Raw genomic sequence first — 136,808 nt, 5'->3', positions numbered from 1 at the left:
CCATTTCCAGTCCCCCCAGCCCATTCCCAGTTCCCCCATTCCCATTCCCAGTCCCCTCTATCCATTCCCAGTTCCCCCATTCCCATTCCCAGTCCCCCATTCCCATTACCAGTTTCCACAGTCCATTCCCAGTCCCCCATTCCCACTCCCCCCAGTCCATTCCCAGTCCCCCATTCCCATCCCAGTCCCCCCATTCCCATTCCTAGTCCCCCATTCCCATTCCCAGTCCCCCCAGGCCATTCCCAGTCCCCCCAGTCCATTCCGAATCCCCCCATTCCCCGCGTTCCCATTCCCAGTCCCCCCAGTCCGTTCCCATTCCCCTCACCCCTTTCCCAGTCCCCCAGTACATTCCCAGTCCCCCCATTCCCATTCCCAGTCCACCATTCCCAGTCCCCCATTCCCATTCCCCCCATTCCCATTCCCATTCCCCTCATTCCCATTCCCAGTCCCCCATTCCCATTCCCAGTTCCCCCATTCCCATTCCCCCCATTCCCATTCCCATTCCCCTCATTCCCATTCCCAGTCCCCCATTCCCATTCCCAGTCCCCCCATTCCCAGTCCCCCATTCCCATTCCCAGTCCCCCATTCCCATTCCCCCCATTCCCATTCCCAGTCCCTCATTCCCAGTCCCCCCAGTCAGTCCCACCCTGCGTGCGCGCTCTTTCAGCAGCAGGACGTGTCCGTAGAGCGCGGCCGCGCCCGCCCGGTCCCCGCTGTCCGCCAGGAGCGTCGCCAGGCCCGGCAGGAGCCCCGCGGCCACCGGGGCCACCGCAGGGGCTGCAGGAGGGGACACCGAGCGTCCCTGTCCCCGCTGCCAGCGCCCCCCACCGCGGCCCACCCACCCCCGCCGGCCCAGGAGCGCCCGGATCCCAAACACGGGATCCCAAAAACAGGATCCCAAACACAGGATCCCAAACACGGGATCCCAAACACGGGATCACAAAAACAAGATCCCAAGACCAGGATCCCAAACACGGCATCCCAAACACGGGATCCCAAACACGGGATCCCAAAAACAGGATCCCAAGACCAGGATCCCAAACACGGGATCCCAAACACGGGATCCCAAAAACAGGATCCCAAACACGGGATCCCAAACATGGGATCCCAAACACGGCATCCCAAACACGGCATCCCAAAAACAGGATCCCAAACACAGGATCCCAAACACAGGGGATCCAAAAAAGGGGATCCCAAAAGCGAGGAATCCCAAAACCGAAGGATCCCAAAAACGGGATCCCAAAAACGAGATCCCAAAACTGGGGGATCCCAAAAACAGGATCCCAAAACCGAGATCCCAAAACTGGGGGATCCCAAAAACGGGATCCCAAAACCAGGATCCCAAAACCAGGATCCCAAAACCAATATCCCAAAACTGGGGGATCCCAAAAACAGGATCCCAAAAATGGGATCCCAGAAATTACATCCCAAAAATGGGATCCCAAAAATGACATCCCAAAGATGGGGAATACCAAAAATAGGATACAAAAACGGGATCCCAAAAATGACATCCCAAAAATGGGATCCCAAACACAGGATCCCAAAAACAGGATCCCAAAAATGGGGGATCACAAAACCAGGATCCTAAAACCCAGGGATCCCAAACACGGGATCCCAGAAACGGGATCACAAAAATGGGGAATCCCAAAAATTACATCCCAAAAATGGGGATCCCAAAAATGGGATCTGAAAAACCGGAGATCCCAAAAATGGGATCCCAAAAATGGGGTCCCAAAAACAGGGGATCCCAAACATGGGGGATCCCAAAAATGGAATCCAAAAATGAGGGATCCCAAAAACAAAGGATCCGAAAAACAGGATCCCAAAAATGGGATCCTAAAAACGGGGAATCCCAAAAACGTGGGATCCCAAAAACGGGGGGCCCTGCAGGGCTGAGCCTCACGCCGCCTGCTGATGTCGGCTGTCCCCAGCAGCGTCCCCAGGGCTGTCCCCCAGTGTCCCCACACCCAGCAGTGTCCCTGTCCCCAGCAGTGTCCCCAGCGCTGTCCCTGTCCCCAGCAGTGTCTCCAGCGGTGTCCTCATACCCAGAGATGTCCCTGTTCCTTGCAGTGTCCCCATACCCAGCAGTGTCCCCAGTGCTGTCCCTGTCCCCAGTGCTGTCCCCATCCCTAGCAGGGTCCCCAGCACTGTCCCTGTCCCCAGCAGTGTCCCTGTCCCCAGCAGTGTCCCCAGTGCTGTCCCCATCCCTGGCAGGGTCCCCAGCGCTGTCCCTGTCCCCAGCAGTGTCTCCAGTGGTGTCCTCATACCCAGCGATCTCCCTGTCCCCAGCGCCGTCCCCGTCCCTGGCAGTGTCCCTGTCCCCAGCGATGTCTCCATACCCAGCAGTGCCCCTGTCCCTGGCAGTGTCCTCAGTGCTGTCCCCCGCGGTGTCTCCTTACCCTGCGGTGTCCCCAGCGCTATCCCTGTCTGTGGCAGTGTCCCCAGCAGTGTCCTTGTCCCCAGCACTGTCCCTGTCCCCAGCAGTGTCCTTGTCCCCAGTGCTGTCCCTGTCCCCCGCGGTGTCTCCTTACCCAGCGGTGTCCCCAGCGCTATCCCTGTCTGTGGCAGTGTCCCCAGCAGTGTCCTTGTCCCCAGTGCTGTCCCTGTCTGTGGCAGTGTCCCCAGCAGTGTCCCCAGCACTGTCCCTGTCTGTGGCAGTGTCCCTAGCAGTGTCCCCAGCGCTGTCCCTGTCTGTGGCAGTGTCCCCAGCAGTGTCCCCAGCACTGTCCCTGTCCCCCACGGTGTCTCCTTACCCAGCGGTGTCCCCAACGCTGTCCCTGTCTGTGGCAGTGTCCCTGGCAGTGTCCCCAGCGCTGTCCCTGTCCCCAGGCCGGGGCCCAGCTCCTCCTGGAGCTCCCGGAGCTGCTCCCGCTGCTGCTCCAGGCTCCGCCGCTCCTGCGGGAACGGGAACGGGAATGGGAACATGGGAATGGGAATAGGAACGGGAATGGGGGAATGGGAACGGGAAACGTGGGAATGGGAACAGGAAAATCCACAGACACAGTGGGGGCTGGGCTGCGGCCTCACAAAAGGCTTTAAAATGTTCAAATAAAATATGTCAATATTAAAAAATGATAAATATTAATATTCATAAAAATATAAATTCATAAAAACGATAAATTAAAGCGGAGATAGCAGGAAGGAAGGGGGATTTGACCAGGAAGGAAGGGGGGATTTTCCGGGGGGATTATCCGGGAGGATTTTCCAGGGGGATTTTCCGGGGGGATTCTCCGGGGGGATTCTCCGGGGGGATTTTCCGGGGGATTTGCCTGGTGCAGGCGCTGCTCCTGCTGCCGCAGCCGCTCCCGCTGCTCCTGCAGCCGCTGCAGCCGCTGCCGCTGCTCCTCCTGCACCCTGCGCGCCTCCCGCAGCGCCCACTGCCCGTCCTGCTGCTGCCGCGCCGCGCGCTGCGGGAACGGGAACAGACCGGGAACGGGAATGGGAATGGGAACGGGAATGGGAACAGCACCAGGAATGGGAACAGGAACTGGAACGGGAATGGGAATGGGAATGGGAATGGGAACGGGAATGGGAACGGGACCGGGAATGGGAACAGGAATGGGAACGGACCAGGTATGGGAACAGGAACGGACCGGGAATGGGAATGGGAACGGGAATGGGAAGAGGAACGGGAATGGGAACGGGAACAGAAACGTGAATGGGAACAGGAATGGGAATGGGAACGGGAACGGGAATGGGAATGGGAAGAGGAATGGGAATGGGAACGGGAACAGGAACGGGAATGGGAATGGCACCAGGAATGGGAACAGGAACGGGAACGGACCAGGTATGGGAACAGGAACGGACCGGGAATGGGAATGGGAACGGGAACGGGAACAGGAACGGGAATGGGAACGGGAATGGGAATGGGAACGGCACCAAGAATGGGAACAGGAGTGGGAACGGACCAGGTATGGGAACGGGAATGGGAATGGGAACAGGAACAGGAACGGGAATGGGAACAGCACCAGGAATGGGAACAGGAACGGAAACGGACCAGGTATGGGAACAGGAACGGACCTGGAATGGGACTGGGAACTGCAACGGGACAGGGAACAGGACAAGGAACGGGACTGGGATGGGGAATGGGAACGGCACCGGGACTGGGACAGGGAACAGGATGGGGAATGGGGACAGGAATGGGACCGGGAATGGGGAATGGGACTGGGAAAGGGATCGGGACGGGGAACGGGACCAAGACAGGGAATGGGACTGTGACAGGGAATGGGATAGGGAATGGGAATGGGACAGGGAATGGGAATGGGACAGGGAATGGGCACAGCACTGGGGCAGGGAACTGGACTGGGACAGGGAACGGGATGGGGAATGGGGACAGGAATGGGACTGGGAATGGGGAACAGGACTGGGAACAGGACCAGGACTGGGAATGGGACTGGGAATGGGGAATGGGACCAGGAACAGCAGTGGGACAGGGAATGGGAACGGCACCGGGAATGGGATCAGGCTGGGGAAATAGGATCAGGGAATGGGACTGGGACAGGGAATGGCACCAGGATGGGGAATGGGACTGGGATAGAGGAACAGGACTGAGACAGGAAACAGTACCGGGACCGGGACCAGGACCAGGACTGGAACAAGGATTGGGGGACAGCACTGGGGCTGGGACAGGGAACAGCACCGAGATGGGGGAACAGGACTGGGATGGGAATGGCGCCGGGCATGGCTCAGGGGGATGTGGAGCCCCAGCTCCAGGGGATGGGGAGCCCCAGCTGGGGAAGTGGAGCCCCAACTCAGGGGATGTGGAACCCCAGTTCCAGGGGATGGGGAGCCCCAGCTGGGGAAGTGGAGCCCCAACTCAGGGGATGTGGAACCCCAGTTCCAGGGGATGGGGAGCCCCAGCTCGGGGAAGTGGAGCCCCAGCTCCAGGGGACGTGGAGCCCCAATTCAGGGGATGTGGAGTCCCAGCTCCAGGGGATGGGGAGCCCCACCTCAGGGTAAGTGGAGCCCCAACTCAGGGGGATGTGGAGCCCCAGCTCCAGGGGATGGGGAGCCCCACCTCAGGGAAGTGGAGCCCCAGCTCAGGGAATGTGGAGCCCCAGCTCGGGGAAGTGGAGCCCCAGCTCAGGGAATGTGGAGCCCCAGCTCAGGGGGATGCGGAGCCCCAGCCTGGATGCTCCGTTTACCTCAGCCAGGTCACGGATCTCCTCCTCCCGCTCCTGCAGGCGCTGCTCGGCACGGAGAACCTTCTCCTTCTCCAGCCTCAGCTCCCGCCAGGCCTCGTCCAGCTCCTCCCTGTCCCTGACCAGCTGCTCCTCCTTGGATCTCAGCTCCCGGCTCCGGAACTTCAGCTCTGCCTGATCCTGGCCCAGGGGACAGCGAGCGTCACCCGTCCTGTCCTTTGGAGCAGGGGGAGGTGGTTTGGGACCCCGGCCAGGGCATCGGGGACCTTGGCCAGGCTCCTGAGTGCCGAGTCCACAGCCAGGGCGCGCTCCTTGTCCTGCTCCTCCCGCTCCCGGCTCAGCCGCTCCCGGCTGTGGAACTCGGCCCAGGCGGCCGCCAGCCGCCGCCGCTCCTCGGAGCGATCCCGCAGCTCCGCCCGCTGCTCCTCCAGCCACGCGCCCTGCGGGCCCGGGGACAGCTCCAGGCGCCACTTCCCGCAGGGTTTGCCCTCCTTTAGCCCGGCCCTGCCGCTTCCAGAGGCAAATTCCAGAGGCTGCTTCCAGCCGGGGAGCTGTGGCTCCGTGTGGGCACCCAGCGGGCTCCACCTGGCCTGTTCCGAGCCCCTTGCAGCCCCGAGCCCTGCTCCCACCCAGCTGGTTCCGAGCCCTTTTTCCAGCCCTGCTCCCATCCCAGCTGGTCCTGAGCCCCTTTCCCAGTCCTGATTCCCATCCTGGCTGGTTCTGAGCCCTACTCCCAGTCCCACTCCCACCCAGGTGGTTCTGAGCCCCTTCCAGTTCCCATCCTGGCTGGTTTTGAGCCCCTTTCCCAGCCCTGCTCCCATCCTGACTGATTTTGTGCCCTTTTCCCAGTCCTACTCCCACCCAGCTGGTTCTGAGCACCTTCTAGTTCCCACCCAGCTGGCTTCTCCCAGTCCCACTCCCACCCTGGCTGGTTCCGAGCCCATTTCCCAATCCTGGCTGGTTCCAAGCCCCTTTCCCATCCCAGCCTCCCAGGCCCAGCCAGCTCCCAGCCCCATCCCAGTCACTCCAATCACTCCCAGAGCAGCTCCAGGCCCTGCCCCGGCATTCCCCAGCGGCTCCCCGGGGAAGCTGCAGCTCCTCCCCGCTCCGGGCTCACCTGGGGCTCACCTGGGGCCGTGACCCCCCGCTCACCTTGGCCTCGTCCAGCTCCGCCCTGTCCATGGCCCGCAGCTGTGCCGAGAGCCGCCGCTGCTCCTCCAGTGCCTCCCGCAGCGAATCCGCCCGGCAGCGCTCGGCAGCGGCGCGGCGGCGCTCCTGGAGTGGCAGTGGGAACGGGATCAGGAGGGGCCGGGCACGGATCGGGACAGGGACAGGGACGGGGACGGGGACCGGGACAGGGACAGAGATGGGGACCGGGACAGGGACCGGGATGGGGACCGGGAGAGGGACAGGGACAGGGACGGGGACAGGGACGGGGGCAGGGACAGGAACGGGGACGGGGACAGGGTGGGGACAGGGACAGGGACGGGGACAGGGACACAGTCAGGGACAGGGATGGGGACAAGGACAGGGACAGGGAACACGGGACAGGGACGGGGACAGGGACAGAGGGGACAAGGACAGAGGTGACAGGGACAGGGATGAGGACAGGGACAGAGGGGACAGGGATAGGGACAGGGACAGGGGACAGGAGACGGGGATAGGGACACGGGACATGGGACAAGGACATGGGACACAGGGACAGGGATGGGGACGGAGACAGAGGGACATAGGACAGGGACATGGACAGGGAACATGGATAGGGACACAGGCAAGGACATGGGACATGGACACAGGCAGGGACAGGGACACAGGCAGGGACATGGACATGGACACAGCTCCAGGAGGGGATCCCAGCAGGAAGCTCCTCCAGCCAGGCACAGACACGGACACAAACACAGGCAGGGACACGGACACAGGACACGAGACACAGACATGGGCAGGGACACAGCTGTGGCCACGGCCACAGCTTCAGGACAGCCACAGCTCTGGGATGGAGCCTCACCTGCTCCAGGAGCTGCTCCTGCTCTCCCAGCCTGGCCTCCAAGTCGGCCACGGCCTCCTGGAGCCGGCTCTGCTCCCGCTCCGCGTCCTGCTGCTGCCGGCACAACCTGGCCTGGAGCGCTGTGAGGGGCACGGGGCAGCCCGGGATGCAGGAGGTGGGATCCACCCTCCATCCACAGGGAAATCCCACATGGAAAAAAGCCCCTGTGCCCCTGCTCCATCCCATCCCAGGTCAGGGAGATCCCACATGAAAACCCCCAGGCTCGAGCTCCTTCCCATCCCAGGACAAGGAGATCCCACAGGGAAAACCCCGTGTCCTGCCTCATCCCATCCCATCCCATCCCATCCCATCCCATCCCATCCCATCCCATCCCATCCCATCCCATCCCATCCCATCCCATCCCATCCCAGGGAGATCCCACTGTGGGATCTGCCCACGGAGGGCAGGACTCTGCTAGCCTTGGCTCCCAGTCTCTGGCTCACCAGGGACAACTTGAATTCTGTGAATTCAGCAAATTCCGTGAATCTGCGAATTCTGTGAATTCCATTAATTCTGAGAATTCTGCGAATTCTGAGAATTTGGCAAATTCTGTGAATTCTGAGAATTCTGTGAATTCTGAGAATTTCATTAATACTGTGAATTCTGAGATTCCTGCAAATTCCGTGAATTCCATGAATTCCATGAACTCTGTGAACTTTTCCCGTTTTCTGACAATCCGGTGGGATCCCGGACAGAGCCGAGCCCCTGTTCGGGCGCCACTGGGCACTTGGAGCAGCAGAGCCTCTGGCCAGGAATTCCCCCAGGAGGGCTGGCACAGGGATCTACAGGCCATGGGGTCCTTCAGGACACCAGGATTTGTCCCAGGACCGCCTGGATTCCGTGGGATCAGCTCCGAGACGTTGGGATGCAGCACAGGGTCCCACTGGAATGATGCACTTGGAGGGAATTTACCTGTGAGCTGCTCATGCTGCTCCTGGGATCCGGGGTGATCCTGGGGTCTGGGGTGATCCAGGGATCTGGGGTGATCCAGGGGTCTGGAGTGATCATGGGATGTGGGGGTGATCCAGGGATCTGGGGTGATCCTGGGATCTGGGGTGATCCTGTGCCCCAGGGTGATCCTGGGATGTGGAGTGATCCCAGGATCTGGGGTGATCCAGGGATCTGGGGTGATCCAGGGATCCAGAGCAGGGAACTGGGAGCCCAGGTGAGACCCTGTTACCTGTGGCAGCTCTCCGGGAGGCCCTGCAGGACCGGTCCCCGCCGTGCCCGCTCCTGCTCCAGCGTCCGCACCTGGCGGGAGCGGGACAGGCTCCAGGTGCCACCCTGGAGTGGCTGTGCCCCCAGGTGACCCCCCCAGGTGACACCCTCAGCCCCCACCTGGTTTTCCAGCTCCTCCAGCCGGGCCTGGAGGCTGCACAGGGCGACCCCACAGCCGGGATGCTCCAGGCACGGGTAGGATTGGAGAGTTTGGGAATCCTGGTGGGGCTGGGAAGGGAGAGCTCCTGGATCCCCCTGGCGCTGCTGGAATGGGACAGCTCCTGGACCTTCCTGGTGGGGCCGGATTGGGAGAGTTCCCAGATCCTCCTGGTGGGGCTGGGATGGGAGAATTCCTGGACCCTCCTGGCTCATCTGGGCCGGGAAAGCTGCAGGATGCTCCAGGCAGAGCCAGGACGGGAGAGCTCGGGGTTTCTCCGGGTGGGGCGGGGCTGGAGGAGCCGCCGGATCCTCCTGTGGGGAGACAGGGATGCTCCAGGAGAGGCCTGGGAAGGGCAGCTCCCCTCTCCTGGGAATGCTGATCCATGCCCAGCCCCCCCCAGATCCCAGGGGATCCCCAGGGATCCTTTCCTGCTCCAGCACCCACCTGAGCGGGTGTGGCAGGACCCGGCATCTCCTGCATGGCTGGGGTGGAAAATGGGACAAATCCATCACTGGGACACTTGGAAGGAAGGGAACCATCCCATCCCATGGATCCCATTATCCCATCCCATCCTATCCCATTATCTCATCTATCCCATCCCATTGATTCCATTGATCCCGTGGATCGCATCCCATGGATCCCATCCCATTGATTCCATGGATCCCATCCCATCCTATGGATCCCATCCCATCCCATGGACCTCATCCCATGGATCCCATTATCCCATTCCATCCCATCCTATGGATCCCATTATCCCAATCCATCCCATCCCATCGATCCCATTCATCCCATGGATCCCATCCCATCCAATTGATCCCATCCCATCCCATTATCCTATTATCCCATCCTGTCTCATTATCCCACTATCCCGTTATCTCATTATCCTGTTATCCCATTATCCTGATATCCCATTATCCCACTCTCCCATTATCCCATCCCCTGGCACAGCTCCCCTGGTTCCCAGGGTCCCCAGGTGTCCCCTGCCCAGGCCAGGTGACCTCCAAGGACACCTGGGGGGTGACAGGGGCCTCACCTGCTGCCACCTGCCCACGGCGCCGTGTCCCGACGGGGAGCTCCAGCCTGGACCAGGAACAAATCCCACAGGGAGTGAGGGGGGCCAGGACCCGCCCCAGCCCGGCCTCTCCTTGGCTACCTGTGCTACCTGTACCACCAGTGCCACCTGTGCCACCCGAGTCACCTGTGCCACCTGAATCACCTGTGCCACCTGTGCTATGTCACCTGTGCCATGTAACCTCTGCCACCTGAATCACCTGTGCCCTCTGGGTCACCTGTGTCACCTGTCCCACCTGTGTCACCTGTCCCCCCCCACCTGCCCAGCATCTGGGATCTCACCTTTGGGATTCAGACAGAACGGGGACACCCCAAACCTCCATCCTGGGGTGCCCTCCCTGACACTGGTCACCTGAACCCTCCCAGGTGACACCTGAGCCCTCCCAAGTGACACCTGTGTCCTTCCAGGTGACACCTGTATCCTCCCAGGTGACACCTGAGCCCTCCCAGGTGACACCTGTGTCCCAGGTGAGCTGAGCCAGGGGATCCTTGGCCAGGAGCTGGGAGGAGCTCAGGTGGGGGAATTCCAGAACAGGGACATCCCTGGGGACACCTGGAGGAGACCCTGGGGGACAGTGATGTCACCTGGCACACCTGGAGAACACCTGGGACAGGGACATCCCCTGGCACACCTGGAGCAGGGATGTCACCTGGGACACCTGGAGGACACCTAGGACAGTGACGTCACCTGGGGCAGGGACATCCCCTGGCACACCTGAAGGACATCTGGGCTAGGATCCCCGATCCAGGAGATCTCCTGGATCCCAGGTGGGAGTTCCCGGGAGCTCCCGTTACCTGCCGGGTTCGGGGGGCTCCGGGACCCTCCGGGGGTGGGAATTCCACTCCGGAGGCTCCGCCTGGCACTGCTTCGGGGCCGGGGCAGCGCCGAGCCAGCCCCGGTCCCACGGGGATCCCGGGGCACCGGGGCCCGGGGGATCCTCGTCCTTCTGGAAATCCTTGTTCTTCGATCCCAGTCCTGGGAAATCCGTGTCCTTCGATCCCAATCCCGGGAAATCCTTGTTTTTCGATCCCAGTCCTGGGGGATCCTTGTCCTTCTGTCCCAGTCTCTGGAAATCCATGTCCTTCAATCCCAATCCCACGAAATCCTTGTTCTTCTGTCCCAATCCCGGGGGATTCTCGTCCTTCGGTCCCAGTCCCAGGGGATCCTCATCCTTCTGTCCCAATTTCTGGAAATCCGTGTCCTTCAATCCCAGTCCCAGGAAATCCTTGTTCTTCAATCCCAGTCCCAGGAAATCCGCGTCCTTCGATCCCAAACCTAGAAAATCCTTGTTCTTTGATCCCAATCCCGGAAAATCCTTGTTCTTCGATCCCAGTCCCGGGGGATTCTCGTCCTTCGATCCCAATCCCGGGAAATCCTTGTCCTTCGATCCCAATCCCAGGGGATTCTCGTCCTTTGGTCCCAGTCCGAGGGGATCCTTGTCCTCCTGTCCCAATCCCGGGAAATCCTCATCCTTCAATCCCAATCCTGCGGGATCCTCGTCCTTCAATCCCAGTCCTGGGGGATCCTTGTTCTTCTGTCCCAGAGGATCCTTGTTCTTTGATCCCAATCCCAGGAAATCCTCATCCTTCTGTCCCAATCCCGGGAAATCCTCGTCCCCTAATTCCAGGAAATCCTCGTCCTTCAGCCCCAGCCAGGCGGCCCCGGAGGGACGTCGGGAACTGCTCCCAGCCGGACACCTGGGGGGGGAGAGGGACACTGGGGACACTGGGAGACATTGGGGACACTGGGAGACACTGGGAGACACTGGGGACACTGGGAGACATTGGGGACTGGGCAGGGGACACTGGGGACATTGGGAATACAGTGGACAACAGCGACTCTGAGGACACTGGGGACATTGGGGACATTTGGGACACTGAGGACAATGGGGACATGGGGACACTGGGGATATGGGGACAATGGGGATATTGGGGACACTGGGGACACAGTGGACATTGGGGACAATGGGGACACTGGGGACATTGAGGACATTGGGGACATTGGGGATATGGGGGAAAGGGGGGACAATGGGCACACCAGGGGCACTGGGGACATTGGGAGACAATGGGGACATGGGAGACACTGGGGACAATGGGGACATTTAGGACAATGGGGACACTGGGGACACTGGGGACATTGAGGACTGAGCAGAGGACACTGGGGATACAGTGGACATTGGGGACAACAGCAACACTGAAGACACTGGGGACAATGGGAACACTGAGGACACTGGGGACACCAGGGGACAACGGGGGACAATGGGGGGCATTCAGGACAATGGGGACAACGGGGACTTTGGGGGACACTGGGGGACATTGGGGGACACGGCTGGGTGGGGCCATCCCCCCCTTCCCCGGTACCTCCGTCCCCGTCTCCGCGCTGTCCCCGAGGCCACCGAGGGCTCGTAGGATCCGAAGGGAAAACCTGGCTGGATCCGGTCCCCGCCTGGCCCTGCGGAACAACGGGACAGGAAATTCCCAGAATTCCCGAAATTCCCAACGGGATTGGCCTTGGGAAACCCTGGTGCTGCTCCTCCCTGGAATTCCCAATGGGATTGGCCTTGGGAAACCCCTGTACTGCTCCTCCCTGGAATTCCCAGTGGGATGAAACCTCTGGAAAACCCCTGTGCTGCCCCTCCCTGGAATTCCCAGTGGGATTAAATCTCTGGAAAACCCCTGTGCTGCCCCTCCCTGGAATTCCCAGTGGGATTTTGACCCTCTGGAACCCCTTCCCATGGATCTCCCACCCCGGCCTTGCTCACCTGGCTGCTCCTGCCCCTTGGGGTCCGGCTGGAATTCCGCCTTTCCTGGCTGCTCCTGGATCCCGGCGTGGCCCTTCCGGAGCCCCTGGCTGGGCACAGGTGGGTTGGCACCGGGGGTGGCACCGGGACCACCCTGTGCCCGTCCCTGTCCCCATCCCGGTGTCCCCTCACCCCCCCGGCGTTCCCGGCGCGCTCCCGGCTCCGTCGGCGCCGCTGCCGAGTCCCAGGGAATCCATCAGGTCATCGACGTCGTCCCCAAAGGTGACATCGGGACGGGGTGGGGCCGGGGCTGGGGGGATGGCACTGATGGCATCTGGGACAGCCCTGGTGCCACCAGCACTGGGACATCTCAGGGACGTCCCCGGGTGTCACCAGCTCTGAGACATCTCCAGTGTCACCAACACCGGGACATCTCCAGTGTCACCAGCTCTGAGGCATCTCCAGTGTCACCAATACTGGGACATCTCCGGGTGTCACCAGCTCTGAGACTTCTCCAGTGCCACCAACACCGGGACATCTCCAAGTGTCACCAATGCTAGGACATCTCTGGGTGTCACTGGCTCTGGGACATCTCTGGGACATCTAAGAAACATCTCCAGTGTCACCAACACTGGGACATCTCCGTGTGTCACCAATCGGCTCTGGAATGTCCCTGGGTGTCACCACCGGGCTCGAGAACATCCCTGGGTGTCACCAAAACTGGGACATCTCCAGCATCACCAAAACTGGGACAACTCCAGTGTCATCAGCACTGGGACTTCTCCAGGTGCCACCAGCACTGGGACATCCCTTGGTGTCACCTCCAGTGACACTGGGGACACCTCCAGTGTCACCAATGCTGGGGGACGCCTCCAGTGTCACCAGGTGGCTCTGGGGCACCCCTGGGTGTCCCCTGTTCTGGGAGTCTCCCTGTCCCCCCATGTCCCCGTGTTCCCCATCCCACAGCATGATCCCATCCCACAGCATGATCCCATGGAATGGGGTTTGATCCCTTGGAATGGGGTTTGATCCCATGGGATGGGGTTGATCCCATGGGAATGGGGTTTGATCCCACAGAATGGGGTCGATCCCATGGGATGGGGTTTGATCCCACAGCAATGGGGTTGATCCCACAGGAATAGGGTTTGGTATCGTGGAATGGGGTTGATCCCATGGGAATGGGGTTTGGTATCATGGAATGGGGTTGATCCCATGGGATGGGGTTTGATCCCATGGAATGGGGTTTGATCCCACAGGAATGGGGTCTGATCCCTTGGAATGGGGTTTGATCCCTTGGAATGGGGTTTGATCCCACAGGAATGGAGTCGATCCCATGGGAATAGGGTTGATCCCATGGGAATGGGGTTGATCCCATGGGATGGGGTTTGGTATCATGGAATGGGGTTTGGTATCATGGAATGGGGTTGATTCCATGGGAATGGGGTTTGGTATCATGGAATGGGGTTTGGTATCATGGAATGGGGTTGATCCCATGGGAATGGGGTTTGGTATCATGGAATGGGGTTGATCCCATGGGAATGGGGTTGATCCCACAGCACTGCAGTTGATCCCATGGGAATTCCCGGTACCTTTTTGGGGACCCGGCCCCTTCCCGTGTTTCCCCGGCCTGGACCCGGCTTTGGCCATTCCCAGGATTTCTGCATCCAGCTCGTCCAGCTCATCCAGGTGATCTATGGGATCCTGGTGATCCAGCTCCTGGGGGAGGGGGGGGGCAGCTCCTGCCCTCACCTGCAGCCCAGGTGGGATCCCAAATCCCTTGGGAATTCTGCCCCACCCACCTTCACCCCTTCCGTGCTCCCGTCGGGAATTTCCCATTCCCTGCTGGGAATTTCCCTTTTTTGTGCATTTCCCGTTTTTTGGGATTTTCCCGTTTTTTGGGATTTTCCCTCTGCAATCCCGATCCTGGCCCCACCCCAGGCACAGCCCAGGTGAGGGGGTGGGGCGGGACCCCAGGTGCTCCCAGGTGGGCACACCTGGGCTGAGCCCAGCCCGGGATGGGGGAGGGGCAGGGCTGGGCTCACCTGGGCCTCACCTGCAGGAAGGGGGTGCAGGAACCTCGGGAGGGCGGAGCCGGGGCCTCCTCTGGAAACAGGGGAGGGGTCAGGGATGGACACGGAGCCAGGTGGGAATGGGGAGGGCGGGGCATCCCCCCCCAGGTGATCCCGGGACAGGGTATTCCCTCCAGGCGACCCCAGGTGATTCCCCCCCATGACCCCTGGTGACCCCCCCATGACCCCAGGTGACCCCCCCCCAGGTGAGCCCAGGTGACCCCGCTGGGAGCTCTCACTTTACCATCGGATCCCAGGAGCTCCCCGAGCATGTCCTCGATGGGATCTGGAACAGGACAGAGCCCAGGTGGGTCCAGGCGAGCCCAGGTGAGCCCAGGTGGGTTCCCCATACCAAGCAGATGGAAAAAGCTCCTGGAACATCTCACCTGTCTCTGGGAACATCCCACCTGTCACAGCTCACCTGTCCCATCTCACCTGTCCCATCTCACCTGTCCCCATGGACATTCCCACCCCTCTCCATCCCAGCATTCCCAGGAACCCAAATCCCTGGAGAGCAGGTGGGGGCAGGTGGGGGCAGGTGAGGACAGGTGAGGACAGGTAAGGGCAGGGGAGGGCAGGGAGAGCACTCACCTGGTGTCCTGCTCCGGGCCCTGGCAGCCTGGGGAGAGACAAAATTCCCTCGGGAGAAATGGAAGCGCCGGAATCTCCCCACACAGCAAATGTGAGAGGGGAGGGGTTCCCACCTGGATCACAGCTGGATCCCACAGCTGGATCCCAGCCAATCCCACACCTGGATCCCACACCTGCCTCACCTGGACCCCACCCGGCTCCCTCAGCTGGCTCCCCCCGTTCTCTCCCCTCACTCACCCTGGCCCGGCCCGGCCCGGCCGCCATTCCCGGGCGATCCCAGCTCCGCCTGCCCGGTGCCGCCTGCGGCCCTGAGGGGAGAGGGAGGCGCCGCTCGGGTCCCGCTCCCGGCCCCGTTCCTGCTCCCGTTCCCGCTCCCCATTCCCGCTTCCGTTCCCGCTGCCGTTCCCGCTCCCTTTCCCGTTCCCGCTCCCGGAGCGTCCCGGGGCTCTCCCGCCTCCCTCACCCGGCCCCGCGCTCGCCATGGGCGCCGCCATATTGCACGGCCTCCTCATGGAAGGCCCCCGCTGCCATAGCAACTAGGCTGTCTGCGCGCCGCCCCCAAGGAAGGCCCCCCCGTTACCATGGCGACGGGCCCGCCCAGAGCAGCGCCGGATTGGAAAGCTGCCGTTACCATGGCGACGGGGCTGCCCCGCGCAGCGCCTGATCCCAGCCTCTGTCGCGATTCCCCCATGTCGCGGGGTTTATCCCTGTCGGGAGCTCTGCCTTCCCAGCCGGGATCCAGGCTCGGGTACTCCCGTGCAAAACATCGCGATATGCCGCCAGAAAATGGCGATATCGCGACACAACCCCCAAATGCCACCAGAAAATGGCGATATCGTGACACAACCCCCGAATGCCGCCAGAAAATGGTGATATCGCAACACAACCCCCAAATGCCGCCAGAAAATGGCGGTATCATGACACAACCCCTAAATGCCGCCAGAAAATGGTGGCATTGCAACACAACCCTTGGGCTGTGGCCTTGAAATCGCGATATCGCGACATAACACGTGGATGTCGCCATAAAATCCCAAAACTTGCCCGGAGGCCCCAAAATCGCTTTTATTCATAAACAAACAGAGCCGGACCGGAAATGGGGGGAAAATGGGGGAGGGGCACTGGGGTGTACTGGGAGCACTGGGATGGCTGCACTGGGAGCACTGGGAGGGCTGCACTGGTCTGTACTGGTCTGTACTGGGCGGGCTCTATTGGTAGTACAGCTCCAGGTTCATCCCGTCGTGGATCTCATCTGAGCCGGGGTCAAGGAAACAAATCTGAGCTTTGGGGGGGGCTGAAGGGTTTGGGGAGGGGTTTGGGGATTTTGGGGAGAGGTTTTTGGGTTTTGGGGAGGGGTTTTGGGGGTTTTTGGGTTTAAGGGTTTTGGGGAGAGGTTTTGGGGTCTAAGGGTTTGTGGAGAGAGGTTTTTGGGTTTTTGGGGAGGGGTTTTTGGGATTGAAGGGTTTTGGGGAGGAGCTCTGGGGGGTTTTTGGGGTTCTGGGGGTGTTTGGGGTCGGGTTTTTGGGGTTCTGGGGGTGTTTGGGGTTGGGTTTTTGGGGTTCTGGGGGTGTTTTGGGTCGAGTTTTTGGGGTTCTGGGGGTGTTTTGGGTCAGGTTTTTGGGGTTCTGGGGTGCTTGGGGTCGGGTTTTTGGGGTTCTGGGGGTGTTTGGGGTCGGGTTTTTGGGTGGATACAGTCCCCAAGCGTGACGTGGTCCTTGAAGATGGTGTACCTGGGGGGGGAGGGGAGGGATTGAGGGGCGTCACCCCCTCCCCAAAACCCCAGGGGGGGTGGCACTGCCCGCACGAGCCCCAAAACCCCCCCAAACCCCCCCCAAAACTCTGGGGCTCCCTCCTGACCCCCCCCCAAAACCCCCGGGCTCCTTCCTGCCCCCCCCAAAACCCCGGGGCTCCCTCCTGACCCCCCCTAAACCCCCCTGAGCCCCCTCAGACTCTCCCCAAAAAGCCCTCAGCTGCCCCCCAAACCCCTCAGATGCCCCCTGAGAACCCCCCAAAACCCCTCAAGACCCCCCCCAGCCTCCCAAACCCCCTGGGGTGCCCCCTTAGAGCCATCAGGTGCCCCTGAACCCCCCTGAGACCCTCCCCCAAAAACCCCTCAGGGGCCCCCAAACCCCCCAGGTGCCCCCCCAAACCCCCCAGACCATTTTTTGAGGACGATCTTGTCCCAGCGGGTGCCGGTCTGGGCCGCGATCAGCTTCTTCAGGTCGCGGATCGAGTCCTCGGGGCTGCGCCGCCGTCAAGGAAACGGGGATCCAGACACCCCAAAACCGTCCCAAACACACCCCAAATCTGCCCCAAACACACCCCAAAACCGCCCCAAACACACCCAAAACACACCCCCAAAATCTGCCCCAAACACACCCCCAAAACCTGCCCCAAAACATCCACAAAACATCCCCAAAACCTGCCCCAAACACACCCCAAAACTTGCCCCCAAACTGCCTGAAACACACCCCAAAACCTACCCCAAATCTGCCCCAAAAACACCCCAAAACTGCCCGAAACACACCCCAAAACCTGCCCCCAAAACACCCCAAAACCTGCCCCAAAACATCCACAAAACATCCCCAAAACCTGCCCCAAACACACCCCAAAACTTGCCCCAAAACTGCCTGAAACACACCCCAAAACCTACCCCAAATCTGCCCCAAAAACACCCCAAAACTGCCCGAAACACACCCAAAACCTGCCCCAAATCTGCCCCAAACACACCCCAAAATCTGCCTCAACACCGCCCCAAAAAACACCCCAAAACCTGCCCCAAACACACCCCAAAACCACCCCAAACAAACCCAAAACACACCCCCAAAACCTACCCCAAAACATCCCCAAAACCTGCCCCAAACACACCACAAACCACCACCAAAACCTTCCCAAAACAACCCCAAACACACCCCAAAACTGCCCGAAACACATCCCAAAACCTGCCCCAAAAACACCCCAAAACTGCCCCAAACACCCCCAAACCCTCCCCTGAAATATCCCAAAAACACCCCCAAAAAATCCAACACCCCCAAAACAGCCCCAAAACCTCCCCCAAACCTCAAAAACCCCCCAAACTCCCCTAAACACTCCCAAAACCATCCCAAACTATCCCAAAACATCAAATCCTTCCCAAAACCTCAAATACTCCCAAAACCCCCCAAAAAACCTCCCAAAACATCCACAAATCCCCCCGAAAACCTCTGCAAAACCTCAAATCCCCCCACAATGTCCCCAAAACTCAAATCCCCCCAAAACCACTACTAAACACCCACCAAAAACCTCCCTAAACCTCCAAAACTTTCCCCAAAATCTGCCCCAAATTCCCCAAAACAGCCCCAAATCCACAAAAATCCCCAAAATCCCCCAAATCCCCCGCCGGGCTGAAGGATATTTGCATTTCACACGGACCTTCTTCCCCAGGCGGTCGTTGCAGACGACCTCGATCATGGCTGGGAATGGGAAAATGGGGGAAAATGGGGAAAAATGGGGAAAAATTGGGGAAAATGGGGGGAAATGGGGGGAAAATTGGGGGAAATTGGGGAATGGGGAAAATGGGGAAAAAATGGGGGAAAATGGGGGAAAAGGGGAAAAATGGGGGAAAATGGGGGGGAAATGGGGGGGGAATGGGGGAAAATGGAGAAAAAATGGGAAAATGGGGAAATGGGGAAATGGGCAAAAATTGGGGAAAATGGGGGAATGGGGAAATGAGAGAAAACGGAGGAAAATGGGAAAATGGAGGGAAGTGGGAAAATGGGGAAAAGGGGAAAAATGGGGAAAATGGGGGAAAATTGGGAAATGAGGGAATGGGGGAAAAATGGGGAAATGGTGGAATATGGGAGGAAATGGGGAAAAATGGGGAAATGGGGGAAAAATGGGAGGAAATGGGGAAAAATTGGGACAAAGGAGGCAAAAATGGGCAACAATGGGGGGAAATGAGGAAAATGGGGGGAAAGGGGGGAAATCAGGGAAAAGGGGGAAAATGGGAGGGAATGGGGAAAATAGGGACAAAGGGGAGAAATGGGCAAAATGGGGGGAAATGTGGGGGAAATGGGAAAAAAGGGGAGGGGAAGAGAGAAAAAGGGGGGGGAGGGAAATGTAAATGGGGAAAAGGGAGGAAAAGGGGGAAAAAGGAGGGAAAATGTGGATGTGGAAAAGGGGGAAAAGGGGAATTGGAAATAAGGAAAAAAGGGGGAAAATAGGGAGAAAGGGGAATAAAGGGGAAAAGGGAATATGAGGAATGGGAAAGGGAAAAGGGGAAAGAAGGGAAAATGGAAATGAGGGAAAAAGAGGGGAAAGGAGGAAAAAAGGGGAAATGGGAAATATAGGAAAATTGAAAGAGGGGAAAAAAGAAAATGGGAAATGTGGAAAAGGGGGAAAAGGGGAAATGGAAATGAAGGAAAATGAGAAAAAGGGGGGAAATGGGAATAGGGGGAAAAGGAAAAAAGGGAGAAAAAGGGAAGAGGAAATGGCGGGAATGGGGACCAGGGAAAAGGAGGGAAAAATGGGCAAAAAATGAGGAAAAAAGGGGAAATGGGAATGAGGAAGAACGGGGGGAAAGGGGAAATGAGAAAAATGGGGAAAAATGGGGGAAAATAGGGAAAAATGGGAAAAAATGGGGGAAAATGGGGAAAAATGGGAAAAGGGGGAAAGGGGAAAAGGGGAAAATGAAGGAGAGAGGGGCAGGAAATGGGGAGGGAGGGAAAGGAAGGAGAAAAACGGGAGGAAAAGGGAGAAAGGAAATGAGAACGGGAAAAGGGAAAAAGGGGAGAAGGAAAAAAAGAAGGAAAGGGGAAAAACGGGAGAGAAAGGGAAAGGAAAATGAGAAAGGGAAAGGGGAAAAGGGAAAGGGGGGAAAGGGAGAAAGAGAAAGGAAAAAGGTGAAAAGGAGGAAAAAAACGGAAAAGGAGGAAAAAAGGAGAAAAAGAGGAAAAGGAGGAAAAAGATAAAAAGATAAAAAGGAGGGGGAAAAGGAGGAAAAAAAAGGAAAAAAGGGAAATCCGGGAGGCAAAGAGAGGGGAAAAGAGGGAGCAGGGAACGAGCGGGGCACGGGCAGGAAAACGGCAGCGGGGCCGGTAACGGAGCGGGTTAAAGGGAAAAACTCCCGGTGCCACCGCCGGGGCCTCCCCAGAACCGCTCCCGCCCGAGCCCTTCCGCGACCCCCAAATCCCCCCCGGGACCCCCAAATCCGCCCCGGTGCCCCCCGGTACCTCCCGGGCCTGCCTCGCTCCGCCACAGCCGCGCCGGAACCGGGCGTGACGTCACAGAGAGGCGCCGGAAGTGGCGTCAGCGGGACCGGCCAAGATTGCGGCGGGGCCTGAGGGGAACGGGCGTGAAATGGAGGAGGGGGAAAAGGGGGGAATGGAAAATAAAATAAACGGGAATAAAATAAAATAAACGGGGTTAAAAATAAAATAAAAGGGGAATAAAATAAACGGGGTTAAAAATAAAATAAATAGGGATTAAAAATAAAATAAATGGGGATTGAAAATAAAATAAATGGGAAATTAAAAATATTATTAATGGGAAATTAAAAATAAATGGGGATTGAAAATAAAGAGAGGAGGGGAGGCCAGGGTGGAATTGACGACGTTTGTAAATTGATGACGTTTATAAATTTATAAAAGTTTTCTTCCAAAATAGCTTTTTTTTTTTCTCTCTGTTCAAAAGCGGCTTCAGAGCCTCATCCCCACCCCGCGGGGGGGAATTCCCACCCCAAATCCCCCAAATTCCCCCAAATGCACACTAAACCCCCCAAATTGCCACAAATCCGCCCCACATCCCCCCAAATTGGCCCCAAATCTCCCCAAATCCTCCCAAATCCCCCAAATACCCCCCCAAATCCCCACTAAATCCACCCCAAATCCCCCCTAAATCACCCAAATTCCCACTAAATCACCCCAAATCCAGCACTGGGAGCACTGGGATTGAACTGGGAGTGAACTGGGAACGCTGGTTGGAACTGGGAGCACTGGGAGTGAACTGAGAGTGAACTGGGAGGGGCCACTGGGAGCACTGGTTGGAACTGGGAGCACTGGGATTGAACTGGGAGCACTGAGATCAGGCTGGGAGTGACACGGGGATGCCACTGGGAGCACTGGGTGGAACTGGGAGTGAACTGGGATTTAACTGGGAGTGCTGGGATTGAACTGGGAGCGCTGGGTGGAACTGGGAGTGAACTGGGATTGAATTGGGAGTGCTGGGAGTGAACTGGGATTGAACTGGGAGCACTGGAGTAAACTGGGAGTGAACTGGGATTGAACTGGGAGCGCTGGGAGTGAACTGGGATTGAACTGGGAGTGCTGGGAGTGAACTGGGATTGAACTGAGTTTGAACTGGGAGCGCTGGGAGTGAACTGGGAGCACTGGGTGGAACTGGGAGTGAACTGGGATTGAACTGGGAGCGGTGGGAGTGAACTGGGATTGAACTGGGTTTGAACTGGGAGCGCTGGGTGGAACTGGGAGTGAACTAGGATTGAACTGGGAGCATTGGGATTGAACTGGGATTGAATTGGGATTGAACTGGGAGCGCTGGGTGGAACTGGGAGCGCTGGGTGGAAGCGGGACTCGGGGTGCGCTGGGAACGGGAGCCGCCGGGAATGAGGGATCCCGGGAACGGGATGGACGGGGACTGAGGCTATCCAGGGGCGATCCCGGGGGGTCCCGGGGGAATTCCCAGGGATTCCCCGGCCCCGCTCCCGCCGCGTCCCTCCGTCACTTTCGCGCCTCCCAAGCGGCGCCTCCGCAATCTGCCCAGCGACCGATGACGTCACGGACACCGCCGGCTGCCATTGGCCAAACGCGAACAGGGGCGGGGCCGGGCGGAGCTGGGTCTGGGGGCGCTCCGGCGGCTCCTGGGGGACACCGAGGGGACAGAGGGACCCCCGGCACCGGGACCCCCCTGAATTCCCATTCCCGGGCACGGGGACCCTCCCGAACCCCCATTCCTGGGCACGGAGACCCCCTGCACTCCCTTCTCTGCCACCGGGACCCCCCTGTACCCCCTTATCCTGAACCGGGACCCCCTGACCCGCCCGTTCCCGGGCACGGGGACCCTCGGCAGCCGCTTTTCTCTGGCGCTGGGAGTCTCCTGCACACCCTGAACCCCCCTTATCTTCTCAGCAGGGACCCCCTGGAGCCTCCAGCCCTCTGTCACGGGACCCCTGGAACCTCCCGGTCGCCTCCCGTGGGACACCCTGCAGCCCCCAATGTGCTCCTCCCACCGAACCCCAAATCCTGGGGCTGCTTTGGCCGTTCCCAGCCCGGAGAGCGCCCGGAGCCCACCCGGAGCGCAGCGATGGGGGATGAAGCCAAGCCGCACCTTGAGGAGAGGCGTTTGGGGTTTTGTTCTCGGCACAGAGCAGGAGCCAGGGCTCCCCCAAAGGCCGGGGGTCCCCAAAGGCCGGGGGTTCCCCCAAAGGCGGGGTTCCCCCAAAGGCCGGGGGTCCCCAAAGGCCGGGGTTTCCCCCAAAGGCGGGGTTCCCCCAAAGGCCGGGGGTCCCCAAAGGCCGGGGGTTCCCCAAAGGCCGGGGGTTCCCCCAAAGGCGGGGTTCCCCAAAGGCCGGGGGTTCCCCCAAAGGCGGGGTTCCCCCAAATGCCGGGGGTCCCCAAAGACCACTCCCCGCTCCCCCATCAGCAAAGCTTTGCACAGTTGGGACATTTTAATGAGCGAAGGCGTCAGCGCCCTTTGCTTACGGACGGCAGAAGTTCTGATTAATTAATATCCCCGTCTGCCCGTTCTGTCTCCCCCCTGCCATGGGAATTACCCCGGGCTGCGGCTCTTCCCTCCCTGGAAAGCACTGCTGGGGTGAGGCCTGAGCAGCTGAGCGAGGACTCGGGGCTGGAGGAGCTCTGGCCGCCGTCTCCCGCTGCCGCAATTTCCTTTTCCCTCAGGAATTTCTCAGCCCGAGCGCTCAGAGCTGCCAATCACCGCCTGTCACCCAACAGTGACAGGGACAGCGACAGAGAGTGACAGTCACAGCGACAGGGACAGCGAGAGTGACAGCGACAGGGACAGCGAGAGTGACAGGGACAGCAAGAGTGACAGGGACAGTGACAGTGACAGTGACAGTGACAGTGAGAGTGACAGGGACAGTAACACCGACAGTGAGAGTGACAGGGACAGGGACAATGACAGGGACAGTGACAGCGACAGTGAGAGTGACAGTGACAGTGAGAGTGACAGGGACAGTAACACCGACAGTGAGAGTGACAGGGACAGGGACAATGACAGGGACAGTGACAGCGACAGTGAGAGTGAGAGTGACAGGGACAGGGACAGCGAGAGTGACAGTGACAGTGACAGTGACAGCGACAGTGAGAGTGACAGGGACAGGGACAGCGAGAGTGACAGTGACAGTGACAGGGACAGTGACAGCGACAGTGAGAGTAACAGGGACAGGGACAGGGACAGTGAGAGTGACAGAGACAGGGACAGCGAGAGTGACAGGGACAGGGACAGTGAGAGTGACAGGGACAGTGAGAGTGACAGGGACAGCGACAGTGACAGTGAGAGTGACAGGGACAGTGACAGGAACAGGGACAGGGACAGTGACAGTGACAGTGACAGTGACAGGGACAGGGACAGACCCAACCCACACCCCTCCCCCACACCCCAGCCTGGCCCAACGGGGTCCCCAAAACCCCCAGGTCCCTGTCACTCCCGGGGGCCTCTATCCCCACCAGTGCTCCCAGTGTGCCCCCAGTGCTCCCAGTGCCCCCCCCTCAGTGCTCCCAGTTTCCCATGTGTCTCTCCCAGTATCCCCAGTATGACCAGTTCGCCCCAGTACTCCCAGGATCCCTTCCCAGTGACCCCCCACAATACCCTCACATCCCTCCCAGTCCCCCCCAGTATCCCCTCCCAGTTCCCTCAAGATCCCCCCCAGTGCTCCCAGTGCTCCCCCAGTGCTCCCAGTTCCCCCCCCCAGTGCTCCCAGTGCGCCCCCAGTGCTCCCAGTTCCCCCCTGCCCCTCCAGTTCCCCCCTTCCAGTACTCCCAGTATCCCCCATGTCCCTCCCAGTATCCCCCATGTCCCTCCCAGTTCCCCCCAGTGCTCCCAGTATCCCTTTCCAGTCCCCCCAGTCCCCCCAGTACCTGGCCCCCCCCGGGCTGGGGGGCAGCGCTGGGGCCGGGGGGGGGCCGGGGGGCTGTGGGGGGGGAGGGGCAGAGATCAGGGGGGTCCCACCCCAAATTGGGGGGGTGGGGGAGGGGCTCGGAGGATTTTGGGGGGGTCTCGGTTAAATGGGAATTGGGGGGTGAATTTGGGGGTTAAGGGGGTTTGGGGATCCTGGGGTGTTGGGGGGGGCAAAGGGGGAGTTTTGGGGGGGGGGGTCCCAGCACTGGGGAGTCTGGGGGAGGGGCAGGGCCCAGGGATGGGGTTCGGGGGGGGATTTTGGGGAGGGGGATTCTTTGGAGGGCTGGGGATTATTTCGGGGGGATTCCTTTGGGATGGGGATTATTTTGGGATGGGGGTTAATTTGGGGGGTATTTGGGGGATTGGATCGTTTTAGGGAGGGGGATATCTTGGGGAGGGGAATTATTTGGGGTGGGGGATTGTTGGGGGGGTCTTTTGGGGGTTGGGGATGATTTGGGGAGGGGGATTTTGTTGAGGGGATTAATTTGGGGGGACAGGGATGATTCTGGGGGGCTCCCTCACCTGTCCGGCCGTGCACGAGCCAGAGCCCCCCCGCCAGCGCCGCCCCCACCACGAAGGCACCGAAGGAAACGGCGGCCACGGCCCCGGGGGGCACGGGGGGGGCTGGGGGGCAGCGTCAGCCCCCAAAATCCTGACCCCCCAGATTTGGGGGCCGAGACCGCCCAAATTCCCCCCTAAACCCCTGCAAAGGGACCCCGGGGTCCGGGACCCCCCCCCAAACGGGAAACCAGAGCCCCGAGACCCCCCCAGCCCCACAAAATCCCCCCAGGAAGGACCCAGGGCTCCGGGACCCCCCCCCCGTCCAAAGCCCCTCCATCGAAAGGGACCGAGCAGTTCGGGACCCCCCCGCAGCCCCCCAAACCCCCCCCAACGGGTCCGGGAACCCCCAGAATCCCCCCCTGCCCCAAAAGGGACCCAGGAGTTCGGGACCCCCCCAAATGAGCCGGGGGTCTCCTCCCCAGCCCCCCAAACTCCCCCAGGAAGGACCCAGGGCTCCGGGACCCCCCCCAGATTCCCCAATCCCGGGGGTCCCGATGCCCCCCCCATTCCCGTCACTCACCCGCGGGGGGGGCCCGGGGCCGCTCCCGGGGGGGGGCGGGGGGCGCAGGAAGGGCGGGGGCGGCGGGAACGGCAGCGGGGGGAGCCCCGGGGGGGCACCTGGGGGGGAGGGGCGGTTACTGGGGGGCATCGGGAGGGGGGGGCCCTTCTGCCCGCGGCGGGGGGATTGGGGGGCCCGGTTGTGGGGGGGGTCCCGGTTAGGGGGGGCTCCTTGTTGTGGGGGGAGTCCCGGAGCGGGGAGAGGGGGGGTCTCTGTCGGGGGTCCCGGGTTACGGGGGGTCCCAGGGGGGTCCCGGTTGGGGTTCCGGGGGGGTTTGGGGGGGGTGGGTCCCCGCCCGGGGGTCTCGGGGGGCGTGGTCCCAATGGGGGGGTCCCGGTCAGGGGGTGCCGGGGTTGGAGCGGAGTTTGGGGTCCGGGGGTCCCGGGGGTGTCCCAGCCCGGGGGTCCCGTACCGGGCGCGGGGGTCGCGGGTGTCCCCAGTGTCACCACGATCGGGCGGGTCACGGTGCGCAGCGCGCGCCCGGGGGCGGGGCCGGCGCGGGGGCGGGGTCTGGGGGCGTGGCCTGATCCGGAGGCTCCGCCCCCTCTGCGGGGACAGGGCTCGGCCCGGCACTGGGGGAGGGGCGGGATTAACGGGGGGCGTGGGGGGACCGAGGGGCGACAGCTCCCCGGTGCCACCGCCGTGTCCCCCTGTCCCAGTGTCCCTATTCCCGGTGCCACCCCCGTGTCCCCCTGTCCCAGTGTCCCTATTCCCGGTGCCACCCCCGTGTCCCCCTGTCCCAGTGTCCCTATTCCCGGTGCCACCGCCGTGTCCCCCTGTCCCAGTGTCCCTATTCCCGGTGCCACCCCCCGTGTCCCCCTGTCCCAGTGTCCCTATTCCCGGTGCCACCCCCGTGTCCCCCTGTCCCAGTGTCCCTATTCCTGGTGCCACCCCCCGTGTCCCCCTGTCCCAGTGTCCCTATTCCCGGTGCCACCCCCGTGTCCCCCTGTCCCAGTGTCCCTATTCCCGGTGCCACCCCCGTGTCCCCCTGTCCCAGTGTCCCTATTCCCGGTGCCACCCCCCGGTGTCCCCCTGTCCCAGTGTCCCTATTCCCGGTGCCACCCCCGTGTCCCCCTGTCCCGGTGCTGTCACGGCCCCGCTCCCGCTGTCCCCTGTTCCCGGTGCGTGTCCCCATCGTGTCCCACTCCCGGTTCAGGGCTGTCCCTGCTCCTGCTGTCCCCATTCCCGCTGTCCCCCATTTCCTCTGTATCCCTATTCCCGTTATCCCTATTCCTGTTATCCCGTTCCAGTTATCCCGTTGTTATCCCATTGTATCCTCATTCCCGTTATCCCCATTCCTGTTACCCCATTCTCCCGTTATCCCATTGTTATCCCAACCCCGTTATCCCGTTATCCCATCATTACCCCACCCCGTTATCCCATCGTTATCCCACCGTTATCCCACCCCATTATCCCGTTATCCCATCGTTATCCCAGCCCGTTATCCCGTTATCCCATCGTTATCCCATCGTTATCCCAGCCCGTTATCCCATCGTTATCTCATCGTTATCCCACCCGTTATCCCATCGTTATCCCATCGTTATCCCATCGTTATCCCACCCGTTATCCCGTTATCCCATCGTTATCCCACCCGTTATCCCGTTATCCCATTGTTATCCCATCGTTATCCCATCGTTATCCCAGCCCGTTATCCCGTTATCCCATCGTTATCTCATCGTTATCCCATCCGTTATCCCACCCGTTATCCCATCGTTATCCCAGCCCGTTATCCCATTATCCCATCGTTAGCCCATCGTTATCCCACCCGTTATCCCGTTATCCCATCGTTATCCCATCGTTATCCCATCGTTATCCCATCGTTATCCCATCGTTATCCCACCCCGTTGTCCCCCGTCCCGCCGAGCCGCAGCCGGGACGGTACCGTGGGCAGCCCCGGCGGGGCACCGCTGCCGCTGCCGGTGCCGGTGCCGGTGCCGAGGCCGGTGCCGGTGCCGGGGCCGCCGCGCTGGCGGCAGAGGCGCAGGCGGCAGTGCAGGAACTGCAGCGGCTCCGGGAACCGCGCCGGGAGCACGAACGAGCCCCGGAGCCGCCGCCGCGGCCCCCCCGCGCCGCAGCCCCCCCGCAGCACCACGAGCGGCCGCGGCACCGGGGGGGGACCCCGGGGCGGGCCCGGGGACGAGCGCGGGGACACGAAACAGCGGCGGAGGGAGAAACCGAGCCCGGGGGGAGCGCGGGACAGCGACACCTGCGGGGACACGGACACGGACACGGACAGGGACAGGGGGGTCACAGAGGGGACAGCGACACTGGGACACGGACAGGGACACGGACACGGACACGGACACGGACAGGGGGGTCACAGAGGGGACAGCGACACCGGGACACGGACAGGGACAGGGACAGCGACACCAGGATACGGACAGGGACACGGACACGGACACGGACAGGGACACCGGGACTGGGACAAGGACAGCGACACCTGCGGGGACACGGACACGGACATGGACAGGGACAGGGGGGTCACAGAGGGGACAGCGACACCGGGACACGGACACGGACAGGGACAGCGACACCGCGACAGGGACAGTGACACCGGGATACGGACAGGGACACCGGGACAGGGACGTCGGGATAGGAACAGGGACAGCGACAGGGATGGGGAAAGGGGGGGGGTCACAGGGGTGTCACGGGGGGTCACAGGGGGGTCACGGGGGGGTCACGGGGGACACACGGGGCTGATGGGGATCGGGACCCCCCCGTGCCCCCCTCACCTACAGGAACGCGCGTCCCCCTCCGTGTCTCCAGTGCTCCCCCCGCTGTGTCCCCCTGTGTCCCCTCCCCTGTCACCTGTCCCCGTCCCCTCACCTGCAGGAACACAGTCCCCCGTGTCCCCTCTGTCCCCTGTCCCCTGTGTCCCCTGTCACCTCACCTGTCCCCTGTCCCTGTCCCTGTCTGTGTCCCCTCTGTCCCCTGTCACCTCACCTGCAGGAACACGGTCCCCCCGTGTCCCCCCGTGTCCCTGTCCCTGTCCCCTCACCTGCAGGAACACGGTCCCCCCGTGTCCCCCCGTGTCCCCTCTGTCCCTGTCCCCTCACCTGCAGGAACACGGTCCCCCCGTGTCCCCTCTGTCCCTGTCCCTGTCCCCTCACCTGCAGGAACACGGTCCCCCCGTGTCCCCTCTGTCCTTGTCCCCTCACCTGCAGGAACACGGTCCCCCCGTGTCCCCTCTGTCCCTGTCCCCTCACCTGCAGGAACACGGTCCCCCCGTGTCCCCTCTGTCCCTGTCCCTGTCCCCTCACCTGCAGGAACACGCGTCCCCCCGCGCGCACGGCTCTCGGTCCCGGTGCCGGCCCGAACTCGGGGGAGGGGGCGACGTCCAGGCGGAGCCGGGGGGGGCGGGGCGGGCACCGGGGCTGCGGCGGCGGCGTCAGCGCGGGCTCCGCTCCCAGTGCCACCAGTAACATCCCAATGACCTCCCCATTGCCACCAGTAACGCCCCGGTGACCCCCCAGTAAGCCTCAATGACCTCCCAGTGCCACCAATGACCCCCAGTGCCCTCCCAGTGACCCCCCAGTGCCACCAGTAACCCCCAGTAACCCCCAGGGACTCCCCCAGTGCTCCCAGTAACCTCCCAGTGCTCCCAGTGACCTCCCAGTAACCTCCCAGTGCTCCCAATGACCTCCCAGTGCCAGCAGTAGCCTCCCCGTGTCCCCAGTGTTCCCTCCCAGTGCTCCCACCTTCAACCCAGTAACCCCCAGTGCCCTCCCAGTTCCCCCCAGTGCTCCCAGTGCCGCACTCACCCCGGGCCGGTCCCCGCTGCAGCGCGGCCTCGGGGCTCCCGGGGGGGACACGGGGGGTCCCGGGGTCGGGGCGGGGTCACCCCACGGCCAGCCCGGGGGGGGCCCTGGGGACGGTGACACCTCTGGGTGTCCCCTCGAGGCCACCCGGGCCCCTCTCCCCCTCCCGCCCTGGGTCCCCCCCAGTGTCCCCCCCGGCACACCCAGGACCCCTCCCCTGGGACCCCCCTGTCCCTCCGTCCCCCCCATGTCCCCTATGTCCCTGCCATGTCCCCTCTGTCCCCCCTGTCCCCCCCCACCTGCGGGGCCCCCTCCGGGCAGGAGGAGGATGAGGATGAGGAGGGGGAGGGGCCGGGGGGGACTCGGTGGCGCTGCCATGCTGTCCCCGCTGTCCCCAAGGTGTCCCCGCTGTCGCCAAGGTGTCCCCACTGTCCCCAAGGTGTCCCCGCGGCTCCCGCCCACGCCGGGGGGATGTCCCCGTGTCCCCCCCGCCCCGTCGCCCCGGTGACACCCTTGGGCCGCGGGGACGTCACGGGGGTGGCACCCGAGTGCCCCCGTGTGTCCCTGATGTGCCACCAGTGTCCCCGCCCCGATGTCCCCAGTGCCCTCCCCAGCCCCCCCGTGTCACCTGGATCCTCCAGCTGTCCCTCGGTGTCCCCACGTGTCCCCAACCCCTCCCCCCGTGGCTTCTGCCACCCTCCTGTGCCCGTGTCCCCCCCCGTCACTGGTGTTCCCTGTGCCACCCCTTCCCATGTCCCCAATGTCCCCATCCTGATGTCCCCGATGTCCCCACCCTCCTGTCCCTGTCCCCATCCCGATGGCCCCAAGGTCCCTCTGTGCCACCCTCATCCGTGTCCCCCCATCCGCATCCTAATGTCACTCATGTCCCCAATGTCCCATCTCTTGTCCCCAATGTCCCCAACATCCCATCTCATCCCCAACATCCCATCACTCATGTCCCCAATGTCCCATCTCTTGTCCCCAATGTCCCCAACATCCCACCTCTTGTGTCCCCAACATCCCCAATGTCCCACCTCTCATGTCCCCACCTTCCACTTTCCCGTCCCTGTTCTGTGTCCCCATCCCAGTGTCCCCATGTCCATGTCCCCATCTCCTCCTTCCCAATGTCCCTGTGTTTGCCCATGTCCCCAGTGTCCCCAATGTCCCCCTCCCCATCCCAGTGTCCCCAGTCCATCCCCATGTCCCCCCTGTGTCCCCACTGTCCTATGTCCATCCCAATGTCCCCGATGTCCCCAGAGCCTGACGCCGACACAGCCCCTTGGGTTCCACATGCGCATTTATAATAATAATAATTAATAATAATAATTAATAATAATAATTAATGAGGGGGACGGGGGGCGGCGCCGCCCGCGCCCCCAATGCACTAAAACTGCACCTGCTGGCCTTGGGGACAGTGGGGACACGGCGGGGACACGGCCCGGCCCTGATTGTCACCGTGCCACCCGGGGCCACCCCGGGCTGTGTCCCCAGTGTCACATCCTGCTGTCACATCCCCGGTGTCACAGCCCAGGGTCACATTGTGGTGTCACATCCCCGGGCTGTGTCCCCGGTGTCACATCCTGGTGCCACATCCCTGGTGTCACACCCTTGGTGTCACATCGCGGTGTCACATCCCAGTGTCACATCCTGGTGCCACATCCCTGGTGTCACACCCTTGGTGTCACATCCTTGGCGTCACATCCCCGGTGTCACATCCTTGGCGTCACATCCCCGGTGTCACATCCTTGGCGTCACATCGCGGTGTCACATCCCAGTGTCACATCCTTGGCGTCACATCGCGGTGTCACATCCTCGGTGTCCCATCCTTGGTGTCACATCCCCGGTGTCACATCCCAGTGTCACATCCTTGGTGTCACATCCCTGGTGTCACATCCTGATGCCACATCCCTGGTGTCCCATCCTTGGTGTCACATCCCCGGTGTCACATCCCAGTGTCACATCCTTGGTGTCACATCCTGGTGCCACATCCTTGGTGCCACATCCCTGGTGTCACACCCTTGGTGTCACATCCCAGTTTTACATCCTTGGTGTCACATCCTGGTGCCATATCCCTGGTGTCACACCCTTGGTGTCACATCCCAGTGTCACATCCCCGGGACTGGGCCCTGCAATGTCATATCCGTGACGTGTCTGTGTCCCCAGGCCACCACTCCGTGTCCTCCAGCGCCGTGTCCCCATTGTCACAGCCTGGGGACATCTCTGTCCTGTGCCATCCCCATGACACAGCCTGGGGATGTCTCTGTCCTGTGTCACTTCCTGGTGCCATCCCGGTGCCACCTCTGTTCTGTGTCCCTGTGTCACTTCCCGGTGCCATCCCTGTGCCACATCCCGGTGCCATCTCTGTCCTGGGTCACTTCCTGGTGCCATCCCTGTGTCCCCGTGTCACTTCCCGGTGCCATCTCCGTTCTGTGTCCTGTGTCACTTCCTGGTGCCATCTCCGTCCCGTGTCCCCGTGTCACGTCCCGGTGCCATTTCTGTGCCATCCTTCCGTGTCCCCACGCTGTCCCTCGCTGTCACATCCCCGTGCTGGCTCTCCACGCTGTCCCCTGTGCCACGTTCCTGCGCCATCTCCGTGTCCCCAAGTGCCATCTCCGTGTCACGTCCCCATGTCGTGGTGCCACCTCCGCGTCCCCTCAATGTCCCCTCAGGGCCGAGTGTCACATCCCCAGGCCCCGGCGTCACACCCGTGTCACATCCCCCAGCCATGTCCGTGTCCCTGGGCCACCTCCCCGTGTGTCACATCCCAGAGCGCCACATCCCAGTGTCACGCCCTCGGTGCCACCTCCCCATCCTGTCCCCAGCCCTGTCCCCACACGGGACCCTGTGGGAAACTGAGGCACGGCCAGGGGGACACAGAAGGGACAGAGGTGTCCCCTGGCCTTGGGAAGGTGGGGACAGCGGGAGGGCACAGCTGTGATGGCAGGGACACACTGGGACCGACTGGGACACGCTGGGGACACTCCAGGCCACGCCAGGGCTGTGGTGGCCGTGGCAGTGTCACTGTCACACTGGGTGGCATGGGAGGGGTGACAAGAGGGGGGTGGCACAGGTGTCACCTCCCCCAGTGGGTGTCACAGGTGGCCCTGTCCTGGGTGGCCCTGTCCCAGGGCTGTCGCAGCTGTCCCCAGCGTCCCTGTCCCCAGAGGTGGCCCAGCCGTCCCTGTGCCGGGTGCTGTCCCAGGGCCGTCCTGGCTGTCCCTGGAGGTGGCCCGGCTGTCCCCGGTGTCACAGGAGATGTCCCCGCTGTCCCCTGCCGGGCATGGTGGCACCAGGCAGTGTCCCAGGGCTGTCCCCGCTGTCCCTGTCCCCGGAGGTGGCCCGGCTGTCCCCGGTGTCCCCTGCCGGGTGTGGCGGCGCCGGGCGGGCGCTACCTGGTGAAGAAGGGCAGGTGGTGGCCCAGGCCACCCCCCGGGCGCGGGGACTCTGTCCGGGCCATCACGTCCTTGAACCACGTGGCCACGTCCACCTCGAGCGTCTCGTAGCGCTTGATGAAAGTGTGCTCCTGTGGGGACAGGGGACATGGGGACATGGGGACAGCAGGGGACACTGGGGACATCAGGGACGTTGGGGTCAACAGGGGACATGGGGACAGCAAGGGACATTGGGGACATGGGGGCTCTGGGGACAGCAGGGGACATGGGGATATTGGGGACATGGGGACAGCAGGGGACATGGGGATATTGGGGACATGGGACATTGGGGACAGCAGGGGACATTGGGGACACTGGGGACATGGGGACAGCCAGGACAGCTGGGGACACTGGGGACATCAGAGACATCAGGGACGTTGTGGACAACAGGGACATGGGGGACACGGGGACAACAGGGATGTGGGGACATGGGGACAGCAGGGACACTGGGGACATTGAGGACAGCAAGGACATGGGGACGTGACACAGGGACCGCAGTGGACATGGAGGACAAAGCTTGGGGACACAGGGATGGAGCACCGAGGGTGAGGGTTTGGGGACAAGGTGGGGACAGGGGCACGGGACATGGATGTGGCCTTGGGGACACAGGGACACAAAGACACAGACACAGGGACACAGGGGCACAGGGACATGGGGACAAAGGACACAGACACAGGGACACAGGGACACGGGGACACGTAGGGGAGGTGACAGGGACTTGGGAACCACCAGGGATGGTGGCATGGTGCGCGTGCCCCCACAGGTGATGCACACGGCTCTTGGTGTGGGGACATGGGGACACACAGAGGACAGGGAAGGGGTGGCCATGGCTCTGGTGACAGTCGTGATGGGGAGGTGGCCCCAGGGACACGAGTGACAGGAGACACGTGAAAACGATGAGTGACAAGCACGACAGTGACAGATGACAGGTGACAGGTGTGAAAGGTGTGACAATGACAGGTGACATTGACAGGTGTGACAAGGACAAGTGACAGGTGTGACAGTGACAATGACAGGTGACAAGTGTGACAGTGACAATGACAGGTGACAGGTGTGACAAGGACAAGCGACAGGTGTGACACCGACAAGTGTGACAGTGCCAAATGACAGGTGTGACAGATGTGACAATGAAAAGTGCCAGGTGACAGTGCCAGTGCCACTCACCAGTAACTTGTTGTACTTTGGTCTCTTCCTGTGGTCCTTGGTGAGGCTGGGGGAGGGGATGGGGGGTGAGCGCCTTTGGGACCCTCAGGCCACGTCCCCATGTCCCCCCCCCCATCCCCCCTCTGTCCCCCGTGTCCCTCCATGTCCCCAGTGTCCCCAAGCAGTCCCAGACGAAGGCCTGGAGCTCCCCAGGGAAGGGGGGGAGCACCTTGGGGACCCCCGGGGCTGTGTCCCATCATGTCCCCATGTCCCTGTGTGTCACCATGTCCTTGTGTCCCCCCCATTTTCCCTGTGTATCCCCACGTCCCCCCTCCGTGTCCCTCAATGTCCCTGTGTCCCTCCATGTCCCTGTGCATCACCATGTCCCCATGACCCTCCATGCCCCCGTGTCCCCATGTCCCTGTGTCCCCCCCATTTTCCCTGTGTGTCTCTGTGTCCCTATGTCCGCCCCATGTCCCTGTGTCCCCCCATTTCCCCCGATGCCTCCCCATGTCCCTGTGAGTCCCCTTGTCCCCCCAATGTCCCTGTGTCCCCCTGGTGTTCCCGTGTCCCCCTGTGTCCCCCGATGTCCCCATGTCCCCCCGATGTCCCCGTGTCCCCCCGATGTCCCTGTGTCCCCCTGGTGTTCCCGTGTCCCCCGATGTCCCCGTGTCCCCACCAGTCTCGGACGAAGGCCTGGAAGTCCCCGGAGAAGCCCATGGCCGGGGGTAGCAGGGGCGGGTCCTCCTGCAGCACCTTGGTCAGCACCTCGAAATCCGTCTTGCAGTTCTGGTAGGGGAACTGCCCTGTGGCCAGCTCCACCTGCACAGGTGTGACACACACAGGTGTGACACAGGTGTGACACAGGTGTGACACACAGGTGTGACACAGGTGTGACAGGGACAGCAGTTCTGGTAGGGGAACTGCCCCGTGGCCAGCTTCACCTGCGCAGGTGTGACAGGTGTGACACACAGGTGTGACACAGGTGTGACAGGGACAGCAGTTCTGGTACAGGAACTGCCCCGTGGCCAGCTCCACCTGCGCAGGTGTGACAGGTGTGACACAGGTGTGACAGGGACAGCTGTGACAAGTGTGAAACAGAGGTGTGACAGGTGTGAGAGGTGGGACAGGGGTGACACACACAGGTGTGACACCTGTGAGAGGGAGAGGTGACAGGTGTGACAGGTGTGACAAGGACAGGTGACTGGTGTGACACACAGGTGTGACACACAGGTGTGACAGGTGTGACACGTGTGACAGGGACAGGTGACAGGTGTGACAGGTGTGACAGGTGACAGGTGTGATAGGTGTGACAGCGACAGGTGACTGGTGTGACACAGGTGTGACAGGGACAGGTGACAGGTGTCGGCAGGGCCATGTGGCGCTGCACGGCTGAGGTGGCACCTTGGGGACACTCTGGGGACCCGGAGCTGGTCGAGGCCAGGCTGGGGACACTGGGGGGGGTCAGGGACACTTTGGGGACAGCTGGGTGATGTCTGGGGACCCTGGGTGACATTTGGGGACCCTGGGGTGATGTTTGGTGATGCAAGGGACACTGGGGTGACGTTTTGGGACACTGGGGTGACATGTGGGGATCCTGAGGACTCTGGGGACACTGAGGTGACATTTGGGGACACTGAGGTGGCGTGTGGGGACACTGAGGTGGCGCATGGGGATGCTGAGGTGGCACGTGGGGATGCTGAGGTGGCGTGTGGGGACACTGAGGTAGCGCTTGGGGACACTGAGGTGGTGTGTGGGGACACTGAGGTGGCGTTTGGGGACACTGAGGTGATGTTTAGGGACACTGAGGTGGCGTTTGGGGACACTGAGGTGGCGCATGGGGACGCTGAGGTGGTGCGTGGGGACACTGAGGTGGCGCATGGGGACACCGAGGTGGCGCGTGGGGACACTGAGGTGGCGTTTGGGGACTCTGGGGACACTGAGGTGGCGCGTGGGGACACTGAGGTGGCGCGTGGGGGCGGGACGGGCGCTCACCAGGGAGATGCCGAGGCTCCAGACGTCGGCGCGGATGTCGTAGTCGGGCTTGGTGGGGTCGGGGGGGTCGATGCGCTCGGGCTGGGGGAGGGGTGGGGTTGGGGGCACTGGGGGGGGGCAGGGCCCCAGAACCCCAAACCCCAAACACCCAGAACCCCAAACCCCAAACCTGGGAACCCCCAAACACCCAGAACCCCCAAAACCCCAAACATGGGAACCCCCAAACACCCAGAACCCCCAAACACCCCCAAACCTGGGAACCCCCAAAACCCCAAACACCCAGAACTCCAAATCCCAAACCTGGGAACCCCCAAAACCCCTAACCCCCAGAATCCCAAACCTGGCAACCCCCAAACACCCAGGACCCCAAACCTTGGAGAACCCCAAACACCCTCAAACCTGGGAACCCCCAAAACCTCAAAGACCCAGAACCCCAAACCTTGGAGGACCGCAAAAACCCCAAACCCAGGAACCCCCAGAATCCCAAATCTGGGAACCCCCAAACACCCAGAACCCCAAACCTGGGAACCCCCAAACACCCAGAACCCCCAAAACCCCAAACATGGGAACCCCCAAACACCCGGAACCCCCAAACACCCCCAAACCTGGGAACCCCCAAAACCCCAAACACCCAGAACTCCAAACCCCAAACCTGGGAACCCCCAAAACCCCTAACCCCCAGAATCCCAAACCTGGCAACCCCCAAACACCCAGGACCCCAAACCTTGGAGAACCCCAAACACCCTCAAACCTGGGAACCCCCAAAACCTCAAAGACCCAGAACCCCAAACCTTGGAGGACCGCAAAAACCCCAAACCCGGGAACCCCCAGAATCCCAAATCTGGGAACCCCCAAACACCCAGAACCCCAAACCTGCGAGCATCCTCAAAACCCCCAAAAAAGACAACCTAGGGGGACCCCAAAACTCCAAACCTGAGAACCTCCAGAACCCCAAACCCGGGAGGGACCCCAGAATCCCAAATCTGGGAACCCCCAAAACCCCAAACCTGGGAATCTCCAAACACCCAGAACCCCAAACCTGGGGATCCCCAAATTTCCAAAGCCCCAGACCTGGGGGACCCCTGGCACACCCAGACCTGGAGGAATCCTCCAGAACCTTAAAAACCCAAACCAGGGGAATTCCAAAAACCCCAAATCTGGGAGCCCCCAAACCTGGGAACCCCAAACATGCAAAACCCAAACCTGGGAACCCCAAAAACCCCCCAAACCCGGGAACCCCCAAAAAACTCCAAAACCCCAAACATCCAAAACCCAAATCTGGGAACCCCCAAAATCCCAAACCTGAGAGGACCTAGGGAAATCCCAAAACCCCCAAATCTGGGAGCCCCCAAACCTGGGAACCCCAAACATCCAAAACCCAAACCCGGGAACCCCCAAAAAACTCCAAAACCCCAAACATCCAAAACCCAAATCTGGGAACCCCCAAACACCCCCAAACATCCAAAACCCAAATCTGGGAACCCCAAAACACCCCCAAACCTGGAAACTCCCAAACATCCAAAATCCAAACCTGGGAACCCCCAAACACACAGAACCCCAGACCAGGGGAGATCCCCCAAACCCCAAACCCGAGGGGATCCCCAGGACCCCCCGAGCTGTGGGGGACCCCCTGACAGCCCCAGCCCCAAATCTGGGGTGCAGCCCCTTCCCCCCACCCTGGGGATCCCAACACCTCCAGCTCCCGGGCTGGCGCATGTCCCCAGTGTCCCCCCAGTGTTCCCCCCTATGTCTCCAATGTTCCCTGTGTCCCCCAGTGTCCCTTCAATGTCCCCCCAATGTCCCCAATGTCTCCAGTGTCCCCTCGCTGCCATGCAGGCCATGCACCCTGCACTCCGGGGGATGTCCCAGTGTCCCCAGTGTCCCAATGTCCCCGATGTCCCCAGTGTCCCAATGTCCTCAGTGTCCCCCCCAATGTCCCCAGTGTTCCCTCACTGCCATGTAGGCCACAATGACCACGCTGCAGAGGATGTCCTAGTGTCCCCAGTGTCCCCAATGTCCCCAGTGTCCCAATGTCCCCAGTGTTCCCTCACTGCCACGTAGGCCACAAAGACCACGCTGCAGAGGATGTCCTAGTGCCCCCAGTGTCCCCCCAGTGTCCCCTCACCGCCATGTAGGCCGCGCAGCCGGCGCTCCGGGTCTTGGCCTTGGAGTCCACCAGGCGGCCGCTGATGCCGAAGTCGCAGAGCTTGATCTGGCCCCGCTCGTCCAGCAGGATGTTGGAGGGTTTGACATCCCTGTGGATGACCCCGTGCTTCTCCTTCAGGTACAGCAGCGCCTTCACGATCTGCGGGACACAGATTGTCCCCGGTGTCACCTCAGTGTCACCTCTGTGCTCCCTCTGTGCCACCCCTGTGCCCTCTCTGTGCCACCATCACCCTGCCCAGAACCCCGAGACCCCCTGACTGTCCCCAGTGTCCCCTTATGGGCCATCTCGTGCTTCTCCTTCAGGTACAGCAGCACCCTCACGATCTGCGGGACACGGATTGTCCTCAGTGTCACCTCTGTGTCACCTCAGTGTCACCTCTGTGCCACCATCACCCTGCTCACTGTCACTGTCACCCAGCCCAGGACCCACTCGGGAATGGGGCACTGGATCCTGCCTGTCCCCAGCACTCTTGGTGTCCCCAGTGTCCCCAATGTCCCCAGTGTCCCCATTGTCCATCACCATCATCTTGCCGAGGATGCCAGGACCCCCCCCCCGCCTGTCCCCAGTGTCCCCAATGTCCCAACTGTCCCCACCGCCACTCGCTGCCACTGTCATCTTACCCACAATGCCAGAGCCACCCTGCATGTCCCCAGTGTCCCCAATGCTCCCGTTCTCCCCGTTGTCCCCAGGGTCCCCCCTGTCCCTGGTGTCCCCACTGTCCCCAGTGTCCCCAAGGCTCCAGGTGTCCCCAGGGTCCCCAATGCCCCCAGTGTCCCCAGTCCCCTGGATGTCCCCAATGCCCCCAGTGTCCCCAGTGCCTCCCCCGTCCCCAGTGTTCCCAATGACCCCAAAGTCCTGAGTGTCCCCAATCCCCTGGATGTCCACAATGCCACCAGTGTCCCCATTGTCTCCAAGTGTCCCTGGTTTCCCCAATGTCCCCAATCCCCTGGATGTCCCCAGTGTCCCCAAGGCTCCAGGTGTCCCCAGTGTCCCCAATGCCCCCAGTGTCGCTGGTTTCCCCAATGTCGCCAATCCCCTGGATGTCCCCAGTGTCCCCAAGGCTCCAGCTGTCCCCAATGCCCCCAGTGTCCCCGATGTCCCCGCTGTCACTCACTGCCACCGTCATCTTGCCCAGGATGCGCTCGGGGATGGGGCCCTGGATTCGCTTCTTGAGCTTCTCGGCGCAGGTGCCCATGAGCTCCATGGCGATGAACACGTCGGTCTGGGGACACAAACTGGGTGTACTGGGAGCACTGGGAGGGCACTGGGAGCACCGGGAGGGCACTGGGTGGAGTGGGAGCACTGGGAGGGCACCGGGATGTACTGGGAGGGCATTGGGAGCACTGGGTGTACTGAAATGTACTGGGAGCACTGGGTGTACTGGGAGCACTGGGAGGGGACTGGGAGCACTGGGTGGACTGGGACGACACTGGGAGAGCACTGGGAGCACTGAGTGTACTGGGAGCACACTGGGAGAGCACTGGGAGCAGCACTGGGGGGGCTGCTGGATGGATCCAGACACCCCCAACGCTCCAGGCCCCCCCAGGCGCTCACGTTGGTGATGAAGGTGCCGAAGCACTGCACTGTAGGGGGTACCCATAGTCCCAGGTGCCCCCAGGCCCCTCCAGGTGCCCCCCAGGTGCCCCAGGTGCTCACGTTGGTGATGAAGGTGCCGAAGCACTGCACGATGTAGGGGCAGTCGTGGCTCTTGAGCACCACGTCCAGATCCATCAGGATCCGCTTGTTCTCCTCGCGGTTCCCCGAGCGCCGCATTTGCTGGGGGGACACAGACACAGGTATCATGGGGGGGGCACAGGTGTCACTGGGGGGCACAGGTGTCACTGGGCGGTCACAGGTGTCACTGGTGGGTCACAGGTGTCACCGGGGGGGACACAGGTGTCATGGGAGGGGCACAGGTGTCACTGAGGAGACACAGGTGTCATGGGGGGGTCACAGGTGTCACTGGTGGGTCACAGGTGTCACCGGGGGGGACACAGGTGTCATGGGAGGGGCACAGGTGTCACTGGGGAGACACAGGTGTCATGGGGGGGTCACAGGTGTCACTGGTGGGTCACAGGTGTCATGGGAGGGGCACAGGTGTCATGGGGGGGCACAGGTGACACTGGGGCGGTCACAGGTGTCATGGGGGGGCACAGGTGTCATGGGGGGGCACAGGTGTCATGGGGGGGGCACAGGTGACACTGGGGCAGTCACAGGTGTCATGGGGGGGGCACAGGTGTCATGGGGGGGCACAGGTGTCATGGGAGGGTCACAGGTGTCACCAGAGGTCACAGGTGTCATTGGGGGGGGGGTCACAGGTGTCACCAGGGGTGTCATGGGTGTCACCAAGGGTCATAGGTGTCGTTGGGGGGGTCACAGGTGTCACCCGGGGACACAGATGTCACTGGGGGGGTCACAAGTGTCACTGGGGGTCACAGGTGTCACCGGGGGGGACACAGATGTCACCCGGGGTCACAGGTGTCATTGAGGGGGGTCACAGGTATCACCAGGTGTCAGAGGTGTCACCAAGGGTCACAGGTGTCACCGGGGTCCCCGCTGTCCCCCGGGCTGGGGGATGGGCTCGGTGCCCACCTTGACGGCGATGACGTGGCCGGTCTTGCGGAAGCGCATCTTCCACACCTGCCCGCAGGTGCCGCTGCCGATCTCGCCCAGGTTCTCCAGGTCATTGATCTCTGCCTGGTACCGCTAGGGGGGAGGGGGGGTCAGGGACCACCCGGGACAGCCCCGGGACCACCTGGGTCCCCACGGCCAGGTGAGCCCTCCCCCATCCTCACCTGTACCCCCACAGCCAGGTACCCCCTCCCCCATCCTCACCTGTACCCCCAGAGCGGGGTAACACCCCCCCCCGAACCAGGTAACCCCCCCAACTCACCTGCACCCCCACAGCCAGGTACCCCCTCCCATTCTCTCTCACCTGTCCCCTGCCCATGCCCACATGTCCCCCCAGTTCTCACCTGTCCCCCACCCCCAGGTGACCCCCCCCACTCACCTGTCCCCCCACGGTCAGGTACCCCGTCTGTTTCATGATCTCCTGCAGCTTCTGGTCGATCTCAATGCTGAGGGGGCAATGGCAGAGCTCAGCCAATCAGATCAGGGCGCAGGGAGAGCCTGGCCAATCAGCTCAGGGTGCGGGGAGAGCCCGGCCAATCAGCTCAGAGCACGAGGAGAGCCTGGCCAATCAACTCAGAGCATGGAGGATCCTAACCAATCACCTCAAGGCATGAGGCGAGCCCCCCCAATCAGCTCAGGGCATGGGGCAAGCCTGGCCAATCAGCACACAGGGAATTGCAGTTCTGGCCAATCGCAGGACAGGAAATCCTGCCTGCCTGGCCAATCAGCACCCAGGGGTCTCTCGCACTCCTGGCCAATGAGCACACACCTCTCCTGCCCACCTGGCCAATCACCAACTGGGATCCTCTGAACCATCAACCAATCAGCAGCTGCAATGTCTGCTCCAGCCAATCAGTGCCTGAGATCACCCCAAAGCTCTGGCCAATGAGAACACAGCACTCCCCAGAGCTCTGGCCAATCAGGGCCTGTGAGCTCTCAGAGCAGCAGCCAATCAGCAGCCACAGGCTCCTGAACATCCAACCAACCGCTGCGCAAAGCCTTCGGTCCAGCCAATCAGAACACACGGTCCCCTTAGATCTCCAATCAATCAGAGCACAAGAGCTCCCTGGGATCTCTGTCCAATCAGAGCACAGGATCTCTGGCCAATCACCACCTGCAGACTCCTGTCCATCCAACCAATCAGCACAAGCCTCCTGCTCGGCCAATCAGCTCGCATTATCACCCTGGAGTTCTACCCAATCAGAGCATGGAATCCTCCCTGATCTCTGCCAATCAGGGCACGTGACCCTCCCCTAGCCAATCAGCTTGTGACATTCTGTGGGCCAATCAGAGCACAGGATCTCTCCAGAACTCTGGCCAATCAGAGGACAGGATCTTCACAAACCTCTAGCCAATCAGGGTGCGTGACCTTCCTCTGGCCAATGCGAGCCTGGGACCCCTCCCAGGGGTTGCTCACGGCCAATCACGGAACAAGATTCCCCTGGAATTCCGTCCAATCAAGTTTTGATTCTCATGGACCTCTGGCCAATCAGGGCATAGGATCTCCCCAAGCTCTGGCTAATCTACTCCCAGGCCCTCCCACATCAGCCAATCAGCTCCCAGGCTCTCCCCCATTGGCCAATCAGCACCCAGGCTCTCCCACTCAGCCAATCAGCTCCCAGGCCCTCCCACATCAGCCAATCAGCTCCCAGGCTCTCCCCACTCAGCCAATCAGCTCCCAGGCTCTCCCCACTCAGCCAATCAGCACCCAGGCTCTCCCCCGTCAGCCAATCAGGGCTCGGGGGCGTGTCCTCACCTCTCCAGGCTGCGTGGCACCAGGTAGGGGGGCGGGGGCAGCCCCAGCATCTGCCGGGGCCGGGGCGGGGGCGCGGGCTGAGGGCTCTCGGGGGCCCCCCCCCGGCCCCCCTCGCTCACCAGGGGCAGCTGCAGGGCTGGGGGGGAGAGCAGAGTCAGGAGAACCCCAAAATGGGGAGACAACCCAAAAATGGAGGGAGAACCCAAAAATGGGGAGAGAACCCCAAAAACAGAGGGAGAACCCCAAAACAGGGGGAGAACCCCAAAAATGGGGAGAGACAGAACCCCAGAAACTGAGAACCTAAAGAAGGGGACAGAAACTTAAAAATGGGGAGAGACAGAACCTCAAAAATGGACAACCCAAAAAAAGGGGAGACAAACCTAAAAATGGGGAGAGAAACCTAAAAACAGGGGAGAACCCCAAAAATGGGGAGAGAGCCCCAAAAATGGGGAGAGACAGAACCCCAAAAATGAGGAGACAACTCCAAAAATAGAGAACCCAAAAAGGGGGAGAGAAACCTAAAAATGGGGGGAGAACTCCAAAAATGGGGAGAGACAGAACCTCAAAAACTGAGAACTCAAAAATGGGGAGAGAAACCTAAAAATGAGGAGAGACAGAACCCCAAAAACTGAGAACCCAAGAAAACGGGAGAGAACCTCAAAACTGGTGAGCAAATCCCAAAGATTGTGAACCCAAACAAAGGGGAGATAAAACTAAAAATGGGGAGAGAACCCCAAAAATGGAAACCCCCAAGAAATTAATGGGAAAAAAGAGAAACTCCAGAAAATAAATGGGGAAAAAAGGGAAACCCCCCCAAAAATAATGCAAAAAATGACAGAGAACCCCAAAAATACAGGAGAGACCCAAAAAAGAGCAGAACCTAAAATTTGGGAGAACCTCAAAATGGGGAGATAACCCTAAAAACAGGGAGAGAAGAATCAGAGACCCCAAAAATGGGGGGGGGAGACACAGCAAGGACCCCAAAATTGGGGTGGGGAGAGAGAGAAACCGACAGGAATCCCAAAATTGGGGTGGGGGGACATAAAAACCCATGAGGAACCCCAAAATTGGGGTGGGGGACATAAAAATCCATCAGGAACCCCAAAATTGGGGTGGTGGGAGAGGGAAACCGGCCAGAAACCCCAAAGCTGAGGAGAGGCTGGTCAGGAACATAAAAACGGGGAACAGACACCTCAAGAACCCCAAAAAGAGTTGGGGGGGGCCTGTCAGAACCCCAAAAGTGGGGGGGGGAAACATCAGGACCCCAAAAATAGGAGGAGAAAATCATCAAGACCCCAAAATGGGGGCGGAAACGTCAGAACCCCATAAACTGGGGGGGCACAGAGAGCCCCCCACAACCTCCCCCTTCCCACAGGGACTCAGCCCCAGTCTGGCCCCACTCCAGCCCCATTTTTCCCATTTCCCCCCTTTTTCTCCTCTTTTCGCACTTTCCTGCCCCGTTTCCCCAATTTTTGCCCCATTTTCCCGCAATTCCCCTCAATTTTCCTCATTTCTCCACCCGCCCCATTTTCCCCCATTCCTGCCCACCTTGTCCTCATTTTTCCCCCTCATTTTTCCCATCCCCCCCAATTCCCCCCCATTCCAGCCCCGTTTTCCCACTTTTCCTCCCATCCCCCCTCACGTTTCCCAATTTCCCCCATTCCTGCCCCATTTTTCCCCTTTCCCTTCTCCATTTCCCCATTTTCCCCCCATTCCTGCCCCATTTTTCTTCTCCCCCAATTTCCCCATTCCCAGTCCCTCCTCCCGCCCCATTTTCCCAATTCCCCCCATTTTTCCCCGTTTCCCCTCAATTTCTTCCCCGTTCCCCCCAATTTTTACTCATTCTCATCCTTTTTCATTCATTTTTTCCCAATTTTCCCCGATTTCCCCCCATTTTTCAACATTTCCCCCCAATTTCCCTCATTTGCCCCGTTTTTCACAATATTCCCCCAATTTTCCCCCACCTTTTCCCCGTTTTCCCCAATTCCCCCCTATTTCCCTCCAATTTTTTTTCCAATTTTCCCCATTTTCACCCTCCCCCCCTCAGGTTTCCCAATTTCCCTCTCCCTTTTCTTCTATTTTCTCCCATTTCTCTCCCTGTTTTTCCCCATTTCCCCCCCATTTTCCTGTTTTCCCCCAATTTTTCCCCATTTACCCCATTCACCTCCAGTTTTCCGTTTTCCCCCATTTCCCGTTTTCCCCCTATTTCCCATTGTTTCCCCCAGTTTCTCCCCATTTTTCCCATTTCCCCCCCAATTTTCCCCCCATTTTTCCCATTTCCCCCCATTTTTTCCCTATTTCCCCCTGGTTTCCCCCCCAATTTTCCCATATTTCCCCCTGGTTTTTTCCCTATTTCCCCTCCATTTTTTCCCCATTTCTTCCCTGTTTTTTCTCCAATTTCCCCATTTTCACCCCTTCCCCCATTTTTCTCACATTTCCCCATTTCCCCCCATTCTCCCCCGTTTTTCCCAATTTCCCCCCATTTTTCTCACATGTCCCCAGTTTTACCCCTTCCCCCCCATTTCCCCCCCGTTTTTTTCCCCATTCCCCCCCCCATTTTACCCAAATTTTCCAATTCCCCCCCCAGTTTTCCCCGTTTTTTCCCCAATTTTCCCATTTTTGCCCGTTTTTCCCCAGTTTCCCCTCCCGAGCGGCCGCATGCTCCACGGGGCCGGGGGGGCACTCCATGCCACAGCCGGGGGGGGGGAGGGGACACGGGGGGAGCATTCCGGGGGGGGAAGGGGCATTCCGGGGTGGGGAAGGGGCAGAGAAACTGCTGGGGGGGTTAAAGTGGGGGAGGGGTCTGTGAGTGGGGGGGGAGGGGTAAAACTGCCATGAGGGGGAAACTGAGGCACGGAGAGGGAGGGGTTAAATGGCAGGGAGGGGTAAAGCTGCCATGAGGGGAATCTGAGGCACGAAGGGGAGGGGATAAATGGGGAGGGGTCCCCAATTTGGGGGGGGGAGAGGTAAAGCTGCCACGAGGGGGAAACTGAGGCACGGAGAGGGAGGGGTTAAATGGGGGGAGTGGTCCCCAGTTTGGGGGGGGAGGGAGTAAAGCTGCCATGAGGGGGAAACTGAGGCACAGAGAGGGAGGGGTTAAATGGGGTGGGGTCCCCAATTTGGGGGGGGAGGAGTAAAGTTGCCACGGGGGGAAACTGAGGCACGGAGAGGGAGGAGTTAAATGGAGGGGAGGGGTAAAGCTGCCACGGGGGGGAAACTGAGGCACGGGGGGAGGGGTTAAATGGGGAGGGGTCCCAGTTTGGGGGGAGGGGCGGTACCTGCTCGCTGGGACGGAGCGGGGGCGGGGCTAAGGGTGATGACGATGACTGGAAAGGGGGGAGGGGCACGGGGGGAAAATAAAAAATGGGGGAAAAATAAAAAATAAAAACAAAACAGAAAGAAAAGAGAAAAATTAAAAAGGGAGGGACTGGGGGTGGGGCGAGCTCATTAAATTGGGGGGAATTAATTAAATTGGGGGAAATTCATTTAACTGGGGGAATTAATTAAACTGGGGGCAGGAATTCATTTAAGTTGAGGGAATAAATTAAATTGGGGGGGAAATTAATTTAAATTGGGGGAAATAAACTTAATTTGAGGTGAGAAATTAATTTAAATTCGGGGGAATTAATTAAATTGGGGGCAGAAATTAATTTAAATTGGGGGAAATAAACTGGGGGGCAGAACTTAAATTGGGAGGGGATTAATTAAATTGGGGGGAATTAATTTATATTGGGGGAAATTAATTACATTGGGAAAAATGAACTGAAATTGAGGGATAAAAATGAATTTAAATTGGGAAAAGATTAATTAAACTGGGGCCAAAAACGGATTTAAATAGGGAGAAGATTAAATTGGGGGCAAAAATGGATTTAAGTTGGGGCAAATTAATTAAATTGCAGAGAATTAATTAAATTGGGGGGATGTGCTTTAATTAGGGTGGGGCAGAAATGAATTTAAATTGGGCGAAAATGAAATTGAGCTGAAGTTGGAGGAACAGGAATGAAATAGGGGGACAAAAATGAGTTTAAATTGGGGAGGGGATAGAAACGTAAATAAGACTTAAATAAAATTTAAATAAAAATTAAAGAAAATGTAAATTAAATTAAATCAGGGGAGGGGACAGAGTTGAAACTGGGAGGGGCAGGAGTGAAATTCAGAGAAAAAAAGAAAATTTGGGGGGCACAAAAATGAATTTAAATTGGGGGAGAAATCACATTAAATTGGGAGGGACGGGAATGAAATTTGGAGAAGAAAATTTAAATTTGAGGGGGAAATTTTAAATTTGGGAGAATTAATTTAAAATTGGGGAATAAAAATGAGCTTAAATTTGAAAAGGTGGGAGGGGAAATGGGGAGGGGGAGGGGGCTGCTCCCCCCGGCCTGGAAAATCCAAAAAAATCCCCAAAAATCTGCTGGGAATGTCCCTGGGGGATCCTTGAGGTGACAACGGCGGGGGAACCCCCCAAAAAAATCCTGTTCCCAACCCCCCCCAGAGCCCCACAAACCCCCCTGGGAACCCCCAAATCCCCCCCAAAATCCCTTCCCAACCCCCCAAAAACCCCCTGCCCCCCTAACCCAGGCAGGATTGCCCCAAAGTGTCCCTAAAGAGCCCAAAACTGCCCCAAAATGTCCCAAAACTGCCCCAAAGTGTCCCTAAAGAGCCCCAAAATGTCCCAAAACTGCCCTAAAATGTCCCAAAAGAGCCCAAAAATGTCCCAAAATGTCCTAAAACTGCCCCAAAAGAGCCCCAAAATGTCCCAAAATTGCCTCAAATGTCCCTAAAGAGCCCCAAAATGTCCCAGAATGTCCCAAAACTGCCCCAAAATGTCCCTAAAGAGCCCCAAAATGTCCCAAAATGTCCTAAAACTGCCCCAAAATGTCCCAAAAGAGCCCAAAAATGTCCCAAAACTGCCCCAAAGTGTCCCTAAAGAGCCCCAAAATGTCCCAAAATTGTCCCTAAAGAGCCCAAAACTGCCCCAAAATGTCCCTAAACTGCCCCAAAAACGTTCCTAAAGAGCCCAAAAATGTCCCAGAACTGCCCCAAAACTCCCCCAAAAATGTCCCTAATCAGCCCCAAAACGTCCTAAACTGCCCCAAAAAGTGCAAAAACAACCCCAAAATGTCCCTAAACTGCCCCAAATGCCCCAAAATGACTCAAAAATGTTCCTAAATCCCCCTGAAAGTCCCTAAATTGTCCTCAAAACCTTAAAACAGCCTCGGGTCCCCCACAGAGCCCCCCCAAAACAACCCCCAGCAACCCCCAACCACCCAGAACTGCCCCAAAAACGTTCCTAAAGCCCCTAAAATGTCCTTAATACCCCAAAATGTCCCTAAAACCCTCCCCAGGCAACTCCCCCGGCCCCACAACCAACCCAGAACGGCCCCAAATTCCCCAGAACATCCCCGAGGAGCCAGAACAGCCCCCAAATGCTCCCAAACCCCCAAAACCGCCCCCAAATGATCCTAAACCCCCAAAACTTCTCCCATATGATCCCAAAACTGCCCCCAAATGATCCTAAACCTCCAAAACTGCCCCCAAATGATCCCAAACCCCCCAAACCACCCCAAAATTATCCTAAACCACCAAAACAACCCCAAAATGATCCTAAAGCTCCAAAACTGCCCCCAAATGATCCTAAACCTCCAAAACTGCCCCCAAATGATCCCAAACCCCCCAAACCGCTCCAAAATTATCCTAAACCACCAAAACAACCCCAAAATGATCCTAAAGCTCCAAAACTGCCCCCAAATGATCCTAAACCCCCAAAACTTCCCCCAAATGATCCCAAACCCCTGAAACTGCCCCAAATGACCCTAAACCCCCAAAACTTCTCCCATATGATCCTAAAACTGCCCCCAAATGATCCTAAACCCCCAAAACTTCCCCCAAATGATCCCAAACCCCTGAAACTGCCCCAAATGACCCTAAACCCCCAAAACTTCTCCCATATGATCCCAAAACTGCCCCCAAATGATCCTAAACCCCCAAAACTTCCCCCAAATGATCCCAAACCCCCCAAACTGCCCCAAAATTATCCTAAACCACCAAAACAACCCCAAAATGATCCTAAAGCCCCAAAACTTCCCCCAAATGATCCTAAACCCCCCAAACCACCCCAAAATGATCCTAAACCCCCAAAGCCCCAAAACTGTCCCCAAAATGATTCTAAAACTGCCCCCAAATGCTCCCAACTCTCCAAATCTGCCCCCAAAATGATCCTAAACCCTGAAAACTGCCCCAAACCCTCCTGAACATCCTCGAACCCCCCCAAAAAAAAACCCAAGCAAACCTGCACGGCCCCAAAATGGCCCAAAACTGCCCCAAAGACCCCAAACCTGCCCCAAACACCCCAAAAGGTCCTAAATCTGCCCCAAGCACCCCAAAACTTCCCCGAACACCCCAAAATGTCCCCGAACCCGCCCTAATCACCCCAAACCTTCCCCGAACGCCCCAAACCCCCCCAATCACCCCAAACCTGCCCCAAACCTGCCCCAATCACCCCAAATCCGCCCCGAACACCCCAAACCTGCCCCGAACACCCCAAAAGGGCCTCAATCACCCCAAACCCGCCTCGAAGACCCCAAACCCGCCCTGAACACCCCAAACCCGCCCTGAACACCCCAAACCTGCCCCAATCACCCCAAATCCGCCCCGAACACCCCAAAAGGGCCTCAATCACCCCAAACCCGCCTCGAAGACCCCAAACCCGCCCTGAACACCCCGAAATGTTCCCACACGGCCCCAAGCACCCCAAACCTGCCCCGAACACCCCAAAAGGGCCTCAATCACCCCAAACCCGCCTCGAACACCCCAAACCTGCCCCGAACACCCCAAACCCGCCCCAAACACCGCGAAATGTTCCCACACGGCCCCAAGCACCCCAAACCTGCCCCGAACACCCCGAAATGTTCCCACACGGCCCCAAGCACCCCCGGCCGCCCGGAGCCGCCTCCTCCCCTCCCCCCCCGGCCCCGCTCTCCCCTCACGGCCCCGCTCCCCTCCCCCCCCCCCAGCGCGGCCTCCCCGCGGCCGCCCCGCCCCCCCCGCGCCGTTCCCGCCGCCCCCCGGCCCCGCTCACTGGGGCGGGCGCGGGCGGGGCCGATGTCGAGGTTGAGGTCGATTCTCCGCCGCGCCTCGCGGTTCTCCTGCTTCAGCTTCGCCTCCAGCCGCGACAGCTTCTGCTCCAGCGAGGACGCCGCCATCTTCCCCGCCGCGCCGCGCATGCGCGGGGCCCGCGCGGGGCGGGGCTTGGAGCCTCCGCCGGCTGCCGTACGGAGGGAGAGCGCGGTAAGCGCCGCCATCTTCGCCCCGGATCGGGTAATGCGCATGCGCGAGCGCGGCGTTATAGATTCGCGCGGCGGGCGTAATGCGCATGCGCGCTGTACGGTGTTAGGGATTATGGGTCGCGCCGGCCGCCGTACGGAAGGAGAGCGCAGCGGGCGCTACCATCTTCCCCTGGAGCGAGTAATGCGCATGCGCAGAGAGTGATGCTGTTCAGGGCGGTGGGCGCCGCCGTCTTCCCGGAGCCGCCATTGCGCGTGCGTGGGGTGACGGGGACGGTTACGAGCCTCAACGGCTGCTGTAGCTTGGGGAGAGCTGAAGGGAGCACAAGGGCGGGTTTTGAGTGCTTTTGGCTACTGCAGGAACGCGGGATGAGAGAGTGAAGAGAGGGCACGGCGGCTTTTTGGCCCCGTTGGCCGCCGTACGGAAAGAAGGATCAGGACGCCGCCATATTCACCAGAGAAAGGCCACTGCGCATGCGCAAAGCTTATGGCCTTTGGGCCTGTCCGGCCGCCGTAGGGGGACACGGGGGGACGATCCTATAGAAACATTTATGGGGCCTTGCGGTCCTGTGGGGGCAACAAGGGCCCGTGTGGGGGTCCTGTGGGCCGGAAGGGCCGTGGGGGGGGGGGGGGCCGAGGATGTTGCAGAGCGGCTCGAAGCACACTGGGAGCGTTGGGGCGTTTCTGGCTTTAGCGGCGTCTGAGGCTGTTTAGGGGCAGTTATTGCTCTTCTAGTGAAGCCTGCGCCTGTTCTGGGGCTGTTTGGCACAGTTTAAGGGACCTGAGGCTGTTCTGGAGCAGTTTGGGGGTGTTTGGGGGAGCGGAGGCTGTTTTGGTTTTCGGGGCAGTTTAGGGGGGCTGTGGCTGTTTGTGAGGTTTGTTTATGGAGCGCGGCTTTTAGGCCCTGCCGGCCGCCGTAGGGGGCGGGATTGTGCTAGCTGCAGGAGGACGCATGCGCAGAGGAATGTTCTATACAGCGCATGCACGGGGCGGAAGGAGAGGCTCCGGTGGGGATTGGCGCCCCCTGCCGGGCGGGAGAACCAGCGCATGCGCACCACGCCCAACTGCCCCCTCCATTCCACCCCAACCCTTTTGGGGGGCTCTACGGCGGGAGGACCCCCGGAACCGCGAGATTTTGTGTTTCTTTTATTTATTTTTTCCGTTTTTCTTTAAAAAAACCCAAAAGGAGTCGGGCCCGGGGAAGGGGGGGGGGCACAGACTGCGGGGGGGGGTGTTTGGGGGGGCTTCCCCCCCCCATGGCCATGGGATGGGGGGGCCGCACCCCAATTTGGGGGGGGCACGGGCTAGGCAAGGTTAAAACATCTCTGGGCAGAGCGCCCCAACCCCCTCCCCCCGCGGTAAAAATCCCCCCCAAGAAAAGGGGGATCCCCTAAAAAGGGGGCTCCCTCAAGGAGGGGTGACCCCGCCCCCAGAGGGCCGCCCCCAAAAGAGGAGTGACCCCACAAGGAGCGGGGTGTCCCCACCGCCAGTGCACCCCAGAGAGGGGACGCCCCAAAACAGAGGGGAAGACCCCTCTCAAGAGAAGTGCCCCCTAAAAGAGGGGTCCCCAAGGAGAAGCCCCCCAAATGAGGGGTGGGATCCCCCAAAGGAGAAATGACCCCCCCAAAGAGAAGTGCCCCCAAAAAAAGGGTGAGACCCCCCCCCCACAAAAGAGAGGCAGTGCCTCCAAAGAGGGGTGTCCCCTAGAGCAGTGCCCCCCCAAAAGAGAGACCCCTCAAAGAGAGATGGGACCCCCCCAAAATAGAGATGAGACCCCCTCAAAGCGAGGCGGGACCCCTCAAATGAGAGCAGGACCCCCCAAATTAGAGGTGAGGCCCTAAAGAGAGGCAAGACCCCCCTAAATAGGGATGGGATCCCCCCAAAGAGAGGTGGGGCCCCCCAAAAATGGGTGGGGCACCCCTGACCCCCACCCACCCCCCAAAGTCTCTGTGTGCAGCAGCGGGGGAGGGAGGAGCCCTCCTGGATACCGGGGTGTCCCCGCGGGTCTGGGGGTGTCCCCGCGGGTCCAGGGGGGCCCCTCAGGCCGGGAAGGGCTCCGGGGGGGGCTCCTCGTCCTGGAAGTGGCTGCGCTGCAGCAGCTTCACGTGGTACTCGTAGATCTTGAGCGCGGGGCCCAGGCGGATGGAGAGCCCTGTGAGCACATCGGCCCTCTGCATCAGCAGCAGCGACTTGCCGTCGATCTCCTGGGGACAGGGAGGGACATTGGGGACATGGGGACAGCGAGGGACACTCATGGGGACAGTGAGGGACAGCCACAGGGACCGGGGACACCCGGGGGACACAGGGACAGAGCCCTGTGAGCACATCGGCCCTCTGCATCAGCAGCAGTGACTTGCGCCGATTTGGGGACACGGGGACATTGGGGACACTGGGGACAGAGGACAGCAGGGGACAGAACCTGGAGCAGCCCCGGGCGATGGAGGAGGGTGGGGTGAGGCTGTTTGTGGGGGATATGGTGTTTGGGGACATCTGCAGGGACAAAGGGACACGGGGACAGTGGGGACACCCCAGTGAGGGACAGTGCAGGGACAGCCATAGTGAGGGGGGAACACCTGGGGGACACGGGGACGGAGCCTGGGGTGACCCGGGGAGGGTGGAGGTAGGAGGTGGGTGCTCAGGGGGACTGGGGACACCCCAGGGACAAGGGGGACACTCCAGTGGGGACACACCCAGGCACAGTGGGGTCACCCAGGGTGATCCTTGGGGACGGGGGTGGCTGCAATGGGAAGGGGAGGGGACCTAGGGGGAAAATATGGGGGATGCCTTGGGGACACCCCCAGGGACAGGTGGGCACCTGGAGGGCAGTGGGAGGGCAGGGGTGGCCACAGAGGAGTTCTGCAGGGAGGGGGGCATCCTTGGGGACAGCCACCGTGACAGGGGACACTGTGGGGACACCTGGGCAACAGAGGGGACAGGGGTGGCCCCACCTGCTCCTGGAAGGCCCCGGCCTGCTCGGGGAAGCCGGCCTCGGTGAAGTACTCGACCACGTCCCGCACTGACCACTCCACCGGGTCCACGGCCTTGTCCTTGCGCCCGGCCCTGGGGACAGGGAACACAGCATCAAGGGGACACGCGGGGGACACCGTGGGGACACGGGGACAGTGCAGGGACACACAGACACAGTCACTGCAATGGGGACACCATGGGGACACAGTCACCGGGACACAGGGACATCGTGTGATGGGGACACAGTCACTGGGACACTGCGGGGGACAGGGGGACACCAGGACACGGTCACTGGGACACAGGGACAGTGTGGGGACAGAGTCACAGCAACAGGGGGGTGACAGAGGGACATGGTCACAGGGACAGGGGATGTCCAGGGGGACATGGACACAATGGTCATGGGGACAGCAGGACAGTGGAGGGGACACAGATGGACACAGGCTGGGACACAGCTGACACACAAGGACACAAGGGGACACTGGGTGGCACACAGCTGACACACAAGGGGACACTGGCCCCTGACTCACGTGCAGCTGAACGGGGCTCCCTCGGCGGCCTGGGGGCCCGGCCGGCCCGGGGACAGCGGCACCGAGGGCTCAGCCCCCGCCAGCGCTGGGGACACTGCGGGGACACCAACGGGTCACCCTGGGACAGCCCCGAGTGACCACACACCCAGAGTGACCCCCAGAGTGACCCCCATCGGCGACTGACCATCACCCTCTTCCCTGACCCTACAGCCCGGATTGACCCTCACCCCAAAAGTGCCCTCAGCACCCCCAAACTTAAACCCCCCTACCCTCATCACCCCCAAAACCACCCTCCCCCCTCAGTCAGTACCTGCTCTGTCGGGCTGCCCGAAGGCCCCCTCCTTTTTGAGGGGGGCCATGTGCTGGCAGCCCCCCTCCCCCGGGGCGCAGGCCTTGGGCTGGGGGGGCCGCTCGGGGGGCGGCTGCCCCGGGGGGCGCAGGGGGGGCCCCCCCCGGCCCTCCCCGTTCAGCTGCCGGGGGGGCCCCGCGTCCTCTGAGGCCTCCGAGCCTGTCCCGTCCTCGTCTTCCTCATCCTCATCCTCCTCCTCCTCCTCCTCCTCCCGTGCTGAGGCCTCGCTGCTGCTGCAGGGGGGCTGGGGGGCCCCAAAAGCACAGCGTGAACATCACCCCACAGAGAACCCCAGGAGCTGGGACCCCCCCAGCAATCTACGGCCCCCCAAAATGTATCTGTGGCCCCAACATAGACAGCCCCCACGAAACTGCACAGCAGCACCTTGACCCCCCCCCGCAGTGGGACACCAACCCCCCCAAAAAATTCAGAACACCCTCAGTCCTGAAAGCCACCCCCCCAATCCAGGACACCCCCAAAAATGACCCCCCTCAGTCCTGCAGGGCCCCCCAAACCCAGGATCCCCCAATTCTGCACTCCCCCCCAGTGCAGTCACCCCAGCATTGTCATTGTCCCCCCCCCAACATCCTGGGGTTCCCCCAACCTCCCAGCCCCCCACCCTCATCCATTCCTGGCTCTTGGTGACCCCAAAACCCCCACAGGTCCCCGCTGTCACCTCCACAGGTCCCCTAAATTCCCCAGTCCCTGTCCCCCCTCTCCAGGTCACCCAAGTCCTCTTGGGCTCCCCAACATCCCCTTGAGATCTCTGCTGTCCCCTCAGAGGTCCCCTAAAGCGTGTCCCCAGCCCCCTCAGCCCCCCAAGTCCCCTTACTGCCCCAGTTCCCTTAGGGGACCCCAAAATCCTCTCAGGATCTCTCCCCAAGTCCCTTCAGCCCCCCAGACCCTTTCTCTGTATTCTGTGTCCCCTCCCTAGCAGGTCCCCTCTACCTTCTGTTCCCTCTCTGTCCCCACCAACCCTTCAGAGGTCCCCTCAGGACCCCCAGTGCCCCCTCGCCACCCCTGTCCCCCTCGGCCCTCCTGTCCCTGGTCCCCCTAGAGCCCCCCAGTCCCCTCCGTACCCTCAGGGTCCCCTCAGCCCTCCCGGCTTCCCGTCACGACCCCCAAACCCCTCACAGCCCCTTCTCACGACCCCCGCCCCTTCCCCAGTGCCCCTCAGGCCCCTCCCTCACGGAGCCCCCCATTCCCCCCTGGGCTCTTCCCCCGGGACCCCTCCAGACCCCCAGGCCCCCCATGTCTCCCCCCCTTCCCGCACTCCCCTCAAACCCTCAGGATCCCCTCAGGCATCCCCTGTGCCCCCTTCGCGACCCCCGAACCTTTCCCGTGCCCCTCGTTCCTCTCAGCGCTCGGTGCCCCCTCACGACCCCCGGGCCCCTCCGCTCCTCTCAGCCCCCCGAGACCCCCGGCCCTTCCCGCGCTGCCCCTCACGGCCCTCGCACCCCTCAGGGTCCCCGCGCGATCCCCTGTCCACGGAGCCGCCTCTTCCCCTCATGTCTCATCCCCTTCCCGCGATCCCCCTCACGACCCCCGGGCCCCTCCCCAGTGCCCCCTCAGGACCACCACCTCCGGTGCCCCCTCACGACCCCCGCTCCCCTCAGCTCCTCATCGCTCCCCCCCTTCCCGCGCTCCTCCTCACAACTCCCGGTCCCCTCCCCGCCAGTGCCCCCTCACGACCCCCGCCCCCCCTCATCGTTCCCCTCAGCCCCCGGTGCCCCCTCACGACCCCCACTCCTGCCAGCCCCTCACGTCTCCCCGCCGCTTCCCGCGCTCCCCCTCACAATGCGAGGGCCCCCACTCCCCTCAGCTCCTCACCGCTGCCTCAGCCCCTCACCGCTCCCCTCAGCCCCTCCTCACCTTCCGCGCCCTCCCCGCGGCCGCTCTCCCGCGCTCCCCGCGGGCCGTGGCGATGGCGCCCAGCCGGGTGCGCTCGGGCCGGGCCCCACCGCCCGCTCCGCCGCCGCCGCCCGCCCCGGGGGCCGCCCCGGCCGCCCCCCCACCGCCGCCGGGCGCGGCCGAGCCCTGGAGGCGGCCGCGGGTGAGGCGGCCGTCGCCGCCGAGCAGCCGCGCGGTGTCGCGGAGGCTGACGGGCGGCGGGCGGCGGGCAGGCGGCGGCGGGCGGCGCGGCGGCTGCACGCGGGCGGCGTTGCGGTACGAGATGCTGCCCTTGTAGGAGACGCGGAGCACGGCGCGCTGCTGGATCAGCTTCTCCAGCTCGGCACGGGTGCGCTCGGGTTCGGGGCCGTGCCGCCGCCGCACCATGCGGCAGATGCGCTCCAGGTCCGGCCGCGCCTTGCGCGAACGCAGCGAGTCGATGGTGTCCAGGATCCACTCCTGGTACCGCGGGGCCTGCTCGGGGCCCGGCGGCGGCGGCGGCGGCACCGCCATGGCCCCCCCCCCGCGGCACCGCCGGCCCCCCCCCTCCCGCGCCCCTTCCTCCTCCTCCTCCTCCTCCTCCTCCTCCTCCTCCTCCTCCTCCGCCCCCGCCCCGCCCGCGCGCGCCCGCTCGGAGGAGGAGCCGCGGCCGCCGCGCGCGCGCGCCTCGGGATGGGGCCGCCCCGCGCGGCCGCGCCCACTGGAAGCCACGCCTACAACGACGATAAGCAACGCCCATCCTAGCCAAGCCACGCCCATAGCGTTGGAAGTCACGCCCATGCCTAGCGGTCCCGCCCCTTCTGTTGTGAAGACACGCCCATCTATGTAAACCACGCCCATGTAGAAAAGGCTACGCCCATTGTGGGGAGGCCACGCCTTTTCTAGAGACCACGCCCACCGCTAGGTCCCCTGGCCCCCCAAAATGGGGATCCCCAATTGCACAGACGCCCTGAGCTCAGGGAGCCCCCCAAACCCATGGGGTCACCCCAAACACATTGGGGTCACCCCAAACCCATGGAGCCCCCCCAAACCCATGGGGTCACCCCAAACTCGTTGGGGGTCACCCTGAACTCATGGAGCCCCCCCACACCCATGGAGCCCCCCCAAACCCATTGGGGTCACCCTAAACCCACTGGGATCCTCCCAAACCCACGGGTCACCCCAATTTCAGGTCCCCCCAAGGTCGTGGACACCCCAAACTCACTGGGGCCCCCCCAAATCCATGGGAGCCCCCACTATGGGAGGACCCCAAAATTTCCAAACTCGACTTTTATCCCAAACTTTATTGATTCATCCCAAAGCCGTTTACAACAAAGATTTGGGGGGGCTGGCTCCCCCTCCCAGGGGGTTTTGGGGACCCCCCCCGGTTTTGGGGACCCCCATTTGGGGACAAAAGGGGGGGCTTCCACCTGGGGGGGGTTAAAGCAGGGGAGTCACTGCCCTGGGACACCCCAAAACCCCAAAAGCAGGGTCACAGCCCTGGGGCTCCCCAAACTCCTGGGGTTCAGGTGTACTGCAGGTATCTCCAGGTTTGGGAGTTCTGGGTTTATGGGGTGCTTTGGGGTGCAGCTGTGCATTTTTGGGGTTCAGCTGTGCATTTTGGGGTGCAGCTGTGCATTTTGGGGTCCAGCTGTGCGTTTTTGATGTCCAGATGTCTATTTTGGGGTCCAGCTGTGCATTTTGGGGTCCAACCATGCATTTAGGGGTCCAGCTGTGCATTTTGGGGTCCAGCTGTGCGTTTTTGATGTCCATGTGTCTATTTTGGGGTCCAGCTGTGCGTTTTTTGGGGTCCAGGTGTCTATTTTCAGGTCCAGGTATCTATTTTGGGGTCCAGCTGTGCATTTTGGGGTGCAGCTGTTCATTCTGGGGTGCAGCTGTGCGTTTTGGGGTGCCTCCAGGCGCTCTGGGCTCAGGTCCTGCAGGATCTGGGGGGCAGAAAAATCCTCAAAATCCCCCAAAACCTCCCCAAATCCCCCCTGGGGACCCCAAAAGTCCCCATGGAACCCCCAGGATCCCCCTGGGACACCCCAAGGTGACAAGGGACACCTCGGGGACCCCCTGGGGGGGGCAGGGGACACTTTAGGGACACCCCTAGGGGACAAGGGAGATGTTGGGGACAGCCCGGGTGGGGGGCCGTGACACACGGGGTGGGGGGACAGGGATGGCCCTGGGGGACGGGGGGACACCTGGGGACAATGGGGACACCTGGGGACACCTGGGGACACCCGGGGACACCTGTGTGACACCTGTGTGACAATTCTGTGACACCTGGGGAAAGGGACACCTGTGTGACACTGCTGTGACACCTGGGGAGAGGGACATTGTCACACCTGGGTACACTGCCACCAGCCTGGGGACATCCCGGTCACCTCCCTGGCCCTGGGGACACCCCATCGAGGTGCCACCAGAGCCCCCCGCGCTGGGGACAGCAACGTCCCCTCGGGGCCAAGGACACCAACACGTGTCCCCCCCCCCCCCGGGGACACCCTGGGGACACCGACGGCCCCAGAGCCGATGTCACCTGTGTCCCCCCCCCACCCCTGCATTCCCAATCCCACTCCTCAGTCACCTCCCCGTGCTGGGCTTGTCCCCCCGTGTCCCCTCCTGTGTCCCCAATGTCCCCCCCGTGTCCCCCCGTGTCCCTTTCTGCCTGTCCAGCACCCTCATGGCAAAGCGTCCCCCTCGGTCCCCTCCGTCCCTGTCCCCCCATCCCTGTGTCCCCCCTGTCCCCAGCAGAGGACAGCACCCAGAGCTGGCCCCGCTTTGGGGACCCCAAAACCACAGGGAGGGACAGGGACAGCACCGGAGTGGGGTTCTTGGGGACATCGAGGGGACAGGGGGATGTGGGAGAGTCCCCAAGGGACAGGGGACCCCCAAAGGGACAGGGGACACCCCAAAGGGACAGAGGACACCTCAAAGGGGACAGGGGACCCCAAAGGGACAGGGGACACCCCAAAAGGACAGGGGACACCTCAAAGGGGACAGGGGACCCCAAAGGGACAGGGGACACCCCAAAGGGACAGAGGACACCTCAAAGGGGACAGGGGACCCCAAAGGGACAAAGGAACCCCAAAAGGATCCCGAGGAACAGGAAGGGACAGGGGGGACCCCAAAAGGGACCAAGGCCACCCCACATGCCCCGGTCCCCCCTCACCGTGTCCGCAGCTGTCGCCGGCCGCTGTCCCCGGGGGCTCCCGGTACGGCCCAGTCGGACCAGTGACCCCCGGGGGGAAAATGAGCCCCCCCCGCGACGGGGGAAACTGAGGCAGGAGCAACCCCCCTTTAGGGACCCCCGAAACGACTCGGGGGGACAAGGAGGGAGCTTTGGAGGTGTCCCTCTTCCCCCCCCGATCAGGGCTCACTCTGGGGGGTCCCTCCCCGGTTTTGGGGTGCCCCCGGCCCGGGCTGCTCCCGGGGGGGCTCCCCCCGGCCCGGGCCCCCCCCGTAGCGGAGGAGGCGCCCCAAAAGCAGCGCCCAGAGCAGCGCCTGCAGCCACAGCTGGAACGGGGGGTCCCAGCCCCAGCCGGGACCCCCGGGGGACATCGCCCCCCCGCTGTCCCCTCCTGCCCCCCCGCTGTCCCCTCCTGTCCCGGTACCGCCCGAGCCCCCCCGGCTTTGTTCCCGGATCCCCGGGGAATGGGGGAGGGTCGGGCCTGACCCGGCCACGCCCCCCGGGCCCCCCCCCAATCCATCCCGGGGGCACCGGGAGCGCCCCCCCTTCTCTCCGCCGGGACCACGCCCTGCCGTGACCACGCCCCTTCCATAGACCACGCCCACTACCAAGACAACGCCTAATAGGCACCGCCCCATCCGTTAGCCACGCCCACATCACCGTGGTAACGGACCACGCCCCCTTCACGTGCCCGTCCCCCATGGCAACCCAGCGCGCCTTCTGTCGCTATGGCAACGCCGGCACTGCGCCCCCTCTGAGGCCACGCCCATTGGCGGGACGCGCACCTTATTGCCTAGTACACGTCCAGGCCACGCCTCCACCAAGGCCACGCCCCCTCGCGGTCCCATAGCAACGCCCGCTCCTTTCCAAGGCCCCGCCCCTCTCCCCGCCCTTTGCCAAGCCCCGCCCCCTGGGGAGGGGGTGACACCCCCGGAGGGGGGAGGGGACCCCAGACCCTTCCCCGCCCCCCCCCCCGCGGTCCCAGCGCCCCCCGGGCCCCCCGGTTCGCTCAGCGGGGCACGGGACCCCCGGTGCCCGCCCCGGTCCCGCTGCTTCCGGAGTCCCCCCGGGCCCGCTTCCCCCGCTCACCGCTCTCTCTGCCCCCCGGGCCCCCTGGGCCCCTCGGTCCCTCCGCTTCCTCCCCGGGCACCCGGCCTCCCCCTCCCCCTCGGTTTTCCTGCCGACCCCTGGTCCCGGTCCCTCCGCTGTCCGTTCTCCAGCTCTCCCGGTGCCCCAGCCCCGGTTCCCCGGTGTCCAGCTCACCTTCTGCAGCCCCGCTCCCTGCACTCCGGTCACCCGATGTCCCGATATCCCGGAGTTCCGCTCTCCGGCCTTCCCCGGTACCCGCTCTCCCGAGATCTCGGAGTGGATCGCGGTCTCTATCCCGACATCCCGGTGTCTATCCCGGTGTCTATCCCGACATCCCGGTGTCTATCCCGCTGTCTATCGCGATATCCCGATACCCCCCTCACCTCTCTCCCGCCGCCTTTCCCCTCACGGGCCCGGTGTTCCCGCGGGCCACGCCCACCCCTCGCTCCCGCCTCTCATTGGCTGCACCGCCCAGCCCCCCGCTTTCCATTGGCCAGCGCGGCCCCGAGACCCACCCACCACCGCTCCCCATTGGTCAGGGCTTCAACTTGTACAGACATCGCCCCGCCCCCACCCCATTCATTAAACTCGAACCCGCCGAGGGGCGGGGCCTTGGGCAGGGGACGGTGTCTAACGGGATTGACATGTGATGGGCGGGGTTTGTGTAGGGGCGGGGACAACGATGATTGACAAGAGAGGTCGGGGCTGAGTGGGCTAGGGGCGTGGCTTGCACTCCCCGCCTCGTGCCTTGCACGAGGGCTCATTAATTAACCCCCTTAATTAAACTAATGGGGCTCCCGATAACCCCTGCTCTCTGCTCTATGTCTGTCAATTAATCCACCCTCCCTCCCTATCCCTGCATAATTAACAAGCTCCTGTTTAATTACCCCATCTCATTAGCATATGTTAATATATGGCTGATGACAGTGATTAGCAGGGCTCCTGCTGCTCTTAATTACTCATTAGCTGGGATGGGCCTGCCTGTTAATTGGTTTAAGAAGCCTCACGTCATAGCCCCTAGCTCATTAACATTTCTCATTAATGCTTCTTCATTAACATTTCCATTAGTGCTCCCCCTTATTAAGACTCCTCCCTAAAGTTCACCTACCTTCATTAACATCTCTCATTAGCACCCTCCCCCATTAACTCCCTCTCATTTATGCTCCCTCATTAATGCTCCATCATTAACACCCCCCTCATTAATGCCCCTCATTAACGCTCCTCATTAACACCCCCCATTAACGCCCCTCATTTAATGCCCCTCATTAATACCCCCTCATTAATGCCCCTCATTAACGACCCTCATTTAATGCCCCTCATTAATACCCCCACATTAATGCCCCTCATTAACGACCCTCATTTAATGCCCCTCATTAATACCCCCTCATTAATGCCCCTCATTGACGCCCCTCATTAACACCCCTCATTTAATGCCCCTCATTAACACCCCCTCATTAATGCCCCTCATTGACGCCCCTCATTAACACCCCTCATTAACACCCCTCATTTAATGTCCCTCATTAACACCCCTCATTAACACCCCTCATTAACACGCCCTCATTAACGGCCCCTGGGCGGCAGCGCTGCAGTCCCGGCGTTGGCCGCTGGGGGGCGATGAGGGGGGAGGGTCCGGGCGGTGACCACGAGGGGACAGAGCGGGGTGGGGGAGGGGCGGGGCAGTGACCACGAGGGGACAGAGGCCGGCCCGGGACCGGGAGGGGTCGCTGCAGTCTCGGCGGTGACCCTGGGGGGAGGGGGCGGTCCGGGGTGGGGGAGGGGTCGCTGCAGTTCCGGCGGCGGCCGCGGGGGGCGGTGCTGAGGCGGGGGATGGGAGGGGTCGCTGCAGTTCCGGCGGCGGCCGCGGGCGGCGCTGGAGGGGCCGGGAGGGGCGGGCGGGGGTCCCGCAGTGCCGGCGGCCGCCGGCGGGGGGAGCCCGCGGGCGCGGGGCGGTGCGGGGGGGTCGCGCCGCGATCGCCGCATGGAGCTGAACCCGCAGGTACCGGGGGGGACCGGGGGCACCGGGGGGGGTCCGGGGGGGTCCCGGGGCCCGTTTGGGCCTGGGGGAGCGGCTCCCGGGGGATGGGGGGGGATGGGGGGGCCGGGGGGAGCCGCCCCCGCCGGTGCGGAGGGGCCGGGGGGGCGCTGGGAATTGGGGGGGGGGGGGATGGTGAGAAAGGGGCGCCGTTAAACCGGGGGGGGGGGGATTTAAAGGGGGGGTTTAAAGGGGGGGGCGCGTAAACCTGGGGTGGGTCCTGCGGGGGGGGGGGGGGGCTGTGCGAAATGAGGGGGGGCGTGGGAATTGGGGGTCCCGAGGTGCGGGGGAGGGGCCGTGAAAAAAAGGGGGGGGCTGGGAAAAAAGGGGGGGGGAGCAAAGAGGGGGCGAGCGATGTCCCCGGGGGGCCGGGGGTGACATTTGGGGGGGGCAGGGCGGGGGCCGAGGATAAAGGAGGAGGGGAACAGGGCGGGGGCCGGGAATTGAGGGGAGGGGGCGCTTGAAAAGGGGGTGCGGCCCCTCCCGACGCCCACCCCCCCCATTTGGGACCCTCCTGGGGAGACGCGTTTTGTTCCCCCCTGCCCCCGGGGGAACTGAGGCGGGGGTGGGGGTGGGGACCTCGCAGGTGTTTTGGAGCGGGGGGGGCTGAGGGGGGCCCGCCCCCGCCTCAGTTTCCCCAAGGGGGGGGGTGAAATTGGGGGGTGGGTTGTGGGGGGGGGCGATGTCGGCGCGCGGAGCATTCTGGGATGGCGCTGCGCCCCCCCCATCATTCCGAGGGGGGGGGTGGGTGATGGGGGGATTCTCCCACAATGCACCGCAGCGCCGTCGCCCCTGGCAACCCGGGGCTGAGCTTCCCACAATGCACCGCGGCCGCATCGGCCCCTGCGCGGGGTGAGGGGGGGCCGGGGGGTCCCGGGGGTCCCGGGGGGGCCGGGGGGGTGATCGATAATCGGCTTTGACCCCCCCGGGGCCGCCGAGCCGCAGATTTGGCGGGGGGGGCCGATCCGGCGGGATTTGGGGGGAGCAGATGGTCGGGGGGGGAGGGGCGGAACGTCAGGGCCCCCCCGGATTTGGGGAGGGGGCGTGGGGCCCCCTTGGGTGGGGGGAGGGACGGGGGGGGCACAAAATCCGGGGGGGTCCGGACAACGGGGTCCCCCCTCCCCCCTCATTAATTCATCCCCCCATTAATTCAGCCCCTCATTAATTTAAATCGTCTTCCCTAACTCCCCATTAATTCACCCCCTCATTAATTTAACTGCCCCCATTAATTTACTCCCTCATTAATTACCCCACCATTAATTTCACCCTTTAAATTACCCACACATTAATTGCCCCCTCATTAATTCACCCCCTAATTAGTTTCAACCTCCTCATTAATTCCCCTGCCACCTAATCAATCATTAATTGATTCCCCCCTCATTGATTCCCCCCATATTAATGTCCCAATCATTAATTCTCTCCTCATTAATTAACCCCCTTATTAATCCCCCAATAATCTCCCCATTAATTAACCACTCTCATTAATTCCCCCCTGTCATTAGTTCCCCCCACATTAATTCCCCCCCTCATTAATCCCCCCTCGTTAATTAACCCCCCTCATTAATCCCCCCTCGTTAATTACCTCGTTCACCCCCGGCTCCCCCCTCCCCCGCGGTTTCGGGGTCCCCCCTGACCCCTCCCCCGTTTTTGTCTCCCCAGCTCAGAGCCCCCCGCTGAGCCCGGGGGGTCCCCGCGCCCCTCCCCCGCCATGGCGCGCCCCTCCCCCACCCCCGGCCCGGTCCCGGTTCCGGCCCCGCTCCCGCTGCTGCTCCGGCTGCTGCTGCTGCTGCTCGGCACTGCCCCGCGCGGACACGGTGAGGGACCGGGACAGGGACAGGGACTGGGACAGGGACTGGGACAGGGACTGGGACAGGGACAGGGATGGGGACAGGGACAGGGACACGGGACAGGGACACGGGACACAGGACAGGGACTGGGACAGGGACACGGGACAGGGACAGGGACACAGGACACGGGACACGGGACAGGGACAGGGACTGGGACACGGGACACGGGACATGGGACAGGGACACAGGACAGAGACAGGGACATGGGGATACGGGACACGGGAAAGGGACAGGGATACGGGACACGGGACAGGGACAGGGACAGGGACACGGGGACATGGGGGGGACATGGGACAGGGACAGGGACAGGGACAGGGACAGGGATGGGGACAGGGACACGGGGACATGGGGGGACAGGGACAGGGACACGGGGACACGGGACAGGGACACGGGACAAGGGAACATGGGGGGGACAGGGACAGGGACACATGGACAGGGACAGGGACAGGAACTGGGACTGGGACAGGGACCAGGACAGGGACAGGGACACTGGGACACGGGGACACGGGACAGGGACAGGGACAGGGACAGGGACAGGGACAGGGACATGGCACAGGGATAGGGACTGGGACAGGAACAGGGACACGGGGACATGGGGACAGGGACATGGCACAGGGACAGGGACTGGGACAGGGACAGGGACATGGGGACACGGGGGGGACACAGAGACATGGGGGGACATGGGACACTGAGAGGGACTGGCACTGGGACCGGGACAAGGACAGGGACACGGAACACGGGACAGGGACACGGGGACATGGGGGGGGGACACGGTGAGGGACCGGTACATGGGGACAGCATGGGGGACACGGGGGGGGGGGGGGGGGCGTGCAAGGGGTGGGTGACACCCCAGAGATTTAAGGGGTGAGTAAGGGGTGTGTGAAAGCTGTGTAAGGGGTGTGTAAGGGCTGTGCAACACCCCAGGTGTGTAAGGGGTGTGTAAAGGCTGTGTAAGGGCTGTGCAACACCCCAGGGGTGTAAGGGGTGTGTAAGGTCTTTGTAAGGGCTGTGTAAGGGCTGTACAACACCCTAGGTGTGTAAGGGCTGTGTAAGGGCTGTGTAAGGGCTGTGTAAGGGCTGTACAACACCCCAGGTGTGTAAGGGCTGTGTAAGGGACGTGCAAGGGCTGTACAATGCCTCAGTTGTGTAATGGCTGTGTAAGGAGTGTGTAAAGGCTGTGTAAGGGCTGTACAACACCCCAGGTGTGTAAGGAGACTGTAAGGGGTGTGCAAGGGGTGTGTGAGGGGTGTGTAAAGGCTGTGTCTCTACAACACCCCAGGGGCGTAAAGGGTGTGTAAAGAGTGTGCAAGGCCCCCGCAGGCTGTGCAAGGGGCGTTTAAGGGCTGTGTAAAGGCTGTGCAAGGGCTGTGTAAGGTCTGTGTAAGGGGTGTGTAAGGGCTGTGTAAGGGGCGTGTAAGGGTTATGTAATGGGTGTGCAAGGGGTGTGTAAGGGCTGTGTCTGTACAATACCACAGATGTGCTAACTGGTGTGCAAGGTGTGTGTAACGCTTGTGGAAGGGCTGAGCAGCACCCCAGAGGTGGCCGGAATTGTGCAAGGGGTGTGTAAAGGGTGTGTAAGGGGTGTACAAGGACTGTACAATAGCCCAGGTGTGTAAGGATTGTGTAAGGGGTGTGTAAGGGGTGTGCAAGTGTTGTGTAAGGGCTGTCCAACGGGCGTGCAGTGAGTGTGCAAGGGGCGTGCAAGGTCTGTGTAAGGGCTGTGTAAGGAGTGTGCAGTGAGTGTGTAAGGGGTGTGTAAGGGGTGTGTGAGGTCTGCGTAAGGGGTGTGTAAAGGGTGTGCAGTGCGTGTGTTACGGGTGTGTAATGAGTGTGCAGTGAGTGTGTAAGGGCTGTGTAAAAGGTGTGTAAGGAGTGTGCAGTGTATGTGTAAGGGCTGTGTAATGAGTGTGCAGTGTGTGTAAGGAGTGTGTAATGAGTGTGCAGTGAGTGTCTAAGGGCTGTGTAAGAGGTGTGTAAGGAGTGTGCAGTGCGTGTGTAAATGCTGTGTAATGAGTGTGCAGTGAGTGTGTAAGGGCTGTGTAACAAGTGTGCAGAGTGTGTAAGGGGTGTGTAACGAGTGTGCAGTGAGTGTGTAAGGGCTGTGTAAGAGGTGTGTAAGGAGTGTGCAGTGCGTGTGTAAATGCTGTGTAACAAGTGTGCAGTGTGTGTGTAAGGGCTGTGTAAGGGGTGTGTAACGGGTGTGCAATGAGTGTGTAAGGGCTGTGTACAGGGTGTGCAAGGGGTGTGCAGTGCGTGTGCAAGGCTGGCACAACAGCCCCAAGCTGGGCCCAGCCCTTCGGGTGTCCCAGAATCCGGGATTGGGAAATTCGGGATTCGGGGATCTGGGACTGGGGGGACCCTGGGGTTTAGGGGATCCAGGAGTTTGGGATTTGTGGTCCCAGGTGTTTGGAATTGGGCAATCCAGCTGTTTGGGATCCAGCTGTTTGGGATCAGGGGATCCAGGAGTTCGGGATCCAGGTGTTTGGGATTAGGGGATCCACGTGTTTGGAATTATGGGATCCAGATGATCAGCATTAGGGGATTCAGGTGTTTGGGATCAGGGGATCCAAGGTATCAGGATTTGGGGTCCCAGGTGTTTGGGATCCAGGTGTTTGGGATTAGGGGATCCAGGTGTCTGGGATTTGGGGTCCCAGGTGTTTGGGATTGGGCGATCCAGCTGTTTGGGATCCAGATGTTTGGGATCAGGGGATCCAGGTGTTTAGGATTGGGGGATCCAGGTGTTTGGGATTTGGGGTCCCAGGTGTTCGGGATTTGGGGTCCCAGGTATTGGGATCAGGGGATCCAGGTGTTTGGAATTGGGGACACGCTGGATTTTGGAGTCCCAGGTTTCCAGGTTTGGAGGAACTCAGGTGTGTCAGATTTGGGGTGTCAGGTGTTTGGGATCAGGGGATCCAGGCGTTTGGGATCGGGGAGTACCCGATGTCAGGGAATGGGGACCCCAGAATTTTGGGGAACCCAAACCTCCATTGGGGTCCCAGTGTTGGGGATTTGGGGTCCCAGGTGTCCAGGTTAGGGGGGACCTGGGTGTCTGGGATTGGGAATTCCCATTGTCAGCGGTTGGGGTCCCAGGTGTTTGGGATCGGGGGAACTCTGGATTTTGGGGTCCCAGGTGTCAGGGACTGGGGGAACCCAGGTGTGTCAGCTGGGGGCATCCAAGTGTTTGGGACTGGGGACACCCTGGATTTTGGGGTTCCCAAACAGTCATTGGGGGTCCCCTTTCCCCATGTTTGGGGGTCCCAGGTATCAGGGACTGGGGATCCCAAATGCCTGGGATTTGGTGTCCCAGATGTTCGGGATTTGGGGTCCCAGATGTTTGGGATTGGGGTCCCAGGTGTTTGGGATTGGGGGATCCAGGTGTTTGGCATTGTGGGATCCAGATGTTTGGGATTGGGGTCCCAGGTGTTTGGGATTGGGGGATCCAGGTGTTTTGGATCAGGGGATTTAGGTGTTCGAGATTTGGGGTCCCAAATGCTCGGGATTTGGGGTCCCAGGTATTTGGGATTTGGGGCTGGGGGCTGCAGGGCCGAGGGGTGCCCAGGACCCCTGATTTGGGGTTTGGGGCCCAGGTGCTCCCTGCACCCCAAAGGCTGAAAAGGGCACAGAGGTGGGGGTGAGGGACCCCATTTGGGGTTCCCTGATCCCGTTTGGGGGTCCCTGAGCCCATTTGGGGTTCCAGGGCTGATCTGGGGGGTCTCTCCCATTTGGGCTTGCACAGCGGGATCTGGTGTGTGAGGGGCACGCCTGGGTAGGGAGGGATTGGGGTATCCACGTGTTTTGGGGTCCCTGAGCCCATTTGGGGGTTCCTGAGCCCATTTGGGGTTCCCTGACCCTATTTGGGGTTCTGTGCCGCCAGGGCTGATCCGGGGGGCGCTGCCATTCGGGCTGGCACAGCGGGAGCTGGCGTGCGAGGGGTACCCGCTGGAGCTGTGGGGTTTTGGGGTACCCCGGGTGTTTTGGGGGTCCCTGAGCCCATTTGGGGTTCCAGGGCTGATCCGGGGGGCGCTGCCGTTCGGGCTGGCGCGCCGGGAGCTGGCGTGCGAGGGGTACCCGCTGGAGCTGCGCTGCCCCGGCAGCGACGTCGTCCTGGTGGCCGACGCCAACTACGGCCGGACCGACGACAAAATCTGCGACGCCGACCCCGGGCAGATGGCGAACGTGCAGTGCTACCTGCCCCAGGCACAGCCCATCATGGCCCAGAGGTGACACGGGGACACGGGGACACTGGGGACACTCAGGGGACATTGGGGACATTGGGAACACTGGGACACGGGGGACAGTGGGGACATTGGGGACATTGGGGACATTGGGGACACTGGGGATGTTGGGGACATTGGGGACACGGGGACACTGGGGGCATTGGGGACATTGGGGACATTGTGGGTGTTGGGGACATTGGGGACACGGGGACACTGGGGGCATTGGGGACATTGGGGACATTGCAGGTGTTGGGGACATTGGGGACACTGGGGACACTGGGGACACTGGGGACATTGGGGATGTTGGGGACATTGGGGACATTGGGGACACTGGGGACATTGCGGGTGTTGGGGACGTTGGGGACATTGGGACACTGGGGACAGTGGGGACTTTGGGACACTGGGAAGGTGTAGGAGGTTGGGGACATGGGGACAGGTGGTGACGGGGACACGGCACTGGGCATGGGGACATGGGGACAGAGGGACAGGTGGGGGACATGGGGACAGGTTGTGCAGGGGGATGGGGACATTGTGGGGACACAGGGACAGGGGTGGGACAGGGGGACATTGTGGGACAGTGGGGACATTGGGGACACTGGGGACATTGTGGGGCACTGGGGACCTGGCCCTGGCCCTGCACGTGATGGCACGGAGGGGACATGGGGGGGACACGGCCACACAGGGGAACGTGGGGACATGCAGGGGACATGGGGATGTGTGGAAGGCTGGGGACACCCTGGGGACAGGCTGGGGACATGGGGACAGGCACACAGGAGGGTGGGACATGGGGGAGTGGGGACGTGCTGGGACTTGGGGACACGTGGGGACACGGCCCCGTGGTGACGTGAGGGGGACCTGGGGACAGGCAGGACGTGGGGACACCTGGGGACAGTTGGAGGTGTGGGGGTGGCACAAGGGGGGACATGGGGACACCGAGGGCGTGGGACATGTGGGGTGGGTGGCCTTGGGTGCAGCACGGGGACAACACGGGGGTGGCACAGCTCGAGGACGTTCCCGTGTCCCCACGGTGGGCACTGTCCCTCCCCAGGGACATCAGCGGTGGCACCTGAGTCTTGTGTCCCCAAGTGCCAGGGCCACACGTGTGCCCTGCCCCGTGTCCCCACTCTCCCCCGTCCCCATGTCCCCACTGTCCCTATGTCCCTCGTGTCCCCTGTGTCCCTGGTCCTGTGTCCTGTGTGTCCCCACTGTCCTGCTGTACCCTGACCCTCCATGTCCCCACGTTGCTGCTGTCCCTCTATGTCCCCATGTCCCCTCACATCCCCATGTCCCCCATGTCCCCTGTCCTCCTGTGTCCCCACTGTCCCCATGTGTCCCCCAATGTCTCTGTGTCCCTTTGTGTCCTGTGTCCCCCTGTGTCTCCTCATGTCCTGTGTCCCCAGTGTCCCCTGGTGTCCCCCAATGTCTCTGTGTCTCTTTGTGTCCTGTGTCCCCCGTGTCTCCTCATGTCCTGTGTCCCCAGTGTCCCCTGGTGTCCCCACTGTCTCTCTGTCCTCCAGTGTCTCCGGTGTCCCCTGCTGTCCCCCTGTGTCCCCAGGTGTCCTCACTGTCCCCATGTCCCCATGTCCCCAGGTGTCCCAGGTCCCTTCAGGTCCCCTCACATCCCCCTGTGTCTGTGTCCTCTCCTGTCCCATGTCCCTCTGTGTCCCCGTGTCCCTGATGTGTCCCCCTGTGTCTGTGACATGTCCCTATGTCCTTGCTCTGTCCCTGATATGTCCCCCTGTCCCTGCCATGTCCCCCCGTGTCCCTGCCGTGTCCCTGCCATGTCCCTGACATGACCCCGTGTCCTCCCATGTCCCTCCGTGTCTGCTGTGTCCCCCCATGTCCCTCCTATGTCCCCTCCATGTCCCCCTGTGTCTCTGCCCCTGTCCCTGACGTGTCCCTGTGTCCCCTTGTCCCTGCCCTGTCCCTGACATGTCACCCCATGTCCCCCTGTCCCTGCTGTGACCCCACGGTGTCCCTGCCCTGTCCCTGCCATGCCCCCCTGTGTCCCTGTGTCCCTGCCATGTCCATGATGTGTCCCCGTGTCCCCCTGTGTCCCCCCGTGTCCCTGACGTGTCCCCCTATCCCCGTGTCCCCCCGTGTCCCTGACGTGTCCCCCTATCCCCGTGTCCCCCCGTGTCCCCCCATGTCCCTGATGTGTCCCCCCGTGTCCCCAGGTGCAATAACCGCACTCAGTGCGTTGTGGTCGCCGGCTCTGACGCCTTCCCCGACCCCTGCCCGGGCACCTACAAATACCTGGAGGTGCAGTACGACTGCGTGCCCTACAGTGAGTGAGCCCAGCCTGCCCCACAGACCCTGCCCTATAGATCCTGCCCCACAGATCCCATCCTGCCCCACAGATCCCATCCCATAGATCCTGACCCACAGCAGCCCAGAGCCACCATCCCATCCCAGCCCCTGCAAATACCTGGAGGTGCAGTACGACTGCGTGCCCTACAGTGAGTGAGCCCAGTCTGCCCCACAGATCCTGCCTTATGGATCCTGCCCCATAGATCCTGCCCTATAGATCCTGCCTTATGGATCCTGCCCCATAGATCCTGCCCCATAGATCCTGTGCTATGGATCCAGCCCTGCCCCACAGACCCCATCCTATAGCCCTAATGCACGGCTCTGCCCCACAGCCCTGTCCTATGACCCCATAGCCCTGTCCCAGCCCCTACAAATACCGGGAGGTGCCGCACGACTGCGCGCCCTACAGTGAGTGACCCCATAGATCCTGACCCACAGATCCCATCCTGCCCCATAGATCCCATCCCATAGATCCTGACCCACAGCAGCCCAGAGCCACCACCCCATCCCAGCCCCTACAAATACCGGGAGGTGCTGCATGACTGCGTGCCCTACAGTGAGTGACCCCACAGCCTGCCCCATAGATCCCATCCTGCCCCACAGCTCTGCACTGTCCTGCCCCACAGCACCCCCAGTTCTGGCACCTACAAGTGCCTGGAGGTGCCATCCATCCCCCACAGGGATTGCTGCCCCACAGCTCTGCCCCACAGCTCTGCCCCATAACCCTGTTCTGTCCCATAGATGTGCCCACAGCCCTGCCTTGCCCCACAGCTCTGCCCCATAGTGCCCCCCCCAGCCCCACAGCACCCCACAACACCCAGAGGTGCACCTGGGGAGTCCCGCCCCACAGAACCTGAGGGACCCCACAGTGACCCCACAGTGCCCCCGTGTCCCCCCCACAGCATCCAAGGGACCCCACAGCCCCCAGGACCCCCAACCCTGGGGGCACCCAGGCACCTTTAGGGGGGTGGGGTGGGATTGGGGGGGTCTCAGGGAGCCCCCAGGCATGGGGGGAGGGGGGGTCATGCCCCCCTGGGGTCCCCCCGTGTCACGTTTGTCCCCCCAGGCCGGGCTGCGCCCCCCGTGTCCGTCCCAGTGCGGGCGCCGTGACCCCCAACCTCGGCTCCGTGTGACCTGGGGGTCCCGGGGGGGTTGGGGTGACCCCGTCTCTCCCCAGGCGCCGTCGCGGGACCCCTAAAACCCCCCCGGCCCCTCCCCCAGCTTTGCTTTGCAGCCGCCGCCGGAGCCACCTGTGGGAACGGCTGGACAGGGCCGGACAGGGCCGGGCACGGCACCGGCCCCGGGACACGCCACGGGCACAGGAACACGGCAGGGACATGGCAAAAACAGGGCAGGAACACGGCAAAACCACACCAAAACCACGGCAAAACCAGGGCAGGAACACGGCAGGAATATGGCAGGGACCCAGCAAAAACACAGCAAAACCAGGGCAGGAGAACAGCAGGAACAGGACAAAAACATGGACAAAACCAGGGCAGGAACACGGCAAAACCACACCAAAACCATGGCAAAAACAGGGCAGGAACATGGCAAAACCGGGGCAAAATCATGGCAAAACCAGAGCAGGAACACAGCAAAAACACGGCAAAAACACGGCAAAACCAGGGCAGGAACATGACAGGGACATGACAGGGACATGGCAAAAAGACAACAAAACCAGGGCAGGAGAACAGCAAGAACAGGGCAAAAACATGGACAAAACCATGCAAAAACCTCAGCAGGAACACGCCAAAAATAGACGAGAACTACATCAAAACCATGGCAGGAACAGGGCAGGAACATGCAAAAAACACAGCAAAAACACAGCAAAAAACACATGAAAACCACTGCAAAATCATGGCAAAACCATACAAAAACCACGGCAGGAACACACCAAAAATACACGAGAACCACAGCAGGAGCAGGGCAGGAACATGCAAAAACACATCAAAACCATGCAAAAACCACATGAAAACCACACCAAAAACATGGCAGGAACACGGCAGGAACAGGGCAAAAACATGGCCCAAAACCACGCAAAAAACGGCAGGAACACAGCAGGGATATGGCAGGAACACGTGAAAAACACGGCAAAACCACAGCAAAAATATGCAAAAAACACATGGAAAGCACGGCAAAAATACGGCAGGAACAGGTGAAAAACACGGCAAAACCATGGGCAAAAAAACACGGCAAAAACACAGCAAGAACACATGGAAAACACGGCAAAACCACACCAAAACCATGGCAAAAACCACACCAAAACCATGGCCAAAACCATGCAAAAAACATGAAAAAACAAGGGAAAACCACAGCAGGAACACAGCAAAAAGCACGTGGAAACCATGGCACAACCACGGCAGGAACAGGGCAAAAATGTGGCCAAAAAGACGCAAAAACCATGGCAGGAACACGTGAAAAGCGCACCAAAACCACGGCAAAACCCATGGCAAAAATGCACCAAAACCATGCAAAAACCACAGCAAAAACCACACCAAAACCACGGCAGAAAACACACCAAAACCACACCGAAACCACAGCAAAACCACACTGAAACCACACTGAAACCATGCAAATCCCACAGCAAAACCACACCAAAACCATGGCAAAACCACACCAAAACCACGGCAAAAACGCACCAAAACCATGCAAAAACCACGGCAAAAACCACACCAAAACCACGGCAAAAACGCACCAAAACCACACTGAAACCACAGCAAAACCACACCTGGGCAGGTGAACACACCTGAGCAGGGAAACACCTGGCGTGGGTTGAGCACACCTGGGCATGCTCGGGGCATGCCCAGCTCACACCTGCACGTGCCAATGCACACCTGGCGTGGGTCAAAGGCCCCTGAACACACCTGAGTGCTCTGAACACACTTGGGAGCGCTCTGAGCATACCTGAGAGTGCTCTGAACACACCTGGGAGCGCTCTGAGCATACCTGAGAGTGCTCTGAACACACCTGGGACCCTCTGAACACACCTGAGTGTTCTGAACACACCTGAGAGTGCTCTGAGCACACCTGAGAGTGCTCTGAACACACCTGAGAGTGCTCTGAGCACACCTGAGAGTGCTCTGAACACACCTCAGTGTTCTGAACACACCTGAGAGTGCTCTGAGCACACCTGAGCACCTCTGAACACACCTGAGAGTGCTTTGAACAGAGCTGAGAGTGCTCTGAACACACCTGAGAGTGCTCTGAGCACACTTGGGACCCTCTGAACACACCTGGGACCCTCTGAACACACCTGAGCACCTCTGAACACACCTGAGAGTGCTCTGAGCACACCTGAGAGCTCTGAACACACCTGAGTGTTCTGAACACAGCTGAGAGAGCTCTGAGCACACCTGTGCGTGCTAAGAACACGCTAAGTGCTCACCTTTCACACCCAATGCACACCTGGCATGCAGGAGGGCACATGTTAAACTCACCTGGGCGGGCTCAGGATGCGCCAAATGCACACCTGGTGTGTGAGCAAAGCATGGGACACACCTGGGCACACCTGGAAACGTGGGACACGCCTGGAACACACCTGGGCACACCTGGGAACACCTGGGACACACCTGGTACACACCTGGACGTGCAGGACACGCGTGGGACGCACCTGGACACGTGTGGGACACACCTGGGACATGCCTGGGACATGCCTGGTGCTCCCAGAGCAGTCCAGGGACACACCTGGGGCACACCTGGGACACACCTGGACACACCTGGCACACTCAGCTGACACTCAGAGCACACTCACACTCACACTCACCTCACACTCAGGGCACACTCAGCTCACACTCAGTGCACACTCACACTCACACTCAGCTCACACTCAGGGCACACTCAGCTCACACTCAGCGCACACTCACACTCACACAGCTCACACTCAGAGCACACACAGGGCACACTCAGCTCACCCTCAGCGCACACTCACACTCAGCTCACACTCAGGACACACTCAGCACACACTCAGTTAACACTCAGCTCACACTCAGCTCACACTCAGGGCACACTCAGGGCACACTCAGAGCACGCTCAGGGCACACTCAGCTCACACTCAGCGCACACTCACACTCATACTCTGCTCACACTCAGAGCACGCTCAGCTCACACTCAGCGCACACCCAGGGCACACTCAGAGCATACTCAGAGCACGCTCAGGGCACACTCAGCTCACACTCAGCTCACACTCAGAGCACCCTCAGCTCACACTCGGAGCACACTCAGTGCACACTCACACTCAGCTCACATTCAGGACACACTCAGAGCACGCTCAGGGCACACTCAGAGCACGCTCAGGGCACACTCAGTGCACACTCACACTCACACTCAGAGCATGCTTAGGGCACACTCAGCTCACACTCAGGGCACACTCAGGGCACACTCACACTCAGAGCACACTCAGGGCACACTCAGAGCACGCTCAGGGCACACTCAGCGCACACTCAGCGCACACTCAGCGCACATTCACACTCACACTCAGCGCACACTCAGGGCACACTCAGAGCACGCTCAGGGCACACTCAGGGCACACTCACACTCACACTACGCTCAGGGCACACTCACACAGCTCACACTCAGAGCACACTCAGGGCACACTCAGCTCACACAGCGCACACTCACACTCAGCTCACACTCAGGGCACACTCAGCACACACTCAGTTCACACTCAGCTCACACTCAGCGCACACTCAGCTCACACTCAGAGCATGCTCAGGGCACACTCAGGGCACACTCAGAGCACGCTCAGCTCACACTCAGAGCACACTCAGCGCACACTCACACTCACACTCAGCTCACACTCAGGGCACACTCACACTCACACTACTCTCAGGGCACACTCACACTCACACTCACACTCAGCCCGCGCGGTCCCGGCCGGTGCCGTGGGGGGTGGGGGCGGGGGGCCGGGTGGGGGAGGGGCGGGCTCGCCTCTTTCCTTTGCAGGAGCCGCCGCGGGCGGGGCCCAGGGGCCGCCCCTCCCCCCGCCCCTCCCCTATCGCCGTCTCTCTCTCTCTCCCTCCAGGGCTGGGGGAGGGGCGGGGGGTCCGACCCCCCCGGGGGGCTCAGGAGTGCGGGGGAGGGGAGCCCTGCACCCATCCGTCTGTCCCTGTGTCCATCTGTCCCTGTGTCCATCTGTCCCTGTGTCCCTGTGTCCCTGTGTCCCTGTGTCCATCTGTCCCTGTGTCCCTGTGTCCCTGTGTCCCTCTGTCCCTGTGTCCCTCTGTCCCTGTGTCCCTGTGTCCCTGTGTCCCTCTGTCCCTGTGTCCATCTGTCCCTGTGTCCCTGTGTCCCTGTGTCCCTCTGTCCCTCTGTCCCTCTGTCCATCTGTCCCTGTGTCCCTGTGTCCATCTGTCCGTCCCATCACCTCTGTCCATCATCCCCATCCGGTCTGTCCCCATCTCCCCCTTTCCATCGGTTCCGTGTCCGTCTGTCTGTCCCTCCATGGCTCCATCCGTCCGTCCTCCCCCCATGGACTCGTCCCCGTTTCTGTCCCTCTGTCCCTCATTCCCATCTGTCCGTCCTCCCCCCGTCCCTCTGTCCAGCTCTTTGCCGTCCCTCTGTCCGTCCTCCTGCCCCTCCTGGTGTCCATCTGTCAATCCACCCCTGCGTCCGTCACTCCCTCCTGCTGTGTGTCCATCCTTTCTGTCCCCCCCGTCCATCTGTCCGCCTGTCCGTCTGTCCGTCCCTCGATCCCTCCATGTCCCCCTTGTTTCTCTGTCCATCCCCGTGTCCATCCCATGTCCATCTCCTGTCCATGTGTCCATCTGTCCATCCCGTGTCCATCCCTGTGTCCATCTGTCTGTCCCGTGTCCCTGTGTCCGTCCTGTGTCTGTCCCGTGTCCGTGTGTCCATCCCATGTCCGTGTGTCCATCCCTGTGTCCATCTGTCTGTCCCGTGTCCGTGTGTCCGTCCCGTGTCCCTGTGTCCATCTGTCCGTCCCGTGTCCCTGTGTCCATCTGTCTGTCCTGTGTCCATGTGTCCATGTGTCCGTGTGTCTGTCCCATGTCCATCCCGTGTCTGTGTGTCCGTTCCATGTCCGTGTGTCCGTCCCGTATCTGTGTGTCCGTGTGCCCGTCCCGTGTCCCTGTGTCCATCTGTCTGTCCCATGTCCGTGTGTCCGTCCCGTATCCGTGTGTCCGTGTGTCCGTCCCGTGTCCCTGTGTCCATCTGTCTGTCCCATGTCCGTGTGTCCGTCCCGCTCCCCCCGCAGGGTCTGGGCTCCTGGGGGGTTTCGGGGTCCCCCCGGGCTGGGGGGGCCGGAGCCGTTTAATCTCTTTTCTCTTTGTCTCCTCTCTCGCCCCTCCCCCTCCCCTCCCTCCCCCTCCCCCTCCCCTCCCCTCCCCCCGCCCGTGTGACCTCCACCCTCCCCCCCTCCCCTCCCCCCCCCCGCACCCCCCCCTTTCCCGCCCCCTCCCGCCCCTCCCCCGCTCTCTCCCGCCTTTTCTTCCGGTGCTAAAAATAGAAGTGGAACAAAAAGGTAACACGGACCCCCCGCTCCGGCCCCCCCGACCCCCCCGGACACCCCAAAACCCTCCCGACCCCCCCCAGAGCCCCCCAAACCTCCCTGACCTCCCTCGAACCCCCCAAAACTTTCCGGACCCCCCCAACCCATCCCAACCCCCCCCCACCCCTGAACCCCCAAACCCCTCAGACCCCCCAACCCCCCCCGTGTTCCTGCACCCCAAAATCCCCCCCAAGCCCAACCCCCCCCGCCAAACCCCGCACCCCAAAGTCCTCCGGAGTGACCTCAAATCCTGCCCCTCCCCCGCTGACCCTGCACCCCAAATCCTGCCCCCCCCGTGCACCCCGCACCCCAAAATCCCCTCCCTCACCCCAAATCCCACCCCTCCCCCCACATCCCCAAATTCCCTCTGCCCCCTCCCCCCACCCCCTCTGCCCCCCCAAATTCCTCCAGCCCCCCCTCCCCCAGCCCCCATCCCCCCCTTCCCTGAACCCCCAAATCCCCCCTCCCCCCTTCCCCCCCTCTTTTCCCCTCCCCCCCAGGTCCCCAACACCGCTGGGGGGGGGGTCAGTGACCCTCCCCCCTTAATTAGCTCTCATTAAATTTGGGGGGGGGCCCAGAACCCCCCGTGTCCCCTCGGGGGTCCCTGGGACCCCCCCGAGGTGCCCTGAGCTCCCCCAGGACCCCCCAAACCCCCCCGGGCTCCCCTTGAGGGACCCTGGGGACCCCCAAACTTTTGGGGACCCCCCCGAGGTGTCCCCACCCCCCTCGGGGACCCCCAGAGTTTGGGGGGCCCCTCCCCGCTCAGGTCACCCCCCAAAAACAACTCCCCAAAAAGAATCCCCCCAAAAACAACCCCCAAAAACAACCCCCTCAAAATAACCCCCAAAAACAACCCCCCAAAATAACCCCAGGGGGCAGCTCGGGGGGGCCGGGGCAGTGCTGGGGTCACTCAGGGGTCACGTGGGGTCAGCTGATGTCACTCAGGGGTCAGTTGGGGTCAGTAGGGGTCAGTTGGGGTCACCCGAGGTCAGTTCAGGATCAGTTCAGGGTCACTCAGGGTCAGTTTGGGTCAGTTTGGGGTCAGTTGAGGTCAGTTCAGGTCACTCAAGGGTCACTCGGGGGTCAGTTCAGGGTCACTCAGGGTCAGTTTGATGTCACTCAGAGGTCACTCAGAGGTCACTCAAGGGTCACTCAAGGGCCACTCAAGGCCTTTGAGTCACTCAGCCCAAAGGTCACTCAGGGGTCACTCAGGGGTCACTCAAGGGCCACTCAGGGGTCACTCGAGGTCAGTTCAGGGTCACTCAGGGTCAGTTCGGGGTCAGTTTGGGGTCACTCAGAGGTCACTCAGGGGTCACTCAGGGGTCACTCAGGATCAGTTCAGGGTCACTCACGGGTCAGTAGGGGTCACTCAGGGGTCACTCAGGGGTCACAGCCAGGGCGTCGCCCCCGTGTCCGTCCGTCCATCCACGGGGGGGGGAGGGTGGGTGTGGCGGTGACTGGGGAGGGTGTGGCCGGGGAGGGGCGGGGCTTGGGCAGGAATGGGCGGGGGGGTGGGGCGGGGCCAGGGCGGGGCCGCGGCTTCTTCCCACAGGTGCCGGAGTGGGGGGTGGGGCCTAACGTGTCTCTCTCCTCCTCCTCCTCCCGCAGGGCCCGGCCCAGCCCCCCCGGACCGCGGGGCCCCCCCGAGCCTGTGAGTCTCCCCTCCCCCACCCTCCCGGGGACCCCCGACCCCCCAAAACCCCCGGGGCAGCGCAGGGGCTGCGGCACGGCCGGGCCGGCACACCTGGATGGGCTCACCTGGACAGCCTCACCCAGGTGGGCACACCTGTGCACACCTGGGTGGGCACACCTGGATGGGCACACCTGGGCACAACCAGATCCTTGTGCACACCTGGATGTGCACACCTGGATGTGCACACCTGGATGGGCTCACCTAGGTGGGCACACCTGGAGGACCTCACCTGGAACCTTGTGCATACCTGGGCTGCGCATGCCTGGGCACACCTGGATCCTTGGGCACACATGTGCACACCTGGGATGTGCACACACCTGCATTGCCGTGCACACCTGGATTCCTGTGCATACCTCAGGCTGTGGCACACCTTGTGCACACCTGTACCTTGTGCACACCTGGATCTTTGGGCACACCTGTGCCTGAGCACCCCTGGGGCCTGTACGCTCCCAGCCCTCGTGCACACCTGGGACTGTGTACACCTGAGCTGTGCACACCTGGGGCTGTGCACACCTGAGCTGTGCACACCTGAGCCGTGCACACCTGGGGCTGTGTGCTCACAGGTGCTCGTGCACACCTGGATCCAGTTGCACGTCCAGGTGTGCCCCCTGCACTCGCAGCCCCCGTGCACCCCTGCACACGCGTGTGCAATGGGGCACAGGTGGGGCAGCGCACACACCTGGCCAGGTATGACAGTGACACAAGTGACACACCTGTGTGAGCTTGGGAAGGTGTGACAGTGACAAAAGTGACACACCTGTGTGAGCTTGGGAAGGTGTGACAGTGACACAAGTGACACACCTGTGTGAGCTTGGGAAGGTGTGACAGTGACACGCACCTGTGAGCATGCAGAGGTAACAGCCACAGGTGTGAGCACAGAGCGACACAGGTGTAGCAGCTCTTGCACACCTGTGCAGCCACACCTGAGCATGCAAATGTGCTGCCGCCAGAATGCACCTGTGCACACATGTGCGCTCACATCTGCACACACCTGCACACACACCTGTGCTCACACCTGCGCTCACACCTCCACACACCTGGGCACACACCTGTGCTTACAACCCCACAATCCCCTGTCCAAATGCACGGCCAGGTGAACACGTGCCCCTATGCAGGTGTGCACAGGTGTGTGTGACTGCACAGGTGTGTGCACCTCTAGAACTGAGGGGGGTGTGTTCACACCTGTTCACCTGTGCACACATGAACACACCTGTGCTCACAGCTTTGCACACCTGTGCTCACACCTGTGCTCACACCTGTGCTCACACCTGTGCTCACCTGTGCACACACCTGTGCTCACACCTGTGCACACACCTGTGCTCACCTGTGCTCACCTGTGCTCATACCTGTGCTCACACCTGTGCACACACCTGTGCTCACACCTGTGCTCACACCTGTGCTCACCTGTGCCGCCCCGCACACGCGCGTGTCACGGCCCCTCCCCCTCGTGCCACGCCCCGGGCGGGGGGCGGGGCCAGGCCGCGGGGGCGGGGCCAGGCTGAGGGGCCGGGACCCCAGCCCGGGGTCCCCTTTGGGGGGGTGACACGGGGGGGGGGACCGCGGTGTCCCCCGGGGGTCGCAGCCTGGCCCTGCCCCCATGGGGGCCCCACCCCCCCCCCGGCGCAGAGACCCCGCGGGGGGGGCGGGGGGGGGTGGGTTTTGGGGGGGGTCTCTGCTCTGGGGGTCTCCCCGTGTTCCCCCCCGTGTCCCCCCGTGTCCCCCCCTTCTCTCCCGCAGCTCTAACCCCCCCGTTTCTCTCCCCCAGCCTCTCTGCAGCCGCCGCCGGACATTGGGACCACGCGCGACCCCCCAAAACCTCCCCCGTACCCCAAAACCGGGGGGGTCCCCCCAAACCCCCCCTCCCGCACCGGGGGGACCCCCCCGAGCCCCCTCCCCCGTGTCTCCGTCGCGCTCGATCGTCCCTGGCTGTGGGCCCGGGGGGGAGGGGAAGAGCCCCCCCACTTAGGGCCCCCCCGATTTGAGCCCCCCCCCGTTTTAGGGCTCCCCCCAAGGAGAGCTGCCCCTCCACCCTCAGGGTGCTGCCCCCCCCCCCAAATAAAAGGGGGTGCCGGGTTCGCTGGGGGGGGCACGGCCCCCCCTTTTCGCCACTGCCGGGGGACAGTCGGGGTGTCCCCTCCCAGCTCCTCCCCCTTCTGTCCCCTCTCCTCTGTCCCCTCCCCGGATAAGGGTCCCCCTCCCCCCTCCCCGTGTCCCGCTCCCTCCCCCGGGTCCCCAAAATTCTCCCGGGGTTGGGGTCCCCCCCCAGCCCCCCCCGTGGGACCCCCCAGTCGCTGATGAAACGCTTCTCTTTTCTCTCCTCTTCTCGCTGTCCCCCCGTGTCCCCCCCGTGTCCCTCTGTGTCCCCATCCCCCGTCTGTCCCCCTCACTGCCACCCCCTCACTGTCACCCCCCCACTGCCACCCCCCTTGCTGTCCCTCTGTCTCCCATCGCCCCCCGTGTCCCCTGATCTGTCTGTCCCTTCCCATGTCCCCCCGTGTCCCCACTGCCCCCCCCGTCTGTCCCCACCTCTGCCGCTGTCCCCACGCCTGTCGCCGTGTCCGTCCATCCCCTGTCCCCATGCGTGCGTCCGCACGTCCATCCTGTCCCCTGTGTCCCCCCTTCTGTCCCTGTCCCCTCTGTCCATCCCTCTGTCCCGCTGTCTCCCCGTGTCCCCGTCTGTCCCCATGACCGCCATCCCCCCGTGTCCCCCGTCTCTCCGTGTCTGTCACTCTGTCCCTGTGGCTGTCCCCCACCCATCCCCGTGCCCCATCCATCCGTGTCCCCGTGTCTGTCCCCATCCCCGTCCTCCTGTCCCTCCTCCATCCCCGTGTCCGTGTGTCTGTTCCCGTGTCTCTCCCCCGTCCATCTCCTGTCCCCGTGTCCCCGTGTCCTTCTGTCTGTCCCACCCTCCCCATGTCCCTCTGTCTGTCCCTCCCATGTCCCCCATCCCTGTCCATGTCCCACTGTACCCCTGTCCCACAAACCACGCGTGTCCCCATGCCTGTCCCCATCCTCCCCGTGTCCCCATGTCCGTCCCCCCCGTCCCTCCGTCTGTCCCTCCCCGTCTTCCCTTGTCCTTCCCCACTCTTCCCTTGTCTGTCCTCACCCTCTCCATGTCCCTCTGTCCTTTCTCGTGTCCCCATGTCCATCCTCACCCTCCGTGTCCCTCTGTCTGTCCCTCCCTGTGTCCCTCCCCATGTCCCCGTGTCCTTCTGTCTGTCCCACCCTCCCCGTGTCCCTCTGGCCCTCCCCTTGTCCCTCTGTCTGTCCCACCCTCTCCCGGTCCCTCTGTCCCGCCGTGTCCCCCCGCAGTTTTCGTCTGCCCGGGGGTGCCGCAGCGCGTGGGGCCAGCGCTGTCCACGCACGAGTCGCCGCACCAGGCGGGCGGCTGGTGCCGGGACCCGCTGCAGTCGGGGGACCGGCTCTACGTGCTGCCCTGGGTGCCGTACCGCACTGACACGCTCACCGAGTACGCCTCCTGGGCCGACCTGGTGGGCGCCCGGCCCGCGGCCACGCACCGGCTCCCGCACCGCGCCGACGGCACCGGCTTCGTGGTGTACGACGGCGCCGTGTTCTACAACAAGGAGCGCACCCGCAGCATCGTCAAGTACGACCTGCGGACCCGCATCAAGAGCGGCGAGACCGTGGTGGGCGCCGCCAACTACCACGACACGTCGCCCTACCGCTGGGGCGGCAAGACCGACATCGACCTGGCGGTGGACGAGGAGGGGCTCTGGGTCATCTATGCCACCGAGGGCAACGGCGGGCGGCTGGTGGTGAGCCAGCTGAACCCCTACACGCTGCGCCTGGAGGGCACCTGGGAGACCGGCTACGCCAAGCGGGCGGCCTCGGACGCCTTCATGGCCTGCGGGGTGCTCTACGTGGTGCGCAGCGTCTACCTGGACGACGACACGGAGCACCTGGGCAACGCGCTGGTCTACGCCTTCGACACGCGGCGCGGGCGCGGCTCGGCGCTGGCGCTGCCCTTCCCCAACCCGTACCAGTTCGTGGCCTCGGTGGGCTACAACCCCCGCGACAACCAGCTGTACGTGTGGAACAACCACTTCCTGCTGCGCTACGGCCTCGACTTCGCGCCGCTGGACGGCGACGGTCAGCGGGGCCGGGGGTATTGGGGTGCGGGGTTTGGGGTGCAGGGTTTGGGGGGATTTGGGGTGCGGGGCTTGGGGCGTGGCCGTGGGGCTGGGGAGATGGGGAGAGGCCTTGGGGGAAGCGTCTGGGGGAGCCCCGGGGGTCCCGGTTTGGTTTGGGGGAGCCCTGGGGGTCCTGGATTATTTTGGGAGGGCAGCCCCAAATATCTCTGGGGTGCGCTGGGGATCCCGATTTGCCTGGGGGTCCCGGTTTGATTTGGGGGAGCCCTGGGGGTCCTGGTTTACTTTGGGGGTGCAGTCTCACGTACTTAGGGGGAGCCTCAGGCTTTTAGGGGGAGGCCTGGGGCTCCCAATTTATTTTGGGGGTGCAGCCTCAGATACCTGCAGAGGGCCCCAAGTGATTGGGGGGAGCCCTGGGCATTCCCCTTTTTTTGGGGGGGTGCGATGCCTGAGCCCAGAAGGACCCCCATGTTTTTAGGGGGAGCCCTGGGGGTCCCGGTTTGTTTTGGGGGTGCAGCCCCAGGTACCTGAGAAGATCCACAGGTGCTTGGGGGGTCCCTGGGGGTCCCAGATTATTTTGGGGGTACACCCTGAGGTACTTCGGGGGAGCCCCAGCAAGTTGTGGGGTGCCAATTCACCTTGGGGGTGCACCCCCAATGCCCACAGGGAGGCCCAAATGTGTGGGGGAATTCTTGGGGGTCCCAATCTACTTTGGGGGTGCAACCCGAGGTCCCAGAAGGACCCCCAGGTGTTTTGGGGGAGCTCTGGTTCATTCTGGGGCACCCTCCCGATGTTTTGGGGAGCCCTGGGGTTCCAGTTTACTTTTTGGGGTGTCATCCCCACACAGCTGGGGGCAGCCCTGGGGGTCGGGGTTCCCTCTGGGGGGTCCAGGTGAATTTTGGGGTTCAGCCCCGTGGGGGAGCCCGGAGGGGCTGGGTTTGGGGTTTTGGGGGGTCCCTGAAGTGCGGGGGGGAGCCCCGGGGGTCCCAGTTCGCTCTGGGGGTGCCCTAGTTCACTGTGGCGTGGCACTGTGGCCTTGGGGGGACCCCTGGGGGGCCTGGGGTCACTTTGGGGGGACCCCCAACTGCTCGGGGGCACCTCCAGGTTGACTTTGGGGGTCCCGGTGTGCCCCAGTCCCTGGGGGGGGGGGGGGTTCAGGGTCACTTTGGGGGAGGCCATCAGCCCCTCCCCCCCCGTCGGCTGGAGGGGACCCCTGGGGGGGTTCAGGGGGGTCCCCCAGGCCCTGAACCCCCCCCCGCTGTTTTTGTGCCCCCCCTAGGTCCGGTGACGACGGAACCGCCCAGCGCGGCCCCCCCGCACCCCACGGCCCCCCCCAGCTCCGACGCTCCCCCGTACCCCACCCCCACGGCCCGCCGGGGCCCCCTCACCCCCCGCCCCGGGCCCCCCGCGGGCCCCCCCCCGGGCCCCGCCCACAGCGCCGCCACCCCGGGGGGGTCCCCGGGACCCCCCAACAGCGGCCCGGGGGCGCTGCCCCCGCCCCCCTCCGCCTCCCGCCGCCCCCCGGGGGGGCCGGGGGGGGGCTCGGGCGTGGGGCCCGGGGGGGGTGCGGGGTCGGGGGGGCCCGTGGGGGGCCCCGGGGGGGGCGGGGGGCGCCTGTGCGAGGCGCGGGAGGTGCGCAGGGTGCAATGGCCCGCGGCCCAGCAGGGGGCGCTCGTGGAGAGACCCTGCCCCAAAGGGACCCGAGGTAACGGGGGGGACTGGGGGGACTGGGGGGGACTGGGGGGGACTGGGGAAGTGGGGGGGACTGGGGAAGGGGGGGGGACTGGGAGGGATTGGGAGACTGGGGGGACTGTGAGGAATGGGGGGACTGGGGGAGAGTGGGGGGAACTGGGGGGAATGGGGGAACTGGGGGGACTGGGGAACTGGGGGGGACTGGGAGGACTGGGGAGACTGGGAGGACTGGGGGGAATGGGGGGACTGGGGGAGAGTGGAGGGAACTGGGGGGAATGGGGGGAATGGGAGGAACTGGGGGCTCTGGGGGATTTTGGGGGGTTCTGAGGGTCTTGGGGGTGCTGTCCCCTCCCCCAGACATCACCTCCTCCCCATGCCTGCTGGGGCTGGGGATTTTGTGGGGTGGGGAGGGGGCACTGGGGGGGCCAGGGGAGATGTGGGGTCCCTCTGAGCCCTCCCTGTGCCCCCCCAGGCATCGCCTCCTTCCAGTGCCTGCTGGGGCTGGGGGTGTGGAACCCCCGCGGGCCCGACCTGAGCAACTGCACCAGCCCCTGGGTCAACCAGGTGGCCCAGAAGGTACCCAGGGGGACCCCAAAACGGGACCCGCCCAAACGGGGCACCCCCAAACATAAATCCCCCAAAACAAGACCTGCCCAAAAATGGGGACACCCCTAAACAGAAATCTCCCAAAACTGAGACCTCCCCCAGAAATGGGGACACCCCTAAACAGAAATCTCAAAAAATTGGGACTCCCAGAAATGGGGACACCCCTAAACAAAAATCCCCCAAAACTGAGACCCTCCAAAGAAATGGGGATCCCCTCTAACAAGGACGCCCCAGGCAGGAACCACCTAAAATGCAGTTATTCCCAAAACGGGACCCCCCCAGTGAGGACCCCCCCCCACAAATGAGGAAACCCCAAAATTGGGACCTGCCCCAAATGGGGACCCCCCCCCCCCGCCAGACAGGGACCCCCCCAGAGATGGGGACACCCTGACAACGGGGACTCCCCAAACTGGGGACCCACCTGGGGACCTTCCCTGTCCCAGTGACCCCCCCCACCCCGGGACCACCCGAGGGACCCCCCAGGTCCCCTGGGACCCCCAAACCCCTCCCTGGAGGCTCCTGGGGTGTCCCTTCCTCTGCAGGGGCTTCTCCCCATGCCGGGGGTCCCCCAAACCCCCTGGGGGATTTAGGGGTGTCTGCCCTGACCTTGTGGCTGCTCCTCCAGACCACCTGAACCCCCCCCAGATCCCCCAACCCTCCCCTGAGAGACCCCTCAGAGCATCCCCATCCCACAGGGGTGCCTGATCCCGCTCAGGGGGACCCCCAAACACACTGGGGGATATCGGGGACCCCCCTGAGCCTTGGTGCCCCCAGATCAAGAGCGGGGAGAACGCAGCGTCCATCGCGGGGGAGCTGGCGCGGCACACGCGGGGCCCGGTGTTCGCGGGCGACGTCAGCTCGGCCGTGCGGCTGCTGGAGCAGCTCCTGGACATCCTGGACGCGCAGCTGCAGGCCCTGCGCCCGCTCGAGAGGGAGTCAGCAGGGAAAAACTACAACAAGGTGCGGCCCCAAAACCCAAATTTGGGGTTCAGGCCATTGGGGGAACAGGGGACAGGCAGGGGACAGGCAGGGGACAGGGGGACACGGCAGTGGCACGTCATGGACACGCAGCTGCAGGCGCTGTGTCCACTCGAGAGGGAGTCAGCAGGGAAAAACTACAACAAGGTGCGGCCCCAAAACCCAAATTTGGGGTTCAGGTCATTGAGGGGACAGGGGACAGGCAGGAGACAGGCAGGGGACAGGCAGGGGACAGGTAGGGGACATGGCGCTGGCGCGCTCTGGGTGTGCAGCTGCAGGCCCTGCGCCCGCTCGAGAGGGAGTCCGCGGGCAAAAACTACAACAAGGTGCGGCCCCAAAACCCAAATTTGGGGTTCAGGTCATTGGGAGGGACAGGGGACAGGCAGGGGACAGGCAGGGGACAGGGGGACACGGCAGTGGAACGTCATGGACACGCAGCTGCAGGCGCTGTGTCCACTCGAGAGGGAGTCAGCAGGGAAAAACTACAACAAGGTGCGGCCCCAAAACCCAAATTTGGGTTTCAGGTCATTGAGGGGACAGGGGACAGGCAGGGGACAGGCAGGGGACAGGCAGGGGACAGGTAGGGGACATGGCGCTGGCGCGCTCTGGGTGTGCAGCTGCAGGCCCTGCGCCCGCTCGAGAGGGAGTCTGCGGGCAAAAACTACAACAAGGTGCGGCCCCAAAACCCAAATTTGGGGTTCAGGCCATTGGGGGAACAGGGGACAGGCAGGGGACAGGCAGGGGACAGGGGGACACAGCGGTGGCACGTCATGGACATGCAGCTGCAGGCGCTGTGTCCACTCGAGAGGGAGTCAGCAGGGAAAAACTACAACAAGGTGCGGCCCCAAAACCCAAATTTGGGGTTCAGACCTCTGGGGGAGCAGGGGGAAGAGGTGGGACCCCAAGACCCGAGTTTGGGGTTCAGCCCAAAGTGGGGGCAGGAGTGATGGGGACACGGCGCTGTCGCGCTCTGGGTGTGCAGCTCCAGGCGCTGCGCCCGCTTGAGGGGAAAAGTCTACAGCAAGGTGGGACCCCAAAACCGCAATTTGGGGTTCAGCCCAAAGGGGGACTGAGGAGGAACAGGTGGGACCCCAAAACCCCAATTTGGGGTTCAGCAGGTGGGACCCCAAAACCCGGGTTTTTAGGTTTTTTGGTTAATGTGTTAATGGGTGTAGTGGGTTTAGTGTTGGTTAGTTGTTAGTGTTCATTAATTGAATTATTAGTATTTAATTTTTAGTATTCATTATTAGTTAATTATTAGCATTTATAATAATAGTTAACACTATATTATTATTATAACAATTATTATTATTATATTATATTGCAATACTAATTAATTATTAGTGTTTATTTGTTGTTCTGAGGTAGGATTAGGAGAAAGGTAAAGTAGGTTTAAAACTTTAAAAAGGTATAAAGAAAAATTTATTAAATTTAAAATTTTAGTTAGTTTATTATTTGTTAAAGTTTTTTTTTTAGTTTATTTTATTTTTTAGTTTATTGGAGAGAAGTTTTTTTTTTTGTTAATGTTATGGAGATTTTTTTATAAGAAAAAAAGAGTTTGGGAGCTTTGAGCGCCAAATGAGGAAGAGTTACAGCAAGAATTAGCACAAGGTGGAACCCCAAAACCCCGATTTTGGGGTCACCCTATTGGGGGGTGGGGTGACCAAGGGGGAACTCGTGCCTGTGCCCCATTTTGGGGTGCCCCTGCCCCAGAACCTGAACCCTATTTTTCAGGGTTTTGGCTGATTTTTGGGGTTCTGCCCTGAATTTCGGTGTTGTCCTGCCCCAGATGTTGAGGGTCTCCTTTTCTAGAGATCAAACACAGCCTGCCCCGAATTTCGGGGTGCTCCTGCCCAGGTTTTTGGGGTTCCTGTGCTGGCCCCTTCTCCTGTCCCACATTTGGGAGTCCCGTCCCAAATTTTGGGGTTGTTCAGCCCCAAAGGTTGGGGTTGTTCTGCCCCAGATTTTGGGGTTATTTCCCAGATTTTGGGCACTCCCACCCCGGATTTTGGGAGGATCCTGTTGTGGATTTTGGGGTACCCGGTGCAGGTTTTGGGGTCCCACCCCCTCACCTCCCCCATTTTGTTGTCCCCCCGCAGATGCACAAGCGGGAGCGAACCTGCAAGGATTACATCAAGGTGAGGGGGCGCGGCCTGCAGGGGCGTGGCTGTGAGCAATGGGAGGGGCTTGTGTGGGTGTGGCCAGGGTTTGTGGGGCTGTGGGTGGGGCTAGAGCAGCTGGGCATGTCCAGGGCAGCACCATTGAATGGGTGGGGCCCGTGTTGGTGGGTGGGGCTTATTCAGGAGGGGTGGACTCTGCATAGGCGTGGCTTAGGAGAGATGATACATGGGTGGGGCTTTGGGATATGGGTGTGGTCAGCATGGCCGGGGTCTGGGGATTTAGGGAGGTTTTGGGCTGGGTGGGGCTTAGAGATGATGGGTGGAACCTGGAAGGGTGTGTCCCATTGGCGGGGTCTGTCTGGGTGGGTGTGTCGCTGGGGTTGGGCATGGCCACACCCAGGGCAGTGCTGGAGACATGGAGGATGGGCTTTAGTGGGCGGGGCCTGTCCTGGGTGGATGTGGCATTTGGGCGTGTCCCTTGGGCACATCCCTTGGGTGTGTCCCCATGCGTGTCCCAGCTCCACCCCACCCCGCCCATCCTGCAGGCCATGGTAGAGGTCCTAGGGGTTGGGCGTGTCCCTGGGTGTGTCCCTGGGTGTGTCCCTGGGCGTGTCCTCAGGTGTGTCCTGGCTCCACCCACCACCCATCCTTGGTGGAGGCCGTGGGGGTTGAGTGTGCCCCCAGGAGTGTCCCTGGGCATTTCCCCGGGTGTGCCCTGGCCCCACCCACCCACCTGTCCCGCAGGACATAGTGGAGGCTGTGGGGCTTGGGTGTGTCCCTGGGCGTGTCCCTGGGCGTGTCCTCAGGCGTATCCCCCGGCATGTCCCGACCCCACCCACCCCACCCATCCCACAGGCTTTGGTGGAGGCCATGGGGGTTGGGTGTGTCCCTGGGCACGTCCCCGGGTGTGTCCCTGGGTGTGTCCCAGCCCCACCCACCCACCCACCCCGCAGGCCGTGGTGGAGGCTGTGGACAACCTGCTGCGTCCGGAGGCGCTGGAGTCGTGGCGGGACATGAACGGCTCGGAGCAGGCGCACACGGCCACCATGCTGCTGGACGTGCTCGAGGAGGGCGCCTTCCTGCTCGCTGACAACGTCAAGGAGCCCGCGCGCTTCCTGGCCGCCCGACAGAACCTGGGTCAGCCCCGCGGGGACCCTGCGCCCCCCACCCAGACCCCTGTGGCTCCCCTGAGCCCCAAACCCTTCCCTGGGGTCCCCACGGGCCCCTGCTGCCCAGCCTGTCCCCTCCTGGCAGTCCCTGGGGCCTGTAAGAGACCCCAATGTCCCAGTCCCAATATCTGAATATTTCAATGTCCCCATGTCCCAGTGTCCCAATATCCCAATGTCCCAATGTCCTAATCCCGATATCTCAATGTCCCAATCCCAATCCAATCCCAATTCCCAGTCCTAAATCCCAAATCGCCAATCCAAATCCCAAACTGAAATTCACAAATCGCCAAATCCCCAAATCCCAAATTCCCAATACTAAATACCCAATCCCAAATCCCAATCCCAAATCCCCAATCCCAAATTCCCAAATCCCAAATCCCAAAATCCCAATCCCAATCCCAAATTCCCAAATTCCCAACCCCAATCCCAGATCCCAGATCCCAAATCCCAAATCCCAAATCCCAAATCCCCAATCATCCCTGGGACATTGAGGGTCTCCCCTGACCCCTCCCTGGGGTCTCCAGGGGCCTCTCCCACCCCCTGTTCCCTCCCTGGATCATCTCCCACCCCCCAACCCCAGCCTGGGGACCCCCACCCCAATTCCCTGGGCATCGAGGGTCTCCCGTGGGCTCTGTGGGACTCATGCCTTTTCCTGGGTTTTTCCCACATTTTTCTGTGTTTTCCTGTGGTTTTCCATGTTTCCGGGCAGTGCTGGAGGGGTCGGTGCTGTGTCACACACACATTTGACGTTTCCATGTTTTCCCATGGTTTTCCCCCACCTTTTTTCCCATCTTTTCCATGTTTTTTCGATATTTTCCCCCAGTTCTGGAGGTGTCGGTGCTCAACACCAAAAGCTCGCTCCAGGAGCTCCTGTTTTCCATGGTTTTCCATATTTTCCATGATTTTTCCATATTTTCCATGTTTTTTCCCTGTTTTCCCCCAGTTCTGGAGATGTTGGTGCTGAACACCGAGGGGCCACTCCAGGGGCTTGTGTTTTCTGTGGTTTTCCATATTTTCCATGGGTTTTTTCCCATATTTTCTATGTTTTTTCCAGGTTTTCCATGTTTTTTTCATGTTTTTTCCATGTTTTTTCCCTGTTTCTGGCAGTTCTGGAGGTGCCAGGGCTCAACACCAAGTGGCCACTCCAGGAGCTCATTTTTTTCTGTATTTTTCCATATTTTTTCCATATTTTCCATGGTTTTTTTCCCCATATTTTCCATGTTTTCCCTCTGTTTTTGGCAGTTCTGGAGGTGTCGATGCTCAACACCGAGGGTCCCCTCCAGGAGCTCGTGTTTTCCATGTTTTTCCATATTTTCCATGGGTTTTTTCCCCATACTGTCCATTGGTTTTTTCCCGTATTTTCCATGTTTTCCCTCTGTTTTTGGCAGTTCTGGAGGTGTCGGTGCTCAACACCGAGGGTCCCCTCCAGGAGCTCGTGTTCCCGCAGGAGCTGGGGGGTGACGGATCCATCCAGCTCTCGGCCAGCACCCTCAAACAGAACAGCAGGAACGGTGAGGGGGGTACATTTGGGGGTCCGGGGGGGTTCTGGTGGATCTGGGGAGCTTGGGGGGGGGGTTGGGCCACCCAGAGCACCCCCAAATAGAGCAGCAGGAATGGGGAGAGGGACACACTGGGGGGTCTGGAGGGTTTGGGGGATTTTGGCGGGGTTTGGGGGGGTTTTGGGGGTCCTGGGGGAACGGGGGGCACCCTCAGAGCAGCAGGAACACTGAGGGGGGGGGGTCTCATCAGGGGTGGTGAAGGGGATTTCTGGGTGTTTTTGGGGTGTCTTTGGGGTGTTTCTGGGGTGTCTTTGGGGTGTTTTGGGGGTTTTTCTGGGGTGTCTCTCACCCACTGTCTCCCTAAGGGTGGTGAAGGAGGATCTGGGTGTCTTTGGGGTGTTTCTGACCCGCTGTCTCCCCAGGGGTGGTGAAGGGGAGGGCTGGGAATTTTTGGGGTGTTTTTGGGTTTTTTTTGGGGTGTCTCTCACCCTCCATCTCCCCAGGGGTGGTAAAGGGAGTCTGGGTATCTTTGGGGTATTTTTGGGGATGTTTTTGTGGTGTTTTTATGGTGTTTTTGTGTATTTTTTGGGTGTCTCTGACCCGCTGCCTCCCCAGGGGTGGTGAAGGTGGGTCTGGGGTTTTTTGGGGTGTTTTCACATCCACTGCCTCCCCAGGGGTGGTGAAGGTTGTCTTCATCCTGTACAACAACCTGGGGCTGTTCTTGCCCACCGAGAATGCGACCGTGCGGCTCGGGGGGGACGGGGGGCCCCGCGCCCCCCAGCTCGTGGTCAACTCCCAGGTCATCGCCGCCTCCATCAACAAAGAGTCCAGCAGGGTCTTCCTGCGGGACCCCGTGGTCTTCACCCTGCCCCACCTGGAGGTGCGACCCCAAAAACCCACCCAGAACCCCAAAAACCACACCCAGAACCTCAAAAACCCCACCCAGAACCCTAAAACCCCCTGGGACCCTCAAAACTGCACCTAGAGATTCCAAATCCTCAAATCTGGATGCTTTGGGACATCCAAAACTTCACCAGGACGCACCTCAAGGTGTGATGCCCAAAAATCCCTCCAGATCTCAAAAACCACACCCAGGATGCCCAAAATATCCCCTGGACCCCGTGGTCCTCACCCTGTCCCACCTCGAGGTGCAACCCCCAAAAACCCACCCAGAACCCCAAAACCATGTGGGGCCCTCAAAACTCCACCCAGAGACTTCAAATCCCCAAATTTGGATGTTTTGGGACATCCAAAACTTCACCAGGACCCACCTCGAGGTCTTCACTCTGCCCCATCTTGAGGTGGGACCCCTAAAAACCCACCCAGACCCCTCACAACACACCAAGGAGCTGGGAACCCTCCCAGGACACCCCAAACACCGCCCAGAGCCCCCCAGCTCTGGTTCCAGCTGGGAACCACTCAGCACCCCCAAAATCCCACCCAGACCTCCAAACCCACACCTAGAGGCCCCCAAACCTCCCAGGACCCCCCATTTCCCACCCAGACCCCCAGACCAAGAACCACTTTGAAACCAACTTCTCCTGCAATTACTGGGATTGGGCCCCTCACCCTGTCCTTGGGACCCCCTGGGACCCTCTGGGACCCCCATTTTCCCCCATTTTCCCCCATTTCCCCCTCCCCAGACCAAGAACCACTTTGGGGCCAACTTCTCTTTCTGGAATTACTGGGACTGGGGCTCCCCCTCCTCTCTTTGGGACCCCGATTTTCCCCCCATTTCCCTCATTTTCACCCCATTTCCCCCTGTCCCAGACCAAGAATCACTTTGAGACCAACTTCTGGAATTACTGGGATTGGGCACCTCTCCCTGTCCTTGGGACCTGCTGGGACCCTCTGGGACCCCCATTTCTCTCATTTTCCCCCCTTTCCCCCATTTCCCTCATTTCCCCCATTTCCCTCATTTCCCCCATTTCCCTCCATTTCCCCATTTCCCCTCCGATTCCACCTGTCCCAGACCAAGAAACACTTTGGGGTCAACTGCTGCTTCTGGAATTACTGGGACTGGGGCTCCCCTCTCTTTGGGACCCCCATTTCCCCGATTTTCCCTGATTTCCCCCCATTTTCCAGACCAAGAACCACTTTGGGGCCAACTGCTCCTTCTGGAACTACTCGGAGCGCTCCATGGCCGGGCACTGGTCGAGCCAGGGCTGCCGCCTGCTGCGCTCCAACGGCACCCACAGCTCGTGCGCCTGCAGCCACCTGACCAACTTCGCCCTGCTGATGGCGCGCAGTCAGAGCGTGAGTGGCACAGCTGGGCACGGCTGGGCACAGCTGGGCACACCTGGGCACACACCTGGGTACACCCCTGGGCATGGCTGGGCATGGCTGGGCACACCTGGGCACACATCTGGGTACACCCACACACACCTGGTAACACCTGACCAACTTTGCCCTGCTGATGGCGTACAGCCAGAGCGTGAGTAGCACACCTGGGCACACACCTGGGCACACCTGGGTACACCTGGGCATGGATGCATACACCTGGGCATATCTAAGCACAGCTGGGCACCCCCCAGACACCCACAGCTCATGCGCCTGCAGCCACCTGACCAACTTTGCCCTGCTGATGGCGTGCAGCCAGAGCATGAGTGGCACACCTGGGCACACCTGGGCATGGCTGGGTACACACCTGGGCACACACCTGGGCACACCTGGGTACACCCCTGGCCACACCCCTGGGCACACCAGGGCATGGCTGGGTACACACCTGGGCACACACCTGGACATGGTTGGGCATGGCTGGGTACACACCTCGGTACACCTGAGCACAGCTGGGTACATGTGGGACACACCTGGGCACACCTGGGCACATACCTGAGCACAGCTGGGCGCACCTGGGACACACCCCTGGGCACACACCCACACACCCAGTGACACCTGACCAACTTCTCCCTCCTGATGGCACGGAGCCAGAGCATGAGCACGCCTGGGCATGGCTGGACACACCTGGGCACTCCCCTGGGCACACCTGGGACACACACCTGGGACATGTGGGGCACACCCCCACACACCCAGTGACACCTGACCAACTGCCCCTGCTATGGCCCACACACAGAGTGTGACACACCCGGGACACACCTGGGCACACCTGAGAGAGCTGTGACACACCTGGGGTCACCTGGCTGGGGATCCTGGTGGTTCCTGTCCCCTCCTGGTGGCCCCTGTCCCTGCCCATGCTCATGTCTGGATCCCATGACCCCAAATCCCCCCCAGAATTCCCATTTTTTCCCCCGTTCCCGCAGTTCCCGGGGCAGCTGAACAAGGTGCTGCTCTTGGTGATCACCTGGGTGGGGATCCTGTCCCCTCCTGGTGGTCACTGTCCTCTCCTGGTGGCCCCTGTCCCCTCCTGGTGGCCCCTGTCCCTGCCCATGCCCGTGTCTGGATCCCATGACCCCAAATCCCCCCCGGAATTCCCGTTTTCCGTCATTTCCGCAGTTCCCTGGGCGGCTGAACGAGGTGCTGCTGTCGGTGATCACCTGGGCGGGGATCCTGGTGGCCCTGCTGTGCCTGGGCCTGTCCATCTCGGCCTTCTGCTGCCTGCGGGGGCTGCCCTCGGAGCGCACCACCATCCACAAGAACCTCTGCATCAGCCTCTTCCTCGCCGAGCTCCTCTTCCTCGTGGGCATCGACAAGACGCAGTACCAGGTGGGGCTGGGACACCTGGCGCTCTGGAGGGGCAGCCCATGGCATGCTGGGAGCCCTGAGGGACAATGCCTGGCACACCTGGGACCCCTCGTGGCACACCTGGGACATCCCAGGACACCTCTGAGACGCCCAAGGGACCACCCGTGGCACCACGGGACCCTCACAGCACACCTGGGGCTGCCCATGGCACACCTGGGACACCTGGGATCCCCAAAGGACCACCCATGACAAAGCTGGGACATCCCAGAACATCCTATGGCACATCTGGGACCCCCATGGCACCACCCATAGCACCCCTCTCGCTGTCCCCATCCCTGTCCCTGTCCCCGCCCCTGTCCTGGTCCCTGTCCCTGTCCTGTCCCTGCCCCTGCCCCTGTCTCTCACCCACTGTCACTGCAGGTTACTTGTCCTATCTTTGGGTGTACCCCACTGTCCCTGTCCCCACAGTGTCCCCATCCCCACAGGTGGCCTGTCCCACCTTTGGGCTGTCACTGTTCCTGTCCCATCTTTGGGCAGTTCCTGTCCCTGTCTGTGTCCCTGTCCCTGTCCCTGTCCCTGTCCTCACATTGTCCTCACACTGTCCCCATGCTGTCCCCACTGCAGGTGGCCTGTCCCACCTTTGGACAGTGGCTGTCCCCACACTGTCCCCACACTGTCCCCACACTGTCCCCATGCTGTCCCCGTGCTGTCCCCGCACTGTCCCCGTGCTGTCCCTGCCGCAGGTGGCTTGTCCCACCTTTGGGCACTCCCTGTCCCTGTCCCTGTCCCTGTCCCCGCGCTGTCCCCACACTGTCCCCGTGATGTCCCTGCCGCAGGTGGCTTGTCCCACCTTTGGGCACTCCCTGTCCCTGCGCTGTCCCTGCACTGTCCTCACACTGTCCCCGCAGTGTCCCTGCCACAGGTGGCTTGTCCCACCTTTGGGCACTCCCTGTCCCTGTCCCTGTCCCTGTCCCTGTCCCGTCCCCGCGCTGTCCCCACACTGTCCCCGTGATGTCCCCGCCACAGGTGGCTTGTCCCACCTTTGGGCACTCCCTGTCCCCGCGCTGTCCCCACACTGTCCCCACACTGTCCCCGCACTGTCCCTGCTGCAGGTGGCCTGTCCCATCTTCGCGGGGCTGCTGCACTATTTCTTCCTGGCGTCGTTCTCGTGGCTGTGCCTGGAGGGCGTTCACCTGTACCTGCTGCTGCTCGAGGTGTTTGACAGCGACCCCGCGCGCCGCAAGTACTACTATGCGGGGGGGTACTGCTTCCCCGCCGTCGTCGTGGCCGTGGCCGCCGCCGTTGACCACCGCAGCTACGGCACCGACCAGGCGTGAGCGGAGCGGCGGGGCAGGGCGGGGCAGGGCAGGGGCGGGGCTGGACGGACCCAGGACATGGCTTGGGTGTGGCTGGGGTGTGGCCAGGCTGGGACTGGGAGGGGAAGGGCGGAGCAGGGGCGGGGAAGGGTGGACCCAGGACATGGCTTGGGTGTGGCCAGGGTGTGACCAGGGTGGGGCTGGGGTGTGAGCAGGGTGGAGCAGGGGTGTGGCCAGGGTGTGGCCAGTATGTGAACAGCGTGTGGCTGGGGCGTGGCTGGGGCTTCCCCCATTGGGAGTGACTGGGTGTGACTGGAAGGGCTGGGGGCATGGCCTGGTATAGGGGGTGTGGCTCAGGCTGGGGGCGGGGCTTCCCCGTTGGGAGTGACAGGTGTGGCTGGGGGGGCTGGGGGCATGGCCTGAGTCAGAGGCGTGGCTTGAAGCAGGGTGGGGCCACAGGTGGTGCTGTGGCACTCCCCAGGTGTGGATGGGGGCTCTGGGGGAGGGGCTTTGTCAGTGGGGGTGGGATCTGATCCATGGGGGTGTGGTCTCACCTGGCAAGAGCGTGTCCTCACGTGGTGGGCGTGTCCTGACGATGCCCCACCCCTGGCAGGTGCTGGCTGCGGGTGGACAATTATTTCATCTGGAGCTTCATTGGGCCTGTGGCCTTCGTCATCCTCGTACGCCAGGGCTTGTGGGGCTGGGGGGGTTTTGGGGGGCTGGGGGACCAGGGGTGGACCTTTGTCATGCTCATATGGGGGGACTGGGGGGCTCGGGGGGATCTGGAATGCACCTTCCTCATCCTCATCTGCGGGCTGGGGCAACCCCAGGGCTGTGGGGATCATGCCATGGGACAGCTGTGGGGTCTCACAATGGGTCTGGGGTCCCCCCCTGGCTCTGGGATCCTCCTGGCTCTGGGGTCCCACAATGGCTCTGGGGTTCCCCCTGGCTCTGGGCCCCCCCCATGGCTCTGGGGTCCCCCCATGACTCAGGGCCGGTCCCACGGTGGCTCTGGGTCCCCCCCGGCTCTGGGTCCCCTGTGTCTCACCTGGGGTCCCGCAGGTGACGCTGGTGTTCCTGCTGGTCACCCTGCACAAGATGCTGCGCAGCTCGGCCGCCCTCAAACCCGACTCCAGCCGCCTGGACAGCATCAGGTGGGGACCCCAAACGGGACCCCACAGGGAAAACCCCAAACGGGACTCCAAAGAGGGAACCCCAAACGAGACCCCAAAGAGGGAACCTCAAATGAGACCCCACAGGGGGAGCCCCGAATGAGACCCCACAGGAAAATCCCAAATGGGACCCCAAAGAGGGAACCCCAAACGGGACACCAAAGAGGGAACCCCAAATGGGACCCCACAGGGGGAACCCCAAAAGGGACCCCTGTGCTGGTGGGGACTCTGAACGGGGGGAATGGACCCCAAATGGGACCCCTGAACTGGGAGGACCTGCAAAGATGGGAGGGACCCCAGATGGGCCCCCCAGTGGGCACCCACAAATGGGGGGACCCCAAATGAGACCCCTGAGTTCCGGGGGCCCAAACGAGATCCCAAACAGGGGGAATGCAAGTGGGACCCCCAAATGGGGGCATCCCAAACAGGACCCCCAACAGGGCAGGGAGGGACCCCCAAAATGGGGCCCAGCTCCCTTAGAGCTCCCTGGTCCTGGGTGCTGGGGATCCCAGTCCCTCCCAGTACCCTCCCAGTGCACCCAGTGTCTCCCAGTAGCCTCCAGTCCCTCCCAGTATCCTCCCAGTGTCCCCCCAGTGTCTCCCACTGCCTTCCAGTCCCTCCCAGTTGCTCCCAGTCCCCTTCCAGTGCCTTCCAATGCCCCCCAGTACCATCCCAGTCCCTCCCAGTCCCCTCACTCAGGATCACTGGGTGCCCCACTGCTCCCCACTCCCGTCCCAGTGCTCCCCAGTCTGTCCCAGTGCCCCCAGCTGAGTGGGGTGCCCTGCAGGTCGTGGGCGCTGGGGGCCATCGCGCTGCTGCTGCTGCTGGGGCTCACCTGGGCCTTCGGCCTCCTCTTCGTCACCCGTGAGTCCGTGCTGACGGCGTCGCTGTTCACGGCCTGCAACGCCCTGCAGGGCACCTTCATCTTCCTCTTCCACTGCGCCCTCCAGAAGAAGGTACTGGGAGCACTGGGAGGCACTGGGAGGGACTGGGAAGCACTGGGAGGCACTGGGACACATGGAGATTGTGGGTGAGGGACACGGAGAGGGCACATCGGTCAAGTACCTTCATCTTCCTCTTCCACCAGATGAAGGTGCGGGAGGAACTGGGAGCACTGGGAGGGCATTGGGAGGGACGGGGACAAACTGGGAGAGACTGGGGAGGCACTGGGAGATAGTGGGACCCTCAGAGATCAGGAATGAAGGGAGAACACGGCATTGGCACCTTCATCTTCCTCTTTCACTCTCCAGAAGAAGATCTGAGGGGCACTGGGAGGGACTGGGAGGGACTGGGATCCTCACAGAGCATGAATGCAGGGCACTGGGACGGACTGGGGGGAACTGGGAGAGTGGGACCCGAAGAGACCATGAGCAAGGGGACTGGGAGGGACTGGGACAGAAATGGGGCGCTACTGGGTTGTTACTGGTGGGCCCAGTTGCACCAGGGGCTCAGGAGGGGTCTGGCACTGGGGGCACTGGGAGGTTACTGGGGGTTGCTGGGGCTTACTGGGGTGAACTGGTGTGTTACTGGGTGGTTATTGGGGCTTACTGGGGTGAACTGGTGTGTTACTGGGTGGTTACTGGTGTGGTACTGGGGGTCACTGGTGTGTTACTAGGGGTCACTGGCATGAACTGGTGTGTTACTGGGTCCTACTGGGTGTTACTGGTGTTAGTGGGTGTTACTGGTGTTAATGGTATTACTAGTGTTACTGGTGTCAGTGATGTGTTACTGGGTGTTACTGGTGTGCTACTGGGTGTTACTGATGTGTCACTGGTATGTTACTGATGTGTCACTGGTGTCATTGGTGTGTCACTGGTGTGTCACTGGTGTGTTACTGGTGTGTCACTGGTGTCATTGGTGTCATTGGTGTGTTACTGGTGTCACCAGTGTGTCACTGGTGTGTTACTGGTGTGTCACTGGTGTGCTCCCCAGGTGCACCGGGAGCTCAGCAAGTGCCTGCGGCACTCGGGGTGCTGCCTCAGGGGCCCCCCCGGGACCTCCCTGGGCGCCCTCAAACCCTCGGCCGCCCGCGCCCACCCCCGGTACTACAGCGGCACCCAGGTGGGGACCTCAAAACCATCCCAGAAACACCACAAAACACCCCAAAAACATGCCAAAACCATCCCAGAAACACCCCAAACCATCCCAGAAATACCAAAAAAACCCACCCCAAAAATCTCCCCCTTAACCCCACCCTGGTACTACAGAGGCACCCAGGTGGGGAACCCCCCAAAACCCTCCCCTGGACCCCCAAAACTTTCCCTGGGACCCCCTTTCCCCTCCCAGCAACCCCAAACCCAGACTTGGTACTGCAGCAACAACCAAAAATCCCCCCCTGATAGGACTGGGTGTCTTTGAGGGACCTCTCACAGAGACAGGGGGCTTGGGGAGACCCCTCAGAGCCCCATAGCTCTGAAAAATCCCAAATCCCAAAAAATCCCAAATCTCTCACAGAGATAGGGGGCTTGGGGAGACCCCTCAGAGCCCCATAGCTCTGAAAAATCCCCAAAAAATTCCCCAAAAATCCCAAATCTCTCACAGAGATAGGGGGCTTGGGGAGACCCTCACAGCCCTATAGCTCAGACACCCCCAGAGACACCCCAATCCCGTTAACACCTATCCAGAGACCCCATATGGGACTGGGGAAGGTCTCTGGGCAGTGTTTATGGGATTTCCAACTCCTGTTTCTCTCCCTTTTCCTGCTCTTTTTTCTCCTCACATTTCCCACCCTGTTTTTTTTTTTTTTTCCTGCGCTTTTTCTTTCCTTTTCCACCGCTTTTTCTCTTCACATTTCCCACCCCTTTTTAGTATTTTCTCTTTCGTTTCCCACTCTAAACCAGTCTGTGAGTGCCAATATCACCATGAACATGGAGGTTAGGAAGGAGAAAGAAGGACAGGGCACACCCAAATCCCTCCACTCGCCTTTCCCCACCGTTCTCTATTTCATTTTCCCAACATCATTCCCTCACAATTCCCACTCTTTTTCCTTTCCTTTTTTCCACCCTTTCCCCTCACATTTCCCACCCTTTTTCCCCTCACAGTTCCTGCCCTTTTCCCCTCATGTTTCCCAACCTTTTCACCACACGTTTCCTTCTCTTATTCCCATTTCCTGCCCTTTCCCCCCTCACATTTCCCACCACTTTTTCCTCTCACTTTCTCCACCTTTTTGGCCTCACGTTTCCCTCCCCTTTTCCTCCTCACATTTCCCACCCTTTTCCCCCTCACATTTCCCACCCTTTTCCCCCTCGCATTTACCAACCTATTTCCATTCACGTTTCCCGCCCTTTTCTCCTCTCATATTTCCCACCATTTTTTCCCTTACCTTTTCCACCCTTTTTTCCCCTCAGGTTTGCCACTCCTTTTCCCTTCACATTTCCCACCCCTTTTCCCCTCATATTTCCCACCCTTTTTTCCCCTTACAGTTCCTGCCCTTTTCCCCTCATGTTTCCCACCCTTTTCACCACACGTTTCCTTCTCTTATTCCCATTTCTTGCCCTTTCCCCCCTCACATTTCCCACCACTTTTTCCTCTCACTTTTCCCACCTTTTTGGCCCCATGTTTCCCGCCTTTTTTCCCCTCACACTTCCCACCCTTTTCACCTCACGTTTCCTGCTCTTATTCCCTTCACATTTCCTACCCTTCCCCCCTCACATTTCCCACCACTTTTCCCCCTCACATTTCCTGTCCTTTCCCCCTCACATTTCCCACCCTTTTCCCCATCACTTTTCCCACCCTTTTTTCCCTCATGTTTCCCGCCATTTCCCCCCTCACATTTTCCACCCTTTTCCCGCTCACTTTTCCTGCCTTTTTGTCCCTTTACATTTCCTGCCATTTTTTCCTCTTACCTTTCCCACCCTTTTCCCCCCTCAAGTTTCCAGCCCTTTTCCCCCTCACATTTCCCTCCCCTTTTCCTCTCACTTTTCCCGCCCTTTTCCCTCCTCACATTTTCCCCCTTTTCCCCCTCATGTTTCCTGCCCTTTACCCCCCTCATATTTCTCACTGTTTCCCCCTCATGTTTTCCACCCTTTTCACCACATTTTTTTCTTCTCTTATTCCCATTTCCTGCCCTTTTCCCCCTCACATTTTCCACCCATTTTTCCTGACCTTTTTCCCCTCACATTTTCCACCCATTTTTCCTGCCCTTTTCTCCCCTCACGTTTCCCACCCTTTTCCCCTCACATTTCTTGCCCATTTCCCTTCACAGTTCCTGCCTATTTACCTCTCATGTTTCCTGCCCTTTTCTCCCCTCATATTTCCCTTTTCCCCTCACATTTCCCATCCCTTTCCCCTCCCTTTTTCTACCCTTTCCCCCTCAGGTTTTAAACACTTTTCCCACCACTTTTCCCTGCCCCTTTTCCCCTCTTAAATCCTGGGGCTACCACACTCCCCTCATCACTCTTGTGTCCTGTCAGTCACTCTGAGGGGCTGATCCTGCCTGTCAATCACTTTTATTCCTGCCTGTCAATCAACAGAGGCCACCTGTCAATCACTCCAGTCCTGCCTGTCAGTCCCACACACCCCCCCAGACCCCTCAGAGCCCCCTGATCCGCCGTAGACCCCCAAATAACCCCCCACACTCATGCCCAGCACTACAGCAGCACCCAGGTTGGGACCCCCAACCCCCCCAAATGACCCCTCACCCCAAAAAAGGCCAAAGCCCCCCAAACCCACTCCACACCCAGGATCCTCCCCATGGCACCCTCAAATCCCTTCAGACCCACAAATCCTCCATGACAGACCCAGACCATCCCCCAGATGCAGGTGGGCCCCCTCCAGACCCCCCAAATCTCCTTGTGGCACCCCAAGATCCCCCTGTGTTACCCCAAAACCCCCTGGACCCAAAACCTCCCTCAGACCCTACCAGGCTGTGGGTGCTGGATGTGGGGACACCTCGGGGCTGTTCCGGGGTGTCTGGGAGGGTTTTGGGGGGGTCTGGGGGTCCCAGCCCCACCGTTGTGCCCCCAGAGCCGGATCCGGAGAATGTGGAATGACACGGTCCGGAAACAGACGGAGTCCAGTTTTATGGGAGGGGACCTGAACAGCACCCCAACCTTGAACCGAGGTGAGGCACCCCCAAAAAACACCTCAGGACCCCCCCTACCCTGAGTGGAGGTGAGACCCCTCCCCAGAGACCCCAGAGACCCCCGGGACCCCCAGAGACCATCCTCCACCCTGAATGGAGTGAGAACCCTCCCCAAAACCCCCAGAGACCCCCAGAGATCATCCTCTACCCTGAATGGAGGTGAGACTGCTCCCAAAAACCTCCAGAGACCCCAGAGACCCCCAGAGATCCCCAGAGACCATTCTCCTTCCTGAATGGAGTGGGACCCCTCCCCAGAAACCTCTGAGGCCCCAGAGATCCCCAGAGACCATCCTCCACCCTGAACGGAGGTGAGACCACTCCCAAAATCCCCCACGGGACCCCACAGATCCCTCTGGGCCCCTCAGACCCCCAGGGACCACCCAGGACCCTTTTCCAGACCCCCTGAGATGGCTCAGATCCACGTCATACCCCTGAGACTCCCCACCCCCTCCCCTGGGACCCCAAAAACCCCTCTGGGATGCCTTTGGGACCTCTCCCCGCCCCAGATCTCCTCGGACCCCTCTGATCCCCCACAGCTCCTGGGGTCCCCAAAGACCCCTCTGGTCCCCCATAGGACCTCCCCAGACTCCACTCAGACCCCTCCAGCACACTCTTGGGACCCCCAGGACCCCCCCAGACCCCCCCCAGCCCCCTGTGTGTGACCCCCCCGCTCTCTGCAGGGTCGCATCTCCTGCCCAACCCAGTGCTGCCGCCGCGGGGGGGGTCAAGCCCCTACAACACCCTCCTGGCCGAGGGGGGGGGCTTCACCCCCGCCTCCCCCCCCGCCTTCACCACCCCAGGTGGGTATGGGGGGGCACGACCCCCCCCAGACTTGCCCCAAACCCTTGGGACTGCATGGGACCCTCCCCAAATCCTCCCTCAGCCCCCCCCCCAGGTGGGTTCAGGGGGGGTTTGCAGGGGTCCTGGGTGCTCCCACCCTGAACAACCTGGGTTCAGCCCCCGGGGGGGCAGCTGGACCCCCAAAATCCCCCATGCCCCCCTGGATCCCCCCACAGCCCCCGCCCCTGGTGGGGGGGGAATGGGGGTGTTGAGGCCATTCTGGATGCTGCATCTCCCCCAGTTTCATCCCCTGGGTTTCCCACTTCCCCCAACTTCCCCCCACCACATGGGCCCCCCAAAAACTCCTCCACATACCCAAGGAGGGGGACAGGGAGGTCCTGACCCCACACAGCCCCCCCCGGGACCCCCAAATTCCCCCCAGTCTCCCCAGATGTCCCACCTGTGGGGTGAGGGGGTGCTGGGAATTGGGGCAGATCGGAGGGGGAATTGGGGGGTCCGGGGTGAGACAGCTCCCACCCTAAGTGCTGCCTCTGTCCCCAGGGAGCTTCCGTGACACCAGTAAGTGCTGCCCCATGACTCCCCCGTGCCCCTCCTTGTGCCTCCCCAGACCCTCCATTGGCCCCCTACATCCCCCACGAAATCCCCCCTCCCCCCCAGACCCTCTGAAACCCCCTATGGCCCTCCAGACCCACTCAGTGACACCCCCAACCCCCCTTTAGCCCCCAAATCCCTCAACTGATGCCCCAAACCCACTCCAATCCCCCAGACCCCCCCACTGACCCCCCAAACCTTTCATAGCACCCTCAACTCCCCCTATATCTCCCCAGCCCTACAGAATGACCCCACCAGACCTCCCCACTAACCCCCAAAGCCCCCACTGACCCCCCAAGCCCCGCAATGACCCCCCAGACAAAACCAATGACTCCCCCACTGACCCCCCAATGACCCCCCCGGACCCCATCACTGACCCTCCAAGCCCCCCAGTGACCCCTCCAGACTCCCCGAGCCCCCCACTGACCTCCCCAAAACGCCCCCCCGAACCCCCAAGGTCAGCAATGACCCCTCCGATACCCCCCAGACCCCCCCACGGACCCCCCTTCCCTGCAGTGACACCCCCTCCCCCCACTGACCCCCCTGTCCCCGCAGAGCCCCCCCGGGAGCCCCCGGAGCCGCTGCCCCTCAACGGCAACTTCAACAACAGCTACAGCCTACGGGGGGGCCCCGAGGGGGGGCCCGGGGGGGTGGCCCCGGGCCGGGGGGGTTGCCCGGGGGGGCCCCCCCCGGACGCAGCGGCGTTGGAGAAGATGATAATCTCGGAGCTGGTGCACAACAACTTGCGGGGAGGGGGCTCCACGCACGGAGGGGGGCCCCCCCCGCCCCCGCCGCCCCCCCCACCGCCCCCCCCACCCCCCGCTGAGCCCCCCCTGGCGCTCCCGAGCTGGGGCTGCTCTACCAGGAGCTGGCGCGGGGGGGGCCGGGTGGGCTGGGGCCCCCCCCCGACCCCCCCCGTGACCCCCGGCATCCCCCCTTACCGCGGGACTACCCCGACAGCAGCCCCGAGGGGCCCCTGCCCCCCGCGCCCCCCTACCTGGGGGGGCCCCCCCGCGCGCCCCCCCCCAACCGCCGGCACAGCCCCGAGACCTTTGGGGGGCCCGAGGGGGGCGCGGGGGGCGCCGAGCCCGACGGGCAGATGCAGTTGGTGACCAGCCTGTGAGACCCCTGGGCGGGGGGGCATGCGAGACCCCCCCTCATGCCAGGGGCTGGGGACGCGTGGGGGGCATGAGGTTGCTGCGGGACCCCCCCCTCGCCAGGGGGTCTGGCCTCGCACAGGAACATGGCCGGGGGGACGTGGGGGGCCGGGCATGCACGGGGACCCCCCCTCGATTGAGGCTCCAGGGGTGCACGGGGGTCTGGCCCCGAGCAAAGACCCTTCCTTGCACCGGGGTCTGGCCTCACACCGGGGTCTGGCCCCAAGCTGCGACCTCCTCATGCAAGGGCTGTCCTCACGGGGGGGGGTGGCCTCACACGAGGGTCCGGTGGCACTCGGGGACCCCTGCCTGGCATGAGGAGCTGGCCCCCAGCAATGAGCCAGCCTTGCACGAGGACTTGGCCATGGCCAGAGGGGATGGCACAGTCCCAGGCCGTGGCCTTGCATGAGGAGCCGTGGACGTGCCAGGCCACGGTGTCACACCAGGAGCCACGGGTGTGCCACGCCACAGTGACACATGAGGAGCCACGGGTGTGCCACGCCATGGTGACACATGAGGAGCTGCAGGTGTGCCAGGCCGCGATGTCACACTGGGAGCCACGGGTGTGCAAGGCCGCGGTGTCACATGAGCGAGGCCGCAGTGTCACACGAGGACCTGGCTTTGCACGAGGGCCTTGCACAAGGAGTCGGCAGCGTGGCAGCCTTGCTCGAGGATCCAACCAGTGTCACCTGAGGATCCATCTGGCGGCACATGTGGGGACCTCGCCCAAGGATCCATGTGGCGCCACATGTGGGGACCTCGCCCAAGGATCCATCTGGCGCCACATGTGGGGACCTCTCTTGGGGACCTCACTCGCCTGTGTCCCCACTCGCACCAGGACCTTGCACCAGGACCTCGCACCAAGACTTTGCACCCAGACCTTGCATGGGTCGCCCCCCTCGTGCCCCCGCCCCGGCATGGGGGCATTTTGGGGGGATCCCTCAGCCACATTCTGGGGGCCCCCCCCAAAAGCCATCCCAGGGGGGCCCCCACGGCCTCGGCAGCACTGAGCTGGCAGGTGGGGCACTGACACCCCCCCAAACTGAGGGGTCCCCCCACAGCAGGGACCCCCCTGAAATGGGGACCCCCCCACAAAGAGACACATTTTCCTTGTAATATAGATGTAAATGGACCAGCCCTCCCCCCCCCTGCCTGGGAAACTGAGGCATAGGGGGTCCCCCCAAAACTGCCCCCCCTCTCCAGGGGCCCCCCCAACCCCAGCGGGGTCCCCTCGGAAGCACAACCCCCCCAGCCGGGAGGGCCTCGCCACGCTGTACATAGGGATGGGGGGGCCCCCAAAATCGGGGTGGGGGGCAATGGGGACCCGTTAACAGTTCTGCAAACCCCACCCCAAAACTGATGGGACCGTACAAACTGGGAACAACCCCCAGGGCTTGGGGATCCTTCCTGGGATGTTGAGACCCGCCCACGTTTTGGGGACCTCCCCCCAGGTACCAGGGACCCCCAAGTTCTGGGGATCCACAGTGAACTTGGGGACCCCCCAGGACTGAGGGTCCCCCATACTTTGGAGACCCCCCAGAGCTTGGGCACCCCCTCCCGGAGTCTGAGGACCCCCCCAGGATATTGGGGACCCCCCCAAATTTGGGGACCACCCCATTATTTGGAGTCTCCTTACTTTGGGGGCCCCCTGTGTTTTGGGGGCCCCCTGTGTTTTGGGGACCCTCAGGGTATCAGGGACCCTCCCCGGGTTTTGGGGACCCCCCCCAGCCCCCCTCAGGGGTTTTGGGGACACAGGGGGAGGTCCAGCCCCTCCCCAAGTTTTGGGGTTCCCCTCCCCCCCCCCTTAGCATGGGGGGACCCCAAAACTTCCTCGGGGACCCAAATTTGGGGGTGCAGAGGGGAAACCCCCTCCCTCCCCACCCCTGGATTGTGGGGTCCCTCTCCCCCCCCGGGTTTGGGGGGTCCCTCCCCTCTCCCCCTTACCCCAAATTCTGCCAAACCAACTTTGGGTCGAGTGCGTCAAACCAACGAAACCGGAGCCGGAGGGGACGCGGGGCCACCAAGGGCCACTGAGGTCACTGTGGGGTCACCCAGGGCCACCAACAGGACCTTCAAGGGGCCACCACAGGGTCAGTGTGGCCACAAAGGGAACAGCCAGGGCCATCAAGGGTCACCAAGGGCCACCGGACAGTCACCACAGGGTCACCAGGGCCACCATGGGGTTGGCCAGAGGGCCGCCACAAGGCCACCGCAGGGCCAGAGGGCCGCCACAAGGCCACCGCAGGGCCACTGGGGCCAGCACAGGAAGAGCCAGGAGGTGGCCGGGGCCACCAAAGGGGCACCAAGGGCCACCACAGGGAGTCAGGGGATGGCCGCCACCACCGTGGGGGACAGCCAGGGCCACCAAGGGCCACCACTAGGATGGACTGGGCCACCACACGAAGAGCCAGGGGACAGCCATGGCCACCAAGGGGCCACCAGCACCATGGTGGCCACTTCTGAGGCCACTACGGCCACCACAGAGGTGATTAGGGCCACCAAAGGGACCAGAGGAGAGCCAGGGCCACCAGGGCCATGGAGGGGGTGGCCAGGGTTGCCATGGGGACAGTCAGGGCCACCATGGGGTTGGTCAGGGCCACCACGGGGTCAGGGCCACCGTGGGAACGGTCACGGACAGGAACCAATAAAGGTGACACCAGTTCTTGGAGCCACCACCTGTGTCTGGGGGGGGCATGGGGACACCGGTGGGGGGACAGGGACATCGGGGGGGCACAGGGACATTGTGGGGGGCACAGGGACATCGGGGGGGACAAGGACATCGGGGGGCACAGGGACACTGGGGGGGACAGGAACATCAGGGGGGCACAGGGACACTTGAGGGGGACAGGGACTTGGGGGGGACAGGTACATCGGGGGGACAGGGACACCGGGGGGGACAGGGTCATCGGGGGGACACAGGGACACTTGAGGGGGCACAGGGACAGCGGGGGGGGGGGACACAGGGACACTTGAGGGGGCACAGGGACATTGAGGGGAACAGGGACATTGAGGGGGACAGGGACATCAGGGGGGCACAGGGACATCGGGGGGCACAGGGACAGCGGAGGGGGCACAGGGACACTTGGAGGGGCACAGGGACATTGTGGGGGGCACAGGGAGACCAGGCACCGGGACACCGGGGGGCTCTGGACCTGTGGCCCCCTGGTCCCCCCCCGTTAATCCCGCCCCGCCCCCACTACCGGGCCGAGCCCAGTCCCCGCAGAGGGGGCGGAGCCTCCGGCTCAGGTCCCGCCCCATGCCCCGCCCCGCCACCCCCCCCCGCGCCGGCCCCGCCCCCGGGCGCGCGCTGCGCACCGTGACCTGCCCGATCGTGGTGACACTGGGGACACCCGCGACCCCCGCGCCCGGTACGGGATCCCCGGGCTGGGACACCCCCGGGACCCCCGGACCCCAAACTCCGCTCCAACCCCGGCACCCCCTGACCGGGACCCCCCCATTGGGACCACGCCCCCCGAGACCCCCGGGCGGGGACCCACCCCCCAAACCCCCCCGGAACCCCAACCGGGACCCCCCTGGGGACCCCCCGTAACCCGGGACCCCCGACAGAGACCCCCCCTCTCCCCGCTCCGGGACTCCCCCCACAACAAGGAGCCCCCCCTAACCGGGACCCCCCCCACAACCGGGCCCCCCAATCCCCCCCCGCGGGCAGAAGGGCCCCCCCCTCCCGATGCCCACCAGTAACCGCCCCTCCCCCCCAGGTGCCCCCCCGGGGCTCCCCCCGCTGCCGTTCCCGCCGCCCCCGCCCTTCCTGCGCCCCCCGCCCCCCCCCGGGAGCGGCCCCGGGCCCCCCCCGCGGGTGAGTGACGGGAATGGGGGGGACATCGGGACCCCCGGGATTGGGGAATCTGGGGGGGGTCCCGGAGCCCTGGGTCCTTCCTGGGGGAGTTTGGGGGGCTGGGGAGGAGACCCCCGGCTCATTTGGGGGGGTCCCGAACTCCTGGGTCCCTTTTGGGGCAGGGGGGGATTCTGGGGGTTCCCGGACCCGTTGGGGGGGTTTGTGGGGCTGCGGGGGGGTCCAGAACTGCTCAGTCCCTTTCAAGGGAGGGGCTTTGGACGGGGGGGGGTCCCGGAGCCCTGGGTCCTTCCTGGGGGGATTTTGTGGGGCTGGGGGGGTCTCGGGGCTCTGGTTTCCCGTTTGGAGGGGGTCCCGGACCCCGGGGTCCCTTTGCAGGGGTTTAGGGAGGAATTTGGGCGGTCTCGGCCCCCAAATCTGGGGGGTCAGGATTTTGGGGGCTGACGCTGCCCCCCAGCCCCCCCCGTGCCCCCCGGGGCCGTGGCCGCCGTTTCCTTCGGTGCCTTCGTGGTGGGGGCGGCGCTGGCGGGGGGGCTCTGGCTCGTGCACGGCCGGACAGGTGAGGGAGCCCCCCCAGAATCATCCCTGTCCCCCCAAATTAATCTCCTCAACGAAATCCCCCTCCCCAAATCATCCCCAACCCCCAAAAGACCCCCCCAACAATCCCCCACCCCAAATAATTCCCCTCCCCAAGATATCCCCCTCCCTAAAACGATCCAATCCCCCAAATACCCCCCAAATTAACCCCCATCCCAAAATAATCCCCATCCCAAAGGAATCCCCCCGAAATAATCCCCAGCCCTCCAAAGAATCCCGCTCCCCAAAATCCCCCCCCGAACCCCATCCCTGGGCCCTGCCCCTCCCCCAGACCCCCCAGTGCTGGGACCCCCCCCAAAACTCCCCCTTTGCCCCCCTCCAACACCCCAGGATCCCCAAACCCCCCTTAACCCCTCAAATTCACCCCCCCAATTCCCATTTAACCGAGACCCCCCCAAAATCCTCCGAGCCCCTCCCCCACCCCCCCAATTTGGGGTGGGACCCCCCTGATCTCTGCCCCTCCCCCCCCACAGCCCCCCGCCCCCCCCCCCCGGCCCCAGCGCTGCCCCCCAAGCCCGGGGGGGGCCAGGTACTGGGGGGACTGGGGGGACTGGAAAGGGATACTGGGAGCACTGGGGGGAACTGGGAGGGACATGGGGGATACTGGGAGGGACATGGGGGATACTGGGAGTACTGGAAGGGGGGAACTGGAGGGGCAGGGGGGAACTGGGAGCACTGGGGGCGCACTGGGAGCACTGGGGGGGGGAACTGGGAGCACTGGGGGAGCACTGGGAGCACTGGGGGGATCTTGAGGGAACTGGGAGGGGATACTGGGGGGGACTGGGAGGGATGTGAGGGTATTGTGGGGGGTCACTGGGAAGGGATCCTGGGAGTACTGGGGCGAACTGGTCATACTGGGGATACTGGGAGAGACACATGGGAAACTGGGAGCACTGAGGGGGGGGCACTGGGAGCACTGGGGGCACACTGGGAGCACTGGTGGGGATAGAGGCCCCCGGGAGTGACAGGGACCTGGGGGTTTTGGGGACCCCGTTGGGCCAGGCTGGGGTGTGGGGGAGGGGTGTGGGTTGGGTCTGTCCCTGTCCCTGTCACTGTCACTGTCCCTGTCGCTGTCACTGTCACTGTCACTGTCGGTGTTACTGTCCCTGTCACTGTCACTGTCACTCTCGCTGTCCCTGTCACTGTCACTGTCACTGTCACTCCCACTCTCACTGTCGGTGTCACTGTCCCTGTCCCTGTCCCTGTCCCTGTCCCTCTCGCTGTCACTGTCTCTGTGACTCTCGCTGTCACTGTCTCTGTCACTCTCGCTGTCCCTGTGTCTGTCACTCTCACTGTCCCTGTCCCTGTCACTCTCACTGTCCCTGTCACTCTCGCTGTCCCTGTCCCTGTCACTCTCGCTGTCCCTGTCTCTGTCCCTGTCACTCTCACTGTCGCTGTCACTGTCACTGTCATTGTCCCTGTCCCTGTCACTCTCACTGTCACTCTCGCTGTCCCTGTCCCTGTCACTGTCACTGTCACTCTCGCTGTCCCTGTCCCTGTCACTCTCACTGTCGCTGTCACTGTCCCTGTCATTGTCCCTGTCCCTGTCACTCTCACTGTCGGTGTTACTGTCCCTGTCACTCTCACTGTCACTGTCACTGTCACTGTCCCTGTCACTCTTGCTGTCCCTGTCGCTGTCACTCTCGCTGTCCCTGTCACTGTCACTCTCGCTGTCCCTGTCGCTGTGACTGTCACTCTCTGTCGCTGTCCCTGTCACTGTTGGGTGACAGGCGGTGATTGGCAGCTCTGAGCGCTCGGGCTGAGAAATTCCTGAGGGAAAAGGAAATTGCGGCAGCGGGAGACGGCGGCCAGAGCTCCTCCAGCCCCGAGTCCTCGCTCAGCTGCTCAGGCCTCACCCCAGCAGTGCTTTCCAGGGAGGGAAGAGCCGCAGCCCGGGGTAATTCCCATGGCAGGGGGGAGACAGAACGGGCAGACGGGGATATTAATTAATCAGAACTTCTGCCGTCCGTAACCAATGGGCGCTGACGCCTTCGCTCATTAAAATGTCCCAACTGTGCAAAGCTTTGCTGATGGGGGAGCGGGGAGTGGTCTTTGGGGACCCCCGGCCTTTGGGGGAACCCCGCCTTTGGGGGAACCCCCGGCCTTTGGGGACCCCCGGCCTTTGGGGGAGCCCTGGCTCCTGCTCTGTGCCGAGAACAAAACCCCAAACGCCTCTCCTCAAGGTGCGGCTTGGCTTCATCCCCCATCGCTGCGCTCCGGGTGGGCTCCGGGCGCTCTCCGGGCTGGGAACGGCCAAAGCAGCCCCAGGATTTGGGGTTCGGTGGGAGGAGCACATTGGGGGCTGCAGGGTGTCCCACGGGAGGCGACCGGGAGGTTCCAGGGGTCCCGTGACAGAGGGCTGGAGGCTCCAGGGGGTCCCTGCTGAGAAGATAAGGGGGGTTCAGGGTGTGCAGGAGACTCCCAGCGCCAGAGAAAAGCGGCTGCCGAGGGTCCCCGTGCCCGGGAACGGGCGGGTCAGGGGGTCCCGGTTCAGGATAAGGGGGTACAGGGGGGTCCCGGTGGCAGAGAAGGGAGTGCAGGGGGTCTCCGTGCCCAGGAATGGGGGTTCGGGAGGGTCCCCGTGCCCGGGAATGGGAATTCAGGGGGGTCCCGGTGCCGGGGGTCCCTCTGTCCCCTCGGTGTCCCCCAGGAGCCGCCGGAGCGCCCCCAGACCCAGCTCCGCCCGGCCCCGCCCCTGTTCGCGGTTGGCCAATGGCAGCCGGCGGTGTCCGTGACGTCATCGGTCGCTGGGCAGATTGCGGAGGCGCCGCTTGGGAGGCGCGAAAGTGACGGAGGGACGCGGCGGGAGCGGGGCCGGGGAATCCCTGGGAATTCCCCCGGGACCCCCCGGGATCGCCCCTGGATAGCCTCAGTCCCCGTCCATCCCGTTCCCGGGATCCCTCAATCCCGGCGGCTCCCGTTCCCAGCGCACCCTGAATCCCTCACCTGGACACCCCCCTGCATCCTCCCCACCCCGTTCCCCCCCAGCTGTCAATCAAACCCTCCCTGCTTAGGGCACCCGAAAACCGCGGGGACGCCCCCGACCCCTCTCCACCTGCCCAGCCAGGGAGGAGCTGGACTCGAGCAACTGAGACACGTGATGGGATATCCACTGCTCCCAGAGCCCCCTCCCAGTGCTCCCAGCGCCTCACCTCAGTGCTCCCTGTTCTCTTCAGAGCACCCGGTAGAACTCCCTGGTTCCCCTGAGTGCTCCCAGTTCCAACCAGTGCTCCCACTAGGACTCCCTGGTTCCCGTCCCTGCTCCCATTTCCAAACAGTGCTCCCAGCTGACTCTCAGTTCACTCCTGGTGGACTCAGTGTTGCTCCCTGCAGCGCCATCCCAGTCTCACCCCTTGTCTCTCCCAGTGCTCCCAGTGCCATCACTTGTCACTCCCAGCCTGACTTCAGTGCTCCTAGTTCACTCCCAGTGCTCCCAGTTCACTCCCAGAGCTCCCAGGGTCACCCCCTGGCTCCCCCCACATCTTTTCAGTCTCTCTGGAGTCTTGGGCTCACCCCAAACTGACTCCGGCTCTTTCGGATTCATCAAAGACAGAGCAAAGGGGAATTTCTGGGGAAGCTGCAGAACCCCTGTCAGCACCGGAATTCCCAATGTTTCACCCACTGTCCCAAAGCAACACCTACATCTGGCCCTTCCCACCTAAACCCGGCTCTTCCCACCTAAACCCGGCTCTTCCCACCTAAACCTGGTTCTTTCCACCTAAACCTGGTTCTCCCCACCTGAACTTGGCTCTTCCCACCTAAACCCAGCTCTTCCCACCTAAACCTGGCTTTTCCCATCAACGACTCTGGGAAATTGTGAGTGCCAAGGACCCGAAGTCCCGTACATGGCACCAAAACAGAGACACAAAACTTCCTGCAGAGCCCAAGCGCCAAATCCTGCGTCTGCTTTGGCTGTTCCCAACCTGGAGAACACCCCGAGATCACCCAGAGCACAGACATGGGGGACGAGGACACCCCAAGCCCCTCAGAGCCCCTGGGTGGAGGGGGGGGGCTGAGGACTCCAAGGCCCCCAGGAGATGCTGCAGGGACCCCCTACCCCGCTGGGATCCCCCAAGTTCAAACCCCCACATGGCTCCCCCTGAATTTTCTTGACCAGTGGATATTGACTGATTTTTTCCTGGTTTTCCTTTGTTTCCAGGAGAGGTTTCTGTCCATTTTAGGGTGTAGCCCCTAGGGGGGCTTCATCTGCCCGAGATGTACCTGAAAACACCTCAATAAATACAACAGCTTTTTATTCCCTTAATGTTGTCTGGCCTCTGTTTTTAGGTAGCCCCAGAAAATGCGTCAGGTGAATGCAATGCTTATTTTTAAAAACCCATTGGCCAATGGAACCGCATGAGGCTTTTTCTGTAGGAAGAAGAACTGGAAAGCAACCAGCCCAGCTGTGCCAAATTTTACCAGTTCAGGGGTGACTTTGGGGTTGCCAACCACCAGGGACCACCACAGAGACCCCGAGGACTGAAGAATGCGTGCGGAAAGGGAAAATACATTAATGATCTTGGGCAAACCCTTCAACCAGCTCTTTGGGTCTGCCCCACCAGTTTCCAAAGGGTTCAAATCTTCTCTAAATGCCAATGATATCATACAGTTGTTGGTGTTGCTGATATGCCTGTTCTATTTAGCATTCAGAGATAAGGGAAGATTGACTTGGATAACCACCCTGACACCTACCCCAGAAAGTAGGGATGCTGCCACAGAACCTGACACTGCCCTTGAAACATGAACTTTAAGGGATTTAGAGATTTTAGAGGAGGTAAGATTTTTGTTAGAGATAAGCCTTACAGAGTTAATTGAAATAAATGAGTAGGCCTTAATGAAGTTAAGAGTTAGTACATAACTAATGATTGCTTGTCAACACAATGTTTAGTTAGCTGGGTTTACAATGAAGAATATAGAAACTGACAAATAGCTTTTAGGAACATAAGACAATTGTGGGCCTCCTCTGTTCCGAAACCAATTGAAGACAGGGAATGGGAATTCTACCAAGGTTCATTTGTCATATTTGCATTGAAAAGGTAGAAAGGTCAGAATGAGGAAGACTTAATTTACTTCCTCATTTTGGGACCCCTCCCCAGGAAAGGGACCAGCAACCCATTTCAAGGAACAAACTACGCATGCTTAATAGCTTTTGAAGTTATTAGCATACGAAGCGAGGAATGGGATGTACCAAAATGATGAATATGTCTTTGTATTTTGGGTATTCAATTCTTGTGTGGATAAAAGGACTCTGTAATCATTTGAAAGGCATGGTGTGTATTTGGGAGCTATCCCACATGCTGCCCAGCATCACAATAAGCATACACTTTCTAACTTTAAACTGTTACAGAGTTTTTCTCGGTCACCGTTGGATATCGGTACTAGATCAATACCCATATTTCTTTAATAAATCATTACATTTAGGTAGGAATGCTTGGCTCCTCCCACTGGGTAGCAGCTGTCGGAACCCAAGGTGTCCCTCAGACACTCTTGGATGTTCTGGGCCCAGGGCAGAAGCCTCTGAGACCCTGGCAGGTGGCCAGGGACCCCTGTGGTCTTGAGCTTGACCCATGGAACAATTTACCAACCTTACAGGAAGAACAAGAAATCACAAAAGTTTAGATATTATAGTAGAAGTAGTCACAAAGTGAAAGGTAGGATTTTTGAGTGCTGTACAGGGGGGTTTTAGGCCTTGTACAGGGGGGTCTGAGTTTTGTACATGGGGGTCAGAAGTTCTAAGATGGAGGGATTTGGGCGTGCCCTGTCCTCCTTCTTTCTTCTTCCTATTCTCCATGTTCTTGGTGATGTTGGCACTCACAGATTGGTTTAGAGTAGAAAGTCACTGTTCAACATAGGTAGTAGGCATTGGGGAAAAACTATAAACACCTAATACGTAATGTGTGATATAAAAGATGGCACCAGCCCCTCGGGGGGGGGAGACGGGAGACAGCCAGAGACGGGGACAGACAGAGTCAGGGACAATGTCAGGGAGTCTGTGTGCCTTGAGATAACATGCAATAAACTGCCTTGAGACCGGACGACTGAAGACTACTGAGTCTTTCTTTGAAGGCACGGGTTGGAGGAGAGACTTTACCACCATCCGGAGTCACCCCAAGCCGGGGAAGGCTCCGGCAAGCAGCCACAGGGCATGCAAGGCCTCCCTGACACTCTGTTGCCTAAGATAAGAAATGCCTAGTCATGATGACTGGACCAAAAGACCTCTCTTCCATCTCAGACCCTTGTTATCTCTCTGTGTAAGGCCATAGGTCATATTCACCTTGACCCTTACTATTGGACTGTTTCCCAAAACCCATGTACTCTATATAAACCACTGTCTCTGCCCAATTTGGCAGAAGAGCTGTCCCTGACACCCTTTGCAGAGGCTGCCAATAAAGACACATCTGTGGAACCACACACAGCTCTTCTCTCTCATCCCTGCGTCTGCCGAGCCACTTAGCAAGCAAAGAGCTGAAATCGCTAAAGAGCTGAATTCACCAAAGAGCTGATCTCACTTAAACAGCTAAGCTGCTTGCTAAGCTTGTCTGAGGCTGGGAGCCTGCCCGGGGCACCTGGGCAGTTTGTGCTTAGCAGGACTTCGTGACAGCCGGGGTCAGACAGACCTTGAGAACTCAGACCACAATACCCCTGGGTGGAGTATCTCACAGTGGGATGATGTAATTTTATCAGTCATGCAGTGAGACTCAATGGCCCATTAACAGAAGATATCTCCCCCGAGGGAGGATTGGATGTGGACGAGATAAACTGCCCAATTAACAGAAGATAACTGCCCCACCTCTATCAGATGGGAAATAGAATACACACATATTACAATCCAGGACAGTCCTGTATTCCCTGTCCCATTCCCAGTCCCTGTCCCCATTATTGATCTCATTCCTAGTCTTTGTCTATGGCAGCAGCTCTGGCCATAGAGAGCAGGCACAGACTTTCTCAGGATTTTTCCTGAGAGAAGCTGTGAGAGAAGAGAATCAAAACAATTATCTCTCCTCATTGTTGTGCCCATGTGGAATGTGTTCTGAATATTGTTTACCCGAGGTGATTGCTTGATTGGATTCTGGTGATGGTGTTTTGATTCTATGACCAATTGGATCAACAGCTGTGTTGGGTATCTCAGGAGAGAGAGTCATGGGTTTTCTAGTTGGGAGTTAGTGAGAGCTCTTGCTACTGTAACATAGTGTAATATAAGTATAGTAGAATATGCTATAAGATGATATAATAATAAAGCAATCAATCAGCCTTCTGAACCATGGAGTCAATGCTAATTATTACCCAGCTAGGGGGCCTGTGGCAACACCTGTCTTGTTTTTCCAGTCACATTCCCAATCCAGATCCCATATTCCCAGTCCCTGTCCCCATTTCTGGTCCCTGTCCCTATTCCCAGTCCCGTACCCTGTTCATGTCCCATATTCTCAGTCCCAGTCTCCATTCCTAGTCCGGTTCCCAGTCCCTGTCCCCATTTACATTTCCAATCCCAGTCCCTGCCCCAGTTACTGGTCCCTGTCTCCATTCCCGGTCCCAGTCCCCAGCCCAGTCCCAATCCCAATCCCTGTCTCCATTCCCTGTTCCTTACCCATTCCCCTTCCCATTCTTGGTCCCTGTCCCCATTCTTGGTCACTGTCCCCATTTCTGGGTCCTGTCATTTTCCTGGTGCCATTCCCAGTTTCTGTCCTATATTCCCAGTCCCTGTCCCCATTCCTGGTCCCATTCATTGTCCCTGTCACATATTTCCAGTCCCATTCCACGTCATGGATTCTTGGTCCCTATCACATATTTCCAGTCCCATTCCCAGTCCCAATCCTGCAGACCCACTCCCTCTCCCAATTTCCGGCCCCTGTCCCCATTCCTGGTCCTATTTCCTGTCTCCATCCACATTCCCTGTCCCAATTCCTGGTCCTGCTCCCAGTCCTCGTGCCCTCTCACCGGACACCACCACCATCGCTCTGGCTCCTTGCATTCCCCCCATCCATGGTGGCTGCAATTCCCAATTAAATTCACAAATAAATTCCCAATTAAATTCCTAATTAATCCCTTAAGGGTCTTTTCCCAGTGCTGCCCAGAGCCAGCGGGAACTCACCCTCACTTCCCAGAATTCCTCCTCCAGTGCCAGGACAAGGATGTGTGACCATTCTAAATCTCCAATGGGATTTGTGCCCATTCCTGTATACCAGTGGGACCTGTCCCCATTCCCGCTTTCCAATGGGATCTGTGCCCATTCCTGTATACCAGTGGGACCTGTCCCCATTCCCGCTTTCCAACGGGATCTGGGCCCATTCCTGGTCTCCAACGTGATCCATGCCCATTCCCAATCTCCAATGTGATCCATGACCATTCTTGGGATTATCCCAAATCTTCAAGGTTATCCCAAATCCTCCATCCCCTCTGGATCATCACAACTTTTCCATCCCTGCCCTCTTTTCCCCTTTACCATCATTTTCTCCCATTTTCCATCCTTTTCCCCCCTTTCTGCCTCTTCCTCTTGGAAAAACGGGTGGAAAAAAGCAGGAAAATATCAGAACAACCTGGGAGTGAGAAATTAAAATAATTTAAACAATTAATTAAAACCGGAGAAAAAAGAAGGGGGAAAAAGGTCACCAAATCCCACCAAAGGCCAGAGATAGTTTTTAAATTTGCTGTCAAAATAGAGATGGAATTTGGCCCCAAAATTCCCCCCAAATATAGGGAAAAACCCAAGGCAGAGCAGCTCCATTCACCATGAATCTCACCGAATTCCAGAAGAACTGAGGAAGAGGAGGAGGGGGAAAATATTGAAGAATTGGGAGAAAAGAGTGAGAAAAAAGAAATTGAATGAACTGGGGAAAAAAACGGTAAAAAGGGGACAAAAGGGGGGAAAAGGGGGGAAAGAGGGAGAAATGGGGAAAATGGAAAAATGGGGGTAAAGAGGGATAAAAGGGGGAATGACAGGAAAAAGAAAGGGAAAATGAAAAAAGAGGCGGGAAAAAGGGGGAAAAGGAAAAATGGAGAAAAAGGAAACAAGGAGAAAAAGAAAAGAAAAAAGGAAAAATAGGGAGAAAAAAGAGAAAAAGAGGGGAAAGGAGAAAAACAAAGAAAAAAAAATAGGGGAACAAGAGGAAAAAAACAGGGAAAAAGTGAAAAATGCAACATGGGCAGGAAATAGTGGGGATAAAGTAGAATTTGAGTTTGGGACATGCTGAGAACTGGGAATTTCCACCTCGTTGCTTCCCCCAGTAATTCTGTGGACGGAAAGGAAAACCATGGAAGTGAATTTCAAAAAGACAGGAATTGTCTCTTCCCTTGGGAATGTCAGTTCCAGCTCTCCAGCCATGTTGATGATGTGGAAGAGCGTGAAATTGTAGATGATGTGGTGGCCATTATTCCAGGTGTAGAGCACCCTCTCCCGTGGGTTGCAGTCCAGCGTGGAAATGTGGGAATACTGATTATAGAAGGGGATATCCATGTACTCGTAGCTGGAAGTGTTTGTGTGATAGGCGAAACAAATCTTGACGCTGGCCAGGTGGGAATTGGTGATGTAGAGAATCTTGCAAATCATGAAGGATTCACCTGCACTCTGTTTGGGGTATCCTGTATCCCAACTCCACAGCACTTCCAAAGTTCCCGCTATCCACGATGTCCCTGGCCCGTGTCATCTGCATGGTGACAAGGACGATCTTGGTGAGCTGCTGCGTGAGGTTGACAAGCCGCCTGCCGTTGGCCCAGTATTTGTCACAGGGGCTCATGAAGAAATACTTGAGAAGATGCCACATCTTCTCCTCCTCCTCCTGCTCCTCCTCCTCCGGTACCGGCACTGCCATCAGGATGAGCCCAGGGCCGCCTCAGCCGTTCCATACCATAGGCCTCAGTTTAGCAGCTGCCCAGTCTCTGGGGACACCCAGCGGTGTCACCTTCATCCTCTGTGCCCCTTGCTCAGCATCACCCACTGGTCCATGTGCTCCTTAGCCTAAGTGTCACCCCCTGTCCCAGTGTCTACCTAGTCCCAGCGTCACCCCTGTGTCGGTGTCCCCCTTGCTCGGTCTCACCCCCTGGTCTGTGTCCCTCCTTGTCCAGTTGCAATGCGAGATGTAAGCAGCAGTATGTATTCTATCACCATCTGTTGAAAGTAGGTGGAGCAGGGTTCTTTATCTCTTCCATGACCCATCCGTAGTAACTCCAGAGGGAGATATCTTCTGTTAATGGGCCAGCTGTTAAAACCAGGTGGGGCAGTTTTCTTTACCTCTTCCACAACCCATCCCCTGTCCAGGGAAATATCTTCTGTTAATGGGCCATGGAGTGTCACTGCCTGACTGCTAAAATGACATCATCCCATTGTGAGATGCCCCACCCAGGGGGAGGAGCCAAGCATTCCTACCTAAATATAATCTGAGACTTGGAACACCAGAGCAGCATCTCCCACTGGATTCCCAGAGGAGCAGCCTTTTTATCCACTGGATTCCTACAGAAAGACCAGGCCCATCTACACTACCACTAGACCTTCAGAGGAAAACTACACTCTCCTACAGGATCACTGCTTCAACAGAACCACATCTGTCACTCCAGGAAGACAGGTGAGGAGGAAATCACTGTCCCTTTCCCCTTCTCTCCTGCTCCACCACCCAGCCCAGCACGGCCCCTGGCTGCAGGACAACCCTGCTGCCGACGCCATCCTGCCGAGGACGAATTGAGGGTATCTCCTTCCCCTGCCCTGTGGCACAGAGGCAAAACCCATCCTCTCCTTGTCCTTCCTCCCCCAGACAAGGAGCTGAGACTGGAGACCAAGGAGGACAAATTCCCACCTCAGAACCTCATGGAAGAGAACATTTTGAGTGGCTCCACAGCATGGGAATCCAAATGGGGAGGAAAAGCCCCGGAGATCCCGCAGGAGGAGGGGCTGCAGAAACAGACCACGGGGATCTGAGGAGGAAAGACCCACCCTGGGCCATGCAGATGGCTGGAGCTCGGAGCTGGGGGTCCATGACAAGCTCCAGGATGAGGAAAATCCTCACAAGTGCTTGAAGTGTGGGAAGAGCTTCAGGTGGAGATCCTACCTTATCTTCCACTGGAGAATCCACAGAGTGGAACAGCCATACGAATGTGGGGAGTGTGGGAAGAGCTTCAGGACAAGCTCTGAACTGACCAAACACAAGTGGAGCCACACAGGGGAATGGCCCTACAAATGTGACATGTGTGGGAAGAGCTTCTGCGAGCGTGCCAGCCTGATCAAGCATCTGAGGAGCCAGATGCTGGGGGAACGGCCCTACGTGTGTGAGGAGTGTGGGAAGAGCTTCATCCAGAGCTCCCACCTGATTGTCCACATGAGGAGCCACAAGGGACAGAGGCCCTATGGGTGTGGGGAGTGTGGGAAGAGCTTCAGCCACAGCTCCCGCCTGATTGCCCACCTGAGGAGCCATGCAGGGAAGAGGCTCTATGAGTGTGAGCAATGCAAGAAGAAGTTCCTGACCAGTGCCTACCTCCACCTGCACCAGTGGATTTACAAAGAGGAGATGCTCTTCTGCTGCCCTGACTGTGGGAAGGGCTTTAACCAAAACTCCAACCTCATCAGGCATCATCGCATCCACACTCGGGAGAGGTCCTACAAGTGTCCCCAGTGTGGAAAGAGCTTCTCACAGGGTTCAACCTTGACCAGACACCAACGGAGCCACCGGTAAGGGAAGCCCTGAGAGTATCCCAAGTGCAGGAATATCTTTGTGCGCTGCTCCAACTCCATCCCCCATGGGAGCATCTGCTCTGAATGATCCCAACTGACCCCCGGTGGGCAGAGCCTCGGTGATCCTTGGTGCTGCTGATCCGTGTTGGGAAGACATCCTCTTGGCTCCCCGTGGTCACCTGAATTCATCCACAGATCATCATGAGAAATCCATTGTGGAGAGCAGATTTGTTGACTTCTGACTCCAGAAAAATCTCACTTTTTGCATTTTCTGGTGTCATCACGCAATGCTGAATAGTCTTGGAGGGCTTTTCCAACATAAATCCATTGTTTTAGTTCTCTCTGCCCCATGGGTATCTTCCACAGCCAAATAGGCATGAATGGGGCAAAACCCACAATTTTGGAGACAGTGGTGTGGAAACCCCTCCAAAAAATATTCTTCCCATCCACCCAAGCAAATGAATGCTCTGCTCACAGGGATACATAGATTACTTTGTTTTATCCTTGACTGAAACAAAAGTTTTCTGTTTATCGTTTTGAGAGCCCTGAAACTGGGATAAAAATAAAGGTGTTGAACTAAGGCATGGGTGGCGCTGTGTGGGGGATAATGACATGTTTAAGGCCATGGTGGACATGGACATGGGGGGACATGGACATTGAGAGGAACATGGAGAACATGGATGGGGACGGGGGGGGACACATGGGGGCACAGCCCTGGGTGGGACATGTGAGGCCATGGGTATGAGTGGGAACATGGGAAACATGAATGGGGACATGAACTGGGACAACATCAGTGCTACCACCTGTGCCACCACAGTGCCACCAGCACTTTCATCTTGGCCATTACTATAATGCCCTTGTGTCACCACATCACCACTGTCACCACTGCGGTGTCCCAGCCAAATGCCACCACCCACCAGGGCAGGATGGGGACCTTGTTCAGCTGGTGACAAGTGGCCAGGAAGTGAGTGACAGCCACCAGGGTATCCCAGGACCAGTGCACTCAGGGGACCCCAACTGCCCCTGGGGACAGAGCAAGGCTCAGTGTTACCTGCGGGGGTCATGTGGCCCTGCACTGGTTGTCACTGGAGGCACTCTGGCGACAGCATCCCCACAGGTGTGGTGACATTCTCCCCTGCTGTGTGTCCTGGTGTCATCACGTCCCCTACCCTCCATTTGCTGTATCCCCCATTGTGGCTCCCCGTCACCCCTCTGTGTTTCCCTGGCATCCCCTCGTGTGTCCCTGTCCCCATCTCCCCTATGTGTCCCTGTGTTGCTGATGTTGGAGACAGGCACGCGACAGAACACACCAAGGTTCTTGCGACAACAGCCAACTTTTATTGAGTGCTTTTCTTACATAGTTTTGAAGGTTTCCACAGTTAGTTGTGATTGGCTGAACTAGAGTCCACCTGGCCAACCGGCCAATAGCTGCCTGTGTCTCCAATGGCCCAGACCTGCTCCCCAACAAATATAGTTGAGGTACTTCTATAATTAGTTATATAATTAGTTCTATTTCATTTATAAGATTAGGATTATTTGTAACTGTGAGGTCTTCAAGCCAGCTATTAGCCACTGCAGTTCCATTTTTTGTTTTTAAATACAAAAGTGTTATATGCCATCCTCTGCAGGGCTTTGCAGACACGATGACAAACATAAGGGCAAGTTCTGGCCTGGATGGTATGCCACAAAGTTTTTAGTAAATGAAAAAATTGTGCATTGTCAATTTCTTTTAACAGGGCTCAATCTAACCTCTGTGTAATGTCAGCAAGGTAGGCAGAGTCAGTTACACTTTTTGAAGAAATATGGGGAAAACGTTGAAAAGCCATGGCTACAGCATGTAGCTTCACCAACTGAGGTGATCCATTCTCACAGCCTTCCAATGTTTGCCATTCATTTTCCTCTCTCCACATTACAATGGCTTTTCCCATTTTCCCAGAACCATCAGTAAATACTGTAACACCTTTTAGAGGTGTGCAACTATTCAGTGGTTTTAGGGATAGTTCAGTGGTTCCACTCAACTGCAGTAAGATATGGCTTGGTAGATGGTAAGTAATCTGTCTTGAGAAATTTTGCAAGGCACGTTGTAAAGCTGTGCTGTTGGCCAAGCACCATTCAAATTGTTCTTGTGGCACAGATGTCATAAATTTGGAAGGATCTCTTACATTTAATTGTAAACATCTCTGATAGCATTTGATGATTAACTATGCAATTATCTCAAAGATGATAGATGCTGTCTTTTTAGGTTGGTGAGGTTGGAACATCCACTCTAAAACATGTAAAGGGTCAGACCACTGAATATCCCACTGTCTGATAGTCCCAGTAGGATGACATTTATTTATGCAAATAAATAGAGCAATGCACGCACACCTCTGGGCATATCAGCTGGATTTGTCTGTTTGTGATAGCCTGCTCTACTGTTTCAAGAGCAGCTTTTGTCTCCAGGGTTAAATTTCTGGGAGAATTGAGATCAGGAACACCTTTTAGGATATTAAATAAGGGTGCCAGTTGTGAGGTGGTCAGTCATAGATAGGGTCTGAGCCAGTTTATGGTGCCCAAAAGTTTTTGTGCATCATTAAGTGTTTGAATTTTTGTTGAGAGTCAAATTGTTTGTAGCTGTATGGTCCAATCCATTATTTGGAGTCCAAGGTACTTCCAGGGTGGTTAGTGCTGCACTTTCCCCCATGCTATTTGCAGCCCAAATGTTTTTAATGCTTACATCAGGCTTGGCTGTATCTGTGAAAGGTGTTTTCCATTTTGGGTTGCAATTAAGATCACGTCCATGTAGTGGTAACAGTACACCCCTGAAAATTGTTCTCTTGCTGATGATAAGGCCTGAGCAACGTACCATTGACAAATTGTGGGGCTGTTTCTCATCCCTTGCGGAAAAACTTTCCATTGATTATGCTCAACTGGTGCAGCATTATTAATGGATGGCACCATGAAAGCAAACTTGGGGTTATCATCTGGGTGTAAAGGAATAGTAAAACCCCAATATTTTAGTCCCACAATCAGAATATTCCAAGTGGCAGGAATCATTGTAGGAGATGGCATACCAGATTGCAAAGTACCCATGCTTTCCATGACTGCACTGATTTTTACTCAAGTCATGGAGCAACATCCATTTACCGGATTTCATTTTTGTAATAAATACCAGAGTGTTCCAAGGACTCGTGGATGGTTCTATGTGCCCTTGATCTAGTTGTTTTTCACTAGGGATTTAAGGGTGTGCAGTTTCTCTTTCTTTAGGGAGCGTGTGGTGGTGCCCACACAGGTCGCATAGTAAGCCATTTTAGGGCTACCATGGTATATTTTATGCTCTTCAATACAGTGGCCCCCGTTAAAAATACGTCCCTACCCGGACTATGCATGCAGGCAGAACATCCCTCCCCCACACATTCCGCGGTGCTGAGACACGGGGTTAGGAATTAACTTTGGTTAGAAACCAATTTTGGATTTAGCTGAAGTCTGCTCTTTAAACTTGTTTAGCGTGTTAACTTGCTGTGCTTGCAAAAGGCCTACAGAGAGAACAAAGGAGATTCAAGGCTACTTTGAAAGGAATACAAGTGTCCAAGCTGAAGAGAGATAAGGAGAGGCCCCACCAACCTTGGGGCTGAAGCAGTCGGAAAAACTGAATCTGGGTTACAAGCACAGTATTACAGCTATGAGACTGGAGAACTGTGCAGGCTCATAAAAACTGATAAGACAGTTTTAATATATATGCATATGTCTTTTATGCATATGCAACAGGTTAGGGGATAAAGTGTGCGGGGACTGCTGGACTCCAGGACGGTTTGGATGGGTGGTAACGAAGGATCTCTGAGGCCCGGTCTTTAGAGCATATGGTTTATTGTAAAGGATGAAGGGCCCTGCTTAGAGTTGCTAGCCGCAACTTGTGGCAGGCCTGGGGAGAGCGGGGGGGGAGAGAGAATGCCAGGTGGGCGTCCCAGCAGGAGGGTCCCAGAGAGAGAGCGTCCGGTCCCTCGGCCACACCTTATCAGGGGGCTTCAAGGTGGGCTGGGACAGGACTTGGGCCAATGGGGTTGCAGATACCTGATACTTCAGGGGAGGGTTACAGGTATGGGATGAACCATACATTGGGGGGTGAGACAGGACATTCCATTTGACCTTAGGATCTATCAGAAGGGGGGATTGCTTTCAGCTTGGCTGTATTATTGTTTTCGGGATGCTCAGTGATCAAGGTTTGGTATTTCAAACCTCGTTTTCATCTCGATATCTGTATTCTCTGATTCTTTTGCCAGGCCATCATATTTATAGGGCCTTGCTATTTCATCTTCCCCAACAAAGTGGACTCAGGAACTCTCGGGGGCGTGCATGTCCTTTGGGGGAGCTATCCTGCATGCATCCAGCACTGAAATAAATCATACCGGCCTTACAACTTCTACAAGTTGTAGAGTTTTTTCTGCAAATCAGTGCAGCAGTGATATATGGCCAAATCGTGGCTGTCTGACCCTCTGGATTTCTGACCAACTGTCCTCCCTTGTAAGATAAGCATATATTCTATTTGCCATCTGTTGGAGGTGGGGCAGGTATCTTCTGTTGGGCAGTTTTCTTATCTCTTCCAAGAACAATGTCTCCCTCTGGGGAGATCTCTTCTGTTAATGGGCCATTGAATGGCTCACTGCATGACTGATAAAGTTACATCATCCCATTGTAAGATGCTCCACCCAGAGGGAAGAGCCAAGCATCCCTACCTGCATAAAATCAGCGTTTTTTAGGACATCAACACAGCCTCTTCACTGGATTCCCAGAGGGAGACCAGGCCCATCTACTCTATCACCACACCTTCAGAGAAAACTACACCCTTCTACTGGATCTTCGCTTCAGCAACATTTCATCTGCCACTCCAGGAGGAGCAGCCACCATTTAACTAGACTATCACCCACACTCTGACTCCTCAGGGTGTCAAATTTCTGACTCTATCAGTAGTTTTGTTTGTACTAATTACATTTTTTTATTATTTAGTTTTCTTCCTAGTAAAAAACTATTATTCCCATTCCCATATCTTTGTCTGAGAGCCTTTTTATTTTGAAATTGTAGTAATTTGGAGGGAGGGGGTTTACCTTTTCCATTTCATGGGAGGCCCTTGCCTTCCTTCACAGACTCCTGTCTTTTCAAACGAAGACACCAACACAGATCTGCTACCCAAGCAGCTCTGTGTGATCCCTCTGAGGCCAGCAATGGCAGATCTCACAGCCGTTGTGGCCATGATGAAGGTCAAGTGTGGGCAGAGATGATAGTGACGTCTGCCTCGTGTCAATCATCCCACTGACCTTTATTTGTGAGAGGCTTGCCCAAGGCATTGTGATAGTACACATCATATTACATCTTTGATCACTGTCTGAGGTTGAAAGATTTAGCTAGGAGTTGTATTCTATTTGCCATCTGTTATCTTCTGTTATTTGGGCAGCTTTCTTTATCTCTTCCACAAACCAATCCTTCTGCTGGGAGGATATCTTCTGGTAACAGGCCATTGAGTCTCCCTGATAAAATTACATCATCCCATTGTGAGTGTCCGCCCAGAGGGAGGAGCCAAGTTACAGAGGGTCCAAAGCCAACTACACTCCCACAGAGAAGGAAATCTTGGCTGCCTATGAAGGAGTTCAAGCCATCTCAGAGGTGCTTGGCACAGAAGCACAACTCTTTCTAGAACCCCGATGACTGGTGCTGGGGTGCATGCTTAAAGGAAAGATTCCCACTACCCACCACACCACCGACACTATGTGAAGCAAATGGATTGCCCTCATCACACAGCGCATCCATATTAGAAACCCAAATTGCCCTGGGATTTTGGAAATAATTACAAATTGGCCTTTCCCTGACCAGGCTGGCATCCATAACCGGAAGGTGAAAACTTGGGTTTCAATGACAAAGAGGAGCAGGAACAAGTGACAAGGGCTGAAGAAGCTCCACCATACAGCCAACTACCAGCAGAGGAAACACACTACACTCTTTTCACTGATAGTTCCTTTCACATCGTAGGGATGAACTGGAAGTGGAAAGCAGCTGTATAGAGCTCCACATGACAGGTTGCACAAGCTACTGAAGGAGAAGATGCTGAACTCAAGGCCATTTAACTGGCTCTGGACATTGCTGAAAGCTCTACCTTTATACCGATTCCTGTATGGTAGCCAATGCTCTGTGGGGTTGGCTGGAAGGGTGGAAAAATGCTAACTGGCAACACAGAGGAAAGCCAGTCTGGGTTGCTGATGACTGGAAAGACATTACCTCTCCAGTAGAAAAATCTGTGAAAGTCCGTCATGTAGATGCCCACGTCCCCAGGAGTCGGGCTAATGAACAGAAACAACAGATAGACTGAGCTGCAAAGATAGAGGTATCCAAGATAGACTTAGATTGGCAACATAAGGGGGAGCTGTTCCTAGCTCTATGGGCCCATGATGCCTCAGGTCATCAGGGCAGGGATGCCACCTATAAGTGTCCATGAGACCGAGGAGTGGATCTAACCATGGACAATATTTCTCAGGTTATCCATGACTGTGAGATGTGTGCTGAGATCAAGCAGGCCAAGCAGATGAAGCCCCAATGGCAAGGCAGGCTCTGGTCCAAATATAAATATGGGGCGGCCTGGCAGATTGACTACATCACACTGCCCCAGACACACCAAGGCAAGCGCAACATGCTGACCATGGTGGAACCACCACTGGATGGCTGGAGACTTACCCTGTGTCTCACACTACTGCCTGGAACACCATCCTGGGCCTGGAAAAGCAAGTCCTGTGGAGACATGGCACACCTGAGAGAACTGCGTCGGACAACGGGACCCATTTCAAGAACAGCCTTATCAAAACCTGGGCCAGACAACATGGTTATTGAATGGATATATCATATCCCCTATCATGCACCAGTTGCCGGGAAAGTTGAACGGCATAACAGACTACTTAACACTACCCTGAAGGCACTTGGTGGGGGAACCTTTAGAAATTGGGAACTGAACTTAGCAAAAGCCACCTGGATGGTGAACAACCAAGGGTCCATCAATCAAGCTGGTCCTGCCCAGTCTGAACCCTTGCACACAGTGGAAGGAGATAAAGTCCCTGTGGTACACATGAAAGGTATTTTAGGAAAGACTGTTTGGATGAGTCCCCCCTCAGGCAAAGACAAACCCATCTGTGGGATTGTTTTTGCTCAAGGACCGGTTACACTTAGTGGGTAATGCAAAAGATGGAGAAAACATTGTGCACCACAGGGAAACCTACTTTAAAGTGAGGACTGTGTGTAAGATTTCATTGTGATACAGATAATAATAGAATAAGGGGTGAAAAATGTCTTAGGTTGGAAATGGGTGTGTGTATTCTATTCCTATCTGATGGGGCAGTTATCTTATGTTAATTGGGCAGTTTTCTTTATCTCTCCAATCCTCCCTCCGGGTAGATATCTCCTGTTAATGGGCCATTGAATCCCACTGCATGACTGATAAAACTACATCATCCCACCGGGAGACGCTCTGCCCAGCGGGAGGAGCCAAGCATTCCTAACTGGATATACTCAGAGATCTGGAAGACCACAAGCAGCCTTTTCCACTGGATTCCCAGAGAAAGATCAGGACCATCTACACCACCAGTGAATCTTCAGAGGAAAACTACACCCTTCTACAGGATCACTGCTTCAATGGAACCACATCTGTTACTCCAGGAGGAATGCAGCCACCATTTTAATTGGACGGCTATCAACACCCTGACCAACAGGGTGTCAGGTCATATTGTGACTCTGCATTGTTTACTTTATTCTTGTTATTTTTTATTTTCTTTCCTAATAAAGAGCTGTTATTCCTGCTCCCATATAGTTGCTTGAGAGCCTCTTAATTTCAAAATTAGAACAATTCGGAGGGAGGGGGTTTACATTTTCCACTTCAGGGGAGGCTCCTGCCTTCCTTAGCAGACACCCGTCTTTTCAAACCAAGACAGTGTGCCAGAACTGAACGTATCATTTTGGGTGGGAAGCCTTCAATCTGAGATAGGATTGCCTCAGCTGCTGCTGGTTTTGCACATGTGAGCAGAGATAACAAAGATTCCACTAACTGAATATTCCGCCTTGTGGGATACTGCAGTGCCCGGCTCAAGGGAACAGCAGGTTGTGCCAGGGGTGGGCAGTGGCTGAGGCCCGAGGCAAGGGGCTGGAATGGACACTGACCCTTTGCTGAGCAGGGGCTCGGGGCCATGTACTACTGGGTGGTCGGTGCCTGGCTACACCAGGACTCCGTGGGAGCCAGGAAGAGCAAGAGAGCCCAGGCCGAACATCAGCACTGGGGTGGGCACAGTCTGGGATGGGGCACAGCCTGTGGGGGCCCGCAGAGCCTCCCTGATCCAAAGCCCCACCTGCAACAGAGGGGCAGCTCCCAGGATCTTTGTAGCAGGGAGGAGCCGCAGGCGGGCGTTTCAAGTGCTTCCTTTGGGGCAGGATTTTGTCCCGATATGGGGGAATTCCTGTGGGCTGGGTGGGCTGGGGCCCCTGCCAAGCACTACCGCCTTTCTCTGGGAGCCCCTGGCCGGAGGTCTGTGTCTCACAAAACAGGATGGGACCCTGACTGGTTGCAGTCCTAGGATTTATTATCTGTCCGTATCATACACACAAAAAGCAAGAGACACAGAAAAATAACAACATCCATGCATATCCAGATCAGAGACAAGATAGCAGCCCATGTAATGCCTTTTTCTACATATTCTTTGATTTTTCCAACTCACTTTGTTTAAACATTACTAACAATGCTCTGCAAGGATACAATAACTTTGCATTCATTATATCTTTATGTCCAGAAATTCCATTATATAATTTCCAGTTAATAAAGTCCTAGAATTCGTAAGAAAAAATTACAGTGGGGTCTTCTGAAGGATAGTTTTCCTCCACCCAACATAATAAGTATTTTAGTTCATTTTTCTGGATTTTTAGATCAGATTTTTCTTTTACAAATGTTTCTAGTTTATGATAAGCATCCCATTTAATTTTTGAGATATTCTGTCCCATATTTTTTTCTGCAGGGTATCCTTTCTCACCTCATTGTCCAGTGGGTCTTCGCGAGAGCTCAAGATCCAGTCTCCCTTTACATCCTGGAGGCCCACCAGCAGGAATTTATTTTGTAGCAATTGTATGATCCATAAAACTAATCTATAAAAAGCTATCTATGGTGTTCTTATACCAAACATGGGGGCACCACTTCTGCCAGATCAGTCTGTGTCTCACAAATGGGATGGGACCCTGACTGGTTGCAGACTTAGGATTTATTATCTGTCTGTATCATACAAGCAAAAAGCAAGAGACACAGAGAAACAACAACATCCATGCAAATCCAGATCAGAGACAAAATGGCAGCTTCTGCAAAGCCTTTTTCTACATATTCTTTGACCCAATAGCGTAAAAGAAAAGGTGTAAAGTCATTATACTCTAACCATTAAGAAAAGGACCCACGTGGGTTTAACATTAACAAAAGACTTCTATGAACCTCAAACAATACACAATAATTCATTATTTAAGATTGAAACTTCTTCTATCTTTGCAAAGCATATAGGACTTTTCACATCTTGAACTATCAATAAGTTCTTGTTCTTTCTTGTTCCTTATGATGAATATAAATGTATTCACTTGGTTCTTAACTTCCTAGCTTCCCATGAGAAGGTTTTGAAATCACCCAGTCTTTCTTAGCTTTATGTCTACTTTCTGGGGCCTTTTTGCACTTTCTGAAGTCTTTTACCTTTTTATATTCCTACACCTGGGCAGAGCTGTCTGCTCAGGCCCAAGGGCCATGTTGCGGCGCATGTCTGACCACCGGTGATCCCTGACCCTGCTAGCAGCAGAATGGCTGGAGATGGGCCGGCAACAACACCCCAAGGGATCTGTGGGGCGCGTGGGGAAATGCTCTAGTCACAAGAGTTTGACGATTGTGTGGTTGTGTGGCACAGACAGCAAGGAAGGGATGGGTACAGCTGAAGTGCCAAAACTGGAGATATTATTGAATAAATAACAGGGCACAAATGAGCGTGCCAAACAAAATATAAAAGGCTGCTTCAGAAGACCCTGAAGTGGGGCCAACACATACATATATAGTCTCTCATAGAATGTTCTAGAAGCCTTCTGGCCAATTATGGGCTGTTACACCATCCTGATCTGCATGGCCACTTCCAATTAGTCCCAGAGACCCTTGCTCCTTGCCATAAACTGCCTGGATGTCATCAGTCGTGACTTCTTATCTCTTAAAGCTTGATGTTCTGTGTCTGCTGTGTGGCTCTAGGGCCAGTTCTGGGCCTGTCTGCTCCAGGACAAGCTCCCACAGGCCAGGCACCTGTTCAGCAGCTCCAAGGCAGCAGGATTTTGGAAGGTCCTGGTGTTGGCTGCTGGCAGAGCCCCGGCCCCCCGGCCAGGGGATGTGTGGGACCCTCCCACAGTGGTGGTTGAGCTACCCAGGTCAGGTGCTTCATTGTCAGCCCAGAGCCATGTGGCGATCCCCTGGTACCGGCAGGGGTGGGGGTTGGGAGAGCGGAGAAGGGTGGTACCAGAGCTTGGGGACCCTCTGCAGCCTGCGGGGGGCAGGCATCCCGATAAGGGGGAAGCCCGGGAGCTTGGAATGAGGACCCCACACAGGCAGTACCCCTGGAGCCCCTCTGACACCCACCCAGGGAGTCCAGAGAAGGGGAACCTCTGGGATTGCCAGGAGCCCCAGCAGCGCAGAGGGAGGGATACCAATACACACTGGAGCTGCAGAAACCCAGACAGGAGGGAGCCCCTGAACCCGAAGTGGAGAGACCAGAGAGGGAGAAGTCCTGGGTGGATGGTTGTTTGGTGAAACTTGGTGGTTTGGGTATTTTTTGAGGGTGGCTGAATCTTGGAGGTCTGGAGGACTTTAATGGACACCAGATGCCTGGTGACTTCTACAGATGGCCTTGGGCAGGAGGATAACCCATGGCAACATGCCCACACCTTGTTTTTCCCCCAGAACAGGAATTCCAGTGCCCCAAACCTTGGCCCAATGGAGGAGGAGGCTGTGAAGAAGGGGAAGATGGCCTGGGAGCCCCAGGCAGGTTTGAAGGAAGTCACAGCCCAATTTGCCCCTCTCTCCTGCTCCATCTCCCAGCCCAGAATGGCTCCCGGCTGCCAACTCCATCCTGCCATGGATGGATTGGAGAAATCTCTTTTTCCTTCCTTGTGTCATGAAAATAGCTCTCCTTCCCTCCTTCCTTCCTTCTGTTTTCCATCTTTTTTCCTCCTTTTTCTTCTTCCTTCCTCTCCTTGTCCTTCCTCCCCCAGACAAGGAGCTGAGGATGGAGACCAGGGAGGACAAATCCCTGTGGCAGATCCTCGTGGAAGAGGCTGTTTTGAGAGGCTCAACAGTGTAGGAATTCAGTGGGGACAAAAAGCCCCAGAGATCCCAAATGAGGAGCCCAGGGAGACTCAAGAAGGAATGACCCACCCTTGGCCAGGAAAGCGGCCGGAGATGCAGATGCAGCTCAGAGCTGGTCCTTTGAAAGCCAAGATGGCCCTCTTCCAATCAGACCTACTTCCAGTTTTGCTGGAGTGGGAATCAGAAGTGGCAGAAAGTGGGGAGGAGTGGTCTGTGTCAGGGGTGGAGCCAGGACTAGGGAGGAGCTTTCTGGTGGGAATAGAAAGAGGAGTGGAAGTGGGAGAGGAAAATGAGGGGCCTGATGCACATGATGTTGACACAATAGGATGGGAGGGGCCCAATGCAGGGGTGGAGCACAACATAGGGGAGGAACCAGGTGGAAAGGTGGGAACAAAGGAGGGCAAGGGGGGGAGTCACCATCTTATTTTTCAACTTGGGGACCTAAGATGGTGGGACCTCTCATGAGATCAATGCCATCTTGGCCCATTGGACTCAATACAAAGGGAGAATAACCTGGGTAAGGGGGTGCAGCTAAACAGGGAGTGAGGGAAGGGCTCAAGTTTGCAGGGCCCTTGATAACCAGAGAAAGGGACAGAGGGGTAGGAGGTGGCAGGAGGTAGGTGACTCTCCTGTACTACAAGGCAGGTTCCACCTCCTGATTCACTCTTAGGGGAAGAGGGAGTAGGACTGGGGAGGGAGGAAGGTAACAACTGGGGAGAATTGGGTCCCAGACTTTCCCTTTTCCATTTCATTAACTTATAAATCAAATTAAAGAAAAGCTAATACTTCCCAACCTTAAAATTACCCTTGTTCCCCATATAAACATTTTCCCATTCTATCCCAAAACTTATCTGAATGAGCATCTTCCCTAGTGATCCAAGTGATCCAGGAAATGAATGAAAGATTTCAAATCCCCCTTAGAAAATTTAGTATCTCCCATAACAAGGGTCCCCTTAACTTGGACGTAAACCTCCCACACCACAACGAACAACTTTGACCCCACTGTGATTTAAATTAGAACTCTCCACCCACTAAACAAAGGGAAAACAAAAATTAAAAATTACTTGCGGTGGCACTGTCCCCTGGTGCTTTAACATGCACCAAACTCCCAAAAAGTCAAAAGAAAGGGGTCCGTGGGGGTTCCACTGACTGTGGCTGATCCTCTTTCAGCAAGTCCATTCCAAAAGCTGTACCAACGAGGGTTGCTGGCTGGCCCGTCGGAGATCACCTCAGAAAATTGAGGTCACCCCTTCTGGGAGCTGGAGTTCTGAGGCCACTTAAATTCCAGGGACCAAAGTACACTGGAGATGCTCTCACGGAACCTTCAAAAAGGTCCCTATTTGGGCGCCAGCTGCTTTGGTGTAGCAGAAGCTGCCGAGGCCACCACCTTCATGAGAGGGACGAATAGATCAGAGCACAACAGACACTCCTGCTGCCAATGGTGATTGCAGGTCAATGGAAAAAGCAGATGGGAGGGGTTCTTTGTTTGGAGTTCCAGTGGCAATTTATTCGCTAATGCACTGAAGGAGTCCAGGCACAGAAGAACCAAGAACAAACGAGGGTTCAGGGTTTTATATGGGACTAGGGGGGTGGAGCATTGGGTCTGAGGGCCAACGGATAAAGGGAGCAGGGGTGGTACAAAGGCAGGGTTACAAGGGGACAACCAACTGGGATTTAGGGGAGGAGATGTAAGGAATGGGGACCAATAGGGTAAGTGGGAATGAGGAACATCCTGGAACTGGGGAGGAGAACAGGGATGATGTGACCGGGTTCATTAACATAATGGGGCAAAGGAACTGTGGGACAGTACCTCTTTGGGTTGCCCTATCCTAGAGCTGTCTATCTTCTCAGGTCATCCCAGTCTGGGCATCCCCTTCATTATCCTGGGATGCCACATATGTCCACTGAAGACAAATCCTTCTGGAATAACACATTGCTCAATTTCCCCTGAAATTGGGATTTTGAACTAAATACAGACAAGATTAAGACTTTTTTTCAAACCTGATTTTCATGGCAGTCCACTTCTGTCCTGTGAGTCCTGCCTTAAAATGCTTTTGAAGAGATTGTTTTATCTGCTATGATTTTGTGCCTATAATCAGGAAGTATTTTTAATTATTCTTTTCATCACTGCTGCCCTCAGAGTGAGATTGCCAGAGGAGAATAGAAGTTCAGGCATGTGGGTATGAGCAGGGTGCTTCCCCTGGAGAAATCAGAGCAAACACAGAGCTCAGATCTGGGATTTGAGGGGTCCTGGCTGACTGGAAGCTGAAGAATGTTGTCCTGATTTTCAAGAAGGGCAAGAAAGAGGACCCCAGACACCACAGGCTTGTCAGTCTCACTTCAATATTTGATAAAATCACAGAAAAGTTTATTCTGGGAAGTATTGAAAAACACCTGGAGCACAATGCAGGCATCAGTCAGAGTCAGCACGGCTTCATGAGGGGAAAGGTCTGCTTGTGAAATCTGAGCTCCTTCTACAACAGAGCAACCCACTTGGTTGATCCGAGGAAAGGAGGAACCCACTTGGTTGATCCAAGGAAAGGAGGAACCCACTTGGGATTCAGGAAAGCCATTAGATGGAATCTTTCTGGATTTCACCAAAAATTTTGGTCCCAGAATGCTTCTGGACAAAGTTTCCAGCACACAGCTGGATAAACACATTGTGGTATGGGTGAGCAACAGGCTCGTGGGTCAGGCACTGGGGGTGGCAGTGACTGGGGTGACACCATGCTGGCAGTGGTCACCAGAGGGTTCTGCAGGAGTCCATTGGCAGCCTCGGCTCACCAACATCTTTGTTAATGACCTGAACACAGGACTTGAAGGGATAATCAGTAAATTTGCTGATGACATTAAACAGGGAGGAGCTGTCAACTGTCTGGACAGCAGAGAAGCTCTATAGAGAGACCTCCCAAATGGAGATGGGCAATCACCAATGGTGTGGAGTTTAACAAGGGAAGGGTCAGATTCTGCCCCTGGGATGGGCACCACTGGCTTGGTGTATGGACTGGGGAAGGGGAGGCTGGAGGGCAGCTGCCTGGGGGTCTTGGCTGAGGGCAAGTGAACATGAGTCAGCAGTGCCCTGGCAGTCTGAAGTGTCACCGTGTCCTGGGGGCAGCAGGCCCAGCATCAGCAGCTGGTCCAGGGAGAGGATTGTCACACTCTGCACTGGGGTGTGGAGACCCATGAACCTACTGAGGAGAGGGCAACAGTGATCCCCCAGAGAGATGCACCTTAGGCTCTGGGAATTCCTCACAGCTCAGGGTGAGGAAAGAAGCTTCCCCCTATGGTGCTCTACAGCACTATGTTAGTTTGTCCCAGTTCTGTCCTCCCCATTGGCCCTTCCCTACTCCTTTTACCCTTATAGGAGTAGGTCTTCCCTACCCCTTTTACCCTTATATGTGCATGTTCTAGTGAGTTCTCCCTTCTCTGACTTCCCATTGGTTTGTGTAACCCCGCCCATCCACCCTGGAATTTCCTATTAGTCCCTTCACTGTGTACCACCCTTGAGCCCTCAGACCATTGGATCCCTGATACTCTTCTCCACCCCCTCTTTCCCTGTATTTATACCCTGGACCCTCCTTCGACTTAGTCTTTGGCCCCTGGACTCCTTCGGAGTTGGACCCTAATAAACCCTTGTTGGAACTCCATCTCTGGACCCTCCTGTGTCTTCACTGCCGAGCTGCTGTGTGCGTGTGTGGCGTGTGTTGTGTGCGTGTGTGGTGTGTGCGTGCGTGCGTGCGTGCGTGCGTGTGTGTGTGTGCTGGTGGCTCCTACCTGTTGGCACAAGACGCTTTCAGGGAAGATTGTATCCACTACCACTGTGGACCGCAACAAGTGGCACCCGAACAGGGACCTTCATCTGGTATCCCTGAGGAGAGTCTCCAGTGTCACTGGACCTTAAGTCGCCTTCAGGTCAGCCACTACCCCAAAGCAACCTCTGAGTTTTATCAGGGCACGCGGATGGGAGAGACCTGCAACCCTCTCAGAGTCGTGGACTAGAGGATCACTCTCCTTGATATATGCACCATTGGTTGAGTATGTTACGGTCAGGGTCACCTTTTTTTTGTTTTCTCATTTTGAATCTTGTGGATGGGAAGACTGTGGAATGGGCACAAGACTCACCATTCTGCAGTGGAAGATTCATATGCAAGTTAAATTAACCCTTGTTGCTTGGGGAATTCGTTTTTCAAAGGGGAATTTGAAAGCTTTTGTTCATTTTCTTTTCAAATATTTTGTGAATGTTATGAGGGAATTGTCGATTTCTCTTGGGGTTCTGAAGGTCAGGGTGACCCTGAGATTGTAAAGAGTCTTTGCTTCCCTAGCCCGCCACAGCCAAAGAAGGAGCCTGGCATGCTTCTGATTGTGTTTCCAAGGTTGTTTATTTCTTCTTATCTAAACATTCTTTCTCTGACCTGCTGAGCTCTGCCTAGCAAGGAGGCCATGGCCATCTGCCCCAAGCCTTGGGTGGCTCCCACATTATATACTCAAAACTACGTGTACCATGTTTACAGTTCCCGTACCAATACCCAAGATCTATGTTGGACAGTGTGTCTCTATCTTAAACCAATAAAAAAGTGTCACTATCACAGCAAGATATGGAGGACAAGAAGAAGGAGAAGAAGGTCAGGACACGCCCGAATCCCTCCATCTTGTCCCCTGAACCCCTTATCTTAAAAACCCCAAAATTCTATTTTCCACTTTGTATTAATTTCACTATCACACTACTCAAACCCTTGTGGCTTGTAATCCCTCACATAAAATTGTCAGCTTTTCCCACAGGCTAAAATCAAAGCCACAGGTGGTTTTGACTTCATGCCAGGGTCTCTGAGACCTCTGCCAGTGTCTCGAGACAGCCAGGGCAGCCAGAGGGATGTCCTGGACTCCAACAGGGAATCAGTTTCATCGCTTGAATTTTGGGATAATGTTGGGTAAAGGTATTTGTTTTACAAATGGAGGGAAATTTTAAGGTTGGGAAGTTTTATCTTCTTTTTTGTTTTATTGATGATTCAATTAAAAAAATCAGGGGAAAGTTCAAGAGAAGTTACATGTATACATCTCCAGTTGTCTCCCTAGTTGTTGTGTCCGTCCCCTCGCTTCCCTGCTGCCTTGTCCCCTAAGGGGAGCAAGTGACAGCTGGGGGTCCCACAGTGCTGCTGTGAAAATTTGGTGGGTGGGTGCTCATTTTGGGATCTCCAGGGTGGGTCCCGAAGTCTGCTCCCATCACCACAACATCATGCCCCCAGCCTGTGCCTCAGTTTCCCCCTCACTCTGCAAGGAAAACCTGCTGCTGATGTTTTGGAATTGGGTTTATTTTGGGGGGTATTGTATTGGGTTTGGGGCTACTGGGATGGGCTAGTGGGACAGCGGGATGGGTCAGGGTGTGACCAGGTTGGTG

The 136,808-nt window shown here is 59.5% G+C and overlaps 7 protein-coding genes and 2 long non-coding RNA genes across 17 annotated transcripts in view; 3 read left to right on the top strand and 6 right to left on the bottom strand.

The window, feature by feature from the left end:
- The window catches only part of LOC128802079 (fas-binding factor 1 homolog), a 16,242-nt gene extending 655 nt beyond the window's left edge, over positions 1–15,587 (bottom strand). The window contains exons 1-22 of one of the 5 annotated variants that reach the window (XM_053968280.1): positions 15,499–15,587; positions 15,273–15,343; positions 15,036–15,063; positions 14,689–14,730; positions 14,429–14,478; positions 13,965–14,091; positions 12,568–12,685; positions 12,397–12,485; positions 11,996–12,086; positions 10,430–11,332; positions 9,597–9,643; positions 9,008–9,045; positions 8,524–8,874; positions 8,366–8,436; positions 8,098–8,264; positions 7,147–7,265; positions 6,294–6,416; positions 5,408–5,581; positions 5,145–5,321; positions 3,270–3,407; positions 2,754–2,895; positions 647–777 (exon numbers count right to left, since the gene is read on the bottom strand). In XM_053968280.1, the coding sequence (XP_053824255.1) occupies positions 647–777; positions 2,754–2,895; positions 3,270–3,407; positions 5,145–5,321; positions 5,408–5,581; positions 6,294–6,416; positions 7,147–7,265; positions 8,098–8,264; positions 8,366–8,436; positions 8,524–8,874; positions 9,008–9,045; positions 9,597–9,643; positions 10,430–11,332; positions 11,996–12,086; positions 12,397–12,485; positions 12,568–12,685; positions 13,965–14,091; positions 14,429–14,478; positions 14,689–14,730; positions 15,036–15,063; positions 15,273–15,343; positions 15,499–15,547 (3,246 nt within the window). In that variant the 5' untranslated portion in view covers positions 15,548–15,587. Of the gene's footprint in view, positions 1–646; positions 778–2,753; positions 2,896–3,269; positions 3,408–5,144; positions 5,358–5,407; positions 5,582–6,293; positions 6,417–7,146; positions 7,266–8,097; positions 8,265–8,365; positions 8,437–8,523; positions 8,875–9,007; positions 9,046–9,596; positions 9,644–10,429; positions 11,333–11,995; positions 12,087–12,396; positions 12,486–12,567; positions 12,686–13,964; positions 14,092–14,428; positions 14,479–14,688; positions 14,731–15,031; positions 15,064–15,272; positions 15,344–15,498 lie in introns of those variants that run through there. The other 4 variants (XM_053968281.1, XM_053968282.1, XM_053968283.1 and 1 more) reach the window with 4 other exon arrangements.
- A 489-nt stretch (positions 15,588–16,076) lies between these two features.
- Positions 16,077–22,867, bottom strand: UBL5 (ubiquitin like 5). The gene is made up of 6 exons (XM_053968331.1): positions 22,798–22,867; positions 20,243–20,349; positions 18,427–18,484; positions 17,192–17,275; positions 16,725–16,762; positions 16,077–16,284 (listed from the first exon to the last, which is right to left on the bottom strand). Exons 3-6 carry the CDS (start codon positions 18,480–18,482, stop codon positions 16,241–16,243), a joined length of 222 nt encoding a protein of 73 aa, XP_053824306.1. The 5' UTR covers positions 18,483–18,484; positions 20,243–20,349; positions 22,798–22,867; the 3' UTR covers positions 16,077–16,240.
- On the bottom strand, positions 22,619–29,420 carry LOC128802037 (basic proline-rich protein-like). Its single transcript, XM_053968234.1, has 5 exons — positions 29,342–29,420; positions 27,167–27,490; positions 25,697–25,856; positions 25,246–25,343; positions 22,619–22,950 (listed from the first exon to the last, which is right to left on the bottom strand). Exons 1-5 carry the CDS (start codon positions 29,418–29,420, stop codon positions 22,745–22,747), a joined length of 867 nt encoding a protein of 288 aa, XP_053824209.1. The 3' UTR covers positions 22,619–22,744.
- Positions 29,421–30,321: 901 nt separating this feature from the next.
- Positions 30,322–49,446, bottom strand: MAP2K7 (mitogen-activated protein kinase kinase 7). 2 transcript variants are annotated; one of them, XM_053968301.1, is made up of 12 exons: positions 49,244–49,446; positions 45,444–45,491; positions 42,166–42,301; positions 40,789–40,855; positions 40,371–40,484; positions 39,435–39,554; positions 38,893–39,000; positions 37,737–37,916; positions 35,612–35,692; positions 34,296–34,438; positions 33,638–33,683; positions 30,322–32,565 (listed from the first exon to the last, which is right to left on the bottom strand). In XM_053968301.1, exons 1-12 carry the CDS (start codon positions 49,386–49,388, stop codon positions 32,431–32,433), a joined length of 1,323 nt encoding a protein of 440 aa, XP_053824276.1. In that variant the 5' UTR covers positions 49,389–49,446; the 3' UTR covers positions 30,322–32,430. The 2 variants fall into 2 exon arrangements, with proteins under 2 accessions (XP_053824276.1, XP_053824277.1); XM_053968302.1 differs by lacking the exon at positions 45,444–45,491 and having other exon boundaries at positions 49,244–49,445.
- A 1,141-nt stretch (positions 49,447–50,587) lies between these two features.
- SAMD1 (sterile alpha motif domain containing 1) lies at positions 50,588–55,718 on the bottom strand. Its single transcript, XM_053968335.1, has 5 exons — positions 55,164–55,718; positions 53,253–53,535; positions 52,943–53,036; positions 52,397–52,508; positions 50,588–51,652 (listed from the first exon to the last, which is right to left on the bottom strand). Exons 1-5 carry the CDS (start codon positions 55,692–55,694, stop codon positions 51,488–51,490), a joined length of 1,185 nt encoding a protein of 394 aa, XP_053824310.1. The 5' UTR covers positions 55,695–55,718; the 3' UTR covers positions 50,588–51,487.
- Positions 55,719–56,444: 726 nt separating this feature from the next.
- LOC128802122 (uncharacterized) lies at positions 56,445–59,819 on the bottom strand. 2 transcript variants are annotated; one of them, XR_008435342.1, is made up of 3 exons: positions 59,617–59,819; positions 58,336–58,441; positions 56,445–57,106 (listed from the first exon to the last, which is right to left on the bottom strand). It is a non-coding gene; the product is annotated as an uncharacterized LOC128802122 (long non-coding RNA). The 2 variants fall into 2 exon arrangements; XR_008435341.1 differs by lacking the exon at positions 59,617–59,819 and having other exon boundaries at positions 58,336–58,727.
- Positions 59,820–61,350: 1,531 nt separating this feature from the next.
- On the top strand, positions 61,351–106,183 carry LOC128802072 (adhesion G protein-coupled receptor L1-like). Of its 3 annotated transcripts, none has more exons than XM_053968265.1 (23): positions 61,351–61,438; positions 63,134–63,288; positions 67,328–67,541; positions 69,716–69,825; positions 81,356–82,153; positions 83,432–83,857; positions 84,317–84,420; positions 85,225–85,410; positions 87,528–87,566; positions 88,502–88,685; positions 90,106–90,228; positions 90,891–91,096; positions 92,302–92,472; positions 93,670–93,879; positions 94,971–95,191; positions 95,788–95,854; positions 96,237–96,328; positions 97,134–97,302; positions 98,279–98,407; positions 101,312–101,408; positions 102,110–102,229; positions 102,771–102,788; positions 103,377–106,183. In XM_053968265.1, exons 2-23 carry the CDS (start codon positions 63,183–63,185, stop codon positions 103,931–103,933), a joined length of 4,347 nt encoding a protein of 1,448 aa, XP_053824240.1. In that variant the 5' UTR covers positions 61,351–61,438; positions 63,134–63,182; the 3' UTR covers positions 103,934–106,183. The 3 variants fall into 3 exon arrangements, with proteins under 3 accessions (XP_053824240.1, XP_053824241.1, XP_053824239.1); XM_053968266.1 differs by lacking the exon at positions 61,351–61,438 and adding an exon at positions 62,296–62,326; XM_053968264.1 differs by lacking the exons at positions 61,351–61,438; positions 63,134–63,288; positions 67,328–67,541; positions 69,716–69,825 and having other exon boundaries at positions 80,036–82,153.
- Positions 106,184–107,297: 1,114 nt separating this feature from the next.
- Positions 107,298–110,373, top strand: LOC128802123 (uncharacterized). Its single transcript, XR_008435343.1, has 3 exons — positions 107,298–107,346; positions 107,698–107,795; positions 110,134–110,373. It is a non-coding gene; the product is annotated as an uncharacterized LOC128802123 (long non-coding RNA).
- Positions 110,374–119,560: 9,187 nt separating this feature from the next.
- On the top strand, positions 119,561–120,046 carry LOC128802036 (zinc finger protein 436-like). Its single transcript, XM_053968233.1, has one exon. It carries the CDS (start codon positions 119,561–119,563, stop codon positions 120,044–120,046), a length of 486 nt encoding a protein of 161 aa, XP_053824208.1.
- The last annotated feature ends 16,762 nt before the right edge of the window (positions 120,047–136,808 follow it).

Source organism: Vidua chalybeata, chromosome 33, assembly GCF_026979565.1.
Source record: "Vidua chalybeata isolate OUT-0048 chromosome 33, bVidCha1 merged haplotype, whole genome shotgun sequence".
Lineage (NCBI taxonomy): Eukaryota > Metazoa > Chordata > Aves > Passeriformes > Viduidae > Vidua > Vidua chalybeata.
This window is presented reverse-complemented; position numbering and strand designations above follow the sequence as displayed.

Excerpts from the sequence above, each read along its gene's own strand:
- UBL5 (XM_053968331.1), bottom strand. The coding sequence starts at position 18,482 with ATGATCGAGGTCGTCTGCAACGACCGCCTGGGGAAGAAGGTCCGTGTG. Across the intron at positions 17,276-18,426 it reads AAGGTCCGTGTGAAATGCAA|CCCCGAGGACTCGATCCGCG; the intron begins ATATCCTTCAGC and ends ACGGCGGCGCAG. Across the intron at positions 16,285-16,724 it reads CCACGTCACGCTTGGGGACT|ATGAGATCCACGACGGGATG; the intron begins GTATCCACCCAA and ends ACCCCGGCTCAG.
- LOC128802037 (XM_053968234.1), bottom strand. The coding sequence starts at position 29,420 with ATGGCAGCGCCACCGAGTCCCCCCCGGCCCCTCCCCCTCCTCATCCTC. Across the intron at positions 25,857-27,166 it reads CCCCGCCGGGGCTGCCCACG|TGCCGGGCCGAGCCCTGTCC; the intron begins GTACCGTCCCGG and ends CCCCTCCCCCAG. Across the intron at positions 22,951-25,245 it reads GCCCCGGGCCCCCCCCGCGG|CTCTGAGCGCTCGGGCTGAG; the intron begins GTGAGTGACGGG and ends GGTGATTGGCAG.
- MAP2K7 (XM_053968301.1), bottom strand. The coding sequence starts at position 49,388 with ATGCGCGGCGCGGCGGGGAAGATGGCGGCGTCCTCGCTGGAGCAGAAG. Across the intron at positions 40,856-42,165 it reads GTGCCACGCAGCCTGGAGAG|CATTGAGATCGACCAGAAGC; the intron begins GTGAGGACACGC and ends TTGCCCCCTCAG. Across the intron at positions 40,485-40,788 it reads ACCTGACCGTGGGGGGACAG|CGGTACCAGGCAGAGATCAA; the intron begins GTGAGTGGGGGG and ends CCTCCCCCCTAG.
- SAMD1 (XM_053968335.1), bottom strand. The coding sequence starts at position 55,694 with ATGGCGGTGCCGCCGCCGCCGCCGCCGGGCCCCGAGCAGGCCCCGCGG. Across the intron at positions 53,536-55,163 it reads CCGCGGGGAGGGCGCGGAAG|CCCCCCTGCAGCAGCAGCGA; the intron begins GTGAGGAGGGGC and ends GGGGCCCCCCAG. Across the intron at positions 51,653-52,396 it reads CCGGGGCCTTCCAGGAGCAG|GAGATCGACGGCAAGTCGCT; the intron begins GTGGGGCCACCC and ends CCCTGTCCCCAG.
- LOC128802072 (XM_053968264.1), top strand. The coding sequence starts at position 80,338 with ATGAAACGCTTCTCTTTTCTCTCCTCTTCTCGCTGTCCCCCCGTGTCC. Across the intron at positions 91,097-92,301 it reads TCACCCTGCCCCACCTGGAG|ACCAAGAACCACTTTGGGGC; the intron begins GTGCGACCCCAA and ends CCCATTTTCCAG. Across the intron at positions 92,473-93,669 it reads TGATGGCGCGCAGTCAGAGC|TTCCCTGGGCGGCTGAACGA; the intron begins GTGAGTGGCACA and ends TCATTTCCGCAG.
- LOC128802036 (XM_053968233.1), top strand. The coding sequence starts at position 119,561 with ATGTGTGGGAAGAGCTTCTGCGAGCGTGCCAGCCTGATCAAGCATCTG.